Here is a 144179-nt window from a genome sequence, read left to right as displayed (position 1 = left end):
TTACTTCTGGACAAAACTACAGCTTCGAGTAGGAACTATTTTGTTTAACATATGTACTACTTTCTTGTATGTTCTATGTGACCGGGTCCGAATAATATACTTTCTTGGTGTCAAGCGAAAAACAAAGGAATTAACGCACACACAATTTTGGGAAATTAGCGCAGCTCTACGTAAGTCTTACTAATTTTCTGAAGACAAATACAAATAAGCAAAAACTAAACGATGAGGAAAATGACCAAACAGAAAAAAAAATCTCCTTCTTTCTTGATTATTTCTTTTTTCATACCAACAATAGTCAGACTCTTTTTGAAACTCCACCCCTTGCACGTGAAAAGTGGTGTATATTTTAACTGAGAATCTTATTAAATAAAAAAAAACAGCGAATTTCATACCGTTCAGTTTTGTGTTGTTGGCTAGCTGTTTTATTGATGTATACCTTGCATCTCCTTTTATTCATATGAATGTTTTATGTGTCAAAAAGTTATTGCCTATTTATTAAACATTGAAAGTATTTCGCATTTTATAGCTGATGTTTATCATTTGAAAAATCTGTTTCAAGGCATCCCCCTTTTCTTAAAAAAAAAATAATACCAAAAACAATGCAAAAGGCAAAAGTAAAACAAAAAAATCGTTTTCCAGACATAATACGTAACAAAACAAGCTTCGTCTTTCAGAGGTAAGCATACGATGTACTGGGTTTGAAACCCTTATATAGTACACAATTTGCCAAATTTCCTCAGAGAAGGTATTGGCAAAAATATGGATAGTTATATACGTATTATATACTTTTGTAGGTTTTTGCCATTTTTCGTCTTTTTTGAATTTGTGATCTGCACAGATTAAAATTTGATATTCCCAAAAAATTTCAAACACCGAATTAATCATAAAATGAGTCTTTATCATGGCTTTTTCGCGATAACAAACATAAATTTTGCAAAACTTTGATATATTGCACCTTTTTCATTGAATAATTTGTACATATAACTTTGCACTGCATGAATTGTTATTAACCCGCAGTCTTGTAACTACTAACTAGGTCTGTTGGGAACTTAGCCCTCGACGGGACGGAGTGAAACCCGTACGTGTAATGAGGCGACAGATTTAAATCTTAACTGTAGCTAGTCCTATTTCTTTTCTAGTAATGTTGTACGATAAAAGGGGGATGTTAGATATATAACAAGAATCTTCAGTATATTAGCCCATTTATATTTTCTTAAACGTGCGTGTGTCTCACGTCAGGTACGTTGTCGTTAACGGTCGTATTTCATATCGTAATATTACCCCACCCCCTTTATTTAGAAAACTGAGTGTTAATAGCAGATCTAACATTGTTTCTGTTGAATTTATATATATCTTTCATGGAATCGAGATAGTTAAGAGCGAGACATATTGACAAAGTGTAATCACCTGTCTATTTATCGTAGACTTAATGTCTGCATCAAGATGTTTTTTTTTTATTTCTGTCGTTGGGCTGCTGTTCCATTGACGTATAACCCATATCTGATTCTCCTTCTATTTCACACTTAATTTTAGGTGTATACTGCTGGCTGAAAAAAAATAAAAATCTTATAGCACCTGTTAGGACACCTGTCTAATGTTGAAGATTACACGTCGACCTCTAGATGTCTTTTGGTTATTTCTGTAGATGGGTTGCTGTCTCATTGACGTTTACCTCACATCTCCTTTTATTCATGCAGCACTTAATTGTGCACTGATGGCTGACAAAAATTATCATATATAAATCTGATAGGCTAAGCACTGCCCGTTTTTCTTTGTATCAAGTATAGTGGATCGATCTGATTATTTTCTGCTTAACGTCCAGTGGCAAATATTCCGTGCATATCAAAGCTATTGTGTCAGAAATTCAAGTCTAGTCTACTTAAACATTTGCTTTTTTTGTATTTTTCTGAGTGAAGAAAGACAGAATTCTATAGAAACGCAGATATGCACTTGCTTCAAATGTGTTTTCTGGAATAAAACTACTATGCAATTTGAAGCATTTATAGCTATTTCGTCTTAAGTTGGAATAAAGCGGCAGTTATTTCATAGCAAATTTATCTTGTCTCGACTTGACTGTGCTGAAAAACTCAACATATTGCATAATAGAGCGCACTGGTTTCCGAAAGTTGGATAGTATAAAAACAGGTACTTCCGATCTGAGCAACAGGGCAAACATGTCTCCCATCATAATTTCATATATTTATTTTATTATTCACGAGAAACCTCCATCAAAGATTCTACAGTGATCCCAAGACGATGAGCCTTTCATTTGATATCAATTAATAAACAATTTTTTTTTTACTTCTGGACAAAACTACAGCTTCGAGTAGGAACTATTTTGTTTAACATATGTACTACTTTCTTGTATGTTCTATGTGACCGGGTCCGAATAATATACTTTCTTGGTGTCAAGCGAAAAACAAAGGAATTAACGCACACACAATTTTGGGAAATTAGCGCAGCTCTACGTAAGTCTTACTAATTTTCTGAAGACAAATACAAATAAGCAAAAACTAAACGATGAGGAAAATGACCAAACAGAAAAAAAAATCTCCTTCTTTCTTGATTATTTCTTTTTTCATACCAACAATAGTCAGACTCTTTTTGAAACTCCACCCCTTGCACGTGAAAAGTGGTGTATATTTTAACTGAGAATCTTATTAAATAAAAAAAAACAGCGAATTTCATACCGTTCAGTTTTGTGTTGTTGGCTAGCTGTTTTATTGATGTATACCTTGCATCTCCTTTTATTCATATGAATGTTTTATGTGTCAAAAAGTTATTGCCTATTTATTAAACATTGAAAGTATTTCGCATTTTATAGCTGATGTTTATCATTTGAAAAATCTGTTTCAAGGCATCCCCCTTTTCTTAAAAAAAAAATAATACCAAAAACAATGCAAAAGGCAAAAGTAAAACAAAAAAATCGTTTTCCAGACATAATACGTAACAAAACAAGCTTCGTCTTTCAGAGGTAAGCATACGATGTACTGGGTTTGAAACCCTTATATAGTACACAATTTGCCAAATTTCCTCAGAGAAGGTATTGGCAAAAATATGGATAGTTATATACGTATTATATACTTTTGTAGGTTTTTGCCATTTTTCGTCTTTTTTGAATTTGTGATCTGCACAGATTAAAATTTGATATTCCCAAAAAATTTCAAACACCGAATTAATCATAAAATGAGTCTTTATCATGGCTTTTTCGCGATAACAAACATAAATTTTGCAAAACTTTGATATATTGCACCTTTTTCATTGAATAATTTGTACATATAACTTTGCACTGCATGAATTGTTATTAACCCGCAGTCTTGTAACTACTAACTAGGTCTGTTGGGAACTTAGCCCTCGACGGGACGGAGTGAAACCCGTACGTGTAATGAGGCGACAGATTTAAATCTTAACTGTAGCTAGTCCTATTTCTTTTCTAGTAATGTTGTACGATAAAAGGGGGATGTTAGATATATAACAAGAATCTTCAGTATATTAGCCCATTTATATTTTCTTAAACGTGCGTGTGTCTCACGTCAGGTACGTTGTCGTTAACGGTCGTATTTCATATCGTAATATTACCCCACCCCCTTTATTTAGAAAACTGAGTGTTAATAGCAGATCTAACATTGTTTCTGTTGAATTTATATATATCTTTCATGGAATCGAGATAGTTAAGAGCGAGACATATTGACAAAGTGTAATCACCTGTCTATTTATCGTAGACTTAATGTCTGCATCAAGATGTTTTTTTTTTATTTCTGTCGTTGGGCTGCTGTTCCATTGACGTATAACCCATATCTGATTCTCCTTCTATTTCACACTTAATTTTAGGTGTATACTGCTGGCTGAAAAAAAATAAAAATCTTATAGCACCTGTTAGGACACCTGTCTAATGTTGAAGATTACACGTCGACCTCTAGATGTCTTTTGGTTATTTCTGTAGATGGGTTGCTGTCTCATTGACGTTTACCTCACATCTCCTTTTATTCATGCAGCACTTAATTGTGCACTGATGGCTGACAAAAATTATCATATATAAATCTGATAGGCTAAGCACTGCCCGTTTTTCTTTGTATCAAGTATAGTGGATCGATCTGATTATTTTCTGCTTAACGTCCAGTGGCAAATATTCCGTGCATATCAAAGCTATTGTGTCAGAAATTCAAGTCTAGTCTACTTAAACATTTGCTTTTTTTGTATTTTTCTGAGTGAAGAAAGACAGAATTCTATAGAAACGCAGATATGCACTTGCTTCAAATGTGTTTTCTGGAATAAAACTACTATGCAATTTGAAGCATTTATAGCTATTTCGTCTTAAGTTGGAATAAAGCGGCAGTTATTTCATAGCAAATTTATCTTGTCTCGACTTGACTGTGCTGAAAAACTCAACATATTGCATAATAGAGCGCACTGGTTTCCGAAAGTTGGATAGTATAAAAACAGGTACTTCCGATCTGAGCAACAGGGCAAACATGTCTCCCATCATAATTTCATATATTTATTTTATTATTCACGAGAAACCTCCATCAAAGATTCTACAGTGATCCCAAGACGATGAGCCTTTCATTTGATATCAATTAATAAACAATTTTTTTTTTACTTCTGGACAAAACTACAGCTTCGAGTAGGAACTATTTTGTTTAACATATGTACTACTTTCTTGTATGTTCTATGTGACCGGGTCCGAATAATATACTTTCTTGGTGTCAAGCGAAAAACAAAGGAATTAACGCACACACAATTTTGGGAAATTAGCGCAGCTCTACGTAAGTCTTACTAATTTTCTGAAGACAAATACAAATAAGCAAAAACTAAACGATGAGGAAAATGACCAAACAGAAAAAAAAATCTCCTTCTTTCTTGATTATTTCTTTTTTCATACCAACAATAGTCAGACTCTTTTTGAAACTCCACCCCTTGCACGTGAAAAGTGGTGTATATTTTAACTGAGAATCTTATTAAATAAAAAAAAACAGCGAATTTCATACCGTTCAGTTTTGTGTTGTTGGCTAGCTGTTTTATTGATGTATACCTTGCATCTCCTTTTATTCATATGAATGTTTTATGTGTCAAAAAGTTATTGCCTATTTATTAAACATTGAAAGTATTTCGCATTTTATAGCTGATGTTTATCATTTGAAAAATCTGTTTCAAGGCATCCCCCTTTTCTTAAAAAAAAAATAATACCAAAAACAATGCAAAAGGCAAAAGTAAAACAAAAAAATCGTTTTCCAGACATAATACGTAACAAAACAAGCTTCGTCTTTCAGAGGTAAGCATACGATGTACTGGGTTTGAAACCCTTATATAGTACACAATTTGCCAAATTTCCTCAGAGAAGGTATTGGCAAAAATATGGATAGTTATATACGTATTATATACTTTTGTAGGTTTTTGCCATTTTTCGTCTTTTTTGAATTTGTGATCTGCACAGATTAAAATTTGATATTCCCAAAAAATTTCAAACACCGAATTAATCATAAAATGAGTCTTTATCATGGCTTTTTCGCGATAACAAACATAAATTTTGCAAAACTTTGATATATTGCACCTTTTTCATTGAATAATTTGTACATATAACTTTGCACTGCATGAATTGTTATTAACCCGCAGTCTTGTAACTACTAACTAGGTCTGTTGGGAACTTAGCCCTCGACGGGACGGAGTGAAACCCGTACGTGTAATGAGGCGACAGATTTAAATCTTAACTGTAGCTAGTCCTATTTCTTTTCTAGTAATGTTGTACGATAAAAGGGGGATGTTAGATATATAACAAGAATCTTCAGTATATTAGCCCATTTATATTTTCTTAAACGTGCGTGTGTCTCACGTCAGGTACGTTGTCGTTAACGGTCGTATTTCATATCGTAATATTACCCCACCCCCTTTATTTAGAAAACTGAGTGTTAATAGCAGATCTAACATTGTTTCTGTTGAATTTATATATATCTTTCATGGAATCGAGATAGTTAAGAGCGAGACATATTGACAAAGTGTAATCACCTGTCTATTTATCGTAGACTTAATGTCTGCATCAAGATGTTTTTTTTTTATTTCTGTCGTTGGGCTGCTGTTCCATTGACGTATAACCCATATCTGATTCTCCTTCTATTTCACACTTAATTTTAGGTGTATACTGCTGGCTGAAAAAAAATAAAAATCTTATAGCACCTGTTAGGACACCTGTCTAATGTTGAAGATTACACGTCGACCTCTAGATGTCTTTTGGTTATTTCTGTAGATGGGTTGCTGTCTCATTGACGTTTACCTCACATCTCCTTTTATTCATGCAGCACTTAATTGTGCACTGATGGCTGACAAAAATTATCATATATAAATCTGATAGGCTAAGCACTGCCCGTTTTTCTTTGTATCAAGTATAGTGGATCGATCTGATTATTTTCTGCTTAACGTCCAGTGGCAAATATTCCGTGCATATCAAAGCTATTGTGTCAGAAATTCAAGTCTAGTCTACTTAAACATTTGCTTTTTTTGTATTTTTCTGAGTGAAGAAAGACAGAATTCTATAGAAACGCAGATATGCACTTGCTTCAAATGTGTTTTCTGGAATAAAACTACTATGCAATTTGAAGCATTTATAGCTATTTCGTCTTAAGTTGGAATAAAGCGGCAGTTATTTCATAGCAAATTTATCTTGTCTCGACTTGACTGTGCTGAAAAACTCAACATATTGCATAATAGAGCGCACTGGTTTCCGAAAGTTGGATAGTATAAAAACAGGTACTTCCGATCTGAGCAACAGGGCAAACATGTCTCCCATCATAATTTCATATATTTATTTTATTATTCACGAGAAACCTCCATCAAAGATTCTACAGTGATCCCAAGACGATGAGCCTTTCATTTGATATCAATTAATAAACAATTTTTTTTTTACTTCTGGACAAAACTACAGCTTCGAGTAGGAACTATTTTGTTTAACATATGTACTACTTTCTTGTATGTTCTATGTGACCGGGTCCGAATAATATACTTTCTTGGTGTCAAGCGAAAAACAAAGGAATTAACGCACACACAATTTTGGGAAATTAGCGCAGCTCTACGTAAGTCTTACTAATTTTCTGAAGACAAATACAAATAAGCAAAAACTAAACGATGAGGAAAATGACCAAACAGAAAAAAAAATCTCCTTCTTTCTTGATTATTTCTTTTTTCATACCAACAATAGTCAGACTCTTTTTGAAACTCCACCCCTTGCACGTGAAAAGTGGTGTATATTTTAACTGAGAATCTTATTAAATAAAAAAAAACAGCGAATTTCATACCGTTCAGTTTTGTGTTGTTGGCTAGCTGTTTTATTGATGTATACCTTGCATCTCCTTTTATTCATATGAATGTTTTATGTGTCAAAAAGTTATTGCCTATTTATTAAACATTGAAAGTATTTCGCATTTTATAGCTGATGTTTATCATTTGAAAAATCTGTTTCAAGGCATCCCCCTTTTCTTAAAAAAAAAATAATACCAAAAACAATGCAAAAGGCAAAAGTAAAACAAAAAAATCGTTTTCCAGACATAATACGTAACAAAACAAGCTTCGTCTTTCAGAGGTAAGCATACGATGTACTGGGTTTGAAACCCTTATATAGTACACAATTTGCCAAATTTCCTCAGAGAAGGTATTGGCAAAAATATGGATAGTTATATACGTATTATATACTTTTGTAGGTTTTTGCCATTTTTCGTCTTTTTTGAATTTGTGATCTGCACAGATTAAAATTTGATATTCCCAAAAAATTTCAAACACCGAATTAATCATAAAATGAGTCTTTATCATGGCTTTTTCGCGATAACAAACATAAATTTTGCAAAACTTTGATATATTGCACCTTTTTCATTGAATAATTTGTACATATAACTTTGCACTGCATGAATTGTTATTAACCCGCAGTCTTGTAACTACTAACTAGGTCTGTTGGGAACTTAGCCCTCGACGGGACGGAGTGAAACCCGTACGTGTAATGAGGCGACAGATTTAAATCTTAACTGTAGCTAGTCCTATTTCTTTTCTAGTAATGTTGTACGATAAAAGGGGGATGTTAGATATATAACAAGAATCTTCAGTATATTAGCCCATTTATATTTTCTTAAACGTGCGTGTGTCTCACGTCAGGTACGTTGTCGTTAACGGTCGTATTTCATATCGTAATATTACCCCACCCCCTTTATTTAGAAAACTGAGTGTTAATAGCAGATCTAACATTGTTTCTGTTGAATTTATATATATCTTTCATGGAATCGAGATAGTTAAGAGCGAGACATATTGACAAAGTGTAATCACCTGTCTATTTATCGTAGACTTAATGTCTGCATCAAGATGTTTTTTTTTTATTTCTGTCGTTGGGCTGCTGTTCCATTGACGTATAACCCATATCTGATTCTCCTTCTATTTCACACTTAATTTTAGGTGTATACTGCTGGCTGAAAAAAAATAAAAATCTTATAGCACCTGTTAGGACACCTGTCTAATGTTGAAGATTACACGTCGACCTCTAGATGTCTTTTGGTTATTTCTGTAGATGGGTTGCTGTCTCATTGACGTTTACCTCACATCTCCTTTTATTCATGCAGCACTTAATTGTGCACTGATGGCTGACAAAAATTATCATATATAAATCTGATAGGCTAAGCACTGCCCGTTTTTCTTTGTATCAAGTATAGTGGATCGATCTGATTATTTTCTGCTTAACGTCCAGTGGCAAATATTCCGTGCATATCAAAGCTATTGTGTCAGAAATTCAAGTCTAGTCTACTTAAACATTTGCTTTTTTTGTATTTTTCTGAGTGAAGAAAGACAGAATTCTATAGAAACGCAGATATGCACTTGCTTCAAATGTGTTTTCTGGAATAAAACTACTATGCAATTTGAAGCATTTATAGCTATTTCGTCTTAAGTTGGAATAAAGCGGCAGTTATTTCATAGCAAATTTATCTTGTCTCGACTTGACTGTGCTGAAAAACTCAACATATTGCATAATAGAGCGCACTGGTTTCCGAAAGTTGGATAGTATAAAAACAGGTACTTCCGATCTGAGCAACAGGGCAAACATGTCTCCCATCATAATTTCATATATTTATTTTATTATTCACGAGAAACCTCCATCAAAGATTCTACAGTGATCCCAAGACGATGAGCCTTTCATTTGATATCAATTAATAAACAATTTTTTTTTTACTTCTGGACAAAACTACAGCTTCGAGTAGGAACTATTTTGTTTAACATATGTACTACTTTCTTGTATGTTCTATGTGACCGGGTCCGAATAATATACTTTCTTGGTGTCAAGCGAAAAACAAAGGAATTAACGCACACACAATTTTGGGAAATTAGCGCAGCTCTACGTAAGTCTTACTAATTTTCTGAAGACAAATACAAATAAGCAAAAACTAAACGATGAGGAAAATGACCAAACAGAAAAAAAAATCTCCTTCTTTCTTGATTATTTCTTTTTTCATACCAACAATAGTCAGACTCTTTTTGAAACTCCACCCCTTGCACGTGAAAAGTGGTGTATATTTTAACTGAGAATCTTATTAAATAAAAAAAAACAGCGAATTTCATACCGTTCAGTTTTGTGTTGTTGGCTAGCTGTTTTATTGATGTATACCTTGCATCTCCTTTTATTCATATGAATGTTTTATGTGTCAAAAAGTTATTGCCTATTTATTAAACATTGAAAGTATTTCGCATTTTATAGCTGATGTTTATCATTTGAAAAATCTGTTTCAAGGCATCCCCCTTTTCTTAAAAAAAAAATAATACCAAAAACAATGCAAAAGGCAAAAGTAAAACAAAAAAATCGTTTTCCAGACATAATACGTAACAAAACAAGCTTCGTCTTTCAGAGGTAAGCATACGATGTACTGGGTTTGAAACCCTTATATAGTACACAATTTGCCAAATTTCCTCAGAGAAGGTATTGGCAAAAATATGGATAGTTATATACGTATTATATACTTTTGTAGGTTTTTGCCATTTTTCGTCTTTTTTGAATTTGTGATCTGCACAGATTAAAATTTGATATTCCCAAAAAATTTCAAACACCGAATTAATCATAAAATGAGTCTTTATCATGGCTTTTTCGCGATAACAAACATAAATTTTGCAAAACTTTGATATATTGCACCTTTTTCATTGAATAATTTGTACATATAACTTTGCACTGCATGAATTGTTATTAACCCGCAGTCTTGTAACTACTAACTAGGTCTGTTGGGAACTTAGCCCTCGACGGGACGGAGTGAAACCCGTACGTGTAATGAGGCGACAGATTTAAATCTTAACTGTAGCTAGTCCTATTTCTTTTCTAGTAATGTTGTACGATAAAAGGGGGATGTTAGATATATAACAAGAATCTTCAGTATATTAGCCCATTTATATTTTCTTAAACGTGCGTGTGTCTCACGTCAGGTACGTTGTCGTTAACGGTCGTATTTCATATCGTAATATTACCCCACCCCCTTTATTTAGAAAACTGAGTGTTAATAGCAGATCTAACATTGTTTCTGTTGAATTTATATATATCTTTCATGGAATCGAGATAGTTAAGAGCGAGACATATTGACAAAGTGTAATCACCTGTCTATTTATCGTAGACTTAATGTCTGCATCAAGATGTTTTTTTTTTATTTCTGTCGTTGGGCTGCTGTTCCATTGACGTATAACCCATATCTGATTCTCCTTCTATTTCACACTTAATTTTAGGTGTATACTGCTGGCTGAAAAAAAATAAAAATCTTATAGCACCTGTTAGGACACCTGTCTAATGTTGAAGATTACACGTCGACCTCTAGATGTCTTTTGGTTATTTCTGTAGATGGGTTGCTGTCTCATTGACGTTTACCTCACATCTCCTTTTATTCATGCAGCACTTAATTGTGCACTGATGGCTGACAAAAATTATCATATATAAATCTGATAGGCTAAGCACTGCCCGTTTTTCTTTGTATCAAGTATAGTGGATCGATCTGATTATTTTCTGCTTAACGTCCAGTGGCAAATATTCCGTGCATATCAAAGCTATTGTGTCAGAAATTCAAGTCTAGTCTACTTAAACATTTGCTTTTTTTGTATTTTTCTGAGTGAAGAAAGACAGAATTCTATAGAAACGCAGATATGCACTTGCTTCAAATGTGTTTTCTGGAATAAAACTACTATGCAATTTGAAGCATTTATAGCTATTTCGTCTTAAGTTGGAATAAAGCGGCAGTTATTTCATAGCAAATTTATCTTGTCTCGACTTGACTGTGCTGAAAAACTCAACATATTGCATAATAGAGCGCACTGGTTTCCGAAAGTTGGATAGTATAAAAACAGGTACTTCCGATCTGAGCAACAGGGCAAACATGTCTCCCATCATAATTTCATATATTTATTTTATTATTCACGAGAAACCTCCATCAAAGATTCTACAGTGATCCCAAGACGATGAGCCTTTCATTTGATATCAATTAATAAACAATTTTTTTTTTACTTCTGGACAAAACTACAGCTTCGAGTAGGAACTATTTTGTTTAACATATGTACTACTTTCTTGTATGTTCTATGTGACCGGGTCCGAATAATATACTTTCTTGGTGTCAAGCGAAAAACAAAGGAATTAACGCACACACAATTTTGGGAAATTAGCGCAGCTCTACGTAAGTCTTACTAATTTTCTGAAGACAAATACAAATAAGCAAAAACTAAACGATGAGGAAAATGACCAAACAGAAAAAAAAATCTCCTTCTTTCTTGATTATTTCTTTTTTCATACCAACAATAGTCAGACTCTTTTTGAAACTCCACCCCTTGCACGTGAAAAGTGGTGTATATTTTAACTGAGAATCTTATTAAATAAAAAAAAACAGCGAATTTCATACCGTTCAGTTTTGTGTTGTTGGCTAGCTGTTTTATTGATGTATACCTTGCATCTCCTTTTATTCATATGAATGTTTTATGTGTCAAAAAGTTATTGCCTATTTATTAAACATTGAAAGTATTTCGCATTTTATAGCTGATGTTTATCATTTGAAAAATCTGTTTCAAGGCATCCCCCTTTTCTTAAAAAAAAAATAATACCAAAAACAATGCAAAAGGCAAAAGTAAAACAAAAAAATCGTTTTCCAGACATAATACGTAACAAAACAAGCTTCGTCTTTCAGAGGTAAGCATACGATGTACTGGGTTTGAAACCCTTATATAGTACACAATTTGCCAAATTTCCTCAGAGAAGGTATTGGCAAAAATATGGATAGTTATATACGTATTATATACTTTTGTAGGTTTTTGCCATTTTTCGTCTTTTTTGAATTTGTGATCTGCACAGATTAAAATTTGATATTCCCAAAAAATTTCAAACACCGAATTAATCATAAAATGAGTCTTTATCATGGCTTTTTCGCGATAACAAACATAAATTTTGCAAAACTTTGATATATTGCACCTTTTTCATTGAATAATTTGTACATATAACTTTGCACTGCATGAATTGTTATTAACCCGCAGTCTTGTAACTACTAACTAGGTCTGTTGGGAACTTAGCCCTCGACGGGACGGAGTGAAACCCGTACGTGTAATGAGGCGACAGATTTAAATCTTAACTGTAGCTAGTCCTATTTCTTTTCTAGTAATGTTGTACGATAAAAGGGGGATGTTAGATATATAACAAGAATCTTCAGTATATTAGCCCATTTATATTTTCTTAAACGTGCGTGTGTCTCACGTCAGGTACGTTGTCGTTAACGGTCGTATTTCATATCGTAATATTACCCCACCCCCTTTATTTAGAAAACTGAGTGTTAATAGCAGATCTAACATTGTTTCTGTTGAATTTATATATATCTTTCATGGAATCGAGATAGTTAAGAGCGAGACATATTGACAAAGTGTAATCACCTGTCTATTTATCGTAGACTTAATGTCTGCATCAAGATGTTTTTTTTTTATTTCTGTCGTTGGGCTGCTGTTCCATTGACGTATAACCCATATCTGATTCTCCTTCTATTTCACACTTAATTTTAGGTGTATACTGCTGGCTGAAAAAAAATAAAAATCTTATAGCACCTGTTAGGACACCTGTCTAATGTTGAAGATTACACGTCGACCTCTAGATGTCTTTTGGTTATTTCTGTAGATGGGTTGCTGTCTCATTGACGTTTACCTCACATCTCCTTTTATTCATGCAGCACTTAATTGTGCACTGATGGCTGACAAAAATTATCATATATAAATCTGATAGGCTAAGCACTGCCCGTTTTTCTTTGTATCAAGTATAGTGGATCGATCTGATTATTTTCTGCTTAACGTCCAGTGGCAAATATTCCGTGCATATCAAAGCTATTGTGTCAGAAATTCAAGTCTAGTCTACTTAAACATTTGCTTTTTTTGTATTTTTCTGAGTGAAGAAAGACAGAATTCTATAGAAACGCAGATATGCACTTGCTTCAAATGTGTTTTCTGGAATAAAACTACTATGCAATTTGAAGCATTTATAGCTATTTCGTCTTAAGTTGGAATAAAGCGGCAGTTATTTCATAGCAAATTTATCTTGTCTCGACTTGACTGTGCTGAAAAACTCAACATATTGCATAATAGAGCGCACTGGTTTCCGAAAGTTGGATAGTATAAAAACAGGTACTTCCGATCTGAGCAACAGGGCAAACATGTCTCCCATCATAATTTCATATATTTATTTTATTATTCACGAGAAACCTCCATCAAAGATTCTACAGTGATCCCAAGACGATGAGCCTTTCATTTGATATCAATTAATAAACAATTTTTTTTTTACTTCTGGACAAAACTACAGCTTCGAGTAGGAACTATTTTGTTTAACATATGTACTACTTTCTTGTATGTTCTATGTGACCGGGTCCGAATAATATACTTTCTTGGTGTCAAGCGAAAAACAAAGGAATTAACGCACACACAATTTTGGGAAATTAGCGCAGCTCTACGTAAGTCTTACTAATTTTCTGAAGACAAATACAAATAAGCAAAAACTAAACGATGAGGAAAATGACCAAACAGAAAAAAAAATCTCCTTCTTTCTTGATTATTTCTTTTTTCATACCAACAATAGTCAGACTCTTTTTGAAACTCCACCCCTTGCACGTGAAAAGTGGTGTATATTTTAACTGAGAATCTTATTAAATAAAAAAAAACAGCGAATTTCATACCGTTCAGTTTTGTGTTGTTGGCTAGCTGTTTTATTGATGTATACCTTGCATCTCCTTTTATTCATATGAATGTTTTATGTGTCAAAAAGTTATTGCCTATTTATTAAACATTGAAAGTATTTCGCATTTTATAGCTGATGTTTATCATTTGAAAAATCTGTTTCAAGGCATCCCCCTTTTCTTAAAAAAAAAATAATACCAAAAACAATGCAAAAGGCAAAAGTAAAACAAAAAAATCGTTTTCCAGACATAATACGTAACAAAACAAGCTTCGTCTTTCAGAGGTAAGCATACGATGTACTGGGTTTGAAACCCTTATATAGTACACAATTTGCCAAATTTCCTCAGAGAAGGTATTGGCAAAAATATGGATAGTTATATACGTATTATATACGTTTGTAGGTTTTTGCCATTTTTCGTCTTTTTTGAATTTGTGATCTGCACAGATTAAAATTTGATATTCCCAAAAAATTTAAAACACCGAATTAATCATAAAATGAGTCTTTATCATGGCTTTTTCGCGATAACAAACATAAATTTTGCAAAACTTTGATATATTGCACCTTTTTCATTGAATAATTTGTACATATAACTTTGCACTGCATGAATTGTTATTAACCCGCAGTCTTGTAACTACTAACTAGGTCTGTTGGGAACTTAGCCCTCGACGGGACGGAGTGAAACCCGTACGTATAATGAGGCGACAGATTTAAATCTTAACTGTAGCTAGTCCTATTTCTTTCCTAGTAATGTTGTACGATAAAAGGGGGATGTTAGATATATAACAAGAATCTTCAGTATATTAGCCCATTTATATTTTCTTAAACGTGCGTGTGTCTCACGTCAGGTACGTTGTCGTTAACGGTCGTATTTCATATCGTAATATTACCCCACCCCCTTTATTTAGAAAACTGAGTGTTAATAGCAGATCTAACATTGTTTCTGTTGAATTTATATATATCTTTCATGGAATCGAGATAGTTAAGAGCGAGACATATTGACAAAGTGTAATCACCTGTCTATTTATCGTAGACTTAATGTCTGCATCAAGATGTTTTTTTTTTATTTCTGTCGTTGGGCTGCTGTTCCATTGACGTATAACCCATATCTGATTCTCCTTCTATTTCACACTTAATTTTAGGTGTATACTGCTGGCTGAAAAAAAATAAAAATCTTATAGCACCTGTTAGGACACCTGTCTAATGTTGAAGATTACACGTCGACCTCTAGATGTCTTTTGGTTATTTCTGTAGATGGGTTGCTGTCTCATTGACGTTTACCTCACATCTCCTTTTATTCATGCAGCACTTAATTGTGCACTGATGGCTGACAAAAATTATCATATATAAATCTGATAGGCTAAGCACTGCCCGTTTTTCTTTGTATCAAGTATAGTGGATCGATCTGATTATTTTCTGCTTAACGTCCAGTGGCAAATATTCCGTGCATATCAAAGCTATTGTGTCAGAAATTCAAGTCTAGTCTACTTAAACATTTGCTTTTTTTGTATTTTTCTGAGTGAAGAAAGACAGAATTCTATAGAAACGCAGATATGCACTTGCTTCAAATGTGTTTTCTGGAATAAAACTACTATGCAATTTGAAGCATTTATAGCTATTTCGTCTTAAGTTGGAATAAAGCGGCAGTTATTTCATAGCAAATTTATCTTGTCTCGACTTGACTGTGCTGAAAAACTCAACATATTGCATAATAGAGCGCACTGGTTTCCGAAAGTTGGATAGTATAAAAACAGGTACTTCCGATCTGAGCAACAGGGCAAACATGTCTCCCATCATAATTTCATATATTTATTTTATTATTCACGAGAAACCTCCATCAAAGATTCTACAGTGATCCCAAGACGATGAGCCTTTCATTTGATATCAATTAATAAACAATTTTTTTTTTACTTCTGGACAAAACTACAGCTTCGAGTAGGAACTATTTTGTTTAACATATGTACTACTTTCTTGTATGTTCTATGTGACCGGGTCCGAATAATATACTTTCTTGGTGTCAAGCGAAAAACAAAGGAATTAACGCACACACAATTTTGGGAAATTAGCGCAGCTCTACGTAAGTCTTACTAATTTTCTGAAGACAAATACAAATAAGCAAAAACTAAACGATGAGGAAAATGACCAAACAGAAAAAAAATCTCCTTCTTTCTTGATTATTTCTTTTTTCATACCAACAATAGTCAGACTCTTTTTGAAACTCCACCCCTTGCACGTGAAAAGTGGTGTATATTTTAACTGAGAATCTTATTAAATAAAAAAAAACAGCGAATTTCATACCGTTCAGTTTTGTGTTGTTGGCTAGCTGTTTTATTGATGTATACCTTGCATCTCCTTTTATTCATATGAATGTTTTATGTGTCAAAAAGTTATTGCCTATTTATTAAACATTGAAAGTATTTCGCATTTTATAGCTGATGTTTATCATTTGAAAAATCTGTTTCAAGGCATCCCCCTTTTCTTAAAAAAAAAATAATACCAAAAACAATGCAAAAGGCAAAAGTAAAACAAAAAAATCGTTTTCCAGACATAATACGTAACAAAACAAGCTTCGTCTTTCAGAGGTAAGCATACGATGTACTGGGTTTGAAACCCTTATATAGTACACAATTTGCCAAATTTCCTCAGAGAAGGTATTGGCAAAAATATGGATAGTTATATACGTATTATATACGTTTGTAGGTTTTTGCCATTTTTCGTCTTTTTTGAATTTGTGATCTGCACAGATTAAAATTTGATATTCCCAAAAAATTTAAAACACCGAATTAATCATAAAATGAGTCTTTATCATGGCTTTTTCGCGATAACAAACATAAATTTTGCAAAACTTTGATATATTGCACCTTTTTCATTGAATAATTTGTACATATAACTTTGCACTGCATGAATTGTTATTAACCCGCAGTCTTGTAACTACTAACTAGGTCTGTTGGGAACTTAGCCCTCGACGGGACGGAGTGAAACCCGTACGTATAATGAGGCGACAGATTTAAATCTTAACTGTAGCTAGTCCTATTTCTTTCCTAGTAATGTTGTACGATAAAAGGGGGATGTTAGATATATAACAAGAATCTTCAGTATATTAGCCCATTTATATTTTCTTAAACGTGCGTGTGTCTCACGTCAGGTACGTTGTCGTTAACGGTCGTATTTCATATCGTAATATTACCCCACCCCCTTTATTTAGAAAACTGAGTGTTAATAGCAGATCTAACATTGTTTCTGTTGAATTTATATATATCTTTCATGGAATCGAGATAGTTAAGAGCGAGACATATTGACAAAGTGTAATCACCTGTCTATTTATCGTAGACTTAATGTCTGCATCAAGATGTTTTTTTTTTTATTTCTGTCGTTGGGCTGCTGTTCCATTGACGTATAACCCATATCTGATTCTCCTTCTATTTCACACTTAATTTTAGGTGTATACTGCTGGCTGAAAAAAAAAATAATCTTATAGCACCTGTTAGGACACCTGTCTAATGTTGAAGATTACACGTCGACCTCTAGATGTCTTTTGGTTATTTCTGTAGATGGGTTGCTGTCTCATTGACGTTTACCTCACATCTCCTTTTATTCATGCAGCACTTAATTGTGCACTGATGGCTGACAAAAATTATCATATATAAATCTGATAGGCTAAGCACTGCCCGTTTTTCTTTGTATCAAGTATAGTGGATCGATCTGATTATTTTCTGCTTAACGTCCAGTGGCAAATATTCCGTGCATATCAAAGCTATTGTGTCAGAAATTCAAGTCTAGTCTACTTAAACATTTGCTTTTTTTGTATTTTTCTGAGTGAAGAAAGACAGAATTCTATAGAAACGCAGATATGCACTTGCTTCAAATGTGTTTTCTGGAATAAAACTACTATGCAATTTGAAGCATTTATAGCTATTTCGTCTTAAGTTGGAATAAAGCGGCAGTTATTTCATAGCAAATTTATCTTGTCTCGACTTGACTGTGCTGAAAAACTCAACATATTGCATAATAGAGCGCACTGGTTTCCGAAAGTTGGATAGTATAAAAACAGGTACTTCCGATCTGAGCAACAGGGCAAACATGTCTCCCATCATAATTTCATATATTTATTTTATTATTCACGAGAAACCTCCATCAAAGATTCTACAGTGATCCCAAGACGATGAGCCTTTCATTTGATATCAATTAATAAACAATTTTTTTTTTACTTCTGGACAAAACTACAGCTTCGAGTAGGAACTATTTTGTTTAACATATGTACTACTTTCTTGTATGTTCTATGTGACCGGGTCCGAATAATATACTTTCTTGGTGTCAAGCGAAAAACAAAGGAATTAACGCACACACAATTTTGGGAAATTAGCGCAGCTCTACGTAAGTCTTACTAATTTTCTGAAGACAAATACAAATAAGCAAAAACTAAACGATGAGGAAAATGACCAAACAGAAAAAAAAATCTCCTTCTTTCTTGATTATTTCTTTTTTCATACCAACAATAGTCAGACTCTTTTTGAAACTCCACCCCTTGCACGTGAAAAGTGGTGTATATTTTAACTGAGAATCTTATTAAATAAAAAAAAACAGCGAATTTCATACCGTTCAGTTTTGTGTTGTTGGCTAGCTGTTTTATTGATGTATACCTTGCATCTCCTTTTATTCATATGAATGTTTTATGTGTCAAAAAGTTATTGCCTATTTATTAAACATTGAAAGTATTTCGCATTTTATAGCTGATGTTTATCATTTGAAAAATCTGTTTCAAGGCATCCCCCTTTTCTTAAAAAAAAAATAATACCAAAAACAATGCAAAAGGCAAAAGTAAAACAAAAAAATCGTTTTCCAGACATAATACGTAACAAAACAAGCTTCGTCTTTCAGAGGTAAGCATACGATGTACTGGGTTTGAAACCCTTATATAGTACACAATTTGCCAAATTTCCTCAGAGAAGGTATTGGCAAAAATATGGATAGTTATATACGTATTATATACTTTTGTAGGTTTTTGCCATTTTTCGTCTTTTTTGAATTTGTGATCTGCACAGATTAAAATTTGATATTCCCAAAAAATTTCAAACACCGAATTAATCATAAAATGAGTCTTTATCATGGCTTTTTCGCGATAACAAACATAAATTTTGCAAAACTTTGATATATTGCACCTTTTTCATTGAATAATTTGTACATATAACTTTGCACTGCATGAATTGTTATTAACCCGCAGTCTTGTAACTACTAACTAGGTCTGTTGGGAACTTAGCCCTCGACGGGACGGAGTGAAACCCGTACGTGTAATGAGGCGACAGATTTAAATCTTAACTGTAGCTAGTCCTATTTCTTTTCTAGTAATGTTGTACGATAAAAGGGGGATGTTAGATATATAACAAGAATCTTCAGTATATTAGCCCATTTATATTTTCTTAAACGTGCGTGTGTCTCACGTCAGGTACGTTGTCGTTAACGGTCGTATTTCATATCGTAATATTACCCCACCCCCTTTATTTAGAAAACTGAGTGTTAATAGCAGATCTAACATTGTTTCTGTTGAATTTATATATATCTTTCATGGAATCGAGATAGTTAAGAGCGAGACATATTGACAAAGTGTAATCACCTGTCTATTTATCGTAGACTTAATGTCTGCATCAAGATGTTTTTTTTTTATTTCTGTCGTTGGGCTGCTGTTCCATTGACGTATAACCCATATCTGATTCTCCTTCTATTTCACACTTAATTTTAGGTGTATACTGCTGGCTGAAAAAAAATAAAAATCTTATAGCACCTGTTAGGACACCTGTCTAATGTTGAAGATTACACGTCGACCTCTAGATGTCTTTTGGTTATTTCTGTAGATGGGTTGCTGTCTCATTGACGTTTACCTCACATCTCCTTTTATTCATGCAGCACTTAATTGTGCACTGATGGCTGACAAAAATTATCATATATAAATCTGATAGGCTAAGCACTGCCCGTTTTTCTTTGTATCAAGTATAGTGGATCGATCTGATTATTTTCTGCTTAACGTCCAGTGGCAAATATTCCGTGCATATCAAAGCTATTGTGTCAGAAATTCAAGTCTAGTCTACTTAAACATTTGCTTTTTTTGTATTTTTCTGAGTGAAGAAAGACAGAATTCTATAGAAACGCAGATATGCACTTGCTTCAAATGTGTTTTCTGGAATAAAACTACTATGCAATTTGAAGCATTTATAGCTATTTCGTCTTAAGTTGGAATAAAGCGGCAGTTATTTCATAGCAAATTTATCTTGTCTCGACTTGACTGTGCTGAAAAACTCAACATATTGCATAATAGAGCGCACTGGTTTCCGAAAGTTGGATAGTATAAAAACAGGTACTTCCGATCTGAGCAACAGGGCAAACATGTCTCCCATCATAATTTCATATATTTATTTTATTATTCACGAGAAACCTCCATCAAAGATTCTACAGTGATCCCAAGACGATGAGCCTTTCATTTGATATCAATTAATAAACAATTTTTTTTTTACTTCTGGACAAAACTACAGCTTCGAGTAGGAACTATTTTGTTTAACATATGTACTACTTTCTTGTATGTTCTATGTGACCGGGTCCGAATAATATACTTTCTTGGTGTCAAGCGAAAAACAAAGGAATTAACGCACACACAATTTTGGGAAATTAGCGCAGCTCTACGTAAGTCTTACTAATTTTCTGAAGACAAATACAAATAAGCAAAAACTAAACGATGAGGAAAATGACCAAACAGAAAAAAAAATCTCCTTCTTTCTTGATTATTTCTTTTTTCATACCAACAATAGTCAGACTCTTTTTGAAACTCCACCCCTTGCACGTGAAAAGTGGTGTATATTTTAACTGAGAATCTTATTAAATAAAAAAAAAAACAGCGAATTTCATACCGTTCAGTTTTGTGTTGTTGGCTAGCTGTTTTATTGATGTATACCTTGCATCTCCTTTTATTCATATGAATGTTTTATGTGTCAAACAGTTATTGCCTATTTATTAAACATTGAAAGTATTTCGCATTTTATAGCTGATGTTTATCATTTGAAAAATCTGTTTCAAGGCATCCCCCTTTTCTTAAAAAAAAATAATACCAAAAACAATGCAAAAGGCAAAAGTAAAACAAAAAAATCGTTTTCCAGACATAATACGTAACAAAACAAGCTTCGTCTTTCAGAGGTAAGCATACGATGTACTGGGTTTGAAACCCTTATATAGTACACAATTTGCCAAATTTCCTCAGAGAAGGTATTGGCAAAAATATGGATAGTTATATACGTATTATATACGTTTGTAGGTTTTTGCCATTTTTCGTCTTTTTTGAATTTGTGATCTGCACAGATTAAAATTTGATATTCCCAAAAAATTTAAAACACCGAATTAATCATAAAATGAGTCTTTATCATGGCTTTTTCGCGATAACAAACATAAATTTTGCAAAACTTTGATATATTGCACCTTTTTCATTGAATAATTTGTACATATAACTTTGCACTGCATGAATTGTTATTAACCCGCAGTCTTGTAACTACTAACTAGGTCTGTTGGGAACTTAGCCCTCGACGGGACGGAGTGAAACCCGTACGTATAATGAGGCGACAGATTTAAATCTTAACTGTAGCTAGTCCTATTTCTTTCCTAGTAATGTTGTACGATAAAAGGGGGATGTTAGATATATAACAAGAATCTTCAGTATATTAGCCCATTTATATTTTCTTAAACGTGCGTGTGTCTCACGTCAGGTACGTTGTCGTTAACGGTCGTATTTCATATCGTAATATTACCCCACCCCCTTTATTTAGAAAACTGAGTGTTAATAGCAGATCTAACATTGTTTCTGTTGAATTTATATATATCTTTCATGGAATCGAGATAGTTAAGAGCGAGACATATTGACAAAGTGTAATCACCTGTCTATTTATCGTAGACTTAATGTCTGCATCAAGATGTTTTTTTTTTTATTTCTGTCGTTGGGCTGCTGTTCCATTGACGTATAACCCATATCTGATTCTCCTTCTATTTCACACTTAATTTTAGGTGTATACTGCTGGCTGAAAAAAAAAATAATCTTATAGCACCTGTTAGGACACCTGTCTAATGTTGAAGATTACACGTCGACCTCTAGATGTCTTTTGGTTATTTCTGTAGATGGGTTGCTGTCTCATTGACGTTTACCTCACATCTCCTTTTATTCATGCAGCACTTAATTGTGCACTGATGGCTGACAAAAATTATCATATATAAATCTGATAGGCTAAGCACTGCCCGTTTTTCTTTGTATCAAGTATAGTGGATCGATCTGATTATTTTCTGCTTAACGTCCAGTGGCAAATATTCCGTGCATATCAAAGCTATTGTGTCAGAAATTCAAGTCTAGTCTACTTAAACATTTGCTTTTTTTGTATTTTTCTGAGTGAAGAAAGACAGAATTCTATAGAAACGCAGATATGCACTTGCTTCAAATGTGTTTTCTGGAATAAAACTACTATGCAATTTGAAGCATTTATAGCTATTTCGTCTTAAGTTGGAATAAAGCGGCAGTTATTTCATAGCAAATTTATCTTGTCTCGACTTGACTGTGCTGAAAAACTCAACATATTGCATAATAGAGCGCACTGGTTTCCGAAAGTTGGATAGTATAAAAACAGGTACTTCCGATCTGAGCAACAGGGCAAACATGTCTCCCATCATAATTTCATATATTTATTTTATTATTCACGAGAAACCTCCATCAAAGATTCTACAGTGATCCCAAGACGATGAGCCTTTCATTTGATATCAATTAATAAACAATTTTTTTTTTACTTCTGGACAAAACTACAGCTTCGAGTAGGAACTATTTTGTTTAACATATGTACTACTTTCTTGTATGTTCTATGTGACCGGGTCCGAATAATATACTTTCTTGGTGTCAAGCGAAAAACAAAGGAATTAACGCACACACAATTTTGGGAAATTAGCGCAGCTCTACGTAAGTCTTACTAATTTTCTGAAGACAAATACAAATAAGCAAAAACTAAACGATGAGGAAAATGACCAAACAGAAAAAAAAATCTCCTTCTTTCTTGATTATTTCTTTTTTCATACCAACAATAGTCAGACTCTTTTTGAAACTCCACCCCTTGCACGTGAAAAGTGGTGTATATTTTAACTGAGAATCTTATTAAATAAAAAAAAAAACAGCGAATTTCATACCGTTCAGTTTTGTGTTGTTGGCTAGCTGTTTTATTGATGTATACCTTGCATCTCCTTTTATTCATATGAATGTTTTATGTGTCAAACAGTTATTGCCTATTTATTAAACATTGAAAGTATTTCGCATTTTATAGCTGATGTTTATCATTTGAAAAATCTGTTTCAAGGCATCCCCCTTTTCTTAAAAAAAAATAATACCAAAAACAATGCAAAAGGCAAAAGTAAAACAAAAAAATCGTTTTCCAGACATAATACGTAACAAAACAAGCTTCGTCTTTCAGAGGTAAGCATACGATGTACTGGGTTTGAAACCCTTATATAGTACACAATTTGCCAAATTTCCTCAGAGAAGGTATTGGCAAAAATATGGATAGTTATATACGTATTATATACGTTTGTAGGTTTTTGCCATTTTTCGTCTTTTTTGAATTTGTGATCTGCACAGATTAAAATTTGATATTCCCAAAAAATTTAAAACACCGAATTAATCATAAAATGAGTCTTTATCATGGCTTTTTCGCGATAACAAACATAAATTTTGCAAAACTTTGATATATTGCACCTTTTTCATTGAATAATTTGTACATATAACTTTGCACTGCATGAATTGTTATTAACCCGCAGTCTTGTAACTACTAACTAGGTCTGTTGGGAACTTAGCCCTCGACGGGACGGAGTGAAACCCGTACGTATAATGAGGCGACAGATTTAAATCTTAACTGTAGCTAGTCCTATTTCTTTCCTAGTAATGTTGTACGATAAAAGGGGGATGTTAGATATATAACAAGAATCTTCAGTATATTAGCCCATTTATATTTTCTTAAACGTGCGTGTGTCTCACGTCAGGTACGTTGTCGTTAACGGTCGTATTTCATATCGTAATATTACCCCACCCCCTTTATTTAGAAAACTGAGTGTTAATAGCAGATCTAACATTGTTTCTGTTGAATTTATATATATCTTTCATGGAATCGAGATAGTTAAGAGCGAGACATATTGACAAAGTGTAATCACCTGTCTATTTATCGTAGACTTAATGTCTGCATCAAGATGTTTTTTTTTTTATTTCTGTCGTTGGGCTGCTGTTCCATTGACGTATAACCCATATCTGATTCTCCTTCTATTTCACACTTAATTTTAGGTGTATACTGCTGGCTGAAAAAAAAAATAATCTTATAGCACCTGTTAGGACACCTGTCTAATGTTGAAGATTACACGTCGACCTCTAGATGTCTTTTGGTTATTTCTGTAGATGGGTTGCTGTCTCATTGACGTTTACCTCACATCTCCTTTTATTCATGCAGCACTTAATTGTGCACTGATGGCTGACAAAAATTATCATATATAAATCTGATAGGCTAAGCACTGCCCGTTTTTCTTTGTATCAAGTATAGTGGATCGATCTGATTATTTTCTGCTTAACGTCCAGTGGCAAATATTCCGTGCATATCAAAGCTATTGTGTCAGAAATTCAAGTCTAGTCTACTTAAACATTTGCTTTTTTTGTATTTTTCTGAGTGAAGAAAGACAGAATTCTATAGAAACGCAGATATGCACTTGCTTCAAATGTGTTTTCTGGAATAAAACTACTATGCAATTTGAAGCATTTATAGCTATTTCGTCTTAAGTTGGAATAAAGCGGCAGTTATTTCATAGCAAATTTATCTTGTCTCGACTTGACTGTGCTGAAAAACTCAACATATTGCATAATAGAGCGCACTGGTTTCCGAAAGTTGGATAGTATAAAAACAGGTACTTCCGATCTGAGCAACAGGGCAAACATGTCTCCCATCATAATTTCATATATTTATTTTATTATTCACGAGAAACCTCCATCAAAGATTCTACAGTGATCCCAAGACGATGAGCCTTTCATTTGATATCAATTAATAAACAATTTTTTTTTTACTTCTGGACAAAACTACAGCTTCGAGTAGGAACTATTTTGTTTAACATATGTACTACTTTCTTGTATGTTCTATGTGACCGGGTCCGAATAATATACTTTCTTGGTGTCAAGCGAAAAACAAAGGAATTAACGCACACACAATTTTGGGAAATTAGCGCAGCTCTACGTAAGTCTTACTAATTTTCTGAAGACAAATACAAATAAGCAAAAACTAAACGATGAGGAAAATGACCAAACAGAAAAAAAAATCTCCTTCTTTCTTGATTATTTCTTTTTTCATACCAACAATAGTCAGACTCTTTTTGAAACTCCACCCCTTGCACGTGAAAAGTGGTGTATATTTTAACTGAGAATCTTATTAAATAAAAAAAAAAACAGCGAATTTCATACCGTTCAGTTTTGTGTTGTTGGCTAGCTGTTTTATTGATGTATACCTTGCATCTCCTTTTATTCATATGAATGTTTTATGTGTCAAACAGTTATTGCCTATTTATTAAACATTGAAAGTATTTCGCATTTTATAGCTGATGTTTATCATTTGAAAAATCTGTTTCAAGGCATCCCCCTTTTCTTAAAAAAAAATAATACCAAAAACAATGCAAAAGGCAAAAGTAAAACAAAAAAATCGTTTTCCAGACATAATACGTAACAAAACAAGCTTCGTCTTTCAGAGGTAAGCATACGATGTACTGGGTTTGAAACCCTTATATAGTACACAATTTGCCAAATTTCCTCAGAGAAGGTATTGGCAAAAATATGGATAGTTATATACGTATTATATACGTTTGTAGGTTTTTGCCATTTTTCGTCTTTTTTGAATTTGTGATCTGCACAGATTAAAATTTGATATTCCCAAAAAATTTAAAACACCGAATTAATCATAAAATGAGTCTTTATCATGGCTTTTTCGCGATAACAAACATAAATTTTGCAAAACTTTGATATATTGCACCTTTTTCATTGAATAATTTGTACATATAACTTTGCACTGCATGAATTGTTATTAACCCGCAGTCTTGTAACTACTAACTAGGTCTGTTGGGAACTTAGCCCTCGACGGGACGGAGTGAAACCCGTACGTATAATGAGGCGACAGATTTAAATCTTAACTGTAGCTAGTCCTATTTCTTTCCTAGTAATGTTGTACGATAAAAGGGGGATGTTAGATATATAACAAGAATCTTCAGTATATTAGCCCATTTATATTTTCTTAAACGTGCGTGTGTCTCACGTCAGGTACGTTGTCGTTAACGGTCGTATTTCATATCGTAATATTACCCCACCCCCTTTATTTAGAAAACTGAGTGTTAATAGCAGATCTAACATTGTTTCTGTTGAATTTATATATATCTTTCATGGAATCGAGATAGTTAAGAGCGAGACATATTGACAAAGTGTAATCACCTGTCTATTTATCGTAGACTTAATGTCTGCATCAAGATGTTTTTTTTTTTATTTCTGTCGTTGGGCTGCTGTTCCATTGACGTATAACCCATATCTGATTCTCCTTCTATTTCACACTTAATTTTAGGTGTATACTGCTGGCTGAAAAAAAAAATAATCTTATAGCACCTGTTAGGACACCTGTCTAATGTTGAAGATTACACGTCGACCTCTAGATGTCTTTTGGTTATTTCTGTAGATGGGTTGCTGTCTCATTGACGTTTACCTCACATCTCCTTTTATTCATGCAGCACTTAATTGTGCACTGATGGCTGACAAAAATTATCATATATAAATCTGATAGGCTAAGCACTGCCCGTTTTTCTTTGTATCAAGTATAGTGGATCGATCTGATTATTTTCTGCTTAACGTCCAGTGGCAAATATTCCGTGCATATCAAAGCTATTGTGTCAGAAATTCAAGTCTAGTCTACTTAAACATTTGCTTTTTTTGTATTTTTCTGAGTGAAGAAAGACAGAATTCTATAGAAACGCAGATATGCACTTGCTTCAAATGTGTTTTCTGGAATAAAACTACTATGCAATTTGAAGCATTTATAGCTATTTCGTCTTAAGTTGGAATAAAGCGGCAGTTATTTCATAGCAAATTTATCTTGTCTCGACTTGACTGTGCTGAAAAACTCAACATATTGCATAATAGAGCGCACTGGTTTCCGAAAGTTGGATAGTATAAAAACAGGTACTTCCGATCTGAGCAACAGGGCAAACATGTCTCCCATCATAATTTCATATATTTATTTTATTATTCACGAGAAACCTCCATCAAAGATTCTACAGTGATCCCAAGACGATGAGCCTTTCATTTGATATCAATTAATAAACAATTTTTTTTTTACTTCTGGACAAAACTACAGCTTCGAGTAGGAACTATTTTGTTTAACATATGTACTACTTTCTTGTATGTTCTATGTGACCGGGTCCGAATAATATACTTTCTTGGTGTCAAGCGAAAAACAAAGGAATTAACGCACACACAATTTTGGGAAATTAGCGCAGCTCTACGTAAGTCTTACTAATTTTCTGAAGACAAATACAAATAAGCAAAAACTAAACGATGAGGAAAATGACCAAACAGAAAAAAAAATCTCCTTCTTTCTTGATTATTTCTTTTTTCATACCAACAATAGTCAGACTCTTTTTGAAACTCCACCCCTTGCACGTGAAAAGTGGTGTATATTTTAACTGAGAATCTTATTAAATAAAAAAAAACAGCGAATTTCATACCGTTCAGTTTTGTGTTGTTGGCTAGCTGTTTTATTGATGTATACCTTGCATCTCCTTTTATTCATATGAATGTTTTATGTGTCAAACAGTTATTGCCTATTTATTAAACATTGAAAGTATTTCGCATTTTATAGCTGATGTTTATCATTTGAAAAATCTGTTTCAAGGCATCCCCCTTTTCTTAAAAAAAAATAATACCAAAAACAATGCAAAAGGCAAAAGTAAAACAAAAAAATCGTTTTCCAGACATAATACGTAACAAAACAAGCTTCGTCTTTCAGAGGTAAGCATACGATGTACTGGGTTTGAAACCCTTATATAGTACACAATTTGCCAAATTTCCTCAGAGAAGGTATTGGCAAAAATATGGATAGTTATATACGTATTATATACGTTTGTAGGTTTTTGCCATTTTTCGTCTTTTTTGAATTTGTGATCTGCACAGATTAAAATTTGATATTCCCAAAAAATTTAAAACACCGAATTAATCATAAAATGAGTCTTTATCATGGCTTTTTCGCGATAACAAACATAAATTTTGCAAAACTTTGATATATTGCACCTTTTTCATTGAATAATTTGTACATATAACTTTGCACTGCATGAATTGTTATTAACCCGCAGTCTTGTAACTACTAACTAGGTCTGTTGGGAACTTAGCCCTCGACGGGACGGAGTGAAACCCGTACGTATAATGAGGCGACAGATTTAAATCTTAACTGTAGCTAGTCCTATTTCTTTCCTAGTAATGTTGTACGATAAAAGGGGGATGTTAGATATATAACAAGAATCTTCAGTATATTAGCCCATTTATATTTTCTTAAACGTGCGTGTGTCTCACGTCAGGTACGTTGTCGTTAACGGTCGTATTTCATATCGTAATATTACCCCACCCCCTTTATTTAGAAAACTGAGTGTTAATAGCAGATCTAACATTGTTTCTGTTGAATTTATATATATCTTTCATGGAATCGAGATAGTTAAGAGCGAGACATATTGACAAAGTGTAATCACCTGTCTATTTATCGTAGACTTAATGTCTGCATCAAGATGTTTTTTTTTTTATTTCTGTCGTTGGGCTGCTGTTCCATTGACGTATAACCCATATCTGATTCTCCTTCTATTTCACACTTAATTTTAGGTGTATACTGCTGGCTGAAAAAAAAATAATCTTATAGCACCTGTTAGGACACCTGTCTAATGTTGAAGATTACACGTCGACCTCTAGATGTCTTTTGGTTATTTCTGTAGATGGGTTGCTGTCTCATTGACGTTTACCTCACATCTCCTTTTATTCATGCAGCACTTAATTGTGCACTGATGGCTGACAAAAATTATCATATATAAATCTGATAGGCTAAGCACTGCCCGTTTTTCTTTGTATCAAGTATAGTGGATCGATCTGATTATTTTCTGCTTAACGTCCAGTGGCAAATATTCCGTGCATATCAAAGCTATTGTGTCAGAAATTCAAGTCTAGTCTACTTAAACATTTGCTTTTTTTGTATTTTTCTGAGTGAAGAAAGACAGAATTCTATAGAAACGCAGATATGCACTTGCTTCAAATGTGTTTTCTGGAATAAAACTACTATGCAATTTGAAGCATTTATAGCTATTTCGTCTTAAGTTGGAATAAAGCGGCAGTTATTTCATAGCAAATTTATCTTGTCTCGACTTGACTGTGCTGAAAAACTCAACATATTGCATAATAGAGCGCACTGGTTTCCGAAAGTTGGATAGTATAAAAACAGGTACTTCCGATCTGAGCAACAGGGCAAACATGTCTCCCATCATAATTTCATATATTTATTTTATTATTCACGAGAAACCTCCATCAAAGATTCTACAGTGATCCCAAGACGATGAGCCTTTCATTTGATATCAATTAATAAACAATTTTTTTTTTACTTCTGGACAAAACTACAGCTTCGAGTAGGAACTATTTTGTTTAACATATGTACTACTTTCTTGTATGTTCTATGTGACCGGGTCCGAATAATATACTTTCTTGGTGTCAAGCGAAAAACAAAGGAATTAACGCACACACAATTTTGGGAAATTAGCGCAGCTCTACGTAAGTCTTACTAATTTTCTGAAGACAAATACAAATAAGCAAAAACTAAACGATGAGGAAAATGACCAAACAGAAAAAAAAATCTCCTTCTTTCTTGATTATTTCTTTTTTCATACCAACAATAGTCAGACTCTTTTTGAAACTCCACCCCTTGCACGTGAAAAGTGGTGTATATTTTAACTGAGAATCTTATTAAATAAAAAAAAAACAGCGAATTTCATACCGTTCAGTTTTGTGTTGTTGGCTAGCTGTTTTATTGATGTATACCTTGCATCTCCTTTTATTCATATGAATGTTTTATGTGTCAAACAGTTATTGCCTATTTATTAAACATTGAAAGTATTTCGCATTTTATAGCTGATGTTTATCATTTGAAAAATCTGTTTCAAGGCATCCCCCTTTTCTTAAAAAAAAATAATACCAAAAACAATGCAAAAGGCAAAAGTAAAACAAAAAAATCGTTTTCCAGACATAATACGTAACAAAACAAGCTTCGTCTTTCAGAGGTAAGCATACGATGTACTGGGTTTGAAACCCTTATATAGTACACAATTTGCCAAATTTCCTCAGAGAAGGTATTGGCAAAAATATGGATAGTTATATACGTATTATATACGTTTGTAGGTTTTTGCCATTTTTCGTCTTTTTTGAATTTGTGATCTGCACAGATTAAAATTTGATATTCCCAAAAAATTTAAAACACCGAATTAATCATAAAATGAGTCTTTATCATGGCTTTTTCGCGATAACAAACATAAATTTTGCAAAACTTTGATATATTGCACCTTTTTCATTGAATAATTTGTACATATAACTTTGCACTGCATGAATTGTTATTAACCCGCAGTCTTGTAACTACTAACTAGGTCTGTTGGGAACTTAGCCCTCGACGGGACGGAGTGAAACCCGTACGTATAATGAGGCGACAGATTTAAATCTTAACTGTAGCTAGTCCTATTTCTTTCCTAGTAATGTTGTACGATAAAAGGGGGATGTTAGATATATAACAAGAATCTTCAGTATATTAGCCCATTTATATTTTCTTAAACGTGCGTGTGTCTCACGTCAGGTACGTTGTCGTTAACGGTCGTATTTCATATCGTAATATTACCCCACCCCCTTTATTTAGAAAACTGAGTGTTAATAGCAGATCTAACATTGTTTCTGTTGAATTTATATATATCTTTCATGGAATCGAGATAGTTAAGAGCGAGACATATTGACAAAGTGTAATCACCTGTCTATTTATCGTAGACTTAATGTCTGCATCAAGATGTTTTTTTTTTTATTTCTGTCGTTGGGCTGCTGTTCCATTGACGTATAACCCATATCTGATTCTCCTTCTATTTCACACTTAATTTTAGGTGTATACTGCTGGCTGAAAAAAAAAATAATCTTATAGCACCTGTTAGGACACCTGTCTAATGTTGAAGATTACACGTCGACCTCTAGATGTCTTTTGGTTATTTCTGTAGATGGGTTGCTGTCTCATTGACGTTTACCTCACATCTCCTTTTATTCATGCAGCACTTAATTGTGCACTGATGGCTGACAAAAATTATCATATATAAATCTGATAGGCTAAGCACTGCCCGTTTTTCTTTGTATCAAGTATAGTGGATCGATCTGATTATTTTCTGCTTAACGTCCAGTGGCAAATATTCCGTGCATATCAAAGCTATTGTGTCAGAAATTCAAGTCTAGTCTACTTAAACATTTGCTTTTTTTGTATTTTTCTGAGTGAAGAAAGACAGAATTCTATAGAAACGCAGATATGCACTTGCTTCAAATGTGTTTTCTGGAATAAAACTACTATGCAATTTGAAGCATTTATAGCTATTTCGTCTTAAGTTGGAATAAAGCGGCAGTTATTTCATAGCAAATTTATCTTGTCTCGACTTGACTGTGCTGAAAAACTCAACATATTGCATAATAGAGCGCACTGGTTTCCGAAAGTTGGATAGTATAAAAACAGGTACTTCCGATCTGAGCAACAGGGCAAACATGTCTCCCATCATAATTTCATATATTTATTTTATTATTCACGAGAAACCTCCATCAAAGATTCTACAGTGATCCCAAGACGATGAGCCTTTCATTTGATATCAATTAATAAACAATTTTTTTTTTACTTCTGGACAAAACTACAGCTTCGAGTAGGAACTATTTTGTTTAACATATGTACTACTTTCTTGTATGTTCTATGTGACCGGGTCCGAATAATATACTTTCTTGGTGTCAAGCGAAAAACAAAGGAATTAACGCACACACAATTTTGGGAAATTAGCGCAGCTCTACGTAAGTCTTACTAATTTTCTGAAGACAAATACAAATAAGCAAAAACTAAACGATGAGGAAAATGACCAAACAGAAAAAAAAATCTCCTTCTTTCTTGATTATTTCTTTTTTCATACCAACAATAGTCAGACTCTTTTTGAAACTCCACCCCTTGCACGTGAAAAGTGGTGTATATTTTAACTGAGAATCTTATTAAATAAAAAAAAAACAGCGAATTTCATACCGTTCAGTTTTGTGTTGTTGGCTAGCTGTTTTATTGATGTATACCTTGCATCTCCTTTTATTCATATGAATGTTTTATGTGTCAAACAGTTATTGCCTATTTATTAAACATTGAAAGTATTTCGCATTTTATAGCTGATGTTTATCATTTGAAAAATCTGTTTCAAGGCATCCCCCTTTTCTTAAAAAAAAATAATACCAAAAACAATGCAAAAGGCAAAAGTAAAACAAAAAAATCGTTTTCCAGACATAATACGTAACAAAACAAGCTTCGTCTTTCAGAGGTAAGCATACGATGTACTGGGTTTGAAACCCTTATATAGTACACAATTTGCCAAATTTCCTCAGAGAAGGTATTGGCAAAAATATGGATAGTTATATACGTATTATATACGTTTGTAGGTTTTTGCCATTTTTCGTCTTTTTTGAATTTGTGATCTGCACAGATTAAAATTTGATATTCCCAAAAAATTTAAAACACCGAATTAATCATAAAATGAGTCTTTATCATGGCTTTTTCGCGATAACAAACATAAATTTTGCAAAACTTTGATATATTGCACCTTTTTCATTGAATAATTTGTACATATAACTTTGCACTGCATGAATTGTTATTAACCCGCAGTCTTGTAACTACTAACTAGGTCTGTTGGGAACTTAGCCCTCGACGGGACGGAGTGAAACCCGTACGTATAATGAGGCGACAGATTTAAATCTTAACTGTAGCTAGTCCTATTTCTTTCCTAGTAATGTTGTACGATAAAAGGGGGATGTTAGATATATAACAAGAATCTTCAGTATATTAGCCCATTTATATTTTCTTAAACGTGCGTGTGTCTCACGTCAGGTACGTTGTCGTTAACGGTCGTATTTCATATCGTAATATTACCCCACCCCCTTTATTTAGAAAACTGAGTGTTAATAGCAGATCTAACATTGTTTCTGTTGAATTTATATATATCTTTCATGGAATCGAGATAGTTAAGAGCGAGACATATTGACAAAGTGTAATCACCTGTCTATTTATCGTAGACTTAATGTCTGCATCAAGATGTTTTTTTTTTTATTTCTGTCGTTGGGCTGCTGTTCCATTGACGTATAACCCATATCTGATTCTCCTTCTATTTCACACTTAATTTTAGGTGTATACTGCTGGCTGAAAAAAAAAATAATCTTATAGCACCTGTTAGGACACCTGTCTAATGTTGAAGATTACACGTCGACCTCTAGATGTCTTTTGGTTATTTCTGTAGATGGGTTGCTGTCTCATTGACGTTTACCTCACATCTCCTTTTATTCATGCAGCACTTAATTGTGCACTGATGGCTGACAAAAATTATCATATATAAATCTGATAGGCTAAGCACTGCCCGTTTTTCTTTGTATCAAGTATAGTGGATCGATCTGATTATTTTCTGCTTAACGTCCAGTGGCAAATATTCCGTGCATATCAAAGCTATTGTGTCAGAAATTCAAGTCTAGTCTACTTAAACATTTGCTTTTTTTGTATTTTTCTGAGTGAAGAAAGACAGAATTCTATAGAAACGCAGATATGCACTTGCTTCAAATGTGTTTTCTGGAATAAAACTACTATGCAATTTGAAGCATTTATAGCTATTTCGTCTTAAGTTGGAATAAAGCGGCAGTTATTTCATAGCAAATTTATCTTGTCTCGACTTGACTGTGCTGAAAAACTCAACATATTGCATAATAGAGCGCACTGGTTTCCGAAAGTTGGATAGTATAAAAACAGGTACTTCCGATCTGAGCAACAGGGCAAACATGTCTCCCATCATAATTTCATATATTTATTTTATTATTCACGAGAAACCTCCATCAAAGATTCTACAGTGATCCCAAGACGATGAGCCTTTCATTTGATATCAATTAATAAACAATTTTTTTTTTACTTCTGGACAAAACTACAGCTTCGAGTAGGAACTATTTTGTTTAACATATGTACTACTTTCTTGTATGTTCTATGTGACCGGGTCCGAATAATATACTTTCTTGGTGTCAAGCGAAAAACAAAGGAATTAACGCACACACAATTTTGGGAAATTAGCGCAGCTCTACGTAAGTCTTACTAATTTTCTGAAGACAAATACAAATAAGCAAAAACTAAACGATGAGGAAAATGACCAAACAGAAAAAAAAATCTCCTTCTTTCTTGATTATTTCTTTTTTCATACCAACAATAGTCAGACTCTTTTTGAAACTCCACCCCTTGCACGTGAAAAGTGGTGTATATTTTAACTGAGAATCTTATTAAATAAAAAAAAACAGCGAATTTCATACCGTTCAGTTTTGTGTTGTTGGCTAGCTGTTTTATTGATGTATACCTTGCATCTCCTTTTATTCATATGAATGTTTTATGTGTCAAAAAGTTATTGCCTATTTATTAAACATTGAAAGTATTTCGCATTTTATAGCTGATGTTTATCATTTGAAAAATCTGTTTCAAGGCATCCCCCTTTTCTTAAAAAAAAAATAATACCAAAAACAATGCAAAAGGCAAAAGTAAAACAAAAAAATCGTTTTCCAGACATAATACGTAACAAAACAAGCTTCGTCTTTCAGAGGTAAGCATACGATGTACTGGGTTTGAAACCCTTATATAGTACACAATTTGCCAAATTTCCTCAGAGAAGGTATTGGCAAAAATATGGATAGTTATATACGTATTATATACTTTTGTAGGTTTTTGCCATTTTTCGTCTTTTTTGAATTTGTGATCTGCACAGATTAAAATTTGATATTCCCAAAAAATTTCAAACACCGAATTAATCATAAAATGAGTCTTTATCATGGCTTTTTCGCGATAACAAACATAAATTTTGCAAAACTTTGATATATTGCACCTTTTTCATTGAATAATTTGTACATATAACTTTGCACTGCATGAATTGTTATTAACCCGCAGTCTTGTAACTACTAACTAGGTCTGTTGGGAACTTAGCCCTCGACGGGACGGAGTGAAACCCGTACGTGTAATGAGGCGACAGATTTAAATCTTAACTGTAGCTAGTCCTATTTCTTTCCTAGTAATGTTGTACGATAAAAGGGGGATGTTAGATATATAACAAGAATCTTCAGTATATTAGCCCATTTATATTTTCTTAAACGTGCGTGTGTCTCACGTCAGGTACGTTGTCGTTAACGGTCGTATTTCATATCGTAATATTACCCCACCCCCTTTATTTAGAAAACTGAGTGTTAATAGCAGATCTAACATTGTTTCTGTTGAATTTATATATATCTTTCATGGAATCGAGATAGTTAAGAGCGAGACATATTGACAAAGTGTAATCACCTGTCTATTTATCGTAGACTTAATGTCTGCATCAAGATGTTTTTTTTTTTATTTCTGTCGTTGGGCTGCTGTTCCATTGACGTATAACCCATATCTGATTCTCCTTCTATTTCACACTTAATTTTAGGTGTATACTGCTGGCTGAAAAAAAAAATAATCTTATAGCACCTGTTAGGACACCTGTCTAATGTTGAAGATTACACGTCGACCTCTAGATGTCTTTTGGTTATTTCTGTAGATGGGTTGCTGTCTCATTGACGTTTACCTCACATCTCCTTTTATTCATGCAGCACTTAATTGTGCACTGATGGCTGACAAAAATTATCATATATAAATCTGATAGGCTAAGCACTGCCCGTTTTTCTTTGTATCAAGTATAGTGGATCGATCTGATTATTTTCTGCTTAACGTCCAGTGGCAAATATTCCGTGCATATCAAAGCTATTGTGTCAGAAATTCAAGTCTAGTCTACTTAAACATTTGCTTTTTTTGTATTTTTCTGAGTGAAGAAAGACAGAATTCTATAGAAACGCAGATATGCACTTGCTTCAAATGTGTTTTCTGGAATAAAACTACTATGCAATTTGAAGCATTTATAGCTATTTCGTCTTAAGTTGGAATAAAGCGGCAGTTATTTCATAGCAAATTTATCTTGTCTCGACTTGACTGTGCTGAAAAACTCAACATATTGCATAATAGAGCGCACTGGTTTCCGAAAGTTGGATAGTATAAAAACAGGTACTTCCGATCTGAGCAACAGGGCAAACATGTCTCCCATCATAATTTCATATATTTATTTTATTATTCACGAGAAACCTCCATCAAAGATTCTACAGTGATCCCAAGACGATGAGCCTTTCATTTGATATCAATTAATAAACAATTTTTTTTTTACTTCTGGACAAAACTACAGCTTCGAGTAGGAACTATTTTGTTTAACATATGTACTACTTTCTTGTATGTTCTATGTGACCGGGTCCGAATAATATACTTTCTTGGTGTCAAGCGAAAAACAAAGGAATTAACGCACACACAATTTTGGGAAATTAGCGCAGCTCTACGTAAGTCTTACTAATTTTCTGAAGACAAATACAAATAAGCAAAAACTAAACGATGAGGAAAATGACCAAACAGAAAAAAAAATCTCCTTCTTTCTTGATTATTTCTTTTTTCATACCAACAATAGTCAGACTCTTTTTGAAACTCCACCCCTTGCACGTGAAAAGTGGTGTATATTTTAACTGAGAATCTTATTAAATAAAAAAAAAACAGCGAATTTCATACCGTTCAGTTTTGTGTTGTTGGCTAGCTGTTTTATTGATGTATACCTTGCATCTCCTTTTATTCATATGAATGTTTTATGTGTCAAACAGTTATTGCCTATTTATTAAACATTGAAAGTATTTCGCATTTTATAGCTGATGTTTATCATTTGAAAAATCTGTTTCAAGGCATCCCCCTTTTCTTAAAAAAAAATAATACCAAAAACAATGCAAAAGGCAAAAGTAAAACAAAAAAATCGTTTTCCAGACATAATACGTAACAAAACAAGCTTCGTCTTTCAGAGGTAAGCATACGATGTACTGGGTTTGAAACCCTTATATAGTACACAATTTGCCAAATTTCCTCAGAGAAGGTATTGGCAAAAATATGGATAGTTATATACGTATTATATACGTTTGTAGGTTTTTGCCATTTTTCGTCTTTTTTGAATTTGTGATCTGCACAGATTAAAATTTGATATTCCCAAAAAATTTAAAACACCGAATTAATCATAAAATGAGTCTTTATCATGGCTTTTTCGCGATAACAAACATAAATTTTGCAAAACTTTGATATATTGCACCTTTTTCATTGAATAATTTGTACATATAACTTTGCACTGCATGAATTGTTATTAACCCGCAGTCTTGTAACTACTAACTAGGTCTGTTGGGAACTTAGCCCTCGACGGGACGGAGTGAAACCCGTACGTATAATGAGGCGACAGATTTAAATCTTAACTGTAGCTAGTCCTATTTCTTTCCTAGTAATGTTGTACGATAAAAGGGGGATGTTAGATATATAACAAGAATCTTCAGTATATTAGCCCATTTATATTTTCTTAAACGTGCGTGTGTCTCACGTCAGGTACGTTGTCGTTAACGGTCGTATTTCATATCGTAATATTACCCCACCCCCTTTATTTAGAAAACTGAGTGTTAATAGCAGATCTAACATTGTTTCTGTTGAATTTATATATATCTTTCATGGAATCGAGATAGTTAAGAGCGAGACATATTGACAAAGTGTAATCACCTGTCTATTTATCGTAGACTTAATGTCTGCATGAAGATGTTTTTTTTTTATTTCTGTCGTTGGGCTGCTGTTCCATTGACGTATAACCCATATCTGATTCTCCTTCTATTTCACACTTAATTTTAGGTGTATACTGCTAGCTGAAAAAAAATAAAAATCTTATAGCACCTGTTAGGACACCTGTCTAATGTTGAAGATTACACGTCGACCTCTAGATGTCTTTTGGTTATTTCTGTAGATGGGTTGCTGTCTCATTGACGTTTACCTCACATCTCCTTTTATTCATGCAGCACTTAATTGTGCACTGATGGCTGACAAAAATTATCATATATAAATCTGATAGGCTAAGCACTGCCCGTTTTTCTTTGTATCAAGTATAGTGGATTGATCTGATTATTTTCTGCTTAACGTCCAGTGGCAAATATTCCGTGCATATCAAAGCTATTGTGTCAGAAATTCAAGTCTAGTCTACTTAAACATTTGCTTTTTTTGTATTTTTCTGAGTGAAGAAAGACAGAATTCTATAGAAACGCAGATATGCACTTGCTTCAAATGTGTTTTCTGGAATAAAACTACTATGCAATTTGAAGCATTTATAGCTATTTCGTCTTAAGTTGGAATAAAGCGGCAGTTATTTCATAGCAAATTTATCTTGTCTCGACTTGACTGTGCTGAAAAACTCAACATATTGCATAATAGAGCGCACTGGTTTCCGAAAGTTGGATAGTATAAAAACAGGTACTTCCGATCTGAGCAACAGGGCAAACATGTCTCCCATCATAATTTCATATATTTATTTTATTATTCACGAGAAACCTCCATCAAAGATTCTACAGTGATCCCAAGACGATGAGCCTTTCATTTGATATCAATTAAAAAACAATTTTTTTTTTTTACTTCTGGACAAAACTGCAGCTTCGAGTAGGAACTATTTTGTTTAACATATGTACTACTTTGTTGTATGTTCTATGTGACCGGGTCCGAATAATATACTTTCTTGGTGTCAAGCGAAAAACAAAGGAATTAACGCACACACAATTTTGGGAAATTAGCGCAGCTCTACGTAAGTCTTACTAATTTTCTGAAGACAAATACAAATAAGCAAAAACTAAACGATGAGGAAAATGACCAAACAGAAAAAAAAATCTCCTTCTTTCTTGATTATTTCTTTTTTCATACCAACAATAGTCAGACTCTTTTTGAAACTCCACCCCTTGCACGTGAAAAGTGGTGTATATTTTAACTGAGAATCTTATTGAATAAAAAAAAACAGCGAATTTCATACCGTTCAGTTTTGTGTTGTTGGCTAACTGTTTTATTGATGTATACCTTACATCTCCTTTTATTCATATGAATGTTTTATGTGTCAAAAAGTTATTGCCTATTTATTAAACATTGAAAGTATTTCGCATTTTATAGCTGATGTTTATCATTTGAAAAATCTGTTTCAAGGCATCCCCCTTTTCTTAAAAAAAAATAATACCAAAACAATGCAAAAAGCAAAAGTAAAACAAAAAAAATCGTTTTCCAGACATAATACGTAACAAAACAAGCATGTCTTTCAGAGGTAATCATACGATGTACTGGGTTTGAAACCCTTATATAGTACACAATTTGCAAAATTTCCTCAGAGAAGGTATTGGCAAAAATATGGATGGTTATATACGTATTATATACGTTTGTAGGTTTTTGCCATTTTTCGTCTTTTTTGAATTTGTGATCTGCACAGATTAAAATTTAATATTCCCAAAAAATTTTAAACAACGACTCAATCATAAAATGAGTCTTTAGCATGGCTTTTTCGCGATAACAAACACAAATTTTGCAAAACTTTGATATATTGCACCTTTTTCATTGAATAATTTGTACATATAACTTTGCACTGCATGGATTGTTATTAACCCGCAGTCTTGTAACTACTAACTAGGTCTGTTGGGAACTTAGCCCTCGACGGGACGGAATGAAACCCGTACGTACAATGAGGCGACAGATTTAAATCTTAACTGTAGCTAGTCCTATTTCTTTCCTAGTAATGTTGTGCGATAAAAGGGGGATGTTAGATATATAACAAGAATCTTCAGTATATTAGCCCATTTATATTTTCTTAAACGTGCGTGTGTCCCACGTCAGGTACATTGTCGTTAACGGTCGTATTTCATATCGTAATGTTACCCCACCCCCTTTATTTCGAAAATTGAGTGTTAATAGCAGATCTAACATTCTATTTTAGTTCCTTAACGATTGAAAGAGCATAAGACAGAAGAACCGAACCATGATGTTACCATGTGTAGTTGAACATCTATTTAATGTAGATATATAAAGAACTTTATCAGTTTATATGGTTTCTTGTGTAATTTAAGAAGTCAATATATAGTGGAAATCTTATTGTGTTCTGCAGCAGCTTTCAGTTTCGTCGTTTTTGTAAACCATTCATCTATAATCTCAACTTCAGTAAATGTTGTAGGGATGAAATTACGCGAATATTTGAACTAAATTTTAGGTATTTCAGTTCAAACGTCTTAAAATTTGTTGGTTGCTTGGTGAACAGGTGAACACACAAAACGCTTTCCTAGAGTGGTTATTTGTTTTAAGTTATGTATCGTTTAAGTGAAACGATTTTGCATAAAATTCTTGTGGGGATGTTTCCTTCCAGTGAATATTAAAGGGTGACCGATTTTATGAAATTTGTAACTTATTCATTTGTTAGTTCATTTCTTCAATCAGATATATAACATTAAATTTATTCACACCGCGGTGGTCTCGTGGAAACAAATATACTGGCATGAAAATACGGATTTTTTGTTATTAAAATTTGCTGTTACAAAATTTTAGAAATTATTTTAAATTAAGGAATCATATATCTCCCTCATGCAAGGCTCTGATTCCTTGTTCGGCTTCGGCTACACTTTTTTGTCCTTTTTTTTATTATAGCTCTTCATTTTTTTAATAAGCTTTGGATTTTCAAATATTTTGGCCCCGGGCTTCACTAAAGAGACATTTATTGTCGAAATGCGCATCTGGTGCAGAAAAATTGGTACCGTTAATGTTATTATAAAGACAAATATTGCAGACATTTTGTATTAAAAAAAGTACCAAAACAATGACGTAAAAGTAGTATATAAATCATATATGTTTGATAAAATAGTTTCAACAAGATTTTATATTGAATAAGACACAGAAAAAATATAGATATGTTTTGTCAATACATTAAACGTTGTCTACACGAAAACTCTATCTTAAAGATATATTTTGCACACATAATACTGCATGAGAATTGTGAATTTTATGTTCATCGCTAAACCAGGCACTTGTATCGGATTTTTTTTACCTACATACCTTAATATAACACGACGTACCCAACTAAAATAAAGAAAAATGTTAAAATTGATAATATAAATAATATCTGATTTATGACTACACAAAAAGAAAAGAAAATAACATTTATATCAAACTATGAATTTGATAATTTGTATTTTGATAATATTTGATAAATGGAAACATTTACCACCTTATGACACTCGGTCGCGAACTGGGACATAATATATTGACTTATAATAGTACCAGGTTGCGAACTTTCGCTTTTTTTTTTCGATTCCGCGGTTATCTATTTCACTGAAACTTGTTACTCCGTAAATCTTCTTTAGATTATCTACAAAATGTCGTATGACACGCCTATTTTTGTTGTAGGAATCATTCGTAGCAGGCCTTTCAAGTAGGTCAACCGTAAATTTATTTCGTCTTCTCACAGTGAAATGGCAATGTTCACATCGCAGTGAATGATTAATTGTAAAAAGTATTTGAATTTTCCCTAAAACCTGTTAGTTTTTCTATGAATATAACTTATTATTCATATAGAAGCAAAAAATTACAGGCCAATCTCACTGACCTGTGCACCTTGCAAGCTGTTGGAACACATAATCTACAAACACATTCTAAAACACATCATAAAGCAAAAAATACTGACAAATTAAAATCATGGATTCAGATCAGGTTATTTCAGAATAATATGGCTGTACTAGACTTTTCAAAGGCATTGGATATCGTGCCTCACGACAAACTCAAGGCAAAGCTAAACAGCTATGAAATAGGTGGAAATCTGAATACATGGTAAGCGTAATTCCTGCAAAAACAATCTATTATATATATGCGGGTTGCTGTATAAGGTGAGCATTCGGGGTATGCCCATGTAGACTCTGGCGTACCACAAGGCACATTATTAGGACGACTGCTCTTCCTCTGCCACATCAACGACCTACCGGAATGTGTAAAATCCCAAGTTCGACTATTTGCAGACGACTACCTACTTTATCGAGAAATTAACACCTCGAAAGACCACCAAATCTCCAAGAAGATCTGAAAGCTCTGGATGTATGGGCATCAAAATGGAGAATGATATTCAACGCAAAAAAATGTTACATAATGAACGTCAAACAAAAATCAACACAATTCTATTATAATTATTAATATCCTTGGTTCTGCAATGCGCAGATGTAGCGTGATCGACATCTAGCAAATAATTCCACTCTAACCGGTGATAAGGGGCGTTTTGAACTTGCAGTGCAATGACAATGTATCTGTGATGAATAACAGCATTGAAAGTGAAGTTCCTTTGCTTTTAGGTACGTTTTTTTCATGTGCGTGAAGTGATTTGTGTCAAAAATTGATTTACATTTTTTTATTCCAACAAATGCTTTGAATAAAACATTTGTTTAGAAATGACTAAATGTTATTATTCGCATGTGTGGATGTTTATATTGGCTGCTGCACAGCAACGATGATTCTTTGATCTAAACATTTTTATCATTTGGCAAATTATCTTGACATAATTAGAATTGTTTTAGAGGAAATGCAGGTAAAATTCAATTGATTTCCTAATCAAATTGCTAGGTTATGGATACAAAAAAATCCGAATTATTTATCCATTGTCTGAAGAAATTTGTCTTGCACTAACCAAAGGGGATGTACGTAGACCTTAGAGGGTAAAGTTTCAAAATTATGTTTAATTTCCTTCTCTACTGATTATTATGGTAATCTTATTCATAAAACACTGAATATTTTGTTCCTTTGAACTTCCTAAATATACTAGTACTTTTGAAATATAGTCGGAACCTAATCGACCAGTCAGGCAAGATGTTTATGTAACATTTATTTTTCAAAATGGTAATCATTAAAATTGAAAGTAATAAAATATAAGAAATGAAGATGCTCACAACCTATAATTGGCATTTCTACAAAAATATAATGTGTAATGGTCCACAAATATAGATGAACATCTAACAAACCTCAAACTAAACAAAAAGCTTAATGTGGTGAAAGGGGATGGAGGGAGGGAAAATTTATAAAATCCCAAATAAAAATCTTGTTTACAAATGATTGATCTTCAGACACCAATAGTGTGTAATACATTGTGTATAAAATGACCAATGGTCATCCAGTCAAAAGATCGTAATGCAGGGGTTCCCAAAAGGGCTTAGAAAAATGTAAATTCCGAAACAAATTAATGGTTTCATTCGTTCGCATAAAAAGATTTATTAAAATAACTGGTTGTATATGCTGCTTTAAATTCAATTTCAAAAGATTTTATCAATATTTATTTTAATTTAAGTTTGGTCTTAAGAGTCTAGGCATGATGAAACCAACTACCATATACAAAGACTACTATTGAGTTCCATAGCAAATATTCACAATTTAAACAGTGTATAATATTGGATAAAAGACACAAAGCTCTTAATTTATTCATTGCATTTTCGGTATCATTATTAAAATTTGTCACTAATATTCTGAAGTTTTGACACTTTTTTCTTGCATTAAATTCATATTTCAAAGATTCGATCAAATTATATTTTTATTTAAATCCTATAAATTTTAGTTTGGTCTTGGTAGTCTAGGCGTGAAAAAATCAAATATGCAACATATTTGCAGAACTACATCAGTTGTGGTAAGTTTCAAGTTTTTCTCCGGAGAGTTGTCCTTCATAGTTAATGTTTTGTGAATTCCTGAATTATCTTTATTACCATTTCAATATAAATCAGTGTCCACATTCGTCCATCAGACAACACAAGTTTGTGTCCACACATGTGTGTATATATATAGATATATACAAGTCTAAATTGAAAACAACGTTCAAACCTAAGATTGCGTTGGATAAAAACCGCAATTTTTATACGTGTGCATGCAAAACCAAATTTCTTGTTAGAGGGGTCTAAATACAGCACAAACAACATTTTCCTAAAGATCAAAAAAGTGAAAAAGTATATTTTAACAAAACGTATTTGACTAACAGGTCGAACAACAAATGTTCTTTAACCCTGCTGACTGCCATTGGCGATTGCCAAATAAACGGATCACCGATGTAATAAATGGATCTTAATTATAAATTTAATACTAAACAGAAAACAATAAACTTGCGGAAAAAATGGTATACCGCAAACAAAAATATACATATAGTCTGAAATTATTAAGAATCTTTTTTAGTCAGTTGTATTAGTCATGATATTTATATGCTTCACTAAAGGATCCATTCGTTACAATATTAAATTTAAGATAATTGAAATAGATTACCGTCGTCGAAGGAATGGAAACCTTAACCAAATAATAAACCTGTAAATAGCTCAAGTATTTTAAAATCACTTGTTTTTATCATAATTCGTTGACCACAGGGGAATTTCTACTTCTATTATCTAGATTGAAAGCTCACAACAAGCGATGTAAGTACACACTGGCATGATTTTTAAATACAAAGTATCAGTATAGTCAATCAACTTTCTTTATTAATTATCATTTTGCATTCAGAGTTATAACTTGTGTACCTTCTAAAGACCTCACCGATTTCATACGCAGTCTGTATGAAAAAATAAATATTCAAATAAGTATCTATATGACTTTTTATCAATGCATGCATTCAACTGTACCTGTTTTTTGATATCATGGTATTAGCTTTTGTATGTCGGTTAAAAGCTCAATGGAGCTAATGTTCTGTCCTTGTTTGTATACTATGCCGACTGTAAACAAAGCTTATTTATTATTTATTATTTGTATGATACAGGAGGCATCACACCAAAAAACTGAGTTTGCCTTTTGTGCATTAGTGGATCATACCTTTTTGTGTGTGATGAACGCACATTTTAACAATATAAATAGGACGAAACTCACAATTGTGCCAAACAGACGATGAATCTATTTATTGTATTTTGGTATCATGTTCTTAGGCATTAAACCAATAAAGACTTTATACGTTCTATTAAGGAGCCCTAGGGCCGCTTGCAATATGTTGAGTGGCAAGGATGAGCTTCTAGCATATGCCAGTTTTTAATGTTTCATAATATATGATAAGAAAGCAACACATTATTGAGTATGCTGTTATACGTACTCACAGCTTATAAGATGCTGGTGATGTTAAATGACATGTATGTTTTAAGTAACTTCATGAAAACGGCACTTTTGAACAGCTCAAATTGACCATACCAGATCATTGATAAGTTTAATCAGTTCTTCCAACTAAAATCAATCTTTTCATCTATTTTGTTGAAAAAATACAATAATGTTTACCTATTCAAAGACTACTCAAAAGTTTATATGAAAGAGATGGTAAATCTCGTATCTATGCTGCCCCCCACCCCCACTACAAATAAATCGAAAAATAACGCCGTACTCCACTTCTCAACCGTAAAATGAAATACGTTGCAAATAAAAGAAAAACGCATCAATGAATAGAAACATTTAGCATTATTTATATTATAGCTTTTCAATACCAAAAAATGACGGACACACGAGAGAAGAAAAAGTTATTGGTGCTTTTAATTGATGGTTTTCGTTGGGATTACTTTGATATACCTGGCCTAGAGCTTCCAGGATTCAAACAACTGTTTCAACAAGGAATAAAAGCAGATTATATGGTTAATGATTTCCCCTCATTGTCATATCCAAATTATTACTCATTAATGACAGGTACAAATTAATATATAAATTACTCTTTATAACAGAAATGTGTTTTTATTTACCACCGTTTACAAGCTTCCGCCAGAAGCTCATTATATTCAAAGCATATAAAAATCTATTAGACTTTATTTATTAGAACTGCTAAAACGGAATTAAACAAGTACACCAATGGAATAATCATCTCCTGCCAATAACAACCATATTTCCGCCGATGATATTGGAAGGAATATAACAGTTAGATATAAATCCTGCACATTTAAGACTGATAGATTCGGTACACTTACTGATACGTAAAAGCTTCATCTACTAACACAACTTATTAGATACATTTTCTACTTTAACCGAAATTAGCATCGTGACATTTGTATTTTTCTAGTCTTTTTCCTGTTGACGGTCTTCTTACTTGTATTTATACTGTGGTGCTGGATTAAGATTTCTAATAAATGGAATATTTGATATATTTATGATCACTTTCTTTACTGTTGTAATGAGCCATATGCAGGACAGATACACGTAAATTTTTGTCCTTGTAAAATGATTGATCTTAATAATTTACTTCATCCTATATTTCTATATCTTATGACATTGAATTGTCTTTTATAAGGGCTACATGTAGAAAATCATGGATTTGTTGGTAATTTTATGTGGAATGCAGAACGGGGAAATAGCTTTGAAATGAAGATGGAAACCGCTGAATCGAAATATTCACACTGGTTTGAAGGTGCTGAACCACTATGGATTACTGCAGTAAAACAGGTGATTTTATAAAATTATGCAAGAACATGAAATTTTTATTGTGTAAAGCTTACGGTCTCACGGCAAGAACATGATGTCTCATTAATTGTTGTAACGTAGACGGTCTCAATGCAATAACATGAGGTATCATTCTTGTAAAGTTTAAGGGTCACAATGCTGTTACATGAGGTCTCATTGTTGAAAAGCTTACGGTCCCAATGCAATAACATGAGTTCTCATTGTTGAAAAGCTTACGGTCTCAATGCAAGAACATGAGGCATCATTGTTGTAAGTTTGCGTTCTCAATGCAAGAACATGAGGCATAACTGTTGGCAAGCTTACGACCACGGTTTCTATGCAAGAACATGAAGTATCATTGTTGGCAAGCTTACGGTCTCAATGCAAGAACATGATGTATCATTGTTGTAAAGCGTACGGTCTCAATGCAAGAACATGATGTATCATTGTTGTAAATCTTCCGGTCTCAATGCAAGAACATGATGTATCATTGTTGTAAAGCTTACGGTCTCAATGCAAGAACATGATATATCATTGTTGTCAAGCGTACAAGATCAACAGCCTGACTTAAATAGTAAGGATATACTAATCCAGATAAACAGAAGACCCCACTATGAGAATGTATTGTTCAAGTACTTTCATGCAATGTTAAAAAGATATGTATACAGTTGGGAAACAGACTCAGAAGTATGCTAAAAATCAATATTTATACAAACCATATACTTAAGAATGGCCATGTTATCAAGACTAAACAAAGAGATTTGACAAACAGCACAGGAAATACATTTAAAAAGTCGGATATGGACTGAAAAGCTCCGGAAACATAACCAGGTTTAATTTTGTTCCAAACAATGTATCATGTAAATGGATAAGGCGAATACGGATATTTGACGAGTTAGATAATAAATTAAAGATGCAAGGAATTCAAGTGACGCAATATATTAACTCTGATATACATATTATATTTAGGAAAAGAGAACACATATGTTTGAGTGGCCTGGCGGACATATTCCAAACAATGGAACGACATCTACATTTTACGATGAAATGGGCGTTGATGATTGGCCAATGATTTCCCATATGATGAAGAATTTAAAGAAAGCTTTCAACCTATTCAAAACTGATAAGATAGACATGGCAGGTACGTAACTTCTTGCCAGTATGTTAAGTACTACCACGAATTATTTGATATGGTTTGATTGTGAAATTTCTGTTCATAAATTTAATATAAAACTAGACCGAAGATGCAGCTTCTTCAGACAAAGCTCACCATTGAGAGTTTTAACTGATTTGTTAATGTCCTTTCAGTTTTAGGTATATATATAGCTTCCAAAATACTTTTGTTTGTATTGTTTCTTACGAAGATTATTCCAGAAACATGTGTCATGTGCACTATAGTATTTTACTGGGTGGTTTATTAACTAAATACCCGGTTTTTCCCGGTTATATATTTATTATGTTTTGACTTAATATTTTGATAATTTGATAATTTCAAAATGCTAATTTGCCGTTGTTAATAAGTCTTACTCTACCTAACTGTACCTTCTTTCCTAGGCTTAATGCAAGCATGTTTGTCTCTTCCTTCCAGTTTAACATATTGCTTAAATTGCATGATACATTTGCTACCAGGAGTTAAACAACAACAAAAAAAAAACATGAACTTGGTCCATTTCTTTCTTTTTATTATTTGAAAAGAGACGATGTCGTGAATGTGAAACATTAAGAGATCACGAATTCTCTTTTCAGGTGTATTCGTGGATGTAGTAGATGATGGGGGACACAGTTATGGTCCTAACTCTAACGAGTTAAAAGACATTATCAGACAAACAGACGACGCTATCAAACAAATGTTAGACATGATAGTACAGGAAGGTTTGGAGAACAAAGTTAATATAGTTATATTTTCTGACCATGGAATGACCGAAATTTCGGAGTCTCGAACGATAGATATATCAGATCATATTGGCAGCCCGGATGTAGAAGTGGTCAGGGATAAAGGTGCTGTATGTAGCATATGGCCAAGAGAAGGAAAATTAGAAAAAGTAACAACTTATCTTTTACTTATAAATCAAAGGCTAATACATTTATTTTGTCAAAAGGAACAGAACCAAAAATCCTAGGAAATAACTAATTAATAACTGACACCAAACTCCAAAGAATACCGTTTTTATGCCCTTTGACGGAATAATTTCATGCAAAGTCTACTGAAAAATTGATACATACTAATGAATAATTTGATTTATTCATAAGTCAAATGTTTTTATTAAAAAAAGGATCATATCCATCCATATTTATATTGATTGATCCCTTACCAAGTCAGGAACCTCTTAGAGTAGTTGTCTTTTGTCATATCTTAATGTTTTCTGCTATTTAGAAGATTTTATGTTAAAGTAGAAGATTTGAGAAGTTTCTGTTTAATTATTTTTCGATTCTGGGTGATTTAGATTTTTACATATATATCTATCTATTGTTGACCTCTAAATGTGTTTTGATTATTTTGTCTCTGGTTGATGTCGCATTGACGTATATCCCACACATATTTTTTTTTAAATATTATTAATTTTCAGTCAGCATTTTTGTTATTGATAAAGATAAGACTCTTAAACAATACACTGGAACTAAAACTGAAAACAACATATACGCGAAGGCTTTCAAAACTGATTAGGCTCCTCCACCGTAGAGATCTTACTCGATCCGATTTATAGCAGTTAATTAAACATATTTCAAGAGACAAATCTGACAACCAACATAAAAGTCGTTCATATAACATGAAAAGAGTCTAACTGACAATGCTTCCGACTTGATTTATCCCGATTAATTCATTAATGTTTAGTTTTTCTAGAACCAGAGTGTACTGGCATTTTACAAATAGAAGCATTGTTGAATGGTTTTATCACAAGATCTACTAGATTTCTGTGAGGGACAACCTACCTCTGATGAAGTGTGTCTATTTTTTTCTATCCTTAGTCTGTATTTTTTTCTCTCTTTGTTTTGCTTCTACACCGATTTTCGTTTTCAGTATAATATCAATTTTGAAAATCTGTTTTCCTGATATTTGATTTTCAAATCTGTTTATTTTTCAGGTGTATTCTAATCTCCAGCAAATGAACAACAAGCATATAACAGTGTACAAAAAGGAAAATTTACCAGAAAGATGGCATTATAAACATAATCAATTAGTAGCACCCATCATTGTTGTAGCAGAGCTTGGTTGGTACATTTTAACTGTGAGTTTCTTGCTACATAGTATATTGAAAATACTTTTTTTAAGATCTAAAATTAAACTCATGCAATTAAACGATAGTCAATGTAATTGCCCAGTCTAGCATTCATTTGTCAATCTAAGTATGTGAGAAGCAAACAGCTGTTCAGGATGACAATGGAGATCTTGGCTTCAATTTTCAGATTTTTTATGATGTTTTATTGTCCCTTTTACATTAGAAAGAAATAACGGCATTACTTGTACAGATCAGCAATTCAAATATGTTCAATAGATTTTTGCAATAATTCAAAGTCCATTGAATTTTAAAGAACACATAGACCATGTTATAAAACTACAGTCTTTTGTAGCCTTCAGGGCAGAGCATAGACAAATATAGAGCCGGGCCTGCAAAAGGACATCATGGATATGATAATGCAGAAAAAGATATGCGTGGTATATTTTTAGCTTTTGGCCCAGGTACGTTAAATGGTTTTGATCTTTTTTAAATTTAATTATTATAGTTTGTAAAGGATATGGGGGGCGAATTTTATATTTCACCATACGTACATCGAGTATAAAGCTGAGGGGCCTGATGGGGGGGTCTCATCACGATTCACGAGTTGATTTTTTTGTCAATCACGATTCACAGAAAATAAATTTCCATGATCACGGATCACGAAAATATAAAAAAAAATAAATCTGTAGAAAAACGGATCACGATAGCGAAAATGCGCCGATCACGAAGAACGAAAATAACCCATCAGGCCCCTCAAAGCTATATTGGATAGTAATACAAATACACATGCAACTATTATTATTATGTTGGAGAATTATCCAGTACTTACGTAATGTTTTAGCTTTTTCTTACTTTTTATCATATATAACATTTGCATCTGAAAGTACTAGTATTTGATTTGTTTTAAATCATTGATTTCGAATTTGCTTACAGAAAAGTATTTGTTTAAATAAAAAAATGTTTGAAGTCGAACTTAAAGGGTTTGCATGCTTCCGATAGTAATAAGATAGCAAAGTCATTTCATATCACCAATGAGCGTCATATCAATTTGACCATAGTGACCATAAACTTTTTTGAAAATAACGACTATACCCGTGAATGATTTTAATATACTAGTAACTGGATAATGTATGTACACATAAGATATGTAAATCACGTCAAATATGGTAAACTTACCTTCGAATTTTAATGCTGTCATTAAATATTCCACTAAGAAAGCAACAATTATATTTTTAGATACACATACATTAATGAAATATTTAGGCAATAAATGTTTGCTATTGTGTTTATAGTTTCCTATCTATTATCTAATGACGAGATCAATTTTATTCTTAACCAAATTTGGCTTTAATTTTTCAAAACTAAGATTGGCAATGTCAACATACACAGTTACATTTAAGTCATCACAATAACATGATAAATAATGTAACTTGTAAAACATTAGGAGCATTACTTTTTGGGGGTGTTTTTTCTTTAGGCATTCTATCCACATTTTACAAAAATGCATGACAACTACTTATACCCAGTATTTATTCAACATTGTTAAGAATTAAGTATTAAATGATTTCATATTATTACTCTCTTTGCAGATTTCAAGAAAAACTTTCAAAATGGGCCTGTTAAAGCAGTAGATATCTATCAAGTAATGTGCAAAGCACTGAAAATACAACCTCTTCCACATAAGGGCAACTGGTCTAGTGTCAAAGATATATTTATTTGAAAATAGTGTTCAACCTTTTTTAGTTTTAATAAATATGTACATATAAGTATTGTGGTGGTGTAATATATTTAGTATTGTTTGCATACAGTGGTGGGCGCTTGTCCATTGTGGAAATCCTTTAGATGACTATTTTGGGTAACTTATGATTATTATCTAGTTGTTCCAACATACAAATCCTCAATTAATATTGTATTTATGCAAATTATCGTTTCATGGATTTCTTTACAACTGAAATTGGAAATTGCAACTTTACACTTATTTTATTTAATCATGAAGAGGTTTTTGCTAATAGAAAATACGACCTTGGTCTTTGGTATTAACATAAAAAAAAGGATGATGCACGTCTCTCTTCATTTAATTGAATCCAAAAAACTTCACAAAGATCTTTATACAGATTGCATAATAGAAGGCTCTTCTAGATTTTTCTCTTATTGCCTTTTTAAGATTCTTACTATCATTCTTTCTACAGTAAAAGATGGCCTCCAGAAATATTGTGTGAGGTATACTCAACCAGCGGTGTCAATATGAATTCTTAAAAAAGAATGATTCCAACATCTTCAACTACAATCTTATCAATTTTGCAACAAGATCAAAGGTTAGGATTTTTCAACACACTGCACTGCTGTTCTTCATCCTAAATTGAAAGATCGCTTACTCATTAAGGTAGGCTTTTTCTACAAATGGGAATCGTAGATACAGATATCTTGTTTTGAGTCACGGAAAATCTTGTTTTTGGAGAAAAACACTTGACAAACAACAAATACACAGAAGACATATAGATATACAATGCTAGACAACTATTTGGTTAAGTTTGATCAAATGGTGCTTATTATAAAGTCGACGAAAATCGTTAATACCATGACAAAAACGAAAGAAAAACGCCAGTCCACAAAACACTACAGGTGCTCCACAACGGTTAGCATATTCTGCTCTACCTGTTTCTCATGGCAATACAATTTTCGGTAACATAAGAAGGGAATAGTGGGTAAGACAATTGGAACAGATCTATGCTCATTTGTGAAACAGATATTCCTTAACAGCCAATCAATTTATGATGGTGTCTGTAAAATTTCAAAGAATGATTTCAGCTTTACCACTAGGATCCGTTGGAATAATAACTTTCGTGTAAGCAGCAACCCTTCATCAAGGAAGTCATTATAGGAAACGCAAGCTCTTAAATATTGTTTCAACATGGAGATGCATGCTTATATACAGGCGCTGATAGAATATTACAACATATAAATGGAAAATCACATTAGGAAAGCTGAAATCATCTCTTCTCGTAAAGTTTAGTTGTCAACCTACCTCATTGTCAATTTCTAGATGTATTATTAAGTGAAGATATGAGAAAAACTGTATATGTGGTCATTTGTTTCGCGTTTAACGCTACTTTAAGTTCTACTGGCTATATTGTGGCGGTCAGTTTTTATTGGTGGAGATGCGACAGTGCCCGGAAAGAACCACCGACCATCGACAGGAAAACTGGCAATCCTATCAAATTCGGATCGATGGGATAGATGCGTTCAACAAAGTCGCAAAACTTTGTATTGCTTAGGAAGCTTAACAGGACATCGTTTAAATACAGCTGAAAATGGCTCAGCTCATCAGATAGATACAAAGCACAAAAACAAATAACTCTAAATAAAAAATATGTTCCATGACCAAATCAGTTCTGTTCTTTCTCTAAAATGGAGCCACTCTTTTTTTTATAAACAATAGTAATGGAACAGTTGTTGAAAACGTGTGGGTAGAGTGTAGAACAATTTATGTTTACGGAATTTTCGGTATAATCATTGAAAATTTCGTTTAGATTTACGCCTTGCAGTGATTCATTAAATGTTTATGTACTGTTTCCTTGTGGGGTTGAACTTAAATGCTTTGGCTTTAAAGAGTGCACGACAAGGGACCGCTAAATGGCAAAGGCCGCGCTTTGTATTCCTTTGCAGATGTATATCGAGTATTTTGTCCAACATTATAAGTTACACAACTACGTTCTGTACTCATTACTGCGGTGCTTTCTGCTGAAGAAATATTTGGAAGACGAAGTAATGTAGAAGACAGGTCAAATGTCATATTTTAAGACTGTAGAACTGGCGCTCGGTAAAGCAACAGTTATAGCTAATGCTTTAGAAAGTTCCGTGATGCGTTTTGTCAGCATCTGTCCCATACGTATCTTATCATCATTATCAACCCGCTGGTTCAAAGAAAGAGATGCTACTGACTTATGTCCAGTAACGGCCATTATCTGTGCATTGCAATATGTTTTTAGCTATAACGGTTGCCCCGGTAGCACCGATAGAATGGATTGTGTAGATTTCAGACAAGTTGCATTTCTTGCTCAAGTATGTCATAAAATTGCCTAGCTATTTTTTGCCCACAGGAATGTTATAATACCATGTAGGGTCTTCTTTCGATCTCTGCCATATTTGTCACACGCCGGAATTAATTTATCTATATACTTTTTAAAGGAGGACACGGGACAATATTCAGAACCGGAATTTTCTGTCATTATTCCTGAAGTTTTTTCTTTGTTACTGCTGCGATGCTTTTTTGTCAGCTCATCCAAAGTTTAGCAACATATTTAAGCCCCGTCTTCGGATTTGTTTTTCACAGAAAACGTCTATTTTGTCATTTGTCATTTGTATATAGTTTCCTTCTGTAATTTTGGTCAATAGAAGGATAATGCTTGACGTCTCCTAAACCCATGCGCTTTAGTTGTACCATTGCCGGTTTGAAATTTTCGCTGCATGCACTAAAACTTTCATTATTCACAATCTCATATTTTTTCTTATTGTACGGTGGAGCCTTTAAATATCTATTCAATGAATATCTCAAGCACTGCAATGGATTTGTTTTATTAATAATGATATCCATCAGCTTTACGCACATCCATATAGAAATGGCCAAACGCTTCACCTAGTTTAAATGTGCCAAAATGTTTGAATCCTAGATTCATTTTCTTTTCTTTTAAATTCTCCCGGAAAATAGTAGCAGCTGCTATATTCTGCTTCATTGTTTTATCTACACTCATTTTCAAACGTTTTTGCTCGATTTCTTCATCAGTTGTAACAACAAATCGTCTTTTGCCAGTCTACATCTTTAAAAAGAATAAGAACGCATCAACAATGCGCTACATGGAACATCAATATATCATTAAGTTACGCGATCAATGGGCGGAGAATACACATTATTACATTGGTAGCAATGAATTACATTGATTTCCCAGTCAAATAAAAACCGATAATTTCACATGTGAAATAAACGTGGTTATTTCACTCTCTGACGTCATACAACAATAGGCGTTGTCAAGACGTCGATAACGTCGGATCAAAACAAATTGTGAATGCGTAGAAAAAAGATATAGTTCCTTACATTTTCTACATTAATTTCATTAAAAAAAGCCATTTGCCAATGTAATAAAAAGAATAACTAATCAAAGAATTCAAATATCGAAAAATATTCAACTCGTGACCGAACAACACTGATAATTAACTCATGCGCTACGCGCATTCGTGAATTAATGTGTTGTTCGGTCACTCGTTGAATATTTTTCTCTATTTGAATTCTTCGATTAGTTATTCTATAATTAAGAGTGAGGGTCAAAATACGCGGTCAGTGAGAGGAGCATACGTGTGTAAATTTGACGTCAGTTTTTGAGAAGTGAATTTTGTCATTTGTATTTTTGGTGTTTTTCAGTTATATATCAAAACCGCACAAAAATGTTATCATGCTTTGACCAAACTAACATGATTATTTAGACAGTGTAGAAAATTGTTGAAAGGTTCGGGCTTTCGCCCTCACCGTTCAACGATTTTGGACATTGTCTAAATAATCATGCTAGTTGGGTCAAATCATGATAACTTATAATGCCTGGTATTTTTATGGGTTTTTCCTGTTCATCCACAAACTATTTTTTACACATTTTGACTTATCTTTAGCATATTTGATGAAACTTGTTTCAGACACAACCTGCCGTTACTACAAAACACTGGTTTTGTATTTGAAGCTATTTCTTTAACATTCATAAAGAAGACCGAATGTATCACTTATTTCAAATAAATAAAATGATAAATTACTAATGTGGCAGGAATTCCATTGAGACATCTATCCATCAGATCATGAGATACCAAAGATCGAGCTATAAGGGACCCCGGCATTACAAAATGTGAAATAATTCAAAGAGAAAACAACCAATATGATTTATACTGAAAAGGAATAAACGAAAAACAAGACAGGTAATATAAAATTGTTATGCTAGATGGATACTTCGATGTAATATGGCCTGAGTTGGATCAATGGAGCTTCAGAGGAAACCTTTTGACGATCAATATTCAAAAGGTTGGCTAGATTTTCTCGCTGTGTTGAAGACCCATTTGTGGCCTTGGGCTGTTTTCTTCTCTTTGGTCGGGTTGTTGTCTCTTTGACACATTCCCCGTTTCCATTCTCAATTTTATTATTTTTTGATTTGTGGAGAAATTCGATTTGTGATTTAGTTTGTCGATTTGAAACTAATCGCATTGTTTTACTACATAATGAAATGTTTGAATAAGAACTACGTTAATAGTTAATAGGTCCATGATCAGAGCTATCTGTTTCTTGGTAACAGATAAATTTTACAAGATCAAGGGGTCAACTTTCGGACGCTTATCAGTTCAAATTTGTACTGAATACCTATGGTAATGTTGTTTAAATTTAAAAATCTCTTTAATTATTTATTTTTATTATTCATTTAGGGGTAATATACTGTTTTGAATGGATATGTTTTACAGTGTGCATATCAGTAAAATACAAGGAATTTTAAATTGACAATAAAGCTATTATTGATATGTAATAAGGAAACCTGTACTTAAATGCACGAGGACATCACGGAAAAATTTGTGAAATTGTGCATGCAGAACTGCATAAAAATATAGTGCAAAATGATACATGTAACTTCCATTCCATGTACAAAAAATACCTAATTATTCTTTTTATAATATTACTTCTACAAATCGTGTCCTGCGAATTCTCTATAAAATGATATGATATTGCTGCTGAAATTTCCGTTTTATTGATGTATAATCTATAGGGGCATTTAAGAACTGAAAGAAATAATCTTGTCTATGGCATGGTGAAAAGAATATTCTGCCTAAAAGATGCATGCAATTATTGTGTACTAAAAATGAAAACAATTCCCCTACTTTCAAATGGTTGTCCTCTTACAACTAATGGGTTAATCGTGGCATTCGGGTGATAATGAGCGTTCGGTTATGCTATAAACTAGCAAAGGAGGACGTTGTTAAATTGTGACTACGACAAACTGAACATGTCATTGGTCATGTGTTACAAAAGTTTGCACTAAAGTTAAATTAAAATCATGATTACGTCATTAATTTTCAAAGTGTTGAATTCGACCTTACCATTATAAGCAGCTACTCTTAAGGAGGCCATGAAACAGGGAGGTATACTGGAGTGGTGGTAAATTATATTTCACGTGCAATCGGATCGATGCAATCAACATAGTCAAAGAACTTAATTTTTCAGCGGGAGATCATCATCTTCACAGAGGAACTTGAAACGAAAGGATAGAGCTGGCTTCCCTTTATTCTTATTAGGAGCCCCTGTATTTTAACTGTTTCATTGGAATAAAGGAAAAAGTCCCCGATATAAGGAGAACAGTTTGAGAATCACATTGCTTATTGAAGCCTCCCAATAAAACAAATATGATGCCAATAAAATATTTTGAAAGTGTTTTCTTCCACAAAAAAACTTGAAAGAAGATTTGTATATTATAAAAAGCTCACCCAATCATTGTGCAAATGACATACAAAAAATATAAATAATGATTTGTAATTTTTCTAATAAACCCAAAGAAGCTGGATAAGCTCTCATTATTGGGTGTAGCATCATAGACTACATAGTACCTTTCTTAACTTTATAAAATGACATTAGTGTATATTTAATAATAGGCATTTATTTCAATTGTAAATGTTGTTAAGATGGGAAAAAAATCAAATAAAAAAAGTTCACATACCTTTATTGCATATAAACGTTAGTATTGATATTATTGAAATATTTTATAATATTTTTTCAAGCTATATGACAGACAAGGCTGCCAGAGCAAGCATGACAAGTCAAATTGATGAGAACAGAAAATTGTTAGTGCTTTTAATAGATGGATTTCGGTGGGATTACTTTGATATACCTGGCTTACAACTTCCAGGATTTTCTCGGCTGTTTGAACAAGGAGTAAAGGCAGATTACATGATTCCTGATTTTCCAACTTTGTCTTTTCCAAATTTTTCTTCTTTAATGACAGGTAATTTAAAGTTTTACTTTTGTTTAGAATATACAGTAAGTAAATTAAAAACTATAAGATGTAAAAGATGAAACTAATTAAGAAGAGACAAAATAAACACAAACGGAGGGAATCACATAAACTCCAAAAGGAGCGATATCCGGTGCGTCGAAAGGGTAAGCGTCTTCTTTTATGCATACATAACCTGCCTTACAAATCCAAACTTATTCAGAATGTCAATATTGGAAATAGTACATAATCGGTAAAATTACAGATCAGCACACTATACTGGTATCTAAATATCTAAGACTTCGAAAACATGTCACTAGTGAGTTGAGACACCGACACATCGTATCGGTCAACAAATTCGTGATGCTTACAGTAAAACTTATGTAGTGTCGATTTTAGTCGTTCTTCCTTATAACTCTTTTTGGGCAGAAAGGAGTACACCTCTGTAGACGAATTCCATATAGTACGAACATGCACCATCGTAACGTATTAACAAAGATATGTAAGCGCCATACGAAGGACCAGGTGATATTTTTCATGTCTGGGCCTTTTATAGCATACTATGAGTATGGCTTTTGCTAAATGTTGGCGGCCGTACTAGGACCTATAATTGCTAATATCTACATCATTTGGTCTCTGATGGATAGTGGTCTTATTGGCAATCATATCCCATCTCCTTATCTTTATATCTGAAATAAATTAATGCTGTAAAATAGAGGCGGAAGATACCGGTACCTTGGTGATATTCAAAAGTCATAAATCGGATAAACTGACAACGCCATTACAAAAACACCGAAAGACTACGAAAAGACAAACACGTTCACAAAACACTACATAGATAATTAGGCTAAGGAACACGAACCCAACCAAAAACTGGGGAACATCAGGTGCTCCGGATGGGTAGGCAGAGCCTGTTTCGGTAGTGGCACCCGTCGTGTTACTCGTGATAAGTACACATTAAATGATGGGTCTCATTCGGTGACGTTACAATCGAGGGAATGAGGACGGGATTGTGGTTACGACTTTTGGACTATATCCGTGGTCATCTGTGACATAGAAAGTCCATAACGATAAACCAACTCGTGATGGCGTCCGTAAAACTTTCGAAGAGATGACTAAAATTCACCATTTGAAACCCTTGATAGCGTCCTTGAAAGCAGCAATCCTCTATCAAGGAAATCATGATACAAACGCAAACTCTGGAATATCGTATCAAATGGGAGAAATATACTTCATATGCAAGCGCTATCGTAAAGTATTGTAAGATTTGAAAAGGGACCTTGGTGTTTTAACAACAAGTACATTTGATCACTTTTCCAAATGTGCAAGAATTTATTTCGACGTAATGATATTTTAATGCGTACTTGCACAAGTCTTATCATAGTTATGACAATATATAATTTTTAAGAATCTATTGTAGTTTAATACAGTCTTTCTACGAAAATTCAGTTTGTACATTTAAAAGCTTTAAGTGAAAATATGATTTGATGTCATGCATAAGGAATACGAACCTTGCAGAATAGACTTAAATACAAGGGTATAAAGTATACATCAAGGAGACCACCACCCAACAACACATTCAAACAAACGAAAATAATAGACAGGTACTTTTTCTTTTGTAAAGCTCTCAATCGAGTCATGAAGTTGAAACAAAGTTCGTTTTATTTGAAATTATTTGTGCCAGCTTTAAACTTCCAGGATTACACGCAGAAGATCATGGATTTGTTGGTAATTTTATGTACCATGAAGAAAAACAGAGCAGTTTTGAATACAAGATGGTAAATTTAGAATCAAACCAATCACATTGGTTTGAGGGTGCTGAACCTTTGTGGATATCTGCAGTTAAACAAGTAAGAAACTTGGTTACAAGTGAAGCTCGAAAATCAAACAGCTTTGTATTATTACTATTTTTTTTACATTATTTGTTTTATGTTTTCATATATCTATATATTTTAGTAAAATCTCGAATAATAACTTAAAAACGCAACATCACTAAAGTTCGTTTGTATGATGGATACAAAGGGTTATTAATTAAAACCAAAAGCAATGGAACAGCATTCGTATAGCTGTTGTTCATCACAAAGTCACAGTCAGGCCTCCAACACGGAACACAAGTTTGCACTTAACTGCAAATTCAGTTCACTGCAAATTCGGGACCGTTTATAGCACCGGTTTAAGTACAATGTTCTTTTTCTACAGATGTCGAAAAGTCATCGAGGATATAATGCTTATAATTTTGTACGATGTACGATAATTGCATTAAAAGCCTTTAAGCATAAAAACATGCAGTCCCTTATATTAACAGAATGAAAAAGTTGACTTTTCAGAAATTATATCATTTCATTTTATTCATTCGCATGTGAAACATGTTTTATGCATGTAATACGCATATCTGAATAGTTTACTCCGAATAGTTCGTTGACTGTCTTCTTGTCTATAGTTAAATTCTCCAGATCAATTGCTTGTACTTATTATTTCCAGGGAAAAAAATCATACATGTTTGAATGGCCTGGGTGTCATGTCCCTGTATATAACATGACTTCTACGTTTTGTGATAAAATGAATGAATGGCCGATGGTTGAACGGACGGTACAAAATTTAAAGAAAGCTGTTGACTTGTTAAAAGCAGACAAAATTGATTTTGCCGGTAAGCTCATTTTAAAGCGTCAAATAAATGTTTTTAACTTGATACAACTAGCAAAGAGTGATTAAAAACACAATAAATAAAACTCTACGTATATGTACTTGCTTTAAAAATCCCTATCTAAATTAATAGCCATAAGCCTTGTGCATTTGGTGCAAGCGTTAGTATTTGTGAAACACCTAGTAGTGTTTTCTTTTTGTAATTTCATATTTCTCTGTTTTCATTTTTTCATCCTGTTATCCTGGAATATTATTCTGCTAATTTCATTGGTCTACGATCATGCCATAGTATTTATGGTAGTCTTGTTAGTTATTTGTTTAATATACTAGGCCAAACAAAATTTAGTGTTAGTTTTTCGAGAGCTTAATTACAAAAGGAAAACATATTCCAATTTATCGTCTATTTATTCCTTTATTTATATATTTAAGTACTCGACACCATCGAAATCTCAAAAAAATAAAAAAAATGATTTTTTTTGTAATTCACATGTCATTTCCTCAAGGTGTTTTGGACTATCCATTAATTCGTTGGAAATGCAGTGATCTGGAAGGATTTTTTCTCTATGGGCCCAGGGCCCCCCAAAAATAAATTCAATGGGCCATTTTTAGAATTAATGGGCCATGTTGTCAAATGAGTGGGCCATTCGTTTACAATAAAAAAGTGTATATTTCACTGTACTTACAAGTATGATTCTAATTAATATCATGGATATTGTTCCTGTGATTTTGTAATTTCAATTTCAATGAATATACAATAACTTCTTCCAAACCCGGCAATATTTACGATAACCTTTATTTACAATGTTAAAACTGGTACTGTTCCCTTGTTCATGTTCATGGTTTTTTTTTACATTAAATTTGGGTCTTCGTCGATACCATACTTATTCCAGACGTTCCGTATTAGAGGACGTTTCTGGCATTTCCTCTGCACTTGTATTATTATTACTTCATCAGGATGACAATAATAACAGTAGAGAGCAACGTTAATTGATAAGACACAACAACAATTCGCTGAAGGCATGTTTACAAAATGTCAAAACGAGCCAAAGACCAAAACAATTGACAAGGACAGTTAAGCCCCTTTTATGGAGAAAAATACTATACTATGCATAAAAAGGCTTTTGGGTTTTTCAATCGAAATAATAGCAAGCTTACTTAAAAGATTATAATTAGAGAAGAATTCTCCCCTGTACTAGCCAATTTTCACAATTAAAGTTGTTTATAAAAAATTATATCATGAATGATGGTTAATTACGTTTTTGGGGTAATCAGTCATACCGCATGTTGCTATTATTACAATAGGAAAACACCCGAGACGTCCCAAAAATATATAGGTGCTCCTATCATTGGAGTGAACACTACACAGTTGTGTACTCACACATGGCGGCACGAAATACGATCGGAAATCCATTTGACGATATCTCAACGTTTCAAAACGAAGTAAAAAATATCATGCGCCACGCGGGCGCTGACATTTGTTACTTATGCGCCATTTCTGGTCTATAAGCGCAATTGGCGCAAGGCGCACGTCCTTCCCGATCACTGAAATGCAGAAGAAGAAAAAAGATATAGTAAAAATGTCGCTGCTCAGATAAATTCAAAGAAACAACAAATTAATTTGTCTTATGGAAAGCCGCGTGTTTAAATCCCCTGAAATTCTACATTGCTCCGTATTTTTACAGGTGTAAAAAAAATTCAAAGGAAATTTACTTGCCTCTTTTACGCTTGTTAAGTAACTAATTCAAATTCTATTATCTATGAATTGATTAAATCAATAATTGATCATAATTAAGAAAATACAAAAAAGAAAAGAAGTGAGTACATATCATCGAACAAAAACTTATTCAGAAAGACGTTTAGTAAAGAAAAGATATAATCGTTATTTTTGCAGAATATACATTTGGGTGATATGTCAATAGATCATACATATATATCAATTAACATTTTGACTTAACTTTTACAGGAGTATATTTGAATGCTGTTGACAGATGGGGGCATAGTTATGGTCCAAACTCTAAAGAAGTTTTTGACATATTGAAACAAACTGATAATGCTATACACGAAATATTGTCAATGCTTAAAACGTATGACTTAGCAGAGAATACCAACTTAGTTATATTTTCTGACCATGGAATGACAGAGATTTCGGAATCTCGAACAATTGATATATCAGAACATATTGGTAGTATGGATGTCACAGCTGTTATGGATAAAGGTGCGGTTTGTAGCATATGGCCAAGAGAAGGAAAACTAGATAAGGTGACTAAGTTCAATTTTTAGTATTGTTGCAATTACGCCTGTTGGTTAAGTTAACAAGAGAATTTATCCTTGCTAAATATTCCATCAGACAATAATTGTTTATTGTAGTTTTAATCTTCTTTCAAGGTAAAAAAAAACACGTAAAGCTTAAAGCTCCCTCCTTTACTTTATCTTGCCAACACTTGTCTTGTGATTGTCAAGTGTAATCGACTGTTTATTACTATAGTAGTTTATACACTTATCCTTATTTATGAGACAATACAGGAAAGATTCAGCAGTAGAATGTATTCACCAAATATTCATGTGATTACTGCCATCTCTCTATAATTAGGGGCGAAATTCGCGTATTTGATTGATTTCTCGAGGTTTCATACAAATGATAACCAAGAGTCAAGTACGTATAGTCATCTTCTAAGCAATAGTATCTCATTTGGTTATTTTGATAAAGACTTGTTAGAAATTTCTACAATTTTCACCTTTTATAAATATATTTAAAGATAATTGTGATGTGGGACACATAAGTTTGAGTTTGCTGTAAATTTCGCTCAATGGCTAAATTATTATTCTATTGCAACTTTTAAATTTCCTTTTGCATGAAAGACTAAGATGATTACCTTTTAGATGGAAACCGCTTGTCAAAAAAATAAGATTAAACTAACAACCAACGAAAAATAATGTAAAATAAAGTTTCAGTTTAACGTTGTCTATTCATAATTATTATTTCATTTAAGCATTTATAAACTAAAATATATGTCTTTAATACCTATAGACATAGGACTGTGCTATTTGTGCATGTTGTGACTGGTCAAGGATAGACATCAGAATACAAATAACGCATTATTGTATACCTCGTTCCTCGACATAATGCTACGATGAAACATTCAGCATTGCTAAATAAAATAAAAAAGATACCGCACAATACTAACATGACATTAATTTTGATAATAGGTTTATACAGGTCTAACGGAAATGGGAAATAGTCATATGAGAGTGTTCAAGAAAGATACTATACCAGACCGCTGGCGATATAGGAATAACAAAATGATAGCTCCAATAATCGTTGTGGCTGATCTTGGATGGTACATTTTAACAGTAAGTTAACAATTGCTTGCCTTTTCATTTGTTTTTTTTTATCCTCATCCTCATCCTCATCCTCATCCTCGTCCTCGTCCTCATCCTCGTCCTCGTCCTCGTCCTCGTCCTCGTCCTCCTCCTCATCATCATCTAGGGAATTTTTATCTAAGGTCCGAAAGTTTGTGTGTTTCAGTGTTATTTTGATATGCTTTAAAATTTAGGCAGACATTTTTTCTTGTTCGGGTATCGAAAATATAAGTATAATATGTGAGAGAAGGTATGAATTACATGGAAACATTAAAATAAATGAGGTTCCAGCTTTTTTTCGTGTGAAATACACTAGATCTTATGAACTGTATGAAAATTTATCTATAACCACAAAACCAACTGATTTAAAAGTCAAATATTATAAACCAACGAAGAAAGTAAAATAATAATGTTCTTTGAGTTATTCCCTTTTTTTACCATGATAGATGCTTTCCTTGTCGGCGCACCTGGTCTGACTTTATCTGGAATTCATGCGATTCCGATTGTTTTTCTCCTTTGTCCCTATGTACATATTGATTGGAGAGTAAGTTCCTAGGCACGTGTTGAGTGAAGGTCGTACCTTACACACATCAAAGAACAAAACAACATCTCTCGAGCTCTATAAGGATCTAGGTGGTAACTTGTTGTATGCTTAACTTAAAGTCGAGCAACACGACGGGTGCCACATGTGGAGCAGGATCTGCTTATCCGTCCGGAGCCCCGGTTTTTGTTGGGGGTCGTGTTGCTCAGTCTAGCTTTTTTATGTTGTGTTTTGTATATTGTTGTTTATTATGTGGTTTCTTTTTCGTTTTTTTTGCCATGACGTTGTCAGTTTATTTTCGATTTATGAGTTTGAATGTCCCTTTGGTATCTTTCGCCTCTCTTTTAGCTATAATACATCCTGGTATTCAAGCTACTGATAATAATTACCCATACCTTTTCCACAATATCCTACCTTTTAGATTAAATAACTGAGATGTTGTCGACTTGTTCAGGTTTAAAATGTGTAGGGAGTTATTTGACACTAGACGGTAAGCATTTAAGGGTCAACCCATTATATATAACACATTCGAATTAAGATAAAAATTGCCACTGTCTTTTAATCTTTGCTCGAAGAGTATTATAAAGCGTTGCATTATCTGTTTAATAAATAGGCAGTGACTTATAATAGTGGCAAATAGTTTAAGATGATACACTGCAACATTTGCTTGTTTACGTTTTTCACTAGCACCTTGAATAAACGAAAATGTTCTTAAATAATGTAGGACTGTTTTAGAATTTCCAAATTATTTTGCCATAATTTCACCGTACTAGATTTATACTACAATTTGGATGTATCAGTTTCACCTGTATCTAGTAAAAGATACAGGAATTATAGTACAAATGATTTTGGACATCAATAGTACTATAATATTTTTACACTTTTCAGCATATGTTCAGTAAAATATATAATCAAATTACTGTATTTAAACAAGTACTAAAACAAGTTTGAATGTCCCTTTGGTATCTTTCGCCTATCTTTTAATTCATTTTATAGATACATTTTCAGTACTTCAAATGTAAAGTAATAAAAAGGAAACATGCAAAAGTAGCTGTGTATATGTTCATATCTTTCTAAAGTATTCTTTTTAATTATACAAAGTAAATGCATATATAGAAATCAAGAATGCAAAAGTAGCTGTGTATATTTTCATATCTTTCTAAAGTATTCTTTTTAATTATACAAAGTAAATGCATATATAGAAATCGTCATGAATTTTACCATGGATTTATATAGTAAGACTTACTATACAAATCCTTGATTTTACTTATATAATTTTATTTAAACCCAATTGTAATACATTATGTATCTATTGTTTCAATTATAGAAAAATAACAATTCTAGAAACTTATTATTCGTATTTGAAAAAGGGTAGATCCACTAAATGCTTTTTATGGTTAGTAACAAAATTGTTGTGTTAAGGCTAAAGAAATATTTATTTCAGCCTGATGGACCATCAATAGACAAATACATGAATGGACCAGCAAAGGGGCACCATGGATACGACAATGCAGAGGAAGACATGCGCGGAATATTTCTGGCGATGGGTCCAGGTGAGAAAATTAGTTGATTAACTGTTGACATGCACAGAGATGTGGCTCTATTTTTCTCGTTTATGACATCCAAGAGCGCTACTTCTTTTCATTGAGTTTTTACTTGTCATTAACAACAGGACGGATGCTACTAGTTGAGCAGGAACTGCTTACCCAGTTCCGCCCAGAGCACCGGAGTCCATCCGCGGTGGAGTTCTTGTTGCTTGATCGTTATTTTATATGAAATGTTTTGTTGACTATGGTATTTGTCGGGGTTTTTTTGGTCACGGTGTTGTCCAATGTTAAACTGAAAACTAATGTTACAAATAGCTGCCATATGTGCTACCAGGTTTGCACCCAAAATTATTGGTCTTTGTAAAAGGATTTCTTTCTGTTCTATAATATTTCGAACTTTCGAAAGAATAGGACTCTATAACAAAAATATGGAGACCTTCTCTTAGTGTCATGTTTTTATTTGATCGTAATGAATGCGGAAATACCAGAAATGACAATTCTTAAATTAAGTTGGTTATATTTATATGAATTAAATGTGTAAAAGTCCATATAATGGAAAGCAACACAAAATAATACAGGTTCGCCAGACTTTTAAGTTCATGCATACTAAACAACTTGCTCGTCAGTATTGTTTGCTCTAAAAAAAAAAGTGTGTTGGAATCAAAATCTTTTAAGTAAAAAAAAAGCAGGAAAACATCATGAAACATCCTACATTTTATTGTACATTTTTCTATCAATTTATGTGTACCTTTTAAAAGGGAGCTACCATTTGATTTTCAGTGGGGGGAGAGGGGGGGGGGATAGGATGAAAAATTTTGTCCTGCATTTTTTTTTTAGTTGAAATCTCTAACCTGCCTTTTTTTATTTTTCACTCTATTCGGTCCTGCCTTTTTTTTTAGTAGTTTATCCTGACTTTTTTTTACATAAATAGTCATCCTGCCTTTTTTTTCATTCAAAACTCCTGTCGTGCCATTTTTTCTTATTCCATCCTACTCCCCCTAAAAATCAAATGGTAGCTCCCTTATTCCACTGATTGAGAACAGCGAAAGGCAGGATTAAGTACAAATAAAGTTTAAACCTATCACATGTAAATGTTCCTGGTTAAAGTAATGAAAGTCGTCCATGGTTGTCTTTCTTGAAAAAGATGGGACGGGAGGCATATATAACTAATACAGAGTGTATCTCTGTGATCATTCTTAGAAGTACAAATTAATAATCAAAGTACTGAAGTACTTAACATCGGATGACTGCAAGTTCTTGTGGATGGTCACAAGCACTTGTCTCAGAAAAAAAAATCACATCTCTATACCTGAAAGTGAGGTTAATGTACAGATATAAAAAAATTCTGAGATAAGTTCGTGGATGATAAATAAATGATAGGGAATTCAACCTCACCGTAATAACTATTATATTGTAGTGATACAAATCAGTATACTCTGGTTTCTTGTTATATATTATCGAGATGTAAAAAAATCATTTTGTATATTGAATAAAATCTAAATTATAATTAAAATTATACAAAAACAATACCTACACAATTGTTAGAGGGAACAACAATTTTTGATTGCCATTATTCATATTTTTTAGATTTTAAGAAGAATTACAAGACTGGACCTGTCCGGGCAGTAGATATTTATCAAGTAATGTGCAAAGCACTGAAAATACAACCTCTTCCACATAAGGGTGACTGGTCAAGGGTTAAAGATATATTCAAATGATCATAAAAAGTTCAATTAACATTATGAAGTTAAACTTAATTACTGACAACGCATGCATCCTTTCTATTTCAGAAACTAAAATTTGGTGCATCTCAAAATTTTAAAACATTTAGTAATCGAAAAATTAATCATAAATATGAATGCGATATTATGAAGGGTGAATATCAAGACACATCATGGCCAAACATACTAGTAAATAAGAAATGTTATCTACTTCATTACATTTTTTAAAAAGCCTGGAGAGTCTCATCAAATCCTTTATAAGGTTACTGACTTATGTGATCTCTATTTAAAAGTACTGATACTAATTTACACAATATTATACATTATTCAAATTTCTTAGGGTGAGAGTAGCTCAATTATTATTGCAATATATGAGTATTTTTTGTGTGCTAATATTCTGTTCTACCAAACCAACCCAATAGAAGTAAAAAACTTGTACTTATTTCCATGCACACAACATACTTTCTAATAACCTTCACAAAATTGTGATATTTTTGGAAAGGGAGTGAAATGTCACAAAATCATACCAACTTAACAACTTTATATAATCGTGCTTCACTTCAAATATGGAATCACTGAACCTTAAAGTTCCTAAGAAACATGGCATACTTTCATATATTATAGACAGGATCAGTTGAAAACAAAACTTTACAAGAGATGATTTCAGCTGCTGATATTTATGTAGCAACATCTCATCTGCACCTACATATAGAGGATATGTCTCACAGTTGATACAATATTCCAGAGTTTGTGTTTCTTTTAACAATTTCCTTGATAGAGGGTTGCTGCTTACAAGCAAGCTATTAAACCAAGCATTCCTAAGGTAAAGTTGAAATAATCACTTTGAAAGATTTTTACGACATCATGATTTGGTTGTCAGATATGGAATACATGTGTCACAGATGACCAGGGATATATTCCAATTGTTGTAGTAAAATCCTGTTCTCTTTTCCTCGTTTGATTGTAAAACCACCTAATGAGACTTATCACCCTTTGTACTCATCATGAGATACACAATGTTTGCCACATGTGGAGCAGGATCTGCTTACCCTTCTGCAGCACAATATATAACCCCTGGATTTTGGTAGGGTTTGTACTCAGTCTTTAGTTTTCCATTTAAGTGTTTCATAGACTGTTGTTTGTTGTTTTGTTGATTTTTGTTTTTTGCCATGGTATTGACAGTTTCTCTAATTTTTGTGCTATTTTCACATTTCTTGATTGGTGTGAGAAAAACATTTCTCCTCACTAGTGAAATTTTGTTCTCGGCAAATGATTGGTCGAAATTTAATTATGACGTCAAATTTTCTTTGTTTTTTTCTTAATTTCCTATTGTGACGTCATGAAAAAGGCGACCATGCCTGATGACGTCACATATAATTTTTTTAAAGAACACAACTTTCTGCAAATCTTTGAAATGGAAAGATAAAGATCATTAGAGAAACAGATTCCACCACTATAACTCGTGTATTACGATATTTCTCAACTCTCAACAGTTAAGTTTTAATTATTTAAAAAGCTCGGCAAGCCTCACGCTTTAAATATTAAAATTTAACTGTCTCGAGTGGAGAAATATCGTAACACACTTATTGCAGTGTTGAAATCTATATTTCTCTTTAACTTATGACTTAATGAATGTGCCTTTGGTACCTTTTGTCTCTTTTTTACAACAAAATGGTATTATTATAAACAAGGTGAAACTGCAACACCATTGAATCCAATTCCAGAAAAGTTGGTTATAGGAATGACCGAAAATAAAAATAATGTATAATGCAACAAGCTTACAACTTGGAGAACATTTTATTTGTAAAAATCCTCTCAACTCAAAACTGAAAATGAACAAACATTAAATACTCCATTTTAAATATTGAACACTTTAGCAAAGAACAAAACAGCTGTTATTGATTTTCAAGTTATATTTCAGAAACTAAATCCTCAATATTCTAAATGCAATACTTGTTCATAGTCAAAATTATGCACCAATCATAGAAAAGTTATCAAAATCTAAGTAATATCATATATTTTAAATATTAAATAATTTCTAGTTGACATTTGATATGGTTTACTTATTTACTGATAGTAAATTTCACATTGGAAAAAAAACATAATATATATAAAATAATGAATTTTATTAAAAGGATTATAAGAAAAAAAAAGGAAGAAATTTCATATTTCAAGAACTCTATTAACTTATTTTATAGAAAAAAATTTGGTGCACAAATCTATTTTGCCAAAAGACATAATTGATTTTTGTATATATTTTATTTTTCAATGCTGCCACCTGCTACTTGTCATAAGCAATATATCCATATTCCAAAGCAATTATGGTAGTTTTGTTTAAAATTTGTAAAAAAAAACAATAAAAATATCAGTTTTATTTTATCAATGTGAAAGTTCATCACATCTGCATTGTTTTGTCACTTCTTTCCACCAAGAGCCTGGCCTTTGTCTCTTCCACGAAGCTTCATACCTTAAAAAAAACAGAAAGATGATTATAATCCTATCACAGTCTTGAAAAATTACAATAATCATAAATCATTCACATTTGGTCTTTAAGTATAAAGGTCATCATTGATAGCAGTCATTCTGGATAGAGGAGCATAATTGATTTAAGTTTTATGAAGCAAAAGATTATGATTCAATCTGTCCAAAGGTTTTAGTGTGAACTGCCCACCTGATCACCAGGCATAATGAGTGAATATAAACTATACATTTATTTCCCATGCGGGAGGGAGATATGAAGATTTGTTCACCCAAGAATATTTATATTTCACGAGGGCTCTGCCCGGTGGAAATATGATTTTTCGAGGGTGAGCAAATCTTCATATCTCCCGAGGCAAAGGGAAACGAATGTTTTATTCCACTGCCTATGCTTTGTTTACTATCAATACATTAAATATTATTTTGCATACATTTTTTTTCTTATCCGCTTGTTTTTGTAAGTCAAACTAAACATGACATACCCATTGATAAACAGTAAGGATCAAAATTTAATTATAAGTCTTTTTGTTTTATCGTCTGAAATAAATTTGAACATAATAATGATTTTTGCTATCGCTATTTTAAGAAGAATAAGAAGCTCAAAACGTTATGTACATTAACCGCGCGTAACGTCGCACGAAGTAATCCCGACATTTCAGAGGGGAATATGATCCTCAGAATGGAATATGAAGATTTGTCCAATAACAAGTGGGATAGTCTCAACCAATCAAATATTGATTAAACTATCAATATGTTTAAACAGTGGAATAATATAAATTGTGTGTGTCTGAAGCTCTTTTCTGGATTTACCATTATCAGGAACACTCAAATCCAACCATTTGAAAACCAAGGATGTATAAAACCTAAACAGTGTAGATTGCACTTTGTAAATACAGCTGTTTCAAAAACCACACCTCTTTTGGGGAGATATATAATATTCATAGATATTTTGTTTTGTTTACGTACTGGTTCCCAGATATGATCTATATGTTTCATCTCATAGAGAGATAACTTGGGAATGTTATCAGTATAAAATAAACTGCTTCGCTGAGCGCAGCTGGATATGCCCGCAGAGGTCCAACCCTGAACAGTTGGGGCAATAATGGACACAATATTCAAGCTTGATACAGGTCTGAATTTGGATTGTAATTAAATATTTGATATATTATAGGTTTCTGAATAAATGTAGTCAAAGAACTTAAAATTGGTTATATGAAAGATTTCTTGCTGTTGTGCAATACACTGTGCTGTTGCGCAATACTTAGTAAATCTGTTGTCAGACTATAAACAAATAAAATCATATAACTCGGAAACGTAAAATCGAAAATTTATAAAAATCAAAAGGGAGCTTACAAAAATAGATATTAACAATTTACCAAAGTCTCATAAAAAATGCTGAAAGCATTTTTGAGATATTGTCCGAAAACTGGAAAATCCCTCTTTTTGTAATGAATAAAACCCCATAAATCGGAAACGTATAGTCTGAAATTTATAAAAAAATCAAAAGGGAGCTCATGTGGATAGAAATAAACAATTCACCAAAGTTTCTTGCAAATTGGTGAAATTGTTTTTGAGTTATTGTCTGAAAACTGGAAAATCCCCCCTTTTTTAATGAATATAACCCCAAACCTCGGAAACAGTAACACCGAAATTTATAAAAAATGAAAGGGAGGTCAGGTCAATAGATATGAACAATTCACAAAAGTTTCATGCAAATTGGTGAAATTGTTTTTGAGTTATTGTCTGAAAACTGGAAAATCCTCCCTTTTTTAATGAATAAAATCCCAAAACTCATAAAATTCCAGCAAGAATTGTACACGTAAGAGCACTAACAAGACCGGATGGAAGGTCAGACAGACGCCTAGTATTTCCATGTCCCCCGCAACGCATTGCAAAGGGGACAACAAGCAGAACTGTGAGCTATTGCACACCATACCCCTGCTTCAAGTATTCAGTAAACAGGAATTTGAAGAAACACATTATTTGTTCACATGAAGCCTGATAGCAAATTTCAGGAAGCTCTTATTTGTAGTTCCTGGAAAAATGTGAAGAAAATTTCATACATAGCCAGTATGTGTTGGAATAATATATAAATATCCAGTAAACAGGAAGTTGATGAGCGTTGAATCAGAATCCACTTCAAATTGCATAACATGAATCCTGATAACAAATTTCAGGCAGCTATAATATGTTCCTGAAAAAATGTGATGGAAATTAAATGGGACGGATGGACAATTGGATGGGCGGACAGACAGGGGTTAAACAATATACACCCTTACATTCAGAGCGGGGTATAAAAAAGAGCTCGAGCAATAATAAAATAGTGTTTCCTGTTTTACTTTAAAGATTAAATTTGGCTGGACATATTAACTGGACTCATCTTGAATAATTTATAGTTCAATATGATCCAGGTTCTGCTTGGGCCTTCATTAGCATTAATGGAACACACACTGACAAACAATAATTCCAGTATGTTTTTGCTAAGACCTGATCATTGACATAGAACTCACCAAAAGTTATTCATGTACAAACCGCCTTTTAATTAAAGGTTTTACAAAAGGTATCAAACAGGGCTAACACTACTTCAAAATCATAGGGAGAAGTGATATCTCTCTTTGAATCTGGTAGGGAGAAGTGGTGAGATTTGAAAGAGAAGTGCTTGTTCATTTGCGGCGCTACAATGTTTGGTTTTTACTATAATATAAAGGGCCATATGTATCCTTTTTTTTCATATAGGTGTTAAATTCATACCCGAGTCAATTTAAGTAACAGTTATTTCAGTTTATGTCTCCAATAGTCATTTATAGTTGCATAATTATATTAATCATCTTGTCAGAATCTACCAACTAAATATCTAGCACTTAAAAGAACTTTTTTATATCAAAAAGGAAAAGAAAATATCATATATTAATTAAAATGCAATTAAAAAACTATTCTGTTTATCATCTTAATGAAATTCACTGTTTCTCATTAAAAAGATATATAAATTTAACCAAGGATTTGTATAGTAAGAAAAGTTAAGAAACAATGCATTTGCATGGAAATATATACATTTAGCAAGGAGATTAATGTGTGTGGAATGCCTAATTTCCACTTTTTGGGTCATTATTCTTTTGTCAGCTCTTCAATTCAGGCGTCTGTAGTTATTATAGTAAGAATACAGATTTTGGTCATAGCTGGTCTGCTTCCAATAAAATCTTTTTCCGATCCGTGGTTTCGTACAAATATTTCAATGGCGGATGAAGAAAATTTACGAAAATAAACAAAGTTTGACAAGCGATTCGGAAAGGAATATGACGCTTTTACTACAATCAATGGATCAAACATTAACTAAAGGCAATTTTGATCATTTTCTAATGAAGTAACAAACTTATTTTACCGAAAATCAGAATGTTTTGATATACGATCTCGAGTAACAAGTACAGGATGTGAAAGAAAATACTTTTTAATTTAAGTTGTTTCTTTGAAATTACATACGACCAACCCATAAAGTCAATACTTTCACAACTTTTTACAACAAAGAAATAAGTTGTTTATGTTTTTGAATTTCTTCACTTTTAAATGAAAAATATGCTGTTTCATTGACTTGGTAAGAAGGGAAAATTGCCGATGACGAAAGCGACTGCAAGCGACTATTGTGAACACCATGGCGACTAGATTTCGCTTTTGATGGTTGGGCAAAGAGTAGTGACGGACGGGAAAGCGCCTTTTTCACCCTAATCGCCTGCTAGCGTGAGCCCTGGTACCAATGCTAATACAACTGCATACCAAATATCATTTACCTACCACTTGTGGTTCCCCATAAACCGACCTAATCACAAACTAATACATGAAAACTCAGCAAAATTTTCAAAGTCAATAGACCATGACTGAGAAGGCGGGGCAGGGCCAAATAATTGCCATGGAAATGAGATGTGCCAATACTAATACAACTGCATACTAAATACTATTGACTTATCATAAGTAGTTCCCTTTAAACAAACCTAAACACAAACTAATACATGAAAACTAAGCAAAAGTTTCAAAGTCAATAGACCATGACTGAGGGGATGGGCCAAATAATCACCAAGGAAATGAGATATGCCAATGCTTATACAACTGCATACCAATTATCATTAACTTACCACTAGTGGTTCCCCATAAACTGACCTAATCACAAACTAATACATGAAAACTAAGCAAACATTTCAAAGTCAATGGACCATGACTGATGGGGCAGGGCCAAATAATCTCCATGGAAATGAGATATGCCAATGCTTATACAACTGCATACCAATTATCATTAACTTACCACTAGTGGTTCCCCATTAACTGACCTAATCACAAACTAATACATGAAAACTAAGCAAAAATTTCAAAGTCAATAGACCATAACTCAGGGGTGGGGCCAAATAATCTCCATGGTAATGAGATGTGCCAATACTAATACAACTGCATACCAAATATCTTTAACTTACCACTAGTGGTTCACCATAAACTAGACCTAATCACAAACTAATATATTGTTGACGCTGACGCCCCTGGAAACAGCATACCTATGTCTCGCTTTTTGACTCCGTCAAGCGAGACAAAAAATACATTAAAAATCTTACCAAGTTGTCTTTCGAGTTTATTCATAATTTGCTGGTTTGGAATTGCCTTTCCAGATTCATATTCATTAATTATTTGTTGTTTCTCATTTATTTTCTACAATGAAAAAACATATAAGTGTAATTCATTTTACAAAATGTACATAAAAATACGTTAATATAAGTGTTTGCTGCTTGCAAGAGTAACAGAAAAGTAAATAAATTGGGAATGTGTCCATGGGATACAGATGATGCCCCTTCTTGCATATAACATTATAAAGGGATATAACTAAAGAACTGTAAAAGTAATGCAACCCAAATTTGTACTTGATCTGAGTTTTGTGGTAATAGGTATTGTGCATTAGTTTCATAACATTTGGTTGAGGCAAAAGTAGAGAACAGAAATGAAAAATTAAGCAATTTTTCCATTTGTAAAGGGGCATAACTCTAGAATGGAAAAAGTGACGCCACCAAAATTGGATCTGTGTTTTGTGATAATAAGCATTGTGTATAAGTTTCATAACATTTGGCTGAGGCAAACTAAAGTTAGAGAACGGAAACGAAAAATTCAGCAATTTTTCCATTTGTAAAGGGGCATAACTCTAGAACAGTAAAAGTGACGCCACCAAAATTCAAACTTGACCTGTGTTATGTGGTTATAAGCATTGTGTATAAGTTTCATAACATTTGGTGGAGGCAAACTTAAGTGAGAGAACAGTAACAAAATAAAATGCTTCGCTGGGGCACAGCTTGATACGACCGCAGAGGTCGAACCCTGAACAGTTGGGGCAAGTATGGACACAACATTCAAGCTTGATACAGCTCTGAATTTGGATTGTTATTAAATATTTGACACAGCATAGGTTTCTGACACAGAAAGAATGTGGTCTAAGAACTTGAATTTTTTTAATTTACCTATTATGGTCCAATGTCCAAAATCAAAATACATGGTTAGATTCAGCATATCAAAGAACCCCATATATTCAATTTTTGTTAAAATCAAACAAAGTTTAATTTTGGACCCCAACTTGGACAAACTTGAAAACTGGGCCCATAATCAACAAGAGTGCACACGCTGAAATGTCTCGCCTTCTTTACTAATCATTGATATTATGTTGATAGTCCTAAATATAAAGCTTTATTACAACTGTCACATAAACTTAACATTAACCAAGTAAACTAAACATTGACCAATGAACCATGAAAATGAGGTCAAGGTCAGATGAACCATGCTAGGCAGGCATGTACAGCTACCAATTCTTCCATACAACAAATATAATTGACCTATTGCTTATAGTTTAAGAAAAACAGACCAAAACACAAAAACTTAACACTGAGCAATGAACCTTGAAAATGAGGTCAAGGTCAAATAAAACCTGTGTGACTGCCAAATAGATCATAAAATATTTCCATACACCAAATATAGTTGAACTATTGCATATAGTATAAGAAAAAAGGACCAAAACTAAAAAAACTTAACTTTGACCACTGAACCATGAAAATGAGGTCAAGGTCAGATGACACCTGCCCGCTAGACATGTACACCTTACAATCATTCCATACACCAAATATAGTAGACCTATGGCATACAGTATAAGAAAAACAAACCAAAACACAAAAAATCAACTATAACCACTGAACCATGAAAATGAGGTCAAGGTCAGATGACACCTGCCAGTTGGACATGTACACCTTACAGTCCTTCCATACACCGAATATACTAGACCTATTGCTTATAGTATCTGAGATATGGACTTGACCACCAAAACTTAACCTTGTTCACTGATCCATGAAATGAGGTCGAGGTCAAGTGAAAACTGTCTGACGGGCATGAGGACCTTGCAAGGTACGCACATACCAAATATAGTTGAACTATTGCATATAGTATAAGAAAAAAGGACCAAAACTCAAAAAACTTAACTTTGACCACTGAACCATGAAAATGAGGTCAAGGTCAGATGACACCTGCCCGCTAGACATGTACACCTTACAATCATTCCATACACCAAATATAGTAGACCTATGGCATACAGTATAAGAAAAACAAACCAAAACACAAAAAATCAACTATAACCACTGAACCATGAAAATGAGGTCAAGGTCAGATGACACCTGCCAGTTGGACATGTACACCTTACAGTCCTTCCATACACCGAATATACTAGACCTATTGCTTATAGTATCTGAGATATGGACTTGACCACCAAAACTTAACCTTGTTCACTGATCCATGAAATGAGGTCGAGGTCAAGTGAAAACTGTCTGACGGGCATGAGGACCTTGCAAGGTACGCACATACCAAATATAGTTGAACTATTGCATATAGTACTAGAAAAAAAGACCAAAACTCAAAAACTTAACTTTGACCACTGAACCATGAAAATGGGGTCAAGGTCAGATGACACCTGCCCGCTAGACATGTACACCTTACAATCATTCCATACACCAAATATAGTAGACCTATGGCATACAGTATAAGAAAAACAGACCAAAACACAAAAACTTAACTATAACCACTGAACCATGAAAATGAGGTCAAGGTCGGATGACACCTGCCAGTTGGACATGTACACCTTACAGTCCTTCCATACACCGAATATACTAGACCTATTGCTTATAGTATCTGAGATATGGACTTGACCACCAAAACTTAACCTTGTTCACTGATCCATGAAATGAGGTCGAGGTCAAGTGAAAACTGTCTGACAGGCATGAGGACCTTGCAAGGTACGCACATACCAAATATAGTTATCCTATTACTTATAATAAGAGAGAATCTAACATTACAAAAAATCTTAACTTTTTTTTCAACTAGTCACTGAACCATGAAAATGAGGTCAAGGACATTGGACATGTGACTGACGGAAACTTCGTAACATGAGGCATCCATATACAAAGTATGAAGCATCCAGACCTTCCACCTTCTAAAATATAAAGCTTTTAAGAAGTTAGCTAACGCCGCCGCCGCCGCCGCCGGATCACTATCCCTATGTCGAGCTTTCTGCGACAAAAGTCGCAGGCTCGACAAAAATCTAAACACATGTTTAGATTCAGCATATCAAAGAACCCCAAGAATTCAATTTTTGCTAAAATCAAACTAAGTTTAATTTTGGACCCTTTGGACCTTAATGTAGACCAATTTAAAAAACGGGACTTAAAATTAAAAATCTAAATACACGGTTAGATTTGGAATATCAAAGAACCCCAATGCAATAATTCAATTTTTGATGAAATCAAACAAAGTTTAATTTTGGACCCTTTTGACCTCAATATGAACCAATTTGATAGCGGGGCCCACAAATAAAAATTCTAAATTCATGGTTAGATTCAGCATATCAAAGAACCCCATATATTCAATTTTTGTTGAAATCAAAAAAAGTTTAATTTTGGACCCCAACTTGGACCAACTTGAAAACTGGGCCCATAATCAAAAATCTAAACACATGTTTAGATTCAGCATATCAAAGAACCCCAAGAATTCAATTTTTGTTAAAATCAAACTAAGTTTAATTTTGGACCCTTTGGACCTCAATGAAGACCAATTTAAAAAACGGGACCCAAATTAAAAATCTAAAAACACGGTTAGATTTGGCATATCAAAGAACCCCAATAATTCAATTTTCGATGAAATCAAACAAAGTTTAATTTTGGACCCTTTTGACCTCAATATGAACCAATTTGATAGCGGGGCCTACAAATAAAAAATCTAAATACATGGTTAGATTCAGCATATCAAAGAACCTCATATATTCAATTTTTGTTGAAATCAAACAAAGTTTAATTTTGGACCCCAATTTGGACCAACTTGAAAACTGGGCCCATAATCAAAAATCTAAATACATGTTTAGATTCAGCATATCAAAGAACCCCATATATTCAATTTTTGTTGAAATCAAACAAAGTTTAAATACTGGACCCTATCTTGGACCAACTTGAAAACTGGGCCCATAATCAAAAATCTAAACACATGTTTAGATTCAGCAAATCAAAGAACCCCAAGAATTCAATTTTTGTTAAAATCAAACTAAGTTTAATTTTGGACCCTTTGGACCTCAATGTAGACCAATTTAAAAAACAGGACCCAAAATTAAAAACCTAAATACACGGTTAGATTTGGAATATCAAAGAACCCCAATAATTCAATTTTAGATGAAATCAAACAAAGTTTAATTTTGGACCCTTTTGACCTCAATATGAACCAATTAGATAACGGGGTCCACAAATAAAAAATCTAAATACATGGTTAGATTCAGCATATCAAAGAACCCCATATATTCAATTTTTGTTGAAATCAAACAAAGTTTAATTTTGGACCCCAATTTGGACCAACTTGAAAACTGGGCCAAAAATCAAAAATCTAAATACATGTTTAGATTCAGCATATCAAAGAACCTCATATATTCAATTTTTGCTAAAATCAAACAAAGTTTAATTTTGGACCCTTTGGACATTAATGTAGACCAATTTGAAAACTGGACCCAAAATTAAAAATCTAAATACACTGTTAGATTCGGCATAACAAATAAATAAATGTGATCAAAGATTTTACAAATCTAATGCGCCATACTGTGCAATTAAAGATTACTTCTTGAAATTTTTCAATATTTGAAATTTGAAAAAAAAATAATATTTGAAGAATAATTCTTTTTAATTTCTGAAATCTGAAATGAGAAAAAATTGGCCCCCCACAATTTCTTTTTATCCCCCCCCCTTTTTCCCCCAAAAAAATTCTTTCCCTCAAGATATGGTCATAATCTCAATTCAAATTTCCAATGGAGTTGGCAACCATAATTACCCATTTAAATTTACCATAGTGCTAACTTAATCTATTTTATAATAGAATTAATAAAAATATAGTGTCAAATCTTTCATATGGATTTTTTTGTAAAAAAAAAAGATGAAAACATTTGCAGATATTTTTACTGGTCTTCCTTTATAAATATGCATTTCTTTAAACATAATTTAAAAGCAGTGTAAGGGAAGTAACCAAAACGTTGTATTTGGATTACCTCCCTTACACTGTTTTAGATTATCTTTATTGTTCATTAACCATTACTTTATACATAATTTAAAAGCAGTGTAAGGGAGATAATTTCAATGATGTATTTGATTTATCTCCCTTACACTGCTTTAAATTATGTTTTGTACTAAAGTATTTGTCCATTAACCAGGACAACCTTGTTTTTCCCCCTTTTTTGCCCCTAATTCCTAAACGGTTTGAGCCATAACCCCCCAAAGCAAATCCTAACCATCCCTTTGTGGTATGGAAACTTGTAGTATAATTTCAGAGAGATCCATACACCGTTCCACAGTTATTGTCTGGAAACTAGAAAATGCTCATTTTTGGCCCCTTTTTGGCCCCTAATTCCTTAACTGTTGGTACCATAACCCCCAAAATCAATCTCAACCTTCCTTTTGTGGTATTTAACCTTATGGTCAAATTTCAAAAAGATCCATTCACTTAAACTAAAGTTAGAGTGCGAAAACCAATATGTATTCGGACGACGACGCCGGACGACGACGACGACGCCAACGTCATACCAATATACGACCACAAAATTTTTTTGCGGTCGTATAAAAATTCAGCAATTTTTCTATTTGTAAAGGGGCATAACTCTAGAACGGTAAAAGTGACGCCACCAAAATTGGATCTGTGTTTTGTGATAATAAGCATTGTGTATAAGTTTCATAACATTTGGTGGAGGCAAACTAAAGTTAGAGAACGGAAACCAATTTTGGGACGTACGTACGGACAAGGGTAAACTTAATGCCCCCTCCGCTACGGCGGGGGCATAAAAAAGAGTGGAAATAGAATTCTGTCAGTCTCAAATCAGGTAAGAAGATGTATCCAGGTGAGGTGCATTTTTCTTGAGGACTTGTACCAGATACTTTACTGAAGAGGTTGCAAAAATCAAGGTCATTACTGTCGACATTTCAAGCTCATCATAATGGCATACTGTTGAAATTCCACCCACTTAAATTTGAGCTATTCAGTATTTAAAAATTGACAGTTGAAGAAATCAAAATATAAAGCTCTTCTGAATTTTATTTCACTAACAGGGGCAAAAATTATTTTGTAGCTTTAGTTATCATCACATCAAATCTGATAGCACAAAACTTTCTGCAATCATTTTTAACAGGATAAAAAAAAAATTCCACAATATGTGTATTTTGTTGTTTTGAAAGATTGTGTTAAGACCGCAATGAAAAAACTTTGTAAGGGTTCCGCGGAACCCAGTGTCTCGCCTACTTTTGCTGTTAGTCGCAGGCTCAACAAAAATGGGGAAATAATTATTAATAATTTTCCTCTAGATACTATCTTTTGAATGTAAGAAGCTTCTGTTCAAGTTTGGTAAGAATCCAGGATGGTTTATGAATCTAATAAATGTTTTAAAAACTTTAACTGCAGACTGTATGTAATGTTAACTGGAAGAAAAACTAAGTCCATTTATAAGTAATATATGGAAAAACAGGAAATTTTTTTTTACAAAATTTCCTTCTAGATACTAGCTTTTGATCATAAACAAGCTTGTGTCCAAGTTTGGTACAAATCCAGGATAGTTTAAGAAAGTTATTAAAATTTTGAAAACTTTAACCACAGAGTGAATGTAATGTTAACTGGCAGAAAAACTAAGTCCATTTATGAGTAAAATACGGAAAAACAGGATTTTTTTTTTTACAAAATTTACTTCTGGATACTATCATATGATCGTGAAGAAGCTTCTGTCCAAGCTTGGTAGAAATCCAGGATAGTTTAAGAAAGTTATTAAAATTTGAAAAACTGAGTGAATATTTGTGGACGCCGCCGATGACGATGACGACAGAATGTAGGATCGCTATGTCTCGCTTTTGCGACAAAAGTCGCAGCTCAACAAAAAGCATCCAAATTGGATAAAAATTAAAGTTCTATGTATCATATCATTGAAAAGTACCATTTTCAAAACCTTTGGCTTTTTACCATGTATGATTCAGAAAGAAAACCTTCAACAAATTTAACTGGAAAACACGGGTATAAATTAAACCGAAAAACAAGCAAAATATTGCATCAAACTCTCATGAAAAATAAATCCAGTTCATGATCATTTAAACTAGTGAAAGCACCATTCTGAACATATTTAGTTCTTAATCAGAAATGCATGAGACAAGAATCTCCATTTTTGATAAAATTTTACAAGGAAAATTAAAAAATACATGAAATATGTAAAATGTAAAATATCTGGGGATGTGTAGTTAAAATTAAACAAAAAAGTTTAATTATCCAACAGATTATAGTTTCCAATTTTCTACAGATGGACAAAAGGCAGAATCTAATTTCCAATTTTCTACAGATGGACAAAAGACAGAATCTAATTTCCAATTTTCTACAGATGGACAAAAGACAGAATCTAATTTCCAATTTTCTACAGATGGACAAAAGCATATCATTATATTACCACTAAATTTTACAGTCATATTAAAACTTACTTTTTCAGCATCTTTTTTTATTTACTTTAACAATGTTCTCATTTAACAAAAAAATCTTTTTTTACTTAGTACACTGTATTTTACTTGTAGTACACTTGTTATAAACAGTGCTTATTTCTTACAGTGGCCAATTCTTTTTGGGTCCATCCCTTTGCCTGTCGTCCCTGCATAATAAGTTTGGCCACATCCAAACTAACTGTATCATGATGTAGTTCCTCAGTCTCTCTGTCAAGTTTGGCTGTGTTTTTACTACTTGAGTGTTGTTTGTTTCCACCTCCATCAACTATCAAAAACAATGGTACATGTATCCAGATAAATTTCATGTATATTAATGATGACTAGATACAGTATTATATATACAACTTTAATAATAAGTTAAATGTCCAATTTAGCATGATACCACCAAAGCAGACCACTATAAAGTGAACCATCTTTGGAAACATTTTCATATAAAACATGTAAAATAATTGGTCTCTATTTAAGGTTTAACCAATAACTTTTAATTTTAATTTCATAATGATCCTCTACATATTTTCTAATTCCCTTATTTATTTGATCAATTTCTGATTAAGAAAAGTACCTGTCTCAAATGAACAATATCCTTTGCCTACAATTATTTTTAAAGGGGGGGCTTGTGGAGCTGAAGCATCTTTATACTCAATATGTTAAACATGTTTAATGCTCGGTGTTGAAGACCGTACTTTGACCTATAATGGTTTACTTTTATAAATTTTTACTTGGAGAGTTGTCTCATTGGCACTCATACCACATCTTCTTCTATCTAATTAATGTATTGTTTGACTTTAACCACAAGTCAAACTGTTATTTCAATGTTCATTTAATTGAACAAACTCTTTCATACTGTCATGTTGATATCTTAACAACTTTACAATAAACTACCTAAACTGTGACCAAAATCTTGGCCATCATCACTGAATTATGAAAATATGATCTTGAAATTCATCTACCTGTTTGTACAGATACTCATATCGTCTTCTCTGAAGAAATAGATAACGGCTGGTAAAAAAGTCATTAAAGATACAAGGCTTATAACTTGGTATGCCAGACACGCATTTCATCTACATTAAGACTCATCAGTGGCCCTAAAGCAAAACAGTTGCAATAACTTTCAATCTACATTGAAAATGTGTCAACTTACATTTTTTAGTTGTTTCTACATCAGCACCTGATCTCTGAGCAGCATTGATAGCCTAAAAAACAAAAACAACCATAATATTAATTTCATATTACTGTAAATTCAGAAATTATTGCGTGCATTTATTATTGCGATTTTGTCATTTTAGACTAAAATGCGATTTAAATTTTTGCGATAATGAGAAAAATCCTGTTTAATTCATATAAACAATTTCAAAATGCGACTTTAAATTATTGCGATTATCACCCTGTCGCATTTTTCACAATAATAAAAACATCGCAATAATTTCTGAATTTACAGTATACAAAATTAGAGGACATCCAACATCATCATATCCATCATCCATCTAAGTTTAGGTTTTCAATATCTGTTTTCCATCCAATATTCATATATTGAGTAGGAGAAAGAATGATAATACACTTTTTCTACCCTATTTTTGAAACCTAGTAAATATTTAAAAACATGTTAATCTACATTTATCAGTCAGTGATCATGAGTATAAACCATCCTCCAGGTGATCCAAAGAAATTATTTGGACAGACATTTGTAATACATTGAAAATTTTTGCTATTGCTTTCAGATATCAAGCGTGCTGGCATTTAAGGAAATTATCATGATTATAAAAACTACCTATTTTGACAATTATCGAAAATTACATTGTTGTTTCTTGATTTTATGTATAAATTCCTTTGTGGAACCATAGTGTGCAGTCAAGAAACAACAAAACAATTTTCATGATGCTCTATTAAAGCTTTTTACAATATCTTTTTAGCTTGTGAATTATATTATGGTAGCTACATGTACCATGACTGTGATATTTGATGTTCTTATGTCCCTACTATAAAGAACAAACAATCAAACACAGAACAATATTTTAAGAACTGTTTTCTTTATTCTGAATCAAACAAATCTTGACAATAAAATTGAGAATGGAAATGGGGAATGTGTCAAAGAGACAACAACCCGACCATAGAACAGACAACAGTAGAAGGTCACCAACAGGTCTTCAATGCAGCGAGAAATTCACGCACCCAGAGGCTACCTTCAGCTGGCCCCTAAACAAATATATATACTAGTTCAGTGATAATGAACGCCATACTAAACTCCAAATTGTACACAAGAAACTAAAATTAAAAATAATACAAGACTAACAAAGGCTAGAGGCTCCTAACTTGGGACAGGCGCAAAAATGCGGCGGGGTTAAACATGTTTATGAGATCTCAACCCTCCCCCTATACCTCTAGCCAATGTAGAAAAGTAAACGCATAACAATACGCAAGTTCTAAGTTTGCTGAACATATTTGCTATCTATTATCATTTACAAAATAATAGGCAGATACACTACACATGCTAAAAATTGGTAAAATCATCATGAAAGAGCAAGAACTCCAATAATGAGTTGACTGATAATTTCAGCACTGTTGACTTATTTGTAGATCTTGTCTTGCTGATCCTTTTTTCTTTTTTAAATTGTCTATTAATATCTTTTATAGTTTTCAAGAGAACAGTCAAAAACACAAAAATTGGTAAAAACCGTCATTACAGAGCAATAACTCCAATAACAAGTCGACTAAAGAATTCACTAATGTAAACTTATTTGTAGATCTTGGCCCGCTGAACATTTTTGCTTTGAAAATTTCTATCTATCTACTGCAGTTTTCAAGATATAAGACAAAACCACAAAAAATTGGTAGTAATCGTCATTAAACAGTGATGCAACTAATCGTCCGACCTGTCGGACCTGGGGGACAGAATTTTAGAGGGTCCGGCAAATGACGTCTTTGTGTCAGACCCAATGACCGGCAAATATTTTTACTGTTTGGGGCCGTCAAAATTGAAATTTCTGTTGGTTCTTGTAACCTTGGCTTCCAAATTAATAATGTAGTTGAAAGGCATTGAAAACCGAAAGTTCTTTATTGCCGGTAATAGGTAAACGTGCTGATGTAAACATATTTTGATCTTCTTTGCGTTTATCCAATTAGCGTAAGTCATGTGATCATAATTATTTTCGTATTTCTCGGGATTTATTATTACACATAGCAATGAAAACGAAAGTAAATTTCCGGTAAAAATATTGAGTAGAAGCATGTTTTCAGCTTCTTTTTGATAGCTTAGGGATAATTCTGATGATTACAAGACTCAGCAAGTGTTATCAGACGCATTCCTCGGACGCACGGTTCATGCAATGGCGCGTCCAGACAGAAAACCATGCGTCCATGGCGCGAATAAGTCGCCATAACGAGAACATTGTTAGTATGAAAAAACGCATTTCGTCTCCATATGACACATCAGTGGTGCATGAACAGTTGGAACAATAGATGGCCAAATCAATTATGTAGTTGACAAGCACTGAAAACCAAAAGTTCTATTAAGGGACAACTAATGTCGTAATGACCAGATTTAAGTAAATTATAAAATTAAACAAAAAACAAGTATTATTTTAGTTTTCTAAGAGTGTTTTTTTCTTCATTTTAGTTAATGTATGAACATATTTATTCGTTTTGACGTTCAAATGTAGCTTGCCACTGTCTTTGTTTTTGATCTAATTGTTCTTATGCCAATTATTGGCGCAAGAACAATAGATTATCTTGTGTCAAAGTACTCCTGTGAGGAATAACTCTTTGGTCATCATTTATGTATTAATATATTGAATAAACTACAATGTTTATGAATATGAATCACAGATTACAATAATATATAACAAAATAAAAATTAATTATTCAAAAGCGTCTCATTTTATTTTTGAGTGAAAATATAGGTCTGGCAAAAATTTGATGGGTCTGGCAAAACTAACTACCCTGTAGGCCCCAATGTCTGACAGAAAAAAAAAATTGTTTGCATCTCTGATTAAAGGGCAATAATTCTAATGAGGACAGTCGACAGTACTAGTAGTTTCAGAGGAGAAGATTTCTGTAAAAGTTAAAACAGACGAAGGTCGCCAAGTGATGAGAAAAGCTCACTTTGCCTTTTGGCCAGGTGAGCTAACAATGTCTAGGCTGTATAAATTATCAGATTCACAAAATAACTCACCTTGAAAAGTTTTGTTGCTAATCTATATACAAAAATTTCAGGGGAGACAAAATTTTACATTCAAGTCAAGATGGATTACTTTATTTACGAATGTAGCTGAGAAAGTCAATCCCTTTTGGCATAATGTCCTAATTACTTTTTCAAAGTTGCAAAATAAGTTGAAAGTTGAAAACAATACTGATCATGCTGATATTCTGGTCCTTTCCATATGGCTGAACCCAAATATCAAATCAGATTGCAACTTGTAAGATGATTTTGAAGTTCAAATATATTGAAAATTGTGTATTCTTTATTAATGATCTGGTGTCAGATAATAATATGAGGTAGGTGTTACCTGTGAAAGGGGACGGAGTCTGTGTAAATTATTTTTTATATTCAAACATATTTTAACTCCAGAATCTGTTGAAAAAGAAACGGAAATGCAGAAAAGTTTCTCATGTTGGTCCTGTTGTTAGGGATTTTAATTGTGACGTCATTTTCAATGTAAACAAAGAAATGCTATCATCAGGTAACGTTTTTTTTTATATCAAAGAATACTTGTTTTTTGCTCCTTCCTATATTCTACTCAAAGTCTCGTGATGAACGAACGAGAGACTGGAAGAAAGAAAGAGATTTCAGCGCAGATGCGGGAAACTAAAGTCTGAAAAAAAAAAGTTAACGATTTTGAGTTCATTAGACATTAGTAGTTTTTTTTTTTTTTTTTTTTTTTTCTACCTAATTGGGGACTTTGTCCCCATAATATGTTATTTTCATATGAAGAAACTTTTAAAATGTATAATATCAATACTAATTTTGTTGAGTTTTAATATAAGTGCAAATTATTCCAATGCATTTTTGTAAAATAGCAGCACCTGTTTTGAACGAAGTTGGCTTGCTTTTGGTGGTCTTTTACCAATGTAAGTTACTTCACTCCAATCAGCCTCTGCCATTCTTCAGTTGTTGTGTGTATTATTTGGTATAAAAATGAAGTGTATAAGGGTGTCTTAAACTGTTTCAACGCGTCACTAACAAACTGTTGTGAAAGAAAATGTGATTGCAAATATGGCGTGGAATCCTTTTGGTGTTTGTCGTAAAAAACAAATATTATTTCTATTTCTATTTCATTTTGAATACAATTCATTGTGCTTATATTTGATTGTTTTTAAATCCAACAAATGGAATTAATTACTTATATAACATACACACTAATTTTAATTAATTTTTACGACTTCCGGAAATAGCTCTGAAAATCCACAGAAAAGAAAAAAAATTGTCATCGACTCAATCAAAAATCACACACAGTTTTCATACAGACATCCTTTAAATGTAATGAGGTTATTTCAAATAATTTACCAAATTTCAGAACCTTGCGATAGACATTTTAGGTTACTACGTCTATCTTACAACACGAAAGTGAAACCAAAATACATTAGCTTGTGTGGGCCATAATTTTATACTGAATGTATTGCAATAATTTATACATTGTGACTTTGTCCATACAAATCAGGTTGCCAAAGTGTTTATCAGTACATGAGATGTTCTTTCATGTTTACATATAAACTTCTTGAATTAATGCAAGTTAAAATTAGATACGCATAACATGCATAAGGCAGGGAAGCAAAAATACAGTACCATTTAAACGGATCGATTCGAGATCGTTTTTTTTCTGATTTCCGTGTTTTTCGGAGTCACACCGCGTACCACGGATTATACTCCCAATTTCCTCCAAAGACCCCCCGGTGGATCGCTATCCTTGCCGTGGTCGGGGGGCTTGCGTGTCTCAGTGACCCCAAGAGCTATGACAGTTGGAGCTTCGTCTCCTGGTAGGGTTACCCATGCTGGACAGGTCGAAGGGTAGAGACCAGACTAAAGTGATCCGAACATCGTACGAGTTGCCCGATGTTTTGAATAAAATAGGCTCTCCAACCCGTTGGCCGTGGGTTGCTACCCGTGTCGGTGGTTGACGAGATCCTTGCAGATGAGGGCTGTAGCCAGACTCCCTACGGTCAGAAAATACCCGGACGGACGAGACTATAGTTCAATAAGCTGCTTTGGCTCGAATATCATCTAAACGGGAGGTCGGATGGACCCGGTTCGATCAATCGGCTGGTCATGTCGAGCCCTTCAGTTAATCCTCAACAATAAGCTTTCTTGTAACAATTTTCATTATATACACATGTGTTTTAAATTAAGCTATTTATATTTCGGATAACTGAAGAAGGCGATGGCTCATGGGTCAATCAAGTGGTACGCTTTCTATTTCGCTTGATGGATACGCTCTGCTTGAGTATACTATTCTTGGAACATCTGGTGCTTTCCGCAGTGGATCTTGGGTGCTAATTTTGGGGACCAGCTACGTTATACATGTTATACTTGGAGCTCGTTTTCAGCATTAGCACTTGACCCCGGCTCGCCACGGAAACACAGCATCGCCCTTGTAGGCACTCCGAGGTGGGTGGATGACAAGAATGGTGAATCTTTCTCATTTCCTATGGCACAACAAAACCAACCCTCTAAATCAGCTTTAATACATAAAAAAAGAAAATGTGATGATTCAGTGCCCTGTCAGGAAGATGACAGTTGGCCCAGATTTATTGTAATAAAAGGAACAGATGAAAAACCAATTTCTAAAATATCTCCCTTTGTGATTCACAAACAAATTCAAAGCGTTGCTGGTACTGTAAAAAAAGTTTCAAAAATGAGATCAGGCAATTTGTTGGTTGAATGTTCCAACAAAAGTCAATCAACAAATTTGCTTACACTGACAACAATTACAAACTTTCCTGTTTCTGCCTCTCCTCACAACAGTTTGAACAGCTGTAAGGGGATCATTCGAGACAGAAGTCAATACCTTGGTGACCTTACCGTGGAAGAAATCTGTGAGGAACTTTCAAGCCAAGGTGTAACTGATGTTGTTAGATTTCAAATAAAAAAGAATGGAAATATACCTAATCAAATTAAATACATATCTTTTGACATTTAGAACTCCAACTCCTCCTCCATCTATTACTTTAGGTTGCTTCGGAATCAGAGTTGACAGGTTTATCCCTAACCCAATTCGATGCTTCACTTGTCAAAAGTTTGGTCATGGAAGCAAACAATGTCGTGGTACGCAGAGATGCTTCAAGTGTTCTGACGAAGGACACGAGGGAACAACATGTAGCTCTGAATCTTCTAAATGCGTAAACTGTGGTGAATCCCATTTTTCATCATCTAGGGACTGCCCTGTTTACCTTAAAGAAAAAAATATTATCAAAATTAAAACAGAAAGAAACATCAGTTACCCAGAAGCTAAACAGATAGCTTCTGTTTCGAATGATCTCCTTGTTTCGAACAGACCATCGTACGCCAGCAAAGTTGTCCGCTCATTCAGTCACGAGCATACACAAACTCGCATGACCTGGCCAATTGATGCTGAGACATTTACAATGCTGCCTGTTGAAACAGAACCTAACGATAAAATATTAATTCCAAGAAAACCAACACCTTCTAAAACCAGTACTCAGTCAACTCAATCTTCCTTACAGAGCTCAATGTCATCATCTAAAAAAAATGAAAAAAAGAAATCAAATAAAAAAGATACAGTTAAATCAGACAGTTGGGGCAGTGAATCTGTCTGGGATCTTCCCAGTGACATAGATGATTCTTCCATCTCCAATAGTCCTCCTTCATCTGCATCTAATAAAACTAGTTTATCTTCTGCATCCAGTACAAAGTCTTCTAAAGCCCCGTCTCCTCTTCGTTCTCCAGAACAGAAGGATGTCCAAAAGAAGCCAGCAAATACATCCTCTCAGAAGTCTTCTGATTCGAGGTCGCGGGGTAGGGGTCGAGGTGGAGTGAAACAAGCTGGGCATGGTCCTGGAGATCGACGACTCTCCTCACACAACAGATTTTCAACACTTAACGACGAATCAGAAATGGAAATCGAAAGTGTTCCGCCACCCGAAAGATTACAATCACAGGGTGAGCGAAATAAGAATGCTGGCAAACTCGATAGCATTCGCCCGTCTAATAACAAATCATGACTAATATCATCCAATGGAATTGCCGAGGTCTTAAAATAAATCTTCTCGAGTTCAAGCTATACAAAATACTAAAATTAAAAACCCAACAATTCTCAAAATTTTATATGTAATGAGGAATTTAAAAATTCTTCTTAAAGAATTATTATTTCTATGGGTGCCGAGTCATGTTGGAATCCTTGGAAACACAGCTGTAGACCTTGAGGCAAAGAATGCCCTGGGTGACCCTTTATCTAACTGTGATATACCATATACCGATTTTAAATCTAATATTAGAGAATATGTTTTTAATATATTGAAAAATGAATGGAGTAAAAAAGATGGTAATAAATTACATGAAATTAAACCTAATTTATGTAAACATTTCAATATAATTTTATGTGCAGAAAAGATCAGTGTGTTATTTCTAGATGTCGTATTGGTCATACTAGAATAACACACGAATATCTTTTAAAAAATGAAGTAGAACCACAATGTATACCTTGTAACTGCAAGTATACTATTAAACATGTTTTAATCAATTGTATTGACTTTGCTGATATTCGCAAGAAGCATTTCAATGTCAATAATATGTATGATTTATTTAATAATGTTTCATTTACAAATATTGTTTCATTTTTAAAAGAAGTTGGAATATATTCTAAAATATAAAAATGTTATTATATTTAAAACGATTTTAAATTTTATCACGTTATCTTAATGTTCATTTTTATTTGTAAATAATCAATTTGCTTTAATCTAGAATTTTAGTTTATTGAAGGACCTTTTGTCTGATTTTAAGAATATGCTTTAAATTGTAAAAAATATTCGAATTAGCTCTCGCCGCGATATAGCCTTGTTGTGCTAATGCGGCGTAAAGCAACCAACAATCAATCAATCAATCCTCCAAAGATTCTGTCCCAACAACGCGTGGCTGTTAATTGGTTTATTGCCCATCGGATGTCCTAAAAATTAACGACGCATGGTAAACATAATCGGATAAGCCAGATTATTTACCTATGTACATTTAATCGATCTTGATTGCACCTGTGTGCTTTAAAAACACGGTATTAAAATTTTAACAAATGTTTTCCTTTCTTTGACAGATGAAGATGTGACATTATCATTCAGCATAAGATAATTATTCGTATATGTTTTTGCCCCATGTCATTGTCATTTGAAATAAAACGTACAAACGAATAAAAATATGAAGAAAAAACTTATTTTGTATTTCTATTATCATGATTATAGTCCGGTCAGGTCATACTTTGTGTTCTTTCAACAAAGACGATTTTACCCCAATTAGAATCTTTTATAACTTATCAGTAAGCAATTTCCGGTGCATATTTATTTTGCAATGTAAAATATTATGTTTCACTACCTCGGTACATGACCGACTTGAATTTTTTGAATTCCGAAAAGAAACTGTAAAGTGACAACTCTGTTGAACAAAGGGAATAAGTTTTGTTAAGAGAAATTCCCCGCCCAGGCAAAACACAACATTCACAACTTAATTAATTATATGGAAAAAAATCATGCGTTTATCTCTGTTATTGATCTTTAATTATTTAAAATAAAATTGGATGAGCTCAATCCGTTTTTTACTGCTCGTTAAAAGTCCTTGGCGAAATGAAAAAAATGAATTATTTCAACAATTCCTTTAGAAAAAAATCAAATATATATACGAAAAATATTAAAATGAAATTATATCATGTACCCAGATGCTACAAGAAAAAAATATGTGAAAAAATAAGTGGACAGGATTTTTAACGATCTACACATTTTTACGGAGGATCTCTACCAACGCCCAACTTAACGACATGCATCGTGTTTTCATCTACAATAAATTTATATTGTTGACCATGGACGTATAACTTATGTTCAGGTCTACATCCTGTTTTGACTGATAAAACATAAAAAAATAAAATAGTTAAAGAAGACGTGTGTTCGTTTATTCGGAAAAGGATTATATTTTAGAATCTGGTTAATCAATTGTAAAAGGACCTTCTAGAGCCTCAATACTAGCGCACAAAAATGTCAATCATTAATACATAGCAACTATAAAAACCCAAATGAATTTTCCCACGGTCGTTCAGAGAGGTCACCTGAGTTTACTGGTACGTGATATTATTTCCCTCCATATAAAATCTCGTGCTGTTGAATAAAATTGATCTCAGCTTTTTTTAGCATTTAATATTGTGAGCGAAGTCAAGTTCAAGTTCAACCACACACTGTTGATCACTGAGATGTGTATCTTGGAATTGTCTTCCCACGGCAAATTAATTTCTTTTAAAATCTTTTAAGATCACTGTCCAAAATACATGTACAACACACAATTTAACATTCATTGTGCGTAAATAAATATTATGCAAAGTCGAGTTAATGCAGCTGTGGAAGTATTCCTGTTGTAGCCGAAATGTATTATTATCCTATTATAAAGTAATGCCCACAAATCGTAAAAAGAAAATGCCGTAGACTTATTAAGCATTATGAATGGTGAATAATATTTTCTTTTTTACTTGCATATACAAAACTTTGAGACACGTAATTTTCTTTAAACTGCTCACATTTAATCAGCGGTAGTTTCCGTTTATTTTTACACAAGTTTGTCCCTTTTTGTAAATAAAATATTAATTTACCGATGAAAAAAACGAGGTCAAAATCAAGTACAGTTTTTTTTATAAAACTTTAATGCAATTGAAAGAATTAACAACAACATTTTGCTTTTAAATCTTTTAATTGTTTCAAGCAATTAGATAATCGTAAAAAGAAAATGCCGTAGACTTGGTGAATAATATTTTCTTTCTTACTTGTATACAAAACTTTGAGACACGTAATTTTCTATAAACTGCTCATATTTATTCAGTTTTGAAGTAGAATTTCACGTTTTTTTCCACATTTTCCACAAAATTTTATAAACCTTTTTCGGTAATGTCCGGTTTTTTTTTTAAACAAGCAAGTCCATTTACATGATTTAGGTAAAGATATTTTTAGATTAGCAAGCAAGAAATACTAAAATATTTTAACTTATTTTTAACACAAAAATTAAACTTAACCAATATAAAAAGACATTTAAAATTATACACTTGTTTGACACTTAAACTGGTACAGTAGACCGGAAATTTAATTGTTTATTACATCAGGTTATCCAATTACCCTATCAGTCGTGTGCCGGCATAGATTAAAGTAGGATTAGGGCAATTAATTCCTTGGTGTTGGGAGTGAGCTCGCTATCACAGTTAACATTTACACGATTTTGGGAGAGATTACTCCTAAATTCCTCCCAACAGTTTGGGATGAATATCGGAGTTTCTCGGAGTGACTCCGAAATTTCCTTGTTGTAGGGTGTGGGAGAGCTGGTTCGTTTGAATGGTACTGTAGTACTAGATTCATCATGCTGTGAGGAACCAATATAATTCCAAAAGGCTTCCCCCAGGAGCTGTTGCTTCTCTTCAATATCATACTTGCCAACTTATAGGATTGTAACCACTTGTCCAAAATGCTTAATTTTTGTTGAAATAGCTCTTAAACACAAGCTGGGTAGTTTTAACCCTTTCCAGGCGATCATTGCATCAGCGCTCGTATGCCAAATGATGCCTAAAGGCATCACCTATCAGAGGCTGAACCATGCCTTGAGGCATTGTGGATTCATAAAGATTGTCATGTTCATTTAAGTAGCTGAATGTTTTGACCCCTCTCATTGTTACATCATAATGCGATTTATTCTGAAAACAGTACATTTTTGTAGGTTTCATCGTTTCTTTTAAGCTACTTGTTTTTTTTTCAAGGAAACAACTTAAAATGGAGTGAATTTTTCTAAAAATCTGAGGCCATTTTGTGAATGAGAAACCATGATGCATATTCAACCATAATGTCGAAAAGTATTTTGATGTTTAATTAATTTTTATACGACGGCAAAAAAATTTTGTGGTCGTATATTGGTATGACGTTGGCGTCGTCGTCGTCGTCGTCGTCCGGCGTCGTCGTCGTCCGGCGTCATCGTCCGAATACACAATGGTTTTCGCACTCTAACTTTAGTTTAAGTGAATGGATCTCTATGAAATTTTACCATAAGGTTCAATACCACAATAGGAAGGTGGGGATTGATTTTGGGGGTTATGGTACCAACAGTTAAATAATTAGGGGTCAAAAAGGGGCCGAAAATAAGCATTTTTGTAACTTCCAGACATAACTTATGTGTTATTGTATGGATCTCTTTGACATTGTACTACAAGATTCCATATCACAAAGGGTCGATGATGGGATTGATTTTGGGGTTAATTTCCTCGAAATTTTAGGAATAAGGGGCCAAAAGGGGGCAAAAAACAAGCATTTTTCTAGTTTCATGACAATAACTTGTGTGTAAGTGTATGGATCTTTCTGAAATTTTACTACAAGGTTCCATTTCGCAAAGGGAAAGCTGGAATTGAGTTTTGTGGTAATTGCCCAAAATGTTTAGTAATAAGGGGCCTAAAAAGGGGTGAAAAATAAGCATTTTTTAGTTTCTAGACAATAACTTGTGTTCAAGTGTATGGATCTCTCTAAAATTGTATTACAAGGTACCATACCACAAAGGCAAGGCTGTTATTGAGCTTGGTTTGGGGGGGAAGGGGGGGTGATGAATCATACGGGGGGGGGGTCAAAAAAGGGGTAATTATTTTTTTTCGTTTAAGGAATAAGGGGAAAAAAGGTTAAAAAACTAGGGTTTCCATTTTAATAGACAAATAATTGAGTAAAGAACATTATTTAAAAGCAGTGTAAGGTTGGTAATTCAAACTCATTTAAATATCTCACCTGCACTATGTTTGAATTATGTAAATTGGAAATTTGCCAATTATTTTAGTATAATAAACTTCATTGGAAATTTGCCAATATAAAATTTTGCTGATGAAGGTTTTTTGTTTACCTTTAGTCTGACTATGATGTCATTTTCTATTTTAATAGCCTTATGATGTAGTTAAATTTTTTTTAATACTTTTATGATGTATTTTAATGCGCTTTTATGGTTGCAAATTTATTGTTTTAATATAATAAACTCCATTGGAAATTTACCAATAGTTTGTTTATTTTTAGCTATGACTATGATGTCATTTTTTATTTAATTTTAAGGTTACAAATTAATTTCAGTTTTAAATATTATTGTAAAATGTTTGCCCAAAACATTTATTAATAAGTGGCCAAAAAAGGGGGCAAAAATAAGCATTTTTTTAGTTTCCAGACATTAACTTGTGTTCAAGTGTATGGATTTCTCTGAAATTGTACTTAAAGGTACCATACCACAAAGGGAAGTGGGTCAAAAAATTTGGGGGGGGGGGATTTTTTTTCCTTTTTTTTTTCTTTAAAATTTTCCATTTTAAGTTGGTTAATTCTGATCACAAAAAGAAAGTTGGAATTGAGTTTGGGGGATAATTGCTCAAATGTTTAGGAATAAGGGGCTAAAAAAGGGGTTAAAAATAAGCATTTTTTTTTAGTTTCCAACAATTAATTGTGTTTAAGTAATTGGATCTCTGTGAAATTGTACTGCAAGGTACCATACCACAAACTGAAGGCTGGGATTGAGTTTGGGGGGGCGTGATGTGTGAAAATTTTCCACTTAAAGTTGGTTAATTATTTCTGATTTAGATATAAAAGCAAATAATAATGATGTGGTTTGATTTTATCAAAAACTTAAATTGAAGTTATGTATATTGTAAATTTAGGTTACATTGGAATTTAAGAATTGGCTTTGGGGTAGGGTTATGGCTCAAACCTTTAAATAATAAGGGAAAAAAAGGTGAAAAAACAAGGGTTTCCAGGTTAATAGACAAATAAGTACAAAACATTATTTAAAAGCAGTGTAAGGTTGGTAATTCAAACTCATTTAAATATCTCACTTACACTGCTTTTAAATTATGTAAATTGGAAATTTGCCAATAACTTTATTGTTAATAAATGCATTGGAAATTTGCCAACAATTTTAGTATAATAAACATCATTGGAAATTTGCCAATATAAAATTTTGCTGATGAAGGTTTTTTGTTTACCTTTAGCCTTGACTATGAAGTCATTTTCTATTTTTATAGCCTTATGATGTAGTTGAATTATTTAATACTTTTATGATGTGTTTAAATGGGGTTTTATGGTTGCAAATTTATTGTTTTAGTTTAATAAACTCCATTTAAAATTTGGTAATGAAAAAAATTTTTGTTTATTTTTAGCTATGATTATGATGTCATTTTCTATTTTACTTTTATGGTTGCAAAGAAATTTTTATTTTTAGATATTACTGTTAAATGATGCTGATTAAGGTTTTTGCTATGTTTAGCCATGACTATGATGTCATTTTCTATTTTAATATCTGTCATGATGTATTTAAATGGGCTTTTATGGTTACAAAGGAATTTTATTTTTAGATATTACTGTAAAATGTTGTGGATTAAGGATTTTGTTTATTTTTAGCCATGACTATGATGTCATTTTCTATTTTAATACCTTTATTATGTAATTTCCATTTTTAGATATTACTGTTAAATGATGCTGATTGAGGGTTTGAATGCTGGGATTGATTTTGGGGGTAATTGCCTCCAAATTTTAGGAATTAGGGGGCAAAAAACAAGCATTTTTCTAGTTTCATGACAATAACTTGTGTGTAAGTGTATGGATATTTATGAAATTGTACTACAAGGTTCCATATCACAAAGGGAAAGCTGGAATTGAGTTTGGGGGTACTTGCCCAAAACGTTTAGGAATAAGGGGCCAAAAATAAGCATTTTTCTAGTTTCCAGACAATAACTTGTGTTCAAGTGTATGGATCTCTCTGAAATTGTACTGCAAGGTACCATACCACAAAGGGAAGGCTGGGATTGTTTTTGGGGGTAATTGTCTCAAAATGTTAGGAATTAGGGGCCATAAAGGGGCAAAAAAACAAGCATTTTTCTAGTTTCAGGACAATAACTTGTGTGTAAGTGTATGAATCTTTATGACATTGTACTGCAAGGTTCCATATCACAAAGGGAAAGCTTGGTTTGAGTTTGGGGGTAATTGCCCTAAACTTTTAGGAATTTGGGGCCAAAAAGGTGCAAAAAACCCAAGCATTTTTCTAGTTTCCAGACAATAATTTGTGTTCAAGTGTATGGATCTCTCTGAAATTGTACTGCAAGGTACCATACCACAAAGGGAAGGCTGGGATTGAGTTTGGGGGTGATGAATCATAAGGGGGTTTCAAAAAATTTGGGGGGGGGGATTTTTTTTTCCTTTTTTTTCTTTAAAATTTTCCATTTTAAATTGGTTATTTCTGATTTATATATAAAAGCAAATAATAATGATATGGTTTGAATAGGTAAATTAAAAAATTTTAAGTTCTTAGACTACTTTCATTCTGTGTGAGAAACCTATGCTGTGTCAAATATTTAATTACAATCCAAATTCAGTGCTGTATCAAGCTTGAATGTTGTGTCCATACTTGCCCCAACTGTTCAGGGTTCGACCTCTGCGGTCATATCAAGCTGCGCCCCAGATGAGCATTTTATTTTTTATAAAAGGAAACAGTTATAAATTCTTACATGACTGGTAGCTTGTAAAAGTATTCAAGTTTTGGGGAACAGAGTCTGATTGCCTGTCGTTATGTTTGTTGACACTCACATGGGGCGTGGTTTTAACACTTTCATTTCTGTCGGCAAATATAAAAAAGAAGACGTGGTATGATTGCCAATGAGACAACTCTACAAAAGAGACCAAATGACACAGAAATTAACAACTATAGGTCACTGTACGGCCTTCAACAATGAGCAAAGCTCATATCTCACAGTCAGCTATAAAAGGACCCGAAATGACAATGTAAAACAATTCATACGAGAAAACTAACGGCTGAACATGGGGTGAAATCCTGAGAGTAAATTTACTTATACTTATATAATAAGCTGATGGTCTGGATGTTGTGATTACAGAATAGAGAACATTATACTTTGTAAATAGCTTTAAAAAAACAGTCATTCATACAATTGTTCAGAAATTGATGCTACATGCAGAAGCTATTTTCCTTTAAAACCAGTACCCATTACAATGACTGAAAAAATGTGGTAGTTGTTTTAGATGCAAATACTTCTTGATTAGTCAGACAAAATAAACGAAAAATCTATACGCTGCTGTAAATAAGATAGATCATCGATGTTTTTTACTGCAACTGGAGAAAAATATTGAACTTATGATATTTATATACTAAATTATAAAAAATTCAAACTCTCATAATAATTGGACATCTGTAAATTTTAAACTAGCCATCGCACGTTTTATATATAGACCATCGCACTTCAGTGTCCCCATCGCATCTCTGAGTCCTACATATGTAGGACTCTGACCCGCGATGGTACTCCGAACAGCGATGGTCACGCTGAGGTGCGATGGTTTGACACTGAAGTGCATTTTCGATCACGATGAAGTGCGATGGTGGCATTGTGACGCTATATTGTTGATAGCTACGCTGAAGTGCGATGGTCTACACAAACTAAATTTTTAATGCTTTTCATGTTGATGTAGAAGTCAATTTGTATGTTAGAAGAAGTTTTCCAGGTTTTTATACGACCGCAAAAAAATTTTTGTGGTCGTATATTGGTATGACGTTGGCGTCGTCGTCGTCGTCGTCGTCGTCGTCGTCCGGCGTCGTCGTCCGAATACACATTAGTTTTCGCACTCTAACTTTAGTTTAAGTGAATGGATCTCAATGAAATTTTACCATAAGGTTCAATACCACAAAAGGAAGGTGGGGATTGATTTTGGGGGTTATGGTACTAACAGTTAAGGAATTAGGGGCCAAAAAGGGGCCAAAAATAAGCATTTTTGTAACTTCCAGACATAACTTGTGTGTAAGTATATGGATCTCTCTGACATTGTACCACAAGGTTCCATATCACAAAGGGAATGCTGGGATTGATTTTGGGGGTAATTGCCTCCAAATTTTAGGAATTAGGGGCCAAAAAGGGGCAAAAAACAAGCATTTTTCTAGTTTCATGACAATAACTTGTTTGTAAGTGTATGGATCTCTCTGACATTGTATCACAAGGTTCCATATCACAAAGGGAATACTGGGATTGATTTTTGGGGGTAATTTCCTCCAAATTTTGGGAATTAGGGGCCAAAAAGGGGCAAAAAACGCATTTTTCTAGTTTCAGGACAATAACTTGTTTGTAAGTGTATGGATCTTTATGAAATTGTACTGCAAGGTTCCATATCACAAAGGGAAAGCTGGGTTGGAGTTTGGGGGTAATTGCCCTAAACGTTTAGGATTTAGGGGCCAAAAAGGGACAAAAAAACAAGCATTTTTCTAGTTTCCAGACAATAACTTGTGTTCAAGTGAATGGATCTCTCTAAAATTGTACTGCAAGGTACCATACCACAAAGGGAAAGCTGGGATTGAGTGTGGGGGCGATGAATCATAAGGGGGTTCAAAAAATTTGGGGGGGGGGATTTTTTTTTCCTTTTTTTTCTTTAAAATTTTCCATTTTAAATTGGTTATTTCTGATTTATATATAAAAGCAAATAATAATGATATGGTTTGAATAGCATACATGTGAACCTCCCGACAGGAGTACAATAATCCTGTTTTCAGGAGTCTCCTCCCGACCTCCGGTTGAAGAGGAAAATTATAATCCCGTGTATGAAATTTTTCATGAATGAAAAATTTCTGCCCAACATATCATCTCAGGCATCTGGTGTAACTCACATTACCTGAAGTTATATTTTACCTGTAAATCAATTAACATGCATAATTATATGGCTTCACTTGTCAGCTTGGGTGTCAAACATACTGGTAATCAATGATTTTTTACCTCAGGCTAACTGCCGTTGTGTAACAAAAACTGTGTATTTATTGGGTTACTTCCCTTGATTTATCCTGTTTTAAGTTACTTTCCTTTTAATAATGAAAACTTTTAAAAGAATATAAATAAAATATAAATTGAACAAATAATCATAAAAGGATGGTAAATAAATGATTTTAAATGTCTTAGGACAAATAAAAAAATAATAATTTGAAAATTATTTGAGGATTCTATACTTCCTTTCAAGGCTTAAATTGAAATTTATATAATAACTATGACCCTTGTTTTACAGTTAGAATGATTTTCTGAGTATGCAAACAAAAGCTATTTGCAGATAGTTAAACAAATGTTCTGGTTGCAATAAATGTTTTATAGAATATGAAGTAAAAAATTTAAAGAACATACTGAAAAAAAAAAATGTTAGATTGAACATGTAAAATATAAAGATGGAGAAACTTTATAAGTACAAGGGTACTATAAACATAATAAATTGGATGGAAAGTTGAAGAAAACACACTTTAAAAGACCATTTTTACAGCAAACGGTTACATTTACGACAAAATTTATGTCGATTAAAAACCTCCTGATCTGAGTCCTAATCTCCTGACCAAAATTTCCCAATCTCCTGATCTGAGTTTCACAGTCCATCACATGTATGAATAGGTAAATTAAAAAATTATAAGTTCTTAGACCACTTTCATTCTGTGTCAGAAACCTATGCTGTGTCAAATATTTAATTACAATCCAAATTCAGTGCTGTATCAAGCTTGAATGTTGTGTCCATACTTGCCCCAACTGTTCAGGGTTTGACCTCTGCGGTCGTATCAAGCTGCGCCCCAGCGGAGCATTTTATTAAGTAAATAAGGGCTTATAAACTTTTAATAACTACGAGAAACCGGGAGGATTGGTGGATAGGGGAAAGTTTACCTTCTGCAGCCTTTTTTTAAATCTACAAAAGGTTCCTTTTATGTACGATGGAGCGTGGCATTCTCTAAATACAAATGGATCCACAGACAGACTCTCCGTATTATATTACGGTAAACGTGGAACCTATGAGAGGAACAAAGTAAAGATAAAATGTTAACGCAGAACTGTCCACATGCAGAAAATCAAAGAGGACGATCTCTCATTTAGTATGCAACTAAATAAAATATTGTTAAGGACAGTCATAGACAATAATGAATGTAAATTTATATACATATGTACATGTACTATGTTAAGAGATGTACATGCAGATTTTTTTAATAGATAGTCTATCTATTATAAAAATCTGCATGTACATCTCATAACAATTGCACATCTGTAGATTTTAAACTAGCCATCATGCATCAAATAGACCATCGCACATCAGCGAACGGACCATCACACTTTGGCGTAGACCATCGCACTTCAGTGTGACCATCGCACTTCAGCGTCCCCATCACACCTCCAAGTCCTACATATATAAAATTCTTTAGTGTGGTTTTCATCAAATAATAATTGCTACACATATGCATTCTGATAATAGTTAGAAGTGGAGCAGAATATAGCACCTCAAAGTAACAAGTAACCAATCTTAATTTGAATGGATCTTTGGCAAATGGTTCCCAGCTAATATTGGACCCTGAAAAAAACATTAAGCTCCTTATTGTTAATACTTTTATAGTCTAATCATTTTGGTATTTTTTGGTATATTTTATAACTTTGACCGCTCAGTGGTCTTATGGTAACATATTTATCTCGAGTGCCGGAGGTTGTGGGTTTGAATCCTGGCCGGGTCAAACCAAAGACTTAAAAATTGGGATTTGCTGCTTCTCCGCAGCATTAGGAGTAAGAGCAAAGACTGGTCGGCTCAGAGTCAGAATAATGTGTCCGGGTAAGGTGACATGTCTTCCTCCGGACTGTTACCTTGTGAACTAGCACGTTAAAAACCGGCTCAGTGTGTCGGTCTAGTACAAAGCAGGGGAAATATTCATATTACATTAACATGTTCTCGTCTTGATTATGCATATTAATTTGCCTCTGGACCTTAAGCAGCCATCCATCATCCATCATCATCTTTATATGTTTGATATGTTAATATATATCACTAGAGTTGGGCTTTACTGCATTTACTTTGTCTGTCTCGCTGTCTGTTCTTCCAACAAATATTTCCACCACACTTTCCTCAGGTACAACTGAACTTATATAATGACACCATTTTTGACAGTGATGAGTTGCAATGCTTATTCAGATACATGTTTCCTGTTTGTGGCAATGCCTATACTTTGAATTTTTCAATACATGTATGTTGAATGAACTAATATTACAGTAATCATTGAGCATGTTGAGTGACACAATTTAACATTTGGCCATTTTTTTCATCTGTCACACACCTACTTCCTGTTTACAAATACTTTAAATTACTAGTGGGGTATGCTTTGAAAAACAACATGTGTATTCTTATTTGATTTGAATGCTTTGACTTAATTCTTTAATTTTTATTTTAGGAATTGAAAATGATGGATGTTACAGTTAAAACACTTGATGGACAAAACAGAAGTTTTTGTGTACCAGAAAATGTATGTTCTATTAAAGAGTGATTGAAACCTGCAGATTTCAAACTCCAAAGTTTTTCAAAATTTTGAAAAATGTCAGACTGTTCCCTATTTTTTCAAAAGAGAGGTTTATACTTTCTTCTTTTTGACATTTTTGCAAAAGTCAGAAAGTGAAAACAGATAAATTTATAAAGTCAAATTTTGTATACTGATTAAATTATGCAAGTCATTGCATACTTTTTTTTCAATTAGGTTCAACAAGCATTTTATGTTAAAGCAGTCATTTAAGTAGCAGCCAAATTTGTGCCCACTGAAATGACAGAAACTCTCAAATTTGATTTTTGACATACAAACGCTATATCAGAATTAGGATATAATAATAAAAGATAAAAAGAAATGTTAATCATAGTTTAACATATTGCATCTTTATCTTAGATATTTAATATGGTTTAGAAACCTAATCATTTGCTAATGGGAAATCATTAATGAATATTTAGTGTAGAAACCTAATGGACAATTGATAGTAAACCTAATGGGCTGTTGTACATTTTTTGTGAGCCTTAAAGACAGATTTTCTTGTTCAATAAATGTGTTAGGTTTCTTCACGGTTTAGTAAAAATATGTTATTTTGTGGTAGTGATCTTATGTTATTTGCAAAAACTTATCATGCTTAAAGTAAATTTAACTATATTTATTGTGAAACGTTTTAATACATACCTTTCTGCCTATTCATTGTTTTGTTTTTTGCATTGAACTTCATGAATGTAATCTGTAATATTATTCAGATTTTTTTTCTTCAGATTTACACTGTATACTGTACCAATTGTACTTGTAAATACATTTTTCCTATTTTATCTTCAGACAACAGTTAAACAGTTTAAAGAAAAGATAGCAGGATCAATAGTAAGATATTATAGCTTACTGTAAACCAACTTATTTTCGCGACTTTCGCGAGTAGAAAAATAACGTGAAAATAAATAGTTGCGAATATGTAAAACTTGGATCTTTCCTTATTAAACTACATCAAGTAAATTAGAAAATCGCGAAATTAAATAGCCGCTAAGTGGACTAGAAAGGGTTAAACGCGAAATAAAGTATCCGCGAAAATAAGTTGGTTTACAGTATTCACTTCATGTTGTATATGTTATTTGTTCATTACTTTAGGATGACGGTAAAGGGTCATGATAGCTAACAAGCCTGTCAACATTGAGAGTGTGTTCTAATCCCACTCTCTGCAGGTGCATTCGACTCATTTCTTAATTGACTAGAATTGTCAGTTTTCATACTGAAGGTCAGTGATTCTATCTGGTCTCCTCCACCAATAAAACTGACAGTCATGAAATAGTGAATAGTGCTGAAAGTGGCTTTAAACAAGTATCAATCAATCAATCAATCAATCATAATAGCTATTTGCTGTTATGCCAGTCTCTAACAAAAATTGGTCCCATAGGTCCTGAACATATTTTTATACGACCACAAACAAATTTTGCTGTCGTATATTGGTATGATGTTGGCGTCGTCGTCGTCCGAAGACACATTGGTTTTCACACTCTAACTTTAGTTTAAGTGAATGGATCTCTATGAAGTTTTACCATAAGGTTCAATACCACAAAAGGAAGGTTGGGATTGATTTTGGGGGTTATGGTACCAACAGTTAAGGAATTAGGGGCCAAAAATAAGCATTTTTGTAACTTCCAGACATAACTTGTGTGTTAGAGTATGGATCGCTCTGACATTGTACTACAAGGTTCCATATCACAAAGGGAATGTTGGGATTGATTTTGGGGGTAATTGCCTCAAAATTTTAGGAATTAGGGGCAAAAAAAGGGGCAAAAAACAAGCATTTTTCTAGTTTCATGACAATAACTTGTGTGTAAGTGTATGGATCTTTCTGAAATTGTACTACAAGGTTCGATATCACAAAGGGAAAGCTGGAATTGAGTTTGGGGGTAATTGCCCAAAACGTTTAGGAATAAGGGGACAAAAAGGGGCCAAAAATAAGCATTTTTCTAGTTTCCAGACAATAACTTGTGTTCAAGTGTATGGATCTCTCTGAAATTGTACTGCAAGGTACCATACCACAAAGGGAAGGCTGGGATTGAATTTGGGGGTAATTGTCTCAAAATTTTAGGGATTAGGGACCAAAAAGGGGCAAAAACAAGCATTTTTCTAATTCAGGACAATAACTTGTGTGTAAGTGTATGGATCTCTCTGAAATTGTACTGCAAGGTACCATACCACAAAGGGAAGGCTGGGATTGAGTTTGGGGGTGATGAATCATAAGGGGGTTCAAAAAATTTGGGAGAGGGGGGATTTTTTTCCCCTTTTTTTTTTTTTTTTTTTTTCTTTAAAATTTTCCATTTTAAATTGGTTATTTCTGATTTATATATAAAAACAAATAATAAGGATATGGTTTGAATAGGTAAATTAATTTTTTTTAAGTTCTTAGACCACATTCATTCTGTGTCAGAAACCTATGCTGTGTCAAATATTTCATGTATTTAATCACAATCCAAATTCAGAGCTGTATCAATCTTGAATGTTGTGTCCATACTTGCCCCAACTGTTCAGGGTTCGACCTCTGTGGTCGTATCAAGCTGCGCCCAGCGGAGCATTTTATTGAGACTTGTTTTCAATATTCTTTACTGGTCTGTAAGGGAAAGTCGTTATGGCCCAATTGTTTTTACAAATGTACATGCAGGAAATGTTAGGGATGTGGTCACAATCAAGACTGTCCAGTTCTGTATACCTTCAGATCTAGATATTTATATATATATGTATTGCCGGGACAACTGTAACTCACAGTTCTTATATTACACAAATTTAGCCAGAAATTATATAGAGCTATAGTATACATGTCCTCTGCTTAGTTTGGTAATGAATTTTACTGGCCAGTTTAAAAAGGCATACTGAAAATGAACTTTGAGACAAGATGAGAGATTGTTGTGGAGTGGAGGAACACCTTGCTTTGGAAGAATGAAATTTAGTATTAAGTGAAAATGAATGGATTGTTGATGGAGTCTTTATGGTAATATTACATCTTTTTATGTTTACAAAATAATGAACTCAGATACCATAAAGTTAATGTTTTAGTGGACCATATTGTTTTAGTGAACCAAACTTTTTTGAAATTTTCAGTAATCAGTTATATAAATAGAGGTTATCGAAGGGCTGCATTAAATTGAAATTCAAATAATGTTCCTTTAAATTGCTAACAATGACAATTTAATTGTTATTGATTCAGATATCAATTACCCATGGTTAGGAACCTGTTTCAGTGGTTGTTGTTTGTTGATGTGGTTCTTAAGTGGTTCTCGTTTCTCGTTTTTTATATAGATTAAACTGTTGGTTTTCCTGTTTGAATTGTTTTACACTAGTCATTTTGGGGCCCTTTATAGCTTGCTGTTGAAGGCCGTTTTTTGACCTATAATTGTTTACTTTTTACACATTGTGACTTGGATGGAGAGTTGTACATGTCTCATTGAAACTCGTACCACATCTTCTTATTTCTTATAAATGTATATTTCAGAATATTGATGCAGAAACGCAGAGACTAATCTTCCAAGGACGTGTTTTGCAGGATGAAAAACTGTTAAAAGATTATGGTAAGACATTGTATATAAAGAAATGTTTTATTACTGTGTTCAAGTTAACTTGAATGCAATGAATATACTATATATATGTACTGTGGATTCAGAAATTATGCATATTTCAGATAGAAATTTATCTAAGTCATATTTATGAATGTAGTATTTCAGTCTACTTAATGATTAAGAAATGAACACATTAATTTCCAAATATGGTTAAACATTTGTTCAAAACTGATTTTTTTTGTAGATGTTCATGGAAAAGTTATACATGTTGTTCAGAAGCCACCGCCTAGTGCAAGGCAATCTGGAGCAAGTGGCACATCAACAAGTACACCATCACCTGGCCCTACCCCAGGTCCACCCAGAGGTGATGTCAATAGCTATGTTGTTGGTTCATTCACAATACCATCAGACATTATTGACCCTAATCAAGTACAGGTAAGTCTTTTTCATTAGTAAATACAGTCATCTTTCGAAAAAATTTGAAAACAACACGTTACAAATTTCTTGCATCTGAAGGGCTTTTCTGGATTTACTTTCATCAGAAACTCTCAGAACAGAATATTTGAAAACCAAGTATTTATAAGAACGGATAAAGGCAAAAGAAATATGGAACAACAATTGCCCTAAAACCAAAAATATATCTTCTATTCATTAAAACACAAGAAAATCATTTTATTACTAAAATAACAATTTAGAAATTTTCGGAGAATTAAAATTTTAACACCCCACCTCAATAGTACAGAGCCATTATATTTTCTGGTCTGTGTAAAACAATTAAGATGTGGTATGGTTGTCAATGAGACAACTCTCCACCATTAACCAAATTTGGTAAAAGTTAGCACAATATGAACCTTCAATGAGTAAAACTCATACCGTATCTGTCAGTTTGATAGTCTGATCTGTATCAGGTTTAAGCCGTATCTGTCAGTTTGATAGTCTGATCTGTATCAGGTTTAAGCCGTATCTGTCAGTTTGATAGTCTGATCTGTATCAGGTTTAAGCCGTATCTGTCAGTTTGATAGTCTGATCTGTATCAGGTTTAAGCCGTATCTGTCAGTTTGATAGTCTGATCTGTATCAGGTTTAAGCCGTATCTGTCAGTTTGATAGTCTGATCTGTATCAGGTTTAAGCCGTATCTGTCAGTTTGATAGTCTGATCTGTATCAGGTTTAAGCCATATCTGTCAGTTTGATAGTCTGATCTGTATCAGGTTTAAGCCATATCTGTCAGTTTGATAGTCTGATCTGTATCAGGTTTAAGCCATATCTGTCAGTTTGATAGTCTGATCTGTATCAGGTTTAAGCCATATCTGTCAGTTTGATAGTCTGATCTGTATCAGGTTTAAGCCATATCTGTCAGTTTGATAGTCTGATCTGTATCAGGTTTAAGTTTTGGGTTTAGGTAGTTGACCATGAAATTGAGATCATATCAACTTGAAACTAAGTACACATGTTCACTATCATGTGAACTTTTAAAGATATATTTTATTGTCCAAGTAAAAATGGTTATTGAAATAAATGTGCAAAATTTATAATTTTAGCAAATTGTTCAGAATGCTGTTCAGAACATGGGCGATATGGGCAGGAATGCCAGGGTATCAACAAGAGCTTCTGTGAGTATTTATAATATCATTTGAATCAAAATATGAACTGAAATCAATCATATCTAATTTTTTAAAAGTATGTAAAATAATTGAAGCCTATGGTTTTTTTTTAGAAACCTTTTTTTCAGTAAAAATTGTGAATCTGAGCAGTTTAAAATCTTGTCCATTGATAAGAAATGTCAAATGTTAATGCCTATGTTTAATATACTTGTGTTTTCTATATAATTACAGAATGATGGTTCTTCAGTAGATGTCCACATACATCTGGGTCAAGTAGGAGGTCCAGCAAGAGTGGAGAGCGAGTCACAACTCCGCATCAATAATGCCAGACGTATGTTACAGATGGCCAGAGAACAGATAACCAGACTTGAGGTCTATATTTTTAATTAGTACTATTTTAGTTTTGTAATTAATAAAAAGAGCAGGTCTATTGACATAAAAATTCGAATAATATAGATTAATAATTAGCTCTATCCATCTGCATATGGAGCTTATATATATATTGATCAGGCTGTTTATCATGAGCAACATGTAAAAGGAAAATTTTATTTTTCAGTTAATTCTGTTTAGTATAATCTAAAACTTTGTAACTTAGTTGAATATTATTATTTGTTAAACTTAAACTTTACCAAAACATTTCTTTATTGTTCTTTATACCCATAACGATACTTGTAAGTCTAAGCAACATAAATGCCAAAGGGCACATCTTAGATATGTAAAATGACGATGTGAATCCTTATACATCGATCCAAGTTTCTTTTACGTTACTTGTTCTTATAAATCCAAACAACGAACATAATGAAAATATTGTGCCTGTATGGAATTGACCTATAGATCCTATATTTTACAATGACCTGCTGTATAGCATTCAGGACAGCTACTTTTTAGTTATTCCTCTGTGGTTTAAAATTACTCTTATAATTAATAATTGAAAAATTAGAAACAGAAAATTTCATTTAAAAATAGAAATAATTTGAGGATTGATAATTAAAGGTTTTGAATGGAAATGATAGTCTTGATATAGGTCAGAATTTTAGTTTAATAATTTTTTTATAGTTCATTCATTTGTGTATGCTATTTTAAAAATAGTATTTTTCATGAATTGTAAATCGTCCATTGTGTCATGCATGGTTTGAATTATAATTCAAGGGTTTCAAACATGCAACAATACAAACTATTGAAAGATTTAATTTTTTGGGGGGTTTAGAATTTGTTATTTTATATATTAGTTAGACTAAGTAACTGTATAACAATGAAAATTAAAATGTCATAATACCATGTTACAACACAAAACCAATAAAAGCCCAGAGAGATGGAGACTAGCATGCAATTTAAATACATAATGATTTGAACAAACAAGGCTGAAAACTAAAGATTAGAAATTATCGCTATTTTACGAAAATTTCCTTTGATCTTACTGACTGATAATTTCCTTTCTCAGCGGAGTCCAGTGATATGAAAATTATAGCTAGAAACTAAGGGGGCATGTGCCGTTGCTAATAAAATTGACATGAAATTGACAACGTCGTCATAGGTAAAATAGCCATAAACAGATTATCATTGGTCATCTCAACTCGATTGCTTTTCTCGCTTTCGCTGTACCTGCTCAAGCGAGAATATCAATCTCGTTGAGATGATCAACGATAATCTATAAATACAAACTACCATAAAAACCTGATGTTTAGAGGAGTAAACATATTTTTGTCTGGATAGTTGTGAAATAATAATTTCATTATTGTATATATATTTGTTTACTAATGATATGTTTGAATTGATAGTAGAATAATATTAATCATCAAAGTTTTTCTTTACATTTTCACCACTAATAGAACATAGGACAAGCTTCTGGTGGTAGTGAAGGATCTAACACAGAAAGATCAGCCACAATGGAAGGCTCTGAATCAGAAAGATCAGCCACAATGGAAGAATCTGAATCAGAAAGATCAGCCACAATGGCAGAATCTGAATCAGAAAGATCAGCCACAATGGAAGAATCTGAATCAGAAAGACCAAACACAACTACCCCACAAACAGACAATGATAGGGAAAGAGATTCAGAGGATATGGAAACCGAGGCAAGTACTCCATCACAGACTGCTGCAGAAACAAGCAATAGTCGGACTGAAGATGGAAGTCAGACATCACAAGAAACTGGGACAACGACAACAGAGACACCTTCATCTAGTGGTAGTCAAGCAACAGGAGGTCAAGGTCAAGGTCAACCTCATCCACCTGGTTTAATGTGAGTAAAAATTTTTTCAGCCTTTCATACTTATCTATTTTATCATTGAGGCAGTTTTAAACACCTCGTAAAACAAAGGTGTTGTATATGGGGAAATGTGATTCAATATGATAGTAAACTGTAATTTAGAATTAAAGGTAAAGGAGAAGTTATGATGAGGTCACTATTAGGTTCCCTCAGATGTTCAAAAGACATTGGTTTTTCAGATATACCGTTAAAAGGCTTGTATAGTCCGCGGTTTTATTCTCCAAAATTGACCCTGACAGCAGGGGTGCGGACTATATAGTACAATAAGCAAGAAATAAGAGAAAATTTAGATTTCGCGATGTGGTTTGTTTATGTTCCGCCATGTTTGTTATTGACATTGTAGAGGGCGCTTTTATCATTTTTCAAACCAATAATTTTACCCATCCATATTAATAAGTTATTTTTATTCAATATCAAATTAATACTGATAAATTTAAAAATTAAATGCTTCATTACAAAATTCTCATTTCTTTTCAATGCATTGCTAAGTATAAACTGGTATCTACTTGAATGAAATCTTACAAAAAAAGTAAAAAAAAGACAACCGTAAACCAGCTTACCATGTGTAAACTACAAAACGTAATTGGTTATTATTCATTCCGTTTTAGTGTTTCCTATTGACAAATATGTTTTGTATTAGCTTAAGACCCTTCAAACATTAATGTGATAGATATATTAAACACTGTTTTACATAAGGAGGGAACTGTTTTACTTTCAAAGTCGTATTATAGTGATATCTATTATGTACGGATTTCGACTCTCACCGGGTTTTTTCATCTTTTACACGTGCTTTTCAAACTTCCGGTTTAAACATACACAAGTTTCTAAATTGTTTTTTGTGTGATTAAGACTTATTTTAACCAGCGTGAAGTGTTTTAGAACCATTTACAAGCAGTTTCAGCTTCTGTTTGGTGATGGAAAATAGGTTTTTCGCAAACGACCACACACGATTTAAAATTACCGAAGTTTCATTAGACCTTTTCTAACAGTTACACAAAGTTTTTTTACCTGAAATTTCGTGGGGAGAAGGGGGTGCGGACTATGTACCAGTGCGAACTATACAAGCCCGATTACGGTAAGTTTCTACATTTGAAATCATGTCTTACATATTTGGTTAAAGGCTTCAAATTTTTTGCATTTTTATGCAAATCTCATTGAAAAACTGATCCAGTATCAATGCTTCACTTACAAGTATCTGACAACTCTCCTTTATACTCTCTGTTTTAAAGACATTTCTGGAATTTTGCATTGATGCACATCCTAAAAATTTGGAGGTTGAAATTTCATTGGCTGTCATAATAATTACCAGAACAGAAAGTAGAACAAAGTGTTGTCAGATCCATGTAAGCAAAGCATGGAAATAGGATCTGTATTTGAATCAGATTGTTTTTATGCAAAACTGCCACAACTGCCAAATAGCCTCATTTTGATATCTTGTCATAGATATTTGGATATAATGGCTACAACCTTACCCGAAAAGATGCTAATGTCAGTAAAATATCTTAGGTAAAGCTGTTAAATTTGAATTGGTAGAAATTATGTGTATGATAGCAATTGAGGTCAATGTGTCAATTTCTACATGTTTATGACATCATAAGGACATTTCAATTGTATTGCTGGACAAAAGTGTCCAGATTGTATAATCCAATCCATTCATCAATAAAATAGACATAATTATGAAAGGAGTGGAAAATAATATTGTTTTTTGCAATTTCAGGGACCAAATAAATTCTCTTACCATACCTCCCCCTTTTGATTAGTTGCTGTTTAGAAATGAACATCACAAACAGATGAACTGTCTTCAATCATCTGTCAATCTAATATGTCTGTTAATAAATAAGTAAAAAAATCATTTTGTGACATTGCCTGAAAAAGACTGATGAAAGACACTGTATTTTGTTGCTCTTCTTTCTTCTTCTTCAATGTCTTACAAAAAAAAGAAATAGTGTTTAGAAAATCTCAAAACAATTCATTTCCTTGCATATTTTTCAGACGGCCTCCGATTACTTTAGTAGCAGAAGTTTTACAGGAAGTCCTAGAGGTGAATCAGAGATTACAACCTTTCCTAGAAAGATATCAAACAATAACAAGAGAAGATAGGCCACTTGAAGGACAGGTATAATATTTTTTAAAGTTTTAAAAGCGTTATGCCCAATTCACCTGATATAGTGATCCTAGATTCTGTGGTTGTCGTCAGCTGTGTCAACATTTACATTCAGTCTATGGTTAAAGTTTTTATGCCCCCTTGTCTGTCTGTAAATCCGTAAGTACATCAGTCCGTACATCCCAAAGTTGGTTTCCGTTCTCTAACTTTAGTTTGCCTCAACCAAATGTAATGAAACTTATACACAATGCTTATTACCACAAAACACAGATCAAGTTTGAACTTTGGTGGCGTCACTTTAACCGTTCTAGAGTTATGTCCCTTTACAAATTGAAAAATTGCTGAATTTTTTGTTTCCGTTCCCTAACTTAGGTTTGCCTCAACCTAATGTTATGAAACTTATACACAATGCTTATAACCACAAAACACAGATCAAGTTTGAACTTTGGTGGCGTCACTTTAACCGTTCTAGAGTTATGCCCCTTTACAAATTGAAAAATTGCTGAATTTTTCGTTTCCGTTCTCTAACTTTAGTTTGCCTCAACCTAGTGTTATGAAACTTAAACACAATGCTTATTACCACAAAATACAGATCAAGTGTGTATTTTGGTGTTGTCACTTTAACCGTTCCAGAGTTATGCCCATTTACAAATGGAAAAATTGCTGAATTTTTCATTTCGTTCTCCAACTTAAGTTTGCCTCAACCAAATGTTATGAAACTTATACACAATGCTTATTTCCACAAAATATGGATTAAGTTTGCATTTTGGTGGTGACACTTTTACTGTTCTAAAGTTATGCCCCTTTAAAAATGTAAAAATTGCTGAATTTTTTGTTTCCTTTCTCTAACTTTAGTTTGCCTCAACCAAATGTTATGAAACTTATACACAATACTTATTACCACAAAACTCAGATCAAGTTCAAATTTGGGAATTTCACTTTTACCGTTCTTCAGTAATGTCCCTTTATAACTTTATATGATATGCAAGTGGGGGCATCATCTGTGTCCATCAGACACATTCCCCATTTATTTTTTCAGACATCAATTACTTTGTCAAACCTATTTGGAATTTTATGAAATTTGGACAGAAGCTTTTTTATGACCAAAAGACAGTGTCCAGAGCAAAATAATAAAAAAATATTTTATTTTTATTTTTCAGTATTTTACTGATAAATGGACTTAACTTTTTTTTAGTTTTTTTTGTACAGATAACATTATTGCAAACCAAATGAAACTCTTCCACAGAGTCATCTCCTCTTGGTCAAGGTATTTAAACTTTTGTCAGTTCAATTGTCCCATTGAATATTACAATAGCTACTGTTATCTGTGTAGTTTATTCACAGGGACCTTTAAAATTTCTTCTAAGAGAAATCCATCACTCATTGATTAATTTACCTGAAGCAAAAATTATCTTCTGAGTAGATGAAAATTCATGTAATCAACTCACAAAACTGCATGTGATATTGTATTTATTCAATATCAATAATGTATTTTCAATCTGTTCAATAAATACAATTATTTAATCATAAAAAGTTGATTTCTGACAAAATTTTTAATAAAATAAAAAATGTACAACATCACATGCAGTTTTATGAGTTGATTACATGTATTTTCATCTACTCAGAAGATAATTTTGCTTCAGGTAAATTAATCAATGAGTGATGGATTTCTCTTAGAAGAAATATAAATGTCCCAGTGAATAAACTACACAGAAAACAATAGTTATTGTATTTATTCACTGGGACAATAGAACTGACAAAAGTTTAGATACCTTGACCAAGAGGAGATGACTGTAGGAGAGTTTCATTTGGTTTGTAATAAGATACAGTCTAAGTTTTTTTTACAGTCAATATTAAGATACACTCTAAGTTTTTTACAGTTAACATTAAGATACAGTCGAAGTTTTTTTTAAAGTAAACATTAAGATACAGTCTTAAGTTTTTTTACAGTTAACATTAAGATACAGTCTAAGTTTTTTTTTAACAGTTAACATTAAGATAAAGTCTAAGTTTTTTTACAGTTGGCATTAAGATACAGTCTAAGGATTTTTTACATTTAAGATTAAGATACAGTCTAAGGTTGTTTTTTTTAGTAAACCCTCATTGAATTTCTACATAAGTTAGACAGAAGCTTTTTTGTATCCAGAGCAAAATAATAGAATATTCGAAATTGCAAGATACTTGTACATATATGTAGAAATAAGGAGATTCAGCATTATTGCAAATGAGACAACTATCCACCAAAGTGAAATGACACAGATAGATTTTAACAATGAGCAAAATCCAAGCTATATAGTCAACTACATCTATAAAAAGCCTTGAAATGACAAAATGTGAATTCAAACAAGAAAACCAACACCATGAATTATGACAAAACAATTAAAGAAAATATAAATATGACAGACAGCAACCAACTTAAGCAGGGATAACTGTATTGTATCTATGATACTTACTGACTTCAATCATTCAATCTACTGTCACAAATTGAGTTATAAACTGAAATATTCTCAAATGTAAAATCAAAGATGAATTTGCCAAATATTGAGTTTTATATAGGTTTAAAGATTTGCAACATAAAATCTAAAATGAGTTTTTTTAATACGTTAAGGGTATTTCTATTCTTATGCATTTGTTTATTCATGTCTGTTGAATATTTGTTTGTATACAAAAATGTTTTCTGTGAGGATGCTAAGAGCATTCCAACAGGTTAACTGCGGATTTTACCCCCTCAAAATATATGGCATCCTCCAATCAAAATTGTTGTTACAAGCAAATTGCATTAGAATTACTGTTATATCTTTACAGGCCTTAACAGAAGCACAAGAATTGTGTAATTTAGTTGGAGAAATTCTTCATACCATCAGTCACAGCTACCATAGTCTGAGTGACCTTATGATTGACCTAAGTCAGCCTCCTCCTAGACACTTGTATGCTGCATTCATTTCACAGCAGGTACCAACTACAGCAGTTATTCAGCAGACTATACCAGTCAGAGTAAGCCAAAAACAAAAAAGGACATATGCATACTAATAAAAGTTAATAGTATTAATAGTGACCAGTCAGATAGAAAAATTATTTTCAAAATTTATTTAATTTTGTTTATTCATATTTCTACCCTCTCTGGAAATACCATGGGGAAAACCCTCATAAAGTTAATAGTTTTACATGTGGTTCCAAATAAAAGAAAGAAGTATATTGAAATTGAGGAAGTTTTAGTTGCTACCATTAAAACAAAAATTGTGTATGTTTACTTTGGATGACTGGTAAAAAAACAATTAACAAAACCAAAACTATAAGATTTCAATTTACAAATAGTAAATTTCTGGCACTAGCTCCTATTCTTTTCAATATTATAAATGCATTTTGAAAATGTATGTTCAATCCATATTTTAGGCACAGATTAATATTGGACCTGCAGTACAAAGAACATCTGGTACACAATCCAGTGTTCCTACAAGTACAGGTGGGACTCAGTCAAGTCAGCCAGTAACCAGTTCAACTGGGACCCAGTCAAGCGTGCCAACATCATCAGCTGCAACATCAACATCAGTAACAGCTGAATCTCAAGAACAAGTAAAAAGTTTATGACTTTTAAAACAAATTATTCTTAAGTTTTATTTTACATGTGGATTATATTTTCCTCAACTTTTTAAGGATGTTTGCTACTCTATTTTTTGAGTTGTCAGATATTTAGAATCCTCTAGTTTTATCCATAAAGTGCCCATAAAAAAAATGCTGCTTACAACTTTTCAAACTCTAAATCACCACAAAAAAAAAGTTGTGAGTACATGTTAACATATCTGCCATCATCACCAAAAAAAATTACGATATAACGAAAGACAACATCTGACCAGGTTCCTGACTTGGGGGGACAGCACATGCAAATGTGTGGAGTTAAACTATTTTTTTTAGGTCTCAATTTGTGAACTAACAAAAGGTCTTAGAAAATAACTTAAAATAAAATAAGTACAGGAGAAGAACTTATATGATAATGATGTAATAGATCATCTAAACAAAAACAACAAAATAATAATGAAAGATACCTTGATAAGGAATGCTTACAGTTAACTGAAACAAAACAATGATAAAGGATACCTTGATAAGGAATGCTTACAGTTAACTGAAAACAAAACAATAATGAAAGATACCTTAATAAGGAATGCTTACAGTTAACTGAAAACAAAACCAACAGCTTAACCTGGTGATATGAAATCATCATGTACAGCTCTCAAATATGCATGGCTGTACTTCAGGATAGATGGTCATAAATGGTGCAGGAAGGCTCAATCAAGTGCAATGCCCATAACAAAAATGTACAGAATTTCATTGAAGAAAAACAAAAGAAATATAAGTGTTTCAATTTAAGAATAAGTGAATTGATCCCCAAAAATACCAATACGAAATGATTGAACAACAGTATTATATTCTGTATAAGTCTGTTGAGGCCAAAAAGAATAATTTAAAGTACAATTCCTAATTCTGTTAGTATTATAAGTATTATAAATGATATATCTGTAAAAAGTTTGGTGTGAAATACCACTTTTATTAAAGTCCTCACAGATGGAATCATGCTCCCAAATAAATCTATATATTTGTGGTTATGTTAAGTAAAATTTTGGACCAATTTATGATATCTATATCCCTGCGGTAAAATCTTATTGAAATCTAAGACATAATGCAAATATGCACATATTAAAATTAATGGGAAAATGTACACTTCATAAGAAGGAGCCATGTGATCATCACCATCAAGAAAAGGAAAATTAACAGTAAGAAAGGAAAAGTCCCTTTGAAGAAATAAGAAGGGCCCAGTAAGTCCCCATCAAAATAAGAATCAATTGACTATTGTTTTCTCCAAAACAACATAGATATTATGAAGCAAAAAACTAAGGCCGTAATTCTGCCTTTGCCTGTTCAATGTGAGTGTTCTAATGTAAGTTTTATTACTGAAAAAAGGAATTGCAAAAGTACAACAGATAAAGATACATTTAAATTTGTAGAAAAACTATTTGATTAAATACAGGCAAGAATTTTTTTTGTTTGGTTATAAGTTGTTAGATTTCAGAAATAATCTTTTAATTATACTTGTGCTACAATTTATAATTTCTTCCTACAGGCATCAACACAACCTACCACTGTTTCTGGAACAGCAGGTTCACAACCAGTTAGTACAACAGATAGTGGCACTACACCTATGTTTATTGAAATGGGACCTGAAATAGTTTCTGTCAGCAGTGTAACAGCTCAAATAATAACAGAATCAGAAAATCCAACAACTTCATCAGGAAATACAGGTAAAAGGAATATTTTAGTATGACGTTTTTTAAAAGCATTGAAAACACACCTGTGGTGAAATGCAAATATATATAGTTTGTCAGCTGATCAGCAACATCATGATTTGTTTGGCTGTTCTTATCATACTCCCACGTCATATGCTTTTTATAGATGAGATACCTGAGGTCAATCAGTGTAAATTTCATTGAACAATCGACTAACTGTGGCGTAAGAACTTAAGCACTGTACTGGAAAATGCACTAATGTACTTTTTTCTGATAAAGTTAACATTGCTTGCATGCTTTGAATCGTCATTCAGGCCACCATGGCTCTATAATTTGCAGAAGTTTCAAAAGGCATGTGATATCCTTATCTTTGAATTAGTTAATCAGCTACCCATTTCTTCTTAGTCACCATAAAACCTTCTTGCAAATGATAATTTGTTCACCATGATGACGATTTTTACAATAGTAAAATATAGAAAGATGATTACAACTCCAAAGTTTCAAACAATCGTGAAAAAGGGTCAAAATCACATAGTTCACGCCCATATCGTGAAAGTTGGCAGATATGCAATAACATTCTTCTGATTTGTTTAACTTTACTGTGATACATTTCTCATAAATTGAAGACTTCAAATATATTCAGAACTACTACTGTGAATTTTATGATTTAGGCACAACTACAACACACCAGGTACTGCCAGAAGGTGCTGGACCTGTTACTAATGATCTGATCAACAGTATAGTTAACTCAGTTCTTGGTGGAATCGCCAGGGGAGGTAATCTGGTTAGAATACATTCGAGTATTTATCTCTTCTCAAATCAGTCAGTATATGAAAGATTCAAACATCATCAGAAACAACAATTTAATTATGCTTGCATTTCATTGATACCAAGGTCTTGAATAAGGAAAGGTTCATATCTGTTAGCTCAATTTCTTTTGTAGATTTTTTTTTAAATAGTTGATTATAGTGCCTAACAAGATTTTGTGAGGTAGACGAAATTGACCGTAAAACAAACGTATTGAATTTTGATGTCCATAAAATAGGCAGATGGGACATATTTTGACTTTATTTACTGACTACTTTTCTTTTGGGATTAATTGTAAATATAACATTTTAATGAGCCTGAAAAATGATTTTTTTTTGTAAAGATAAACAATAATTTTACCTGGCATAGCCGTGCGTAATATGTGTTTCGGCATTTCTCCTCGAAAAATGACATGTTTAATGGAATAAAACGTATTTATTAATTTTCTCTTTTTTTCTGGGGAATAGGCTATTAAAAAATAGTTTATCTACTCTACATGTGGAAAATTTTGTGAAAATATAAGAAGTCGCAATTCTTACCTTTCATACCTTTATTTTCATTGATAAAAAATAATACGGAGAGTCCCACTGTCCAGTTTGAAGGTCATTTAATAACTGTACACGTGTGTGTACATGTAAAAAGAAAAGCAATTATAATTCAGTTTTAAGATAACAAATTTATCAAATACAATTTGTTGTATATTTTCAGCTTAATAAATTAAAAAAAATAAATAAATAAGGCACAGACTGTTCCTCTTTATTGTTACATTAATGCACGTTCAATATACATGTATGAAAAATTTCAACAGTTTAAAGGTAAATCAATAATAACTTAATCCAATCAAATTGTGTAAAATTCAATAACAATTACTAGTCCACTTCATAATAAGTAATAGGGGTAAACTTGGTAGGGAGAAAATGACAGATATTTTAAGTTCATTTTTTGTAATGAATAAAAATTTGTCAACCAAAAGTTTTGCTATAATTTTAAAAACATGTCTTTCTGTATTGGTATAGTTTTTGGATCTTTAAGTTGCGTATTTAAGGCAATAGAAAGTTTGGGCTTCAAAAGTCTACATAATTATTGACTTTATACAGAAAATTCACCCTTTTAAAACATTTATTGTTTCACAAATAATACATGGATACAAAGTAAAATCGTTTCTTAAAACACTGCAAAAAATTTCATTCTGATTGGTGTAGTGGTATTGTCATAAAGTGCGTTGAAATGAATCTTGGTATAGCAAACATCGAATTCCCTCACAAAATGTTATCACACACTATAGTTGGTATTCAATGAGTATTTCCCCTTATGGTCAGTTACATTTGCTCATCCACGTTTCTCAACATAAAGAATGAAGAATGGCTTGATTCTTATAAAGTTAGCATTTTAAAATCAGCATTGTTTATTCTAAATTCCAAATGTAGAACTATATGCTATAAAATTATCTTGCAAGATTTCTGTTGATATACTTTATTATACTTTATTATTTAATCATATAAGAAGACCCAAAAGAGTAGGCTGTGCATGACTTTTGCATGTGTACGTAAAACTGGAACAGATCTAAAAGTGTTTGCCATTTGAAACTATGTAATACTATCATTATTCAGGTCCAAGATTTGGGCCATCTAACGCAGTACAGATAGAAATTGGTCAATCTGGTTCTCCAAGAGCTCGATTTTCTCGATTTCCTACAGGTTCTGGTATTGGTAGAATGAATGTTCCATCAGGTTTCAGTACTACAGCAACCCCATCAACAAGTGCATCAGGTACACAGACAAGTAATGCTGAATCAAACTCTTCTGGTACCCAGACTGGAACAGCAAACACTTCTGAAACACAAACACAAACACCTGGAAGACCAAGAACTACAGCCTTTGTTATGCCTGGTGTTCCTGGAGCTGGATTACCACCAGGCATGTCTATTGGTGGAATGCCTGGATTGCCTGGCATGCCTGGTTTACCAGGTTTTCCTCCCTCTGTGGATCGTCATCTTCCTTGTTCATCTCGATATTTCTTCAGGCTACAAAGGGATGAAGCCAGAAGAAACAGACAACCAAATGGAGAAAATAATCAGGTTAGATACTGGAAATTTTTATTTGTCAATGGTAATATATGTGACAATTATACATGTAGATTCTTAACTGTCCTTTTCCTAGTATCACAGATAGACTTCAAAAGTAGGTGCATGTTTGTAAATAGTTTATGTATCTTGGTTGAGGGATTATTTTTGTCTATCTGTTTGTCCATCTACAAGGCAGATGGACAAACAGACAGACTAAAATATTACAAGCCCAAGTCCAACTCTTAAATAGCTTGTTGAAAATGTTCATATTTTCTATACAGCCTTCAGAAATCCTCTTCAGTTACTTGAAAAAATTTGACCACAATCATTCTTGGGGAGCTAGTTAAAACATTTGTTCTATGATCCTGTTTGCCAACCAACATGGCCACCAACACAAAAAATTGTATATTGGGGTAAATGCAAGTATTGTCTAATATCTTTAAATCTGTTATAGATAGAGAAATATGACTGGGCAGAAATGTTGAGAATATCATGATCTACCTATTGTCCATTTTAACCTTAAAGGAGTTATTGCCCTTAAATGACAATTTTTACAATTTTTTGGTAAGGTTTTATCTTCAAACAAGTCAACATATCTGATATCATATCAATCAACTCTTTATAGAAGATATTGCCCTTGAATGAAAATTATAATCTCACCTAGCCCTAAGGGCCAGTGTGAGCTTTGGCTATCACTTGGGGTCCGTGTTCCATTGTAAAAAAATTGTACAAATAAATCAGCATGGTAAAATTGTCCCCTTATAGGAGTTATTGCTCTTGAAGGATGATTTTTTTTAACCAACTTTAGTGTTTTTACCTAATATCTTTAAAACTATCAGTGATGGAGAGATTAGACTGAAACTTTGAACAAATTGAAAAACAACACAAATTCTACAAATTAGTCACAAGAATGAAATCATCAATAAACCTATTACAGTAGTTGTTGCCCCTAAATCACAGTTTTAATCCATTTTTATACGACCGCAAAAAATTTTTTGTGGTCGTATATTGGTATGACGTTGGCGTCGTCGTCGTTGTCGTCGTCGTCGTCCGGCGTCGTCGTCCGAAGACACATTAGTTTTCGCACTCTAACTTTAGTTTAAGTGAATTGATCTCAATGAAATTTTACCATAAGGTTCAATACCACAAAAGGAAGGTGGGGATTGATTTTGGGGGTTATGGTACTAACAGTTAAGGAATTAGGGGCCAAAAGGGGCCAAAAATAAGCATTTTTGTAACTTCCAGACATAACTTGTGTGTAAGTGTATGGATCTCTCTGACATTGTACCACAAGGTTCCATATCACAAAGGGAATGCTGGGATTGATTTTGGGGGTAATTGCCTCCAAATTTTAGGAATTAGGGGCCAAAAAGGGGCAAAAAACAAGCATTTTTCTAGTTTCATGACAATAACTTGTTTGTAAGTGTATGGATCTTTATGAAATTGTACTACAAGGTTCCATATCACAAAGGGAATACTGGGATTGATTTTTGGGGTAATTTCCTCCAAATTTTAGGAATTAGGGGCCAAAAAGGGGCAAAAAACAAGCATTTTTCTAGTTTCATGACAATAACTTGTTTGTAAGTGTATGGATCTTTATGAAATTGTACTACAAGGTTCCATATCACAAAGGGAAGGCTGGGATTGATTTTGGGGGTTTTTCCTAAAAATTTTAGTAATTAGGGGCCATAAAAGGGCAAAAAAAAACATGCATTTTTCTAGTTTCAGGACAATAACTTGTGTGTAAGTGTATGGATCTTTATGAAATTGTACTGCAAGGTTCCATATCACAAAGGGAAAGCTGGAATTGAGTTTGGGGGTAATTGCCCTAAACGTTTAGGAATTTGGGGCCAAAAAGGGGCCAAAAAACAAGCATTTTTCTAGTTTCCAGACAATAACTTGTGTTCAAGTGTATGAATCTCTCTGAAATTGTACTGCAAGGTACCATACCACAAAGGGAAAGCTGGGATTGAGTTTGGGGGTGATGAATCATAAGGGGGCTCAAAAAATTGGGGGGGGATTTTTTTTTTCCTTTTTTTCTTTAACATTTTCCATTTTAAATTGGTTATTTCTGATTTATATATAAAAGCAAATAATAATGATATGGTTTGAATAGGCATACATGTTAACCTCCCGAAGGGAGTTCAATAATCCCGTTTTCAGGGGTCTCCTCCCGACCTCCCGTTGAAGAGGAAAAAATCCTGTGTATGAAATTTTTCATGAATGAAAAATTTCTGCCCAACACATCATCTCAGGCATCTGGTGTAACTGACATTACCTGAAGTTATATTTTACCTGTAAATCAATTAACATGCATAATTATATGGCTTCACTTGTCAGCTTGGGTGTCAAACATACAGGTAATCAACGATTTTTACCTCAGGCTAACTGCCGTTGTGTAACAAAAACTGTGTATTTATTGGGTTACTTCCCTTGATTTATCCTGTTTTAAGTTACTTTCCTTTTAATAATAAAAATTTTTAAAAGAATATAAATAAAATATAAATTGAACAAATAATCATAAAAGGATGGTTATTAAATGATTTTAAATGTCTTAGGACAAATAAAAAAATAATAATTTGAAAATTATTTGAGGATTCTATACTTCCTTTCAAGGCTTAAATTGAAATTTATATAATAACTATGACCCTAATTTTTCAGAAAGAATGATTATCTGAGTTTGCAAATAAAAACTTTTTGCAAGAGAAAAAAAAAAAATAAAAACTATTTGCAGAAAGGTAAACAAATGTTCTGGTTGCAATGATTGTTTTATAGAATATGAAGTAAAAAATTTAAAGAACATACTGGAAAAAAACAATGTTAGATTGAACATGTAGAATATAAAGATGGAGAAACTTTATAACTACAAGGGTACTATAAACATAATAAATTGGATGGAAAGTTGAAGAAAACACACTTTAAAAGACCATTTTTACAGCACACGGTTACATTTACAACAAAATTAATGTCGATTAAAAACCTCCTGATCTGAGTCCTAATCTCCTGACCAAAATTTCCCAATCTCCTGATCTGAGTTTCACAGTCCATCACATGTATGAATAGGTAAATTGAAAATTTTTAAGTTCTTAGACCATTTTCATTCTGTGTCAGAAACCTATGCTGTGTCAAATATTTAATTACAATCCAAATTCAGTGCTGTATCAAGCTTGAATGTTGTGTCCATACTTGCCCCAACTGTTCAGGGTTCGACCTCTGCGGTCGTATCAAGCTGCGCCCCAGCGGAGCATTTTATTGGCCATTGTGTTGGAAGACATTGTTAAATAGACCAAAAATTGGTCCATTTAAAATGTGGCCCACACTGCTTCCATTCAACACAAATATTTTTATTGCATTGTATCAATTTAATGCAAAAATGCCAGGTGAGGGATACATGCTCCTTGGATTTTAGAAATAGTGTAAATCTAAATAGTGAAATTAATTTCATGCTGACAAAAATTTGTGGTAAGTTTTCAACTATTCAAAAAGTAGTTTGCTAGATACTGACATTTCAGTTTAAATTTTGTTACAGACTGGTTATGTATTGAATGCAGGTTCTAAATAGTTCAAGAGAAAATTGAAATGAATAGTTTGCATTATAAAATCTTGCTATCTAATTCTTGAAAACTAGCTATTGTTTTCCAGGAAGAATACATAAATAACATGTTGAGTGGTTTTATGCAACAACTTCAGCAAGAAACTAATACTCACCTTCATCACCCACCATCCACTAGTTCAAATCAACCACCAACCAACACAGCAGCTGCTAATCAACAACAGACAACAGCAACAACTGGTGCCGCTGCTTCAAATCAACAACAGACAACATCTACCCCTGGTTCAGGACCTAGACCTGCTACAAACAATAGTCAGTCAGCTGATCCTTTTGTACAGGTAATATTCTCTTATGAGATTACAAGTTACTTATAGCAGAAACTATTTTAGTGTTCACACTAATTTTCTTGTAAATTGTAAGTTTCAATTTAAAATTTGTACAGAGCTCTTCAAACCGTAAGTTATTATTGTAATCAATATTATTCAGATGGCTTAAGCTTTTGCCTTAATTCTGCTTGAAAATGTTTTGAATACTTTAAATTCAGAAGTTTTTGTGATGTTTTTATTGCGAAAAAATACATTGGAATAAGTTTTACAGTAGCTCTTGAATGAAATATAAATAAAACAAAATTGACCACTTGCAACAGAATTGGTTATTTGGTGTGACTGATGATAGATAGAATTGATGAAATTAAAAGATACTTTGAAAACATCATTGTCGGTAACTGAATTTTACTGTACTTTAGATGTTACATGAAGCTTCATCACAGATGCCTGGTGTTATTGGTATACAGATACAAGGCATGCAGGATGGACAGCCTGCCTTCTCTACAATGTTTGGGATGCCACCACCTGGACAGAGAAGGCCACCTGGAAATCAGCAACCTCCGACTGGATCATCTGCTGGACCTCCAGGAGACCAGAATTTTGCCACCATGTTGAGAGATTTCCTTCAGAGTGCTTCTGCAGTAAGTATATAAATCAACATTATAATCAAGATCAAGGTATTCCAGCTGCATTTAATAGATTTCTAGTAGCAAACTTTGGTTCTTGTGAATTTGTTGATTAGTTTATTTTATAAAATTCACATTGTTAAATGATAAAGTACATGTAGTACTGGAAATGCAGAAATTATTGCCATGGTCTTTTTTGGGGGAAAACTGCGACAACATCGGGTTCGCAATAATGAAAACTTGCATTTATAATATCAGAAGTGATTTTCCATCTTAAAATTTTTTAAATAGCATTAATTAGATTTTGCATTTTTGCAAGAGGCCGAGGACAATAACTGCATACATTTATTTCTGAATTTACAGTAATTACAAATGTTGAAAAAGGAAAGTGAACTATTTATGTCAAGTTCTTTTGCTTTATTCTGTTTGTCAAAGGCTCAATTTTGCTAGTTGTGGATCAATTTTATTTTCATTTAAAAACATTTTGGTGCATTGTTATGATTGTTGACTTTTCGTTTGGTATTCTATGTATTTTTATACCCATCACAAACAAAGTTTAGGGGGGTATATAGGAATGAGCTTGTCTGTCCATCCATCTGTCTGTCCAGGCCAACTTGTTAATACTTTGTTTGATACATTCAAACTTTTTAGAATAAAATGTCATGATATGTAAACATTACCATGTGAAGGAATTTTTATTAGGGCCCAGCCGAATGGCGGACGCCCTATAGTGATCAGTCTGTCCGTCCGTCCGTCCGTCCGTCCATCCGTCCATCAGTCTATGCGTCCGTCCGTCCGTCCCTAACAAAATGTGTCCGCTCTATATCTAGAGAACTGTTATGATTTCAAAGTTTATACTTGACATGTATATTAACCAACACCAGAGGGTGTGTCATAATGTATGTACAACTTCCTAGGTCAAAGGTCAAGGTCATAAACTTCGGTTTCAGTTGACAACCCCATGTCCAATGATAAAGATGCACATTTTTTACCACACATTATTCACAGCGGGGCCCACAGAGATGGCTCTTATCTCAATGATATCTAGTTCTGTTTATTTAATTATGCTCTTTTCACCTCAGAAATTCTTCAGTTTTCAGAACCAAACTTGTCATCGCAACTTCTCCTTCTTGTTTTATCGCATTTTTCTGAAACTTTGTACGTTGTTAGATCCTAATATGTCGATGTGCATGTGGGTAGGATTTTACAGTCCATTGAGTTTTTTTGTAATTATGCCCTTTTTAATTCTAATTTATATATAAATTAAATCAGGTAATTTTATATCAACTCTATTTCTTGTCCAGAAACACAACCATTCAAACTTCATGTGATACTTAAAAGGGTACATGCATCTGAGACATCAAATAAAACATTTTGAAAAAAATAAAAAAGTAAAAATTTATATTATTAACTTCATGGATTCACTAGCATATTCAATCATCAATCCATGATGATGGGGTATTAGTCAAAATTAGTGGACATTTCTAGTTTCCACTATTTCTTACTATATTTTGTATTCCTTTTTAGCCCTGAATTTGTCAAACTATTTGGTCAGCAACCACTTTAGCTTTACATTGAAATCCATGTTTATGCCTAAGGTTTAAAAAAAGTTCTTTTGTTCTCAAAATGGCCACATTTCCACAGAAATGGCAACAATAAAGTAGGGTGTGAAGCTATTGTTCTGCAGTCTGCTATAGCTTGAAACTACCATATCAAGCCAATTTGATGATTAGGCAAACATCATAATCATAGATTATCTTTGTTTGAGAATTTGATGAAACCTACTAATTTTTCAGTAGTTTTTTTTGGAGAAATTTTTTTTTAAAGAAAATAAATATGCTTTTTTTTTGCATTACATGTAGTAAGATTTCTTTTCTTTCTTTGTTTTTTTTTATATTTTTTGTGAGATAGGTTATTTCATGAACTGCTCTAGATCTAGAACCACTCTTAATATAAATCAGAAACTTATCTATTTAAATTTTCAGCAACAGAGAACAACCTCATCTGCATCAAGTACAACAAACACAAGTACTACTAGTACATCTGCCTCCTCAGAGCAACCTGTAATGACTGATGAGGCATTTACGCGTCTTATTTCTGGTATTGGTAGTATGGTATCACAAACAGCTATGGGACAGCCACCAAGTCAGACTATTTCACAGTTTTTGTCTTCCCTAGGGGAGGGCTACAATACAGGGGAGGAAGGTAATATTTTCATACATGTTCCTGTCATATTAATGATTAATGGATTGTTTGGCAGCTGCTTAACATCCGTGGCTAAAAGTACATGGATTTTAATGACCAGGTTATTGAGATATAGGTGAACTCTATTATGACCAACACACTTAGTCAGATCATAAGGTTTTAGCTTACCAGATAACAGTTCATAGGTGGCATGTCAAACTCTGTTATGACCAACACACTTAGTCAGATCATAAGGTATTAGCTTGCCACATAACAGTTCATAGGTGGCATGTCAAACTCTATTATGACCAACAGACTTAGTCAGATCATAAGGTATTATAGACTTAGTCAGATCATAAGGTATTAGCTTACCACATAACAGTTCATAGGTGGCATGTCAAACTCTATTATGACCAACACACTTAGTCAGATCATAAGGTATTAGCTTACCAGATAACAGTTCATAGGTGGCATGTCAAACTCTATTATGACCAACACACTTAGTCTGATCTTAAGTTATTAGCTTACTAGATAACAGTTCATAGGTGGCATGTCAAACTCTTTTATGACCAACACACTTAGTCTGATCTTAAGGTATTAGCTTACCACATAACAGGTCACAGGTGCCATGTCACCCTATTAGGATTCATTATTCTGACTTCTAGTCAATCACTCCTTGCACTTATTATACCCCACGCAACGAGTTGCGGAGGGTATAATGTTTTTGACCCGTCCGTCTTTCCGTCCGTCAGACCGTCAGTCCGTCAGTCCTATTTCTTGTCATCGCAACTCCTCTCAAACCACACAACAGAATTTCACGAAACCTTTTTAGATAGTAAGGACATACTATGTAGTTGTGCATATCGACAGGAAATTACGATTCAATTTTTTTTCTAGGAGTTACGCCCCTTTGAACTTATTTACTTTAATGTACTACTACAACAGTTTGTCATCGCAACTCCTCTCAAACCACACAACAGAATTTCATGAAACCTTTTCAGATAATAAGGACATAATACGTAGATGTGCATATCGACAGGAAATTACGATTCAATTTTTTTCCAGGAGTTACGCCCCTTTGAACTTATTTGCCCAATATACTACTGCAACCTTTTGTCATCGCAACTCCTCTCAAACCACACAACAGAATTTCATGAAACCTTTTCAGATAATAAGGACATACTATGTAGATGTGCATATCAACAGGAAATTATGATTCAATTTTTTTTCCAGGAGTTACGCCCCTTTGAACTTATTTGCCCAATATACTACTGCAACCTTTTGTCATCGCAACTCCTCTCAAACCACACAACAGAATTTCACGAAACCTTTTCAGATAATAAGGACATACTATGTAGTTGTGCATATCGACAGGAAATTGTGATTCAATTTTTTTTCTAGGAGTTACGCCCCTTTGAACTTATTTACTTTAATGTACTACTGCAACCTTTTGTCATCGCAACTCCTCTCAAACCACACAACAGAATTTCATGAAACCTTTTCAGATAATAAGGACATACTACGTAGATGATCATATCGACAGGAAAATAGGATTCAATTTTTTTTCCAGGAGTTACGCCCCTTTGAACTTATTTGCCCAATATACTACTGCAACCTTTTGTCATCGCAACTCCTCTCAAACCACACAACAGAATTTCATGAAACTGTGTAGATAATAAGGACATACTATGTAGATGTGCATATTGACAGGAAATTATGATTCAATTTTTTTTTCTGATACAATTTTTTTTTCTTACACTTATTTTATTTCTCCAATGACAAGGTGGGGAAGTGGGGTTTGTGAGCGTGCTCACTAAGGTTCTTTCATTCCAATATGCCAGTTTTAAAGACTTTGGTTTTTTTTAAAGGCTTTGGTTTTATCAAATATTATAAGAGAGGCATTCTTTATTTAATCAAATGCAGTGGTAAATTATTAAGTTCGTTCTTGAATGTGCTGTATATGTGTAATAAAAAAAAAACATCTGAACATTAACATATATATGCATATTCATAAAAATGCTTAAAAATATTTTTTATGATGGCGTGACTATGTTTATTGTCATAGCTCCTGAAATACTTTTTTTCCAGTTTTGTATATCATAACTTCAATATAAAATAAATGGATTGATTGATTGGTGTTTAATGTCACTTTCAGCACTGTTGGCTATTTCTTGGTGGTCAGCTTTTATTGGTGGTGGAAACCAGAGAGAACCAGCAACCTTCAGCAGAAAACTGACAATCCCAGTCAATTGAGATTGGAGTCGAACACACTATAAAATAAATGGAAATATTATAAATTTATTTCCCTTGCCTTAGTGAGATATGCAGATTTGTTCACTCAAAATATGATTTTTTGGAGTAGAACAGATCTTCATATCTCAAATATAGACATGGGAAATGGATGTTTTATATATTCTAATTTCTTTCACTTTCAGAAAACAGAATATAGGGACATGTCATTTTTCATATCCCCTTGATTTTTTATTTAACGAAATAATAGGTATATCAACTTTTAATTATTCATGATAATATACTATATGGACTTCCCTGAGACTTTATTTTCTATCTGCAGGTGTGTTTATAAATGACCTTTTTAACTGTGTGTCCAGGCATTTATCGCTGCCAGATTTACTGCAAGTCTTTTCTGGAAATGCTGCCGCCTTAAACCGTTTACGTGCACCATTACAAGAATTTATAAGAGGTAGAATATTAAACGATGGCGAACCCACAAGAGAAAATATAGAAGCTGGTGTCAACAGGCTTGTAGCTAATATGACAAGTGAACTAAAGAGTGCAGAGGTAGGTACTGTAGTAGAAGCTTCTGTTGTATTACCTTAATTTCCATGAAATTTTAGGTCTTGTGGTAGCGTGTTTGCCTCGAGTGCGGGAGATTGTGGGTTTCGACCTCAGCCGGGTCAAACCAAAGACTTTAAAATTGATATTTGCTGTTTCTCCGCCAAGCACGTGGCATTAAGGAGTAAGAGCAAAGACTGGTTGGCTCAGAGTTAGAATAATGTGTCCGGGTAAGGTGACATGTCTTCCTGCGGACTGTTACCTTGTGAGCTAGCACGTTAAATATCCGGCTCATAAGGTCGGTCTTGTACAAAACAGGGTAAATTATCATATTACATTAACATGTTCTCGTCCTGAATATGCATATTAATTTGCTGCTGGATGTTAAGCAGCCATCTATCATCATCATCCATGAAATTTTAAAGAGTGACAATACCTTCAGTGTCTGATATTTAATATACTTTCAAGGACAGAAAGAAAAAAGGGTGTATATGTTTACTTTAATTATTCAAATTTTTATTCATAATTGTTGGACATATGCCGCTATTTAGACCAACACCTATGGATCAGTTTAATAAGGGTTACTGATTGGGGTATGATTGTTAAGTAGTTAGATTCTATATATCAGAAAAGTAAATTAAGAATACCTAGTCAAAAATACTGGTGTGACTTTTAACTCCTACTGTAGTGGTTGTTGGCTGGACTGAAAGGTCAACCAAATATTTTGAACATTGGTCTTGTAAAAGTTTATGAAAAAGAATAAAAAACGAAAGGGAAAAATGAATTAGTTTATGATAAAGAAGAAAAAATCAGAATGGTAAATGAATAATTTGTCTTTTAAGTAAACATGTCTGTTGAATGCTGTTGTACATAACAATAATCTGTTTTACTTTCTCCATTACAGGAAGTGACAGAAGTCAAACCAGATATAGATTTTGTTGCCACATTAAGTAATGTTTGTCGAGTACAACTGACAGCCATATTAAGTATGATTATGCAGACAAGAGGTATGTCTATCTGTTAGAAGATACTTGTAAATGTTTTAAAAGTTTTTGACAATGAAGATGAAAATATTCCATTATTGCTTTCAATAAGAGTTATTCTTATGCCCCACTTTCGATAGTAGAGGGGCATTATGTTTTTCGGTCTTTGCATCTGTTCGTTTGTTCATCCGTCTGTCCGTCTGTCCGTCCGTCCGTCTTACCCGCTTCAGGTTAAAGTTTTTGGTCAAGGTAGTTTTTGATGAAGTTGAAGTCCAATCAACTTGAAACTTAGTACACATTTTCCCTATGATATGATCTTTCTAATTTTAATGCCAAATTACAGTTTTGACCCCAATTTCACGGTCCACTGAACATTGAAAATGATAGTGCGAGTGGGGCATCTGTGTACTATGGACACATTCTTGTTTGGTTATTTTTCAAAATGAAACATGCGAAATTACAAAACACAGTATAAGACACAATGTAAAGAAATTACATAACACTTGCAAAATGTATCAGATTATTAGAATATAAGAAAATATATTAGATATTTAGGTATAAAACAATTGATTTGGTTAATTAGGATAAGAAAATATATTAAAAACAAAAATGGAAAAATAATGAATTATTCATTCCATAACAAATTTATCTTTTCATGGTTATTGTATAATACTAGAAAATGATTAACAGAATTTATTTGATATTTATTATTATTTGCCCAGTTGGAAGAGGTCCAAAACCTGCTTATAGTAAAGTGATTTTAGGTTGGCAGATGGCTTTGCCAGCAGGAAAAAGGAGGGACCTTATTTGTGTAATCTACTTCTCCTACAGTTTTCAACCAAGATCCCTAAGACTTCTTGGAAAGATTGAACACATATTGAAGTTGTGCACCTGCTATATGGAATTGTTTTAAGAATTTTTTTGACATTTTCTGGACTTGGGAACTTAGTTATTTTCCAGCAACATTTACAAAACAGGGTACCAAGTTTTTGTAATCAACTCCTACAGTTTTTTCAACTCAGATCCTTACTTCACCCTTAATATGTATTTTTCTATTATTCACAATGAATATTGAAAATAGCAGATTTAAGATTTACAGCACTCTTCCTTTTATTCTTTTTCCTGTTACTTATTTAAGAAAAATTCTTATTCCCCTTCATGTAATTGTAACTACAATGTAAACTTTATACATTGAATAGTCACAAATATTGTAACCTGCGACTCTTTTCACAAAAAATCTTACGACTAAAATTGATCGTAAGTTATACTGAAATGTGTATGACTTACGAGTATTTTTACTCTAAAGATTTTTTGTGAAAAGAGCCGCAGGCCATTTGAAAATTTAACCCTTTATTTTTCCAGCAAAATTTACAACACTTATGTAATTGTAGCTACATTGTAAACATTCTAATGATTAGTCACAAATATTGCAACCTGGCCATTTGAGACTTTGACCCATTTTTAAAACTTTTATTAGGAATTCAAATCAATTTACTTAAAGTGCTTCAAACAATGTTGAACAAGAAAAATTAAAAATTGTGAACCAAAAACCTGAAATAGATTTTACTGTCAATTAATCAGTGTTCTTATGCCTTTTTAGTCCCCTACTGACGAAGTCGAAGGGGACTTAAGGTTTGCACTCCGTCCTTCCGTCTGTCTGTCTGTCCATCAGTCAGTCCGACAAATCAGTTTTCCACACTTTTTTTCTTCCCGCTTGAAGATATTGATTTGATATTTGGTGTATTGTTTAATCATTACAAGTTACAGATCAAGTTCCAATTTTCTTCTGGTCTGACGATTTTGTGCAGAGTAATGGTCCTTGAACTTAGAAAATTCACTCAAATAATCTGTTTCCGCACGTTTTTTTGTCATGCTTGAAGATATTGATTTGATGATTGGTATATAGTTTTATTATGTCAAGTTACAGATCAAGTTTGAATTTTGTTCTGGTCTGATGATTTTGTGCAGAGTTATGTTCCGTGGACTTAGAAAATTCCCTTAAATAATCAATTTTCCAAATTTTTTTTTCGTCATTCTTGAAGATACGTGTATTGACTTGATATTTGTTTTAGTTTACACCATGACAAGTTATAGATAAAGTTAGCATTCAAGCACAGACAGTAAGTCAAAATAAATAAAGTTCACATAGTCCTCATTTAAAAAAAAAAAGTCAAATTCAGGCTATTTGCATGTGTAAGTGTTAAACAACCTAGAGCAATAAGTCAGATTATCTACATTTAAAAACAAACAGCTGCTTATAAAAGTAATCAACTGAACATTATGTCTTTTGATAGGTGGAGATGTACAGTTTGGTGCAAGATTATATGAGATGTTAAGACAAGCTCTATCTGAAATTATTGTCCTTGCCAGATATTGTTTAGTTGGAGGAATGCCAGCCTTAAGCAGACTTGTACAAAATAGACTTGTAAGTATACAAATATATCAAATATTCATGTTGTTCTAGCATCTAGCATCGTTGAAATAAGGTTTGAACAGAAATATACTTTATTCAAAGTTATAAATGATTCAAGGGGCAAAATATTTGAACAATAATATTTTCGACAGACATAAAATAGGACAGTTTTGAAAATAAGAAAGGAAGCATGAACAAATTTAACAAGAATATATGGCATCAGAATAATTATATTAACAGTTTAAATACAGCTATCTAAATTAAAATTATTTCACTTTTGAACAAACAAATTTAAACACTAATATAGACAAAAATCTTTGAACACCAAAAATGATCAGCAATACAAGATCTAAACAGAAAGCAAATAACTAAAACCATCAATCTGCTTTTTGTAATCCCTCACTGAAATGACTATTTGACAGTTTTTTTGCATTTGACTATTATGTTTAAAACTATAATAGTTGGATGTCTTTTGATAGGTGGAGATATGCAGACACTTCAAACAATAAATGATCAGCAATACAATCTCTGTAAAAATGAATGGACATTTTTGTAAAAAGTTTTTTTATGCACAGAATTTTATGTTGATATCAGCATGGCAAATTTTTACCATATGATTGATTCAGGCTACTTATTGTAAAGTCAAATAATATGCTCCTTTAATAGATAGAAAAATTTGAATAAATGGAGATGATGGCACAATGTGTCATTCTGTGAGCATTAAATGTAGATGTTAAGTTAGACATTAACACAACAAATGTCATTTTGCAGGAGAACCTAACAAGGGGAGTTAATCCATTGATTCAACAGTGGATGGCTAGTACAACTACAGCACAGCTTAATACATTTGTACCTTCAATAAGGGTTACGGAAGAGCAAATCATGCACTATGTTGTAAAGAAAGAAAAAACACCTAGTCCTGAAGCTCCAATGGAAACAAGTCCAGTTGTCCAATCTCCTGGTGCTTCTGCAGTTGAATCTCCACAGGTATAGATGTTTTCTAGCATGTTATGAAATCTTTAATTTGGACTGACACTGGAAAATTATGATATGTTAGGTAGGTTAAGGAATTCAGTCTTGTAACAGCTGAGTTGAGGAGTTTTTTGAAAGGGTTCTTAAAAATGCAAAATGTGGTACTCTATCAATTCAGGGCATTATTTTTTTTTACACCCAATTCTTACCGCACAATGCTGCATGTTTGTACATCCAACATAGCCAAATGAACCTTTCTTTACATTGGTCAGACTACTGGAAAGGAGAAGTCCAGCTAAACCTTATTTACCCTTGAAGTTTCGAACAATACACGTATACATTTGTTCATAAATTGATCACAATCAATACAAAATTGAAACATTGTAGAAGTTTTAGAAAGAACTTCATCGTGATGGAGTCAAAAAAACAAAACTTAGGTATAATGTTTCAGGCGACATTGGCAGTGTAAACAATTTGTTGAAGTTTTTGATTAGATCAGTTTAAGGGAACCACTAAAGATCAATTATATTTGGTATGCAGTTGCATAAGCATCGGCACATCTCATTTCCATGGAGATAATTTGGTCCAACTCCTCAGTCATGGTCTATTGACTTTGAAGCTTTTGCGTCGTTTACATGTTAAAAATTGTGATTATGTCAGTTTAAGGTGAACCACTCATAATAAGTTAATGATATTTGGTATGCAGTTGTATTAGCATTGGCTTATCTTATTTCCACTTAAATTATTTGGTGCTATACCTTAAATCTTGGTTCATAGACTTTGAATATTTTGCATTTTTTACAATTTATAGTATTGCTATTTTAATTTCAACATTTGCATTTACTATCAAAGGAGTTGGTTCACTAACTCATAATTTTGGCCCTCAAAATCTGAAAATTTTCACTGTGTCGTGATAACGTAGTGAAGATTTGATTAAAACATATGTTAAAATGTCCAATTGTTTCAGTTAAAACATATTTTCATCGATTGCATCATCAGTGACGTATATGATGAAGGTGAATTTCGTAAAAACCTGATTTTTTTCAGAATTCTGCAATATTTATGACAGTTTTCTGAAGAATTAACAGTGACACCACCCTTTGCCCACACATATTTTGGCTGAAATATTCTTTATTAGTTTATATAATATATTCTTTACTTTTCAACAAAAATTTCACTGGGCGAGGGGTTGCTCCACATACAAAATCATGAAAAAAGGTGGAAAAGTTGACAAATTTCTACAAAAATGGACGAAAATGAAATGTATTCCTATTTCAGGTTAATATATTCATGAATATGAAGCAGATATACAATTTTGTATTATACTATCAGATTACTACATAGCATTTTTCATAACAGATGTATTATCAGCCCAAGGTTCAATATCAGGCTCAAGGGCTGACATTGACCGAGGGCTGATAATACATCTGATATGAAAAATGACATGTTATGATCTTTTAATTATATGCTTCAACAATGGAGAGAAATTACAGCATTATATATTGATCCTTTTAAGTGGTTCTCAAGTAGAAGTTCAAATCTTTTTATCATATACTTTTATAGCAGAAAAAATACACACAAGAACTATATTTAAAACTTAATGCATTTTATTGTATCATTTGTTTTGCATTACTCAAAATATATTTTCCTGTTTTCTAATATTTGTTTTTTTTCTATCCTACTTTGTTATGTTTTTCACTGAAAACGTACCATTGAGGTGTAATTTCCGGAATTTGCTGAGTGACGTCGAATTTCCATGCGATAATGTTAAGGAAAGGCATGCGATAATAACCAGAAGCAGTTGATAAAGTTTTAATATCAGCCTGCTAAGCACCATTACGGAAAATATGGAATTTACGTAAATTTAATGCTATTATCATACTGTAAAAATTAGAAGTTATTTGCTCTAAGTAAACGATAATTTTAAATATTATACATTTAGCAATACATACCCATTAGATATACTTTAATAATTGAAGTTAAAAAAAACACCATAACAGGGCCGTTTATTGGGGTTCTTGGCTCTAGTTCTTACAAAGAGGTGCAACATATATCTGTGTAAACAGTTTATTATTAAGTTACCTGTAATAGGAGATAAATCAAATACATTAATTATAAATTATAACGATGATTGCTACATGTACATGACTATTAATAATATTTACAATGCATGCAGATACTAAAAGTAAAATAAGCTTAAAGATGTTAAAGTACATGGTAGGTTAGGCAACCAAGAGGAGATGAAAAAAACCTAATTAAATTGGGCTAACTTTGCCTTTTGGAGTTGGAAACATGAGGTGTGACCTTGGTTGGTGATGTCTGTATTTTTTTTTTTTATCTAGTCAATGGAAGTTGAAACAAAACATGACAGCAAATCATCACCAAGTGGTGCAGCTAACGTTGTTAAGAAAGCAGTTTCTGTGAAAACATCACCTGGAGCAGCTGCTGTTGAGGAACAGGTTTTGAATGGGGCCACTGGAGGGGAACCATCAACTAGTTCTGAAGGAGATACTTCTTGGCAGAAAGAAATCCCAGAAGTATGTATATAAGTACTTATTTTATATCTTCACTTATATTTCATATTTCAAAATGTGTTTATTTAAAATTAATGTACATTTAGATAATTGAAAAATAAAAAATCAGTAAATTATTTATTTTTACAATTTGTCACCATTAAAAATAAATAAAATGTGAACAAAAATATAGGATAAATTTATTTTCTTTAAAAAAATTATTTTTTGTACCATCTTTAGGTGTGTATAAAACGCACCCATGCATAGAACGCACCCCCTTTTTGGCCCTTCAAACTTCAGAAAAAAGTTAGTTCTTGTGCATAACACGCAGTGGCTTTTTGGAAGAATCCCAACTTGAAACTCTGTAATGCATCCATTGAAAAGTGATTTTTTTTAAGAGACAAAATGAACTCCAGTCCTGGTTGATTACATGATAATGAAAACATTGTTGCAGGATAAATAATTTAGCAAATGATGTTTGATTCTTTATTGTGTCCCAAGATGTGTTTGTTTGAGTGCAACAGGAAGTGTTAAATCGGGAAGTTGTTTAAATGCAAATCGTAGTCGGTGAATCTTGTACGGAATACAGAAACATTACGAATTTTCTGAAATACACAATAAATAAATAAATGAATTGTATTATAAGATTTAAGCAGATAAAATATCAAAAAACAAGTTTGTATTTTAAAAAGATAATTAACTTGTTTGAGGATTAAAGAAGTGTTTCATTAGTCTAGATTATGTAGTTATTCAAATAATAACTTTTAATTAAGAATCAATCATTTAATTATCATGGAAATTTGTTGCTTTGATCTTTAATCTTAAAAAAACAAATACAATTGATATATTAGTGCTGAAATGAATATTAATCTCTGCTTATTTTATTAATTGTTTGTTGGTTCTCATTGAATCGTTAAATCCAGGATATCACACTCTTATTGGTAACCAATTAGAAAGTCTAATCGTTGTCGAAACAAATCAATTGACAGGTTCACTTTGTTCCTCAATCAAATTCCTGCAGGTATTAAAATGCATTTTAAAAAACATGTTTACAATTTATGATTTGTATGAAGGTTTTTATAGAGGATTTTAAAATGTCACAAAGTAAATACGTATAAAATCATCACTTTATTCAACTTCATAATGTTAAAGTCATGTGACGTGATCACCTGATACTACGAAAGTAAAAAAACAATGGTGATCACTATCATCAAAGGGGCTGGTTTCATTCAATTTTCATACATTCAAATTCTGTATTCCTTGTTAGAACATATCAAAAGTAAGTTATAAACTCAAGAATCACCTACACTTATTTGGCCATTGACAGAATCATCACTAATTCGGATATGACCAATTACAACTTCCGGGCGGCAACATAGAACAGACACAAAAAAACGCAAATAACATAACTACTGAAGCATTTAAATGATTTTTATTTTCATATAACATTACAAATCATATACTAGATGGTAAAAATATACATTTAAAACATAACAACAATCATTTTCTTTTTGCTACGAAAACATTTTCTTCCTGACCAGCTGGTTTCATGGCCGAAGCATGCATAATACACACCCCTCCTTCTTGGAAATCTATCCCAGGGTAAAAATCTGCGATCTATACACACCTAAAGACGGTATTATTGTTCGAGAAGAATGTGTCATCCTTTTTTTTTTCCTTTATCATTTAGGGTAGACATAACATTAAAAAAAAAAAGGATTACCATACTGTAAATTCAGAAATTATTGCGTGCATTTATTATTGCGATTTTGTCATCTTGGACTAAAATGCGATTTTAATTTTTGCGATATTGAGAAAAATCCTGTTTAATTCATATAAAAAATTTCAAAATGCGAGTTTAAATTATTGCGATTATAACCCTGTCGCATTTTTCGCAATAATAAAAACATCGCAATAATTTCTGAATTTACAGTATTTGATGTCTTAATTTTGATGATATTTGTATTTTAGGAATGGGTACCTATTATAAATGGTGATATAAAGAAACAGAAACAACAGAAACATCAACCTCCTTTTAGTGATGCTTATTACCAAGGAATGCCAGCTAAACGAAGGAAGGTAAGTCCTAGTGTCAGTTATACTTTAAATATGATAGTAACTATTATATCTAAAGTATAACTAATGTCAGATGTCAGGTCTCTTTCGTCTTTTTGGATTTCATTTAAAATTTGGCGAAACAGAGATATTTGGAGCTTTTGATATGCCATGAAATGGATTGGACTCAGTTTTTCATAGAAGGTCATTTTGTGACCTCTAGAATTTTTTTTTTCTTAAGTTAAATTAACCATTTGATGTATTGGTTTTTATGCCCTACCTACGATAGTAGAGGGGCATTATGTTTTTTGGTCTGTGCGTCCGTCTGTCCCGCTTCAGGTTTAAGTTTTTGGTCAAGGTAGTTTTTGATGAAGTTGAAGTGCAATCAACTTAAAACTTAGTACACATGTTCCCTATGATATCTTTCTAATTTTAATGCCAAATTAGAGTTTTGACCACAATTTCACGGTCCACTGAACATAGAAAATGATAGTGCCAGTGAGGCATCCATGTACTTTAGACACATTCTTGTATTTTCATTTTCAATTAAATCAGTCATTTTGGTATGATTTATTGTTTTTCAGTTAAAGTAACCATTTAAATTTAAGTAATTGTTTTCCTTTTCATTTCACTAAACAGTTTTTTTTTTTTTACCTTTTCAGTTAAATCAACCATTTGATGCATCAAATCCTAGATTAGATTTGACACAGTCAATAAGAAGAGCTGTGGCGTCTGCAGGTGTTGAACCTATCAGTAGTATTGAAAATCTAACTAAAGAAATTGAAGATAATGCAGAATTATTGAATGAATATGAGGAACATACAAGAAACTCAATCATTGACAGGCTTCAAACAGATTCAGACTTTGTTCCAGACAGATTTCCAAAATCTCATGAATATTTTAAGGGAAATAATAAAAAGTGATAATTCCGATGTGGAATTAATGACTAGTGATTTTTCATCAATATTTATGAAATAAAGTGTGTAAAAAAATTGTTGGTTATATAAGTAATAGTTTAATGTACATGTATATTGTTTAAACTGGTATGAAAAAAATGATTATACTGGGTATTCTATCATTTGATATTTTGACAGATTTGAATTTAGATCGGTGATTTTTTGTTTTATTCCAGAATAATGTTTTTATGAGGTGTTAAATGTTTCATGGTTTGTAGATCCTATGTAAGATAAAGCTCATATGAGATATAACTGTTATTTGTCATTAGTCATCCATCCATGTAACCTTTAATACAATTAATTGATCAATTTTAACCAATGTTTACATAATTCATGTTTTACAACTGTTTACCTTTTTAGCAAGCACCTTAAAGTCCTGCCAGCTAAAAAATGCAACATCACATTGTGGTATGAAATAGAGATTGATCTTTTGAAAGTGTCCAGTAAAACGTTTATTCTTTATAGCTAGAAGGAATCAAAGCGAAATATCCTATTGGGGATTTTCTTTGGGAACCTTAGAAAAAAAATCAACAAAAGATGTCAAAATTATTGTCATGAAGAATACAGAAACTTTTAAGATTATTTTTAATAACAATCAACTGAAAGAATCAACAAAGATTGCCACATCACTGAAGATTAGAAAAGGTATCTGAAAAGGAATTAAATTTTCTCATCTTTTTACCATTCAGCTGTATGTAACTCGTGTACAGTTTCAAAGGAGAAAAAAAAACCTATTAAAATTGAAATGCTGCATTTAATATGCCAACATGTATATTTGCTATAAATATAAATTTCAAAGTTTCATACAGTGAAACAATATTTAAAATAGCCTAAAACCTTAAATAGCATTCATATTTGTAAATCATTTATTAATCATCCCTTTTGTATCTGCAAACTTCAACATCTATTAACAATGTTGGTTTCTAAAAATTGTAAATTGATTGACAGTTTATGCCCTTTAAGCAATGTACTCTGAAGGGACCCTCCAATTTCTCACTACCATAATGTGCTCATTCATTATTTTAAGTAATTACGAGTCATTGCTCGAATATTTTTATATATTCCCTGTATGATAGGTTCTAGCAAAAGGAATAGCATGATTGAGTTTGAGCATTCAGTTAAGGGTTAAATTATAATAGAGTTTTTGATTCTGAAAAGCATTATGGCAATTTGGAGTAAGGAACTGATCACATGATCACCAAAAGGACTAGGATGTTATGCAAATACTTATAACACAGCCTCAGTTAACTTTGGATATCCTTGCTATCTTTTAAAACATTATTGATTTAGTTTATTTTAAAGGGAGATTTTATTTATATATTTATTTTTTTTGGCCAAAATGAGAAACTAAATTGATCAATTTAATTATCAGAATGTTGATTTAAAGTTTGTGGAACGTGTAAAAATAGGTACTGGTAAATGATTTTGTATTTTGAATTACTTCCACATTGGTAAATTTGTATTATAGTAATTTAATGTGTAACTCTCTCTGTTTAATTTTGTGCATTGATAAGATAACCTCTATTTGTAATATGCATAAGAGTGCATCAGAATTCTGAAAATGTCTCCACCAGAGCTTCACAATGATTTCAATGGTTTATGCCAACCTTTTTCCTTTTTTTACTCTGCAAGAAGGAGTTCATTGTATTGATATGAAAGAATATTTCATACTAAAAGTTCCTTCTATTTACTTAAATGCTGGAGATACCTTACAAGTTGTAATTTTATGTGATATTCTAATGTAAAGATTAGACATATTATCTATTTTATATATAATAATATGCTTACATATTAATTGTTCTATCAATTTCCAACACATTTTAATTACTGTACATGTGGTTTCAATTATTTTCTTGGGTACCAATTTTCTTGGATTAAGGAAAAACTGTATTTTCGTGGATATTAGAATTCGTGGTTTTGCCAAAGTCTGCATAAATGCATTTAGAAATTTTTACTTAGTTGAACATTTAAATTTATGGTACCTTTATCCACAAAATCTGCGAAAAATTGTTATCCCATGTATTATTATGAAACCACAGTAACACCAATTAAATGTATGATCAAAAGTTACAAATGTAAATTGTAAACACATTAAACAGCATTGAGTCTTAATGAATATATATTTTATAGAAGTCCATTGTCTTTTCAAAAGATTACAGTAGATATCATTGATAAACAGTTGATACTACTGGTTATATGGACTCAAAAAGATTCAATTTCTTAATTTTTTAATGTATCAATCACATGAACACCATTTTAGGTAGCTTGTTTTACATTCTAATTTTGTGAGATCATGCAAGCAAATATCGTCTTTTGCATGTTTTTGCTTGAAAATAGTTCCCAAAAAATAGAATGCAAAAGTAAATATTAATTTGTAATATGATGCTCATTACCTGAATAAAACGTTTCTAATTAAAAATCTGTTCACATTAATACTACATGTACCTCTTTGGCTTAATTGGGCCTTGGTGGTCGAGTTGTCTAAGAAGTCATACTACTGTATCACTAGCCTGTCAACACTGAGGTTGTGAATTTGAAACCCGCAATTGGCAGGTGCGCTAGACTCCAATCTTGATTGACTAGGATTGTCAGTTTTCCTACCGAAGGTCGTGGTTCTCGCCGGGCACTCAGGCTTCCTCAACCAATATAAACTGACTGCCATGAAATAGCACAATAGTGTTGAAAGTGGCGTTAAACACCAAATAATCAATCAATCAATCTTTGGCTTAATGATTTATGACAGGAGTTATATCCATTAACATTATTACATTTTTGCAACTTCGAAAGTCCTGTTTAGCTAATATATCTCACTAATATCTCACTCTGTAAGTTCCTTCTGAATAATATCTCTCTTTGTAAGTTCCATCTGAATAATATGACACTCTGTAAGTTCCCTCCAAAAAATGTCTCACTCGAAGTTCATTCTGAATAATGTCTCAATTTGTAACATCATTCTGCATAATGTCTCACTCTGTAAGTTCATTCTGAATAATATCTCACTTTGTAACATCTTTCTGAATAATGTCTCATTCTGTAAGTTCCTTCTGAATAATATCTCACTTTGTAAGTTCCATTTGAATAATATGACACTCTGTAAGTTCCCTCTCAATAATGTTTCACTCTGTAAGTTCATTCTGAATAATATCTCACTTTGTAACATCATTCTGAATAATGTCACACTCTGTAAGCTCATTCTGAATAATATATCATTTTTTAATTTAATTCTGAATACTATCACACTTTGTAAGTTCATACTGAATGATATCTCACTTTGTAAGATCATTCTAGTTAATATCACTTTTTGTAAGTTTATGGTAGTTAAGATCTAATGTTACAAGTTTGTGATTGTGTACCAAATATTTTACTTTGTAACTTCATGCTACCAAATGACTCACTTTATTAGTTCATGCAAGCAAATAGCTCATTTTATAAGTTCATTCATTTGTTAAGGTCTTATTTGTAAGCTTATGCTGGCCAATATCTCATATTGTATATTCATATTGGCCAATATTTCTTTTGTGAATATAAGGTGGCTTATATTTCATTGTGTTAGCTCATGCTAGACAATAAGTTCCAGAAATGCACACAGTGAAAGTATTTCTTTTGTTGTCCCAATATTAATGTATTGCATTGCTTATTAAAGGCACACACATTTAATCTTTCAATTTGGTTTCTCAGACTTATTTTCAATAATATTAGAAGACGGGAGAACACACAGTTTGTTCATTTGGACTGAGATGATATCATTGAAATGAAATTGATACTAGAACTGATTAAATCGCAGACTAAGTTATGAATTGTTGTAAGACATCATGTTAGAGGATTTTGTAAATGAGTATGAAAATAATTATGAAGACTATGTTCAAATGAAAATCAGGAACCTGATTGGTGTCAGTGACGTAGGGTGGTAGAGCTTGGAAACCCATTATTCACTGGGAAAAGACCGACTTGCAGAAAATAAGAAGGGGATGCAAGTTTGGGACATAAACACTAAACTTAATCTTGTAAAGATATCCTCTATTTCAAAAATTACTACATCAGTTGAAACAAGTAAATATAGTCTCAGATTCAAAAAAAAGAAAACGAATCATATAAAATTCTCAGCTGCGTCAAACAGAAGACACAAAACGAATTTTTATACCACCGCAAAAAAATTTTGGGATCGTATAATGGTATGATGTCGTCCTCGTCTGCGTTG

General features: G+C 32.9%; 4 protein-coding genes across 6 annotated transcripts; 3 read left to right on the top strand and 1 right to left on the bottom strand.

Moving 5' to 3' along the window:
* The first annotated feature begins 46723 nt into the window (after nt 1-46723).
* On the top strand, nt 46724-51832 carry LOC127730082 (glycerophosphocholine cholinephosphodiesterase ENPP6-like). The gene is made up of 6 exons (XM_052238136.1): nt 46724-46869; nt 47836-48007; nt 48613-48908; nt 49950-50093; nt 50437-50545; nt 51674-51832. The coding sequence occupies exons 1-6, from the start codon at nt 46756-46758 to the stop codon at nt 51802-51804; spliced, it is 966 nt and encodes a 321-aa protein (XP_052094096.1). The 5' UTR covers nt 46724-46755; the 3' UTR covers nt 51805-51832.
* A 6050-nt stretch (nt 51833-57882) lies between these two features.
* On the top strand, nt 57883-67920 carry LOC127729000 (glycerophosphocholine cholinephosphodiesterase ENPP6-like). Its single transcript, XM_052236575.1, has 7 exons — nt 57883-58102; nt 59789-59940; nt 60572-60737; nt 62697-62992; nt 63941-64084; nt 66079-66187; nt 67769-67920. Exons 1-7 carry the CDS (start codon nt 57883-57885, stop codon nt 67897-67899), a joined length of 1218 nt encoding a protein of 405 aa, XP_052092535.1. The 3' UTR covers nt 67900-67920.
* Nucleotides 67921-69684: 1764 nt separating this feature from the next.
* LOC127730086 (endothelial differentiation-related factor 1-like) lies at nt 69685-87659 on the bottom strand. Its single transcript, XM_052238141.1, has 5 exons — nt 87450-87659; nt 83572-83623; nt 82535-82695; nt 74973-75066; nt 69685-70369 (listed from the first exon to the last, which is right to left on the bottom strand). Exons 1-5 carry the CDS (start codon nt 87525-87527, stop codon nt 70317-70319), a joined length of 438 nt encoding a protein of 145 aa, XP_052094101.1. The 5' UTR covers nt 87528-87659; the 3' UTR covers nt 69685-70316.
* A 157-nt stretch (nt 87660-87816) lies between these two features.
* Nucleotides 87817-143646, top strand: LOC127730077 (large proline-rich protein BAG6-like). 3 transcript variants are annotated; one of them, XM_052238125.1, is made up of 24 exons: nt 87817-87903; nt 102841-102912; nt 103750-103791; nt 106418-106493; nt 106726-106916; nt 108021-108092; nt 108315-108455; nt 109913-110325; nt 112345-112468; nt 115262-115408; nt 115850-116029; nt 117573-117750; nt 118407-118511; nt 120153-120619; nt 124250-124498; nt 124906-125127; nt 127098-127317; nt 129869-130095; nt 130994-131096; nt 133367-133497; nt 134257-134472; nt 136800-136994; nt 138942-139049; nt 139688-143646. In XM_052238125.1, exons 2-24 carry the CDS (start codon nt 102850-102852, stop codon nt 139946-139948), a joined length of 4131 nt encoding a protein of 1376 aa, XP_052094085.1. In that variant the 5' UTR covers nt 87817-87903; nt 102841-102849; the 3' UTR covers nt 139949-143646. The 3 variants fall into 3 exon arrangements, with proteins under 3 accessions (XP_052094085.1, XP_052094086.1, XP_052094084.1); XM_052238126.1 differs by having other exon boundaries at nt 115262-115450; nt 120240-120619; XM_052238124.1 differs by having other exon boundaries at nt 115262-115450.
* The last annotated feature ends 533 nt before the right edge of the window (nt 143647-144179 follow it).

The sequence above is a fragment of the Mytilus californianus genome, unplaced genomic scaffold, assembly GCF_021869535.1.
Source record: "Mytilus californianus isolate M0D057914Y unplaced genomic scaffold, xbMytCali1.0.p SCAF_2, whole genome shotgun sequence".
Classification (NCBI taxonomy): domain Eukaryota; kingdom Metazoa; phylum Mollusca; class Bivalvia; order Mytilida; family Mytilidae; genus Mytilus; species Mytilus californianus.
This window is presented reverse-complemented; position numbering and strand designations above follow the sequence as displayed.

What these genes read in the sequence shown, in the direction of transcription:
- LOC127730082 (XM_052238136.1), top strand. Translation starts at nt 46,756, where the DNA reads ATGTGGAATGCAGAACGGGGAAATAGCTTTGAAATGAAGATGGAAACC. An exon ending in TGATAAGATAGACATGGCAG is followed by an intron (nt 48,008 to 48,612) that starts GTACGTAACTTC and finishes TTCTCTTTTCAG; the next exon opens with GTGTATTCGTGGATGTAGTA. An exon ending in TTGGTTGGTACATTTTAACT is followed by an intron (nt 50,094 to 50,436) that starts GTGAGTTTCTTG and finishes AGTCTTTTGTAG; the next exon opens with CCTTCAGGGCAGAGCATAGA.
- LOC127730077 (XM_052238124.1), top strand. Translation starts at nt 102,850, where the DNA reads ATGATGGATGTTACAGTTAAAACACTTGATGGACAAAACAGAAGTTTT. An exon ending in GTTTTTGTGTACCAGAAAAT is followed by an intron (nt 102,913 to 103,749) that starts GTATGTTCTATT and finishes TTTTATCTTCAG; the next exon opens with ACAACAGTTAAACAGTTTAA. An exon ending in CAGCTGAATCTCAAGAACAA is followed by an intron (nt 116,030 to 117,572) that starts GTAAAAAGTTTA and finishes TTCTTCCTACAG; the next exon opens with GCATCAACACAACCTACCAC.
- LOC127730086 (XM_052238141.1), bottom strand. Translation starts at nt 87,527, where the DNA reads ATGGCAGAGGCTGATTGGAGTGAAGTAACTTACATTGGTAAAAGACCA. An exon ending in CCCAAAAAGAATTGGCCACT is followed by an intron (nt 75,067 to 82,534) that starts GTAAGAAATAAG and finishes TTTTCATTGTAG; the next exon opens with AAAATAAATGAGAAACAACA. An exon ending in TAAACTCGAAAGACAACTTG is followed by an intron (nt 70,370 to 74,972) that starts GTAAGATTTTTA and finishes GTTTTTTTTAAG; the next exon opens with GTATGAAGCTTCGTGGAAGA.
- LOC127729000 (XM_052236575.1), top strand. Translation starts at nt 57,883, where the DNA reads ATGACAGACAAGGCTGCCAGAGCAAGCATGACAAGTCAAATTGATGAG. An exon ending in TTTTTCTTCTTTAATGACAG is followed by an intron (nt 58,103 to 59,788) that starts GTAATTTAAAGT and finishes TTAAACTTCCAG; the next exon opens with GATTACACGCAGAAGATCAT. An exon ending in ATTTCTGGCGATGGGTCCAG is followed by an intron (nt 66,188 to 67,768) that starts GTGAGAAAATTA and finishes CATATTTTTTAG; the next exon opens with ATTTTAAGAAGAATTACAAG.